The following is a 118,837-nucleotide window of genomic DNA, read 5'->3' on the forward strand; positions in this document are numbered from 1 at the left end:
GCTCGGCTCGCCCGGGGCACCAGCAGCAGCCCCGTGGGGTGGCCGGCGGCGAGCGGGGACATGCGGGTGCTGGAAGGGCTGCAGATGCCCCCACCCCGGCTGCCCACGTTGCACGAAGCCAAGCCCAGTGCCCCCAGTCCTTGCCCAGCGCCAAGGTGGGATTTTAGGGGGCAGAGGGGGAAACCCACGGTAGGTCAGCCGCCCCAGCCGGTCCCGTGATGCTGGTTGGCACCTCCTGGGGGTTGGGCGGGGGGGGGGTTGAGTGCTGCATGGCCCCAGGGACAGCGGCAGAGCTGGGGACCCCGGGGTGCGAGGATGAGGACATCGGGGGGCTCAAGCCTGCTTTGCTCTGGGTGGGCCTTTAGCACATGCAATACGCTGGTTGATAAGCAAGAACTGCCTCGAGCTGGGGAGCCAGCCCTGGATGCGAGCGCAGGCTCCTGGCCGGGCGACTGAAGTCGTTCCCCTCCTGCTGCCTCAGTTTCCCCAAGCGTCACCGGGCTTCGTCCGCAGCCTGCGGCCCAGCAGCCGCCCCGGCATCGCACGGGCACCTCTCCCAGTCCAACGCAGGGGCTGCCCGCAGCTCCCCACGCCGCGGCCCAGGAGGCAGCGATGCTGGGGAGCCCCAACACACATGGAGGAGAGCTGGGGGGGGGGGGGGGGGGGAGGCGGGGGGGGCTCCCCAGGCCAAGTCTGGAGGTGCTCCCGGTGAGGGTAAGCCTCACACCCGATTGGGGTGCCCCCCACCCAGCACCTTCTCCGGAGCAGCCTCACCAGCCTTTTTGAAGCAATAAACCCCAAAAAGCTTGTACTTCTTGTCCGGGAAGCCCAGGTTGCGCACGCCGGGCTCCCGGCCCCCGCAGCGTGCCCGGGGGTTGACGATGGGGTAGCGGATGCTGCCGTCCTCCAGCCAGCCGGCCTCGCAGCGGTCCAGCAGCTGGATCTTCCAGGCGGCGTAGAGCTGGCCCACCTTGGCCACGGCCGCCCCGTTGTTCTTGCAGGCTTGCACCGCCTCGGGGTAGCTCAGCTTGCGGTACGTCTTCAAGAAGTAGACCTTGCCTGGGGTGGGGACACACACACACACACACACGAAACGGGGGCTGTCGGGGACCCGGCGGCTACACCCTGCACTTGGCCCAGCACCGGCACCCGGTGGGGTGGGAGGGGGTAGGGATGGGGCTGAGCGGTGCAAACCCTGTGGCCCCACAACGTTTTCTTTTTCGGGAGGGGCTGGGTGGGCTCCGGGGAGGCCCCGCCGGGGTGTGGGCAGATTTATGGGGGCTGCGCGGCGGCGGCGGCGGGTGGTGACGGCTGCTCGTGGCGATTACACCCGCTATTTATCCTGCCTGCCACCGTTAAATAAACATCGGCAGAGCCCCCACCCCACCCCCCACCCCGCGCCGCCCTGCCAAACGGGAGGGATTTACGCAGCCCGGGAGCCCTCCCGGCTCCCATCTGTCTTGCGTGGCCCCGGCCTCATCCATCACCCGGCTCGTTCGCTGCTGCAATTACCTCCGTCCCCTGCTCCTGCCCGAGGAAGACGGGGGTTTTGTTCAAACCGGGTGCCCCAACCCCAAAGATGATGGGGTCGGATCCTGGTCCTTACTAGGGGGGGTCACTGAACCCCTTCTTGATGTGCAGGGGAGCCCAGGGAAGGCACGTGCAGCCGCATCCTCGGGGCTGAGCACCTTCCCGGACCGTCATGGAACACCCCCCCCCACCACCCCCCAGCCAAAACAGGGAGCTGGGTGCTCTGTGCCTCCGTTTCCCCCCCCGCCAGCTGCCGTTACCGTTGAGGTTGGAGGTGAAGCAGAAGGCGTCGTAGTGCTCGCTCTCCTTGTGCCGGTAGCCGTAGTTGCGTACCCCCACCGGCGTGTCCTTGCGGCCGCACTCCTCCCGCGGCCGGGAGATGGGGTACTGCACCGAGCCGTCCTCCAGCCAGCCGGCGTTGCACCAGTCCATGCCCTCCAGCCAGGCCTGGTGTAACTGGTCGTGGGAGGCCAGGATGCCGTCCTGCTCCAGGCACGCCTGCTGCGCCTCGTGGAAGTTCAGGGTGTAGCGACCCAGGCGCGGGTGGTAGGGGAAGATCACGCCTGGAGGGGGGTGGTGGAGAGGAGGGTTGGGGTGTGGGGGGGTGTCCCCCACCTTGGTTTGCAACCACACCTTACAAACTGGGTCGTCAGCGGAAGGCACTGGGAGCCGGTGGGGAACAGGGGCTGCTGGAGGCTGGGAAGCCCGGCTGCAAAGTCCAGTGAAGACGAACTTCCATCGTCTCTCCTCAGGGATTTTGGGTGCTCCGGGCTTTGCTCGGTAACCCCAAAGCCCCCCCCACCTGCGACCGCAGGGACCCCTGCAGCACCCCTGGGCTCCAGGAGCTGCTGCTCTGGGACCTGGGGGCATCAGTGGTACCCACGTGGCGTCCCAGGCGAGCCCCAGTGTCCCTGGAGCGAGCTTGTACCAGCCTAAGCCACGTGGCTGGGCCTCCTGAGCCCCTAAAAAAGGGTTTTCCCAAAAAAAGGACACCCTTCCCCGGTGTCCCCAGCTGCAGCAGCCTGTCCCGGTGGGCTCAGAGCCACGCATGGCGTCAACACTGCTGCCACATCCCAGCGTGTGCCCCCCCTCCCCGGTGCTTTACGAGGCTGTGCCGCTATCTATCTCCGGCGTTTATTAGCTGCCAGCCTGTAAACCTGGAGCAACAATAAAAGCCAATAACGGGCAATAAACCACAGCACGCGCCAGGAAAAACAGCCGGCTGTAAAGCAGGACGGAGCCCGGCTCGGGGACACGGCACCAGGAACCGTGTCCTGGCCACCCCGCATGGGACACGGGGACCCCCAGGGTCCTCCCCGTCCCCGTCCCTCCTGCGCCGCTACCTTCGAGGTCCAGCTTGACCATGCCGGTGTCGTCCTCGAGCTCGTTGGTGACCTCGCACTCGTAGCGGCCGTAGTCTTGCAGGGTGACGTTGCGGATGATGAGCGAGGCGTCGCCGAAGCCGTCCTCCTGCAGAGCCGTGCGGCCGCGGTAGGTGCCGAACGCCCGCCGCGCCTTCCCCAGCGCCACGAAGACGTCCACGAAGGCCATCGGCTCCGTCACCTTGGTCCACTTGAGGCGGATCTCGGCCGGGTCGTGAGCGGACACGTCGTAGTGGTAGCGGCAGGGCAGGATGATGGTGCCGCCCCGGTGCGTCACCACCTTCCCCGGGGCCGTTTGCACCACCACGGCCCCGCTGTCACCCTCTGCAAGGGACACCGAGCTCAGGGGAATCCCTGTCCCCAAGCCTGCTCCTGCCTCCATCCCAGGCAGCGCCAGCACATGGGCAGGACCCTCGGTGGGGACAAGGCAGACTGGGGATGGGGAACAGGCCACGGGGGGGTCAACTCTGGGGGCAATTGCCCTATTTCGGGGGCTTTGCAGCCCCCGAGGAGAGTTGGGCAGCTCCTGGCCAGGGCAGGGGACGCACAACGGATGCCCCAGAGATCCTGATCCCACTTTAATGGGTATTAAACCCAAACCAGCTGCAGGACGGCTCCCCCCGTCCCATCCCGGGGGGTCCAGCCCAGCTCCCCACTGCAGAACCCCCTCCCCACTCACCCATGACGTGGACCACCTTCTTCCGTCCCCGGGTGCTGAGCAGCGTGTCGGAGGCGAGGACACCGGCGAGGAGCAGCAGAGCTGCCGGGCCGGTGGTCCAGGGGCCTTGGGGACGCATCTGGGGGTAGAGCAGAGCCCCATAGCACCCACCGGCCCCCCAGGAAGGAGAGCAGCGGAGGGGAGGTCTGTGAGCAAACCCGCGCTCTGCCAGACCCCCGGCTTCAGCAGCCCCCCGAGCAGCAATGCCGCTCCCCAACCTGCACCCCGGTGGGGGTTGTTACCCCTCGTGGGGAAGCCCCCAACCCCATCTCCCACCCCACGCAGAGTGGGGGTGACGAGCTGGTCACTCATTGCCTCTCCCCACCGAGCATCCCAGTCCCACAGGGACCCCCCGTGCCCCCCGGCCTGCGCCGGCGCTGAACTCCGGTTCACCCGCTCAGTTACAGCCGGGATGAATATTTCATGGCAGACACGCCGGGCTGGATCTCCTGAGTTATTTATGTCAGCGCTGGCACATCTGGAAACTGAACTGATGGCGAGGGACTGGGCTGCGGCTGCCAGAGCCCCCCGGAGCCCCCCGGCTGCCTGCCCCACTCCACGTCCCCCCACCCCCAGGGGGAAAGGGTGTGCTGGAGGCCGGAGCCCCCCACAGGGGAACTGCGATCCCCCCTGAGCCCCGAGTCCTCGGAGATGCCCCAGATCCCAGTCCAGGCAGCCTGGGTGTCCCCCTGACTGTGGGAATGAGCCCCCACCCCGTGGGGCTGAAGAAGGGGAGCCAGGGTTTGGCGGTGGGGCAGGGGAAGCGGGGCAGCCCCCTCGGGGGTCCCGGTGCCCGGTCCTGGGACAGGGGGACCACCGCTGTCTCGCTGGGGGTCCCAGCGCCCGGTGCAGGGAAAGGGGGAGCAGGGCAGCCCCCTCGGGGGTCCCGGTGCCCCGTCGGGGGCAGAAGGAGTTGGGCAGCATCCCTGGGGGTCCCAGTGCCCGGTCCAGGGAAAGGGGGAGCCGGGCAGCCCCCTCGGAGGTCCCGGTGCCCGGCTGGCGGAGCAGAGGGACCGGAGCAGCCCCCCTCCCGGGGGTCCCGGTGCCCGGCCGGGGGAGCAGAGGGACCGGAGCAGCCCCCCTCCCGGGGGTCCCGGTGCCCGGCCGGGGGAGCAGAGGGACCGGAGCATCCCTCCCCCGGGGGTCCCGGTGGCCGGCCCGGGGAGCAGAAGAACCGGAGTAGCCCCCCCCCCGGGGGTCCCGGTGCCCGGTCGGGGGCAGGGGGAGCCGGTCGGCCCCGGTTCCCCCCCCCCCCCCGCCGGCAGCCCCGGGACCGGTGCGGTGTTGCAGTGCGGGACACTGCGGCGGCAGCCCCGGGGCTGCGGGACGCCGGTGCCCGGGAGCGGGCAGCGCAGCGAGGGCGGGGGGAACCGGCCCGTCCGCCGCCCCTCGCCCCGCCGGGAGCAGCCCCCGCCCCGGGTGCCGGTACCGAGGGTCCCGTCCCGTCTCTCCGCGGTCGCACCGCAGCGAACGGAGCCGCCGCCGCAGCGTCCCGCACTCACCGTGTCTCCGCCGACGCCGGTACCGGCCCGCGGGAGGGGCCCGGCCGCAGGAGCGCTCCGGTGCCGCCGGTGCCGCCGGTGCTGCCGGTGCCGGTGCGGTTTCGCGCAGGGGGCGGCACCGGGAACTCGGCCCGGCCCTACCCCGGCTCCCGGCGCTGCGCAGGGCCGCCGGCTCGCCAAGGTCACCGGCCCGCCCGGCACCGGCCCCCCGGTACCCCCCGGTACCGCCCGGTAACCCCCGGTACCCCGCGGTACCGCCCGGTAACCCCCGGCCCGGGCTGCGGGTGGGGAACCTGCGGGGTAAAGGGAGTTTTGCCCGGTTAATCCCCCCCACTGGCTCCCGCAAGGGCAGCCCCGAGCCACTGCCAGCACCCCCCACCCATGCACCCCCCCACCCATGCACCCCCTCACCCCTGCGCACCCCCACCCGTGCGCACCCCCACCCGTGCGCACCCCCACCCATGCGCACCCCCACCCGTGTGCACCCTCCCATCGGTCTGCACACCCCCACCAGCGTGCACCCCCCCCCCCCACCCGTGCACCCCCTCCGTGTGCACAGCCCCCCCGTGTGCACACCCCCCCCACCCGTGTCGTGTCCCTCCCCCGTGTGCACCCCCCCATCCGTCTGCACACCCCCCCCCCGTGTGCACACCGCCCCACACACCCGTGCACACCCCCCCCATGCTCGCACCCCCCTGCCCACCCACGGGCACCCCCCCGGCCCACGCAGGGGCTCCCCTTCCCCCACCTCCCCCCTCCCAGCCCCACCCGGAGCCGCCGCAGCAAGGGCAGGCAAGGGCAGCGCAGGCAGCGGGAGACCCCCACGGCCCCCCCCCCCCCCCCCCCCCGCACCCCAAAGGGCTGGAGGGGGCAAAATCAGGCGGTTCCTCCCGGCTCCGGCACCGGCTGGGAACGGGTGAGACCCCGGTGGGGGGCTGGCGAGGTGCTTCGGCCACTGTGACGGGGGTGACACCCCCGGCCAGAGCAGGGACACGGGTGCAGAAGCGGTACCTGCGCCCCTTTATTTTGTAAACACGGTTTTCCTGGCACGACCCCCGCTCCTGTGGCTTCCCAGCACGGCCGGGAGCACCCGGGGTGACAGGGCACCCACGGCCCCCGTGGGACCCACTGGGACGAGACCCCGGCTCCCACAGCGCCCCACCAGCAAGACCCCCTGAGCCTGGGAGAGCAGGGCTGTGGCTGCAGCAATGTCCCCCAGTGCACCCCGCAGCGTTAGGGGACACAGCGGGGACCGCAGCATCCCTGGGGACACCTCTGCCAGCCAGGTCCCACCTCAGGCTGCTCCGGCTGGGAGAGGGGGGGACAGGCAGCAGCCCCCCGTCACGGGCAGGACCCGTCACTGGTGCTTCTTGCCCGTGGCAGGAGGGGTGGGCAGGAAGAAGGCAGGGCAGCGCAGGCAGCGGTAGGCCAGGAGCTGGGGACCCAGCGCGTAGAGGCCGTTGGTGAGGAGGAAGCTCCACCAGACATCTTCGGGGGTCTGGTAGGGGAAGGGCGTGCGGGCGTGCAGCGAGGAGCCCAGGTGGGAGAACTGAGCCTGGGGACACAGGGCAGGGGGTGGCACTGCGGGACAAGGGGGGGTCCAGCAGCGGCGGGCTGGCCCGCCCGGCACCAAAGGGTGTTTTGCAGGAGCACACCCAGCCCGTCCTATCTATAGACCTGCAGGCTGGCTCCAGCCTATTTCTGTCAAACTAATCCCCGGTTCCATTAAGATCCACCGAGGCCAAAGTAATTATCGGGCAGCGGCGGTGGGAACTGCTCCACATGCAGCCGCGAGTGCGGATCTGTGTGTGTGTGTGTGTGTCCCAGGCTCAGCCCCGGCTGCCCACTTGCTCTCTCCTGGCTGGGACAGAAACCTGGGGTCCCACCGTGTCCCCCCTTGCAGCTGGGAAAAGGGCGATGGGGCAGCCCTCACCTGCGCGACGGCACCGGCAAACACCAGGCTCCAGTCGGGCAGCCAGGAGCAGCCGGGCAGCACCAGCCCGTAGATGCAGAGACAGAAGAAAGGGAGGACGTAGAACATGTAGATCAGCATCTGGGGGGGGGATACAGAGAGGGTCACCCCCGTCCCTGGTGGCACATGAGGGGGGGGTCGAGCCCCGCCTCGGCCCCGCTCACCTGCACTTTGGGGTAGGAGACGGGGTCGCGCAGGTACGGCTCGTGCTGGTAGATGTACTCGAAGCACGAATCGGCGGGACAGTCCAAAACCACCTGGGGATGCGGAGAGTGGAGGGGTGGTGGGAACAGGGCAGATGCCCCCACCCCGGGACCCCCGTGGAGCCTGCAGGACCGCTGTGGCCCTCTTTGGGACCCCTGTGCGGGGACCCAGCACTCACCATCCCCCTGAAGAAGGTGAAGGCGGCGGTGAGGAGCAGGACCAGGACCAGCCCCATGTCCTGGGGTCGCTGGTACAGGTGCTTGCGTTGCTCCTCTGCAACCTGGGAGAGGGAAAACACTGGATTTTCAGCTCTGCACCCTGTGCTCCAGCCCCGGGAGGGCAATGAGGGTGACGGCTCCCGGTGCAGCTCCCCGGCGAGCCCCTGCTCCGGCTCCCAGCTCACCTTCTCGGGGCTGAGGCACGGCAGGGCCTTGGGCTGCTGGAAGAGCCTCGCCCCAGCCCAGATGGGGATGAGGACGTAGGGCAGGTTGAGGAGGAAGGCAGGGCTGAGGTCGGAGCTGTATTTCCCTGGGGAAGGAGAGCACAGGGTGGGCACGGCCGAGGGCTCAGCACCCAGTACCGATACCTGCCGCTTGCCCCCAGGGCAGCACCTGCCTCCTCTACCCATGGGGCAAGTGCTTGGGAGCAAATGAGGGGGGATGAAGGCAGCCTGGAGGGATCGGCAAGGGCTGGATGTAGGGTCAAGCCCCCCCCTCCGCACCCCTGTACCTATCAGGTTCCCAAGCAAGAAGACGACGATGCTCATCGTCAGAGAGCCCAGCCAGAAGAGACCCAGGTTCCTGTAGCTCTTTCTGCAGAAACATCGGGGTCAGAGACGTCTGCCAGGCTCAGAGCTCCCCTCCTCACAAAATTTGGGGCTCTCCCACCCCCGACGAGCCCCTCCGAGCTCTCCTCCCCGCCGCCGTCCCCGCTCACCTCTGGCCGATGGCCGCGATCATGGCGAGGTAGAGCCCGTAGTGGACGATGCCGTCCCAGTAACAGACCATGATGCCGTGGGCCGTGCGCAGGTAGGGCTCGCCCTGCCCGTTCGGAAGACAGCAGAGCATACGGGGTGGGGGCAAGCACCTTCCCACACCCCCTCCCCAAGGGACCCCGCGGGAGATGGGGCTGCTCCGTGCACGGTCCCCCTGCAGCAGGAGCAGCCTCGGGGGCAGGAGCTGCACCCGTGCTCGAGCCGGGGGCAGGGGGCTGCTCGTTTGACGGCCGGGGCGTGCGAGAGCCCGAGGCGGGGTGAGGCGGTACCTCTCTGACGTAGACCTCCATGAAGCCAGAAATGTAGCCATCCTCCTCCAGCGAGATGATCAAGTCGACGACGGAGGTGAAGGAGAACACGACGAACACTGCGGGACAGCGAGCCAGCTCTGAGCGGGTCCCAGGGCTCTTCCCAAATCCCACATCCCCACTCCCTGCCCCAGCACGGGATCACACCCTGCACCCCAGGATGGCGGGTGGACGACACACACGGACACATGGACTCACCACAGAAAAGGGGGTCCTGGAAGTGGCTCACGCCGCTTACGAAGAAGATGATGGAGAAGAGGATGGCGAGCACCAGCACCCCCGTCAGCATCAGCACCAGCGGGCTGCTGCGGAACAGCAGGATGGGTTCAAGCGCCAGGGCACAGCCGGGGGGTGAAGCCCCGTTTCCCGCGGTCCAGACGAAACACCCTTTGCCCCCCACCAGTTTTGAGAGGTCCCCACTGAAGCAGGGGGAACGGCAGGATCAGACCCTGCTCCCCGGCGCAGGCGGCGTCCCACAGTGGGCACAGGGTCCTGCCCGTCCTCTGCGAGGGGGGAAACGGCTCCTCCAAGGGTCTGAAATAACCCCGGGAGGGCAAAGCCCGGCGGAAGGTCGGGTTTGACACCCAGGAGCGGATGGGGAAGGAGCTGCCTTGCTGAGGCTCCTGTGCCAGGGCAGGGGAGAAGCCTCAGCGTGGTCCTTCCTCTCCCTCTCCAGGCTGTGGCTCTTGTAAGAGACTGGGGAAACCGATTATAGAGCAAATCAGTAATGAGGAGATAGATACTGAAAACGTGTCCTAAAAGACTGAAGAATTCGTAGGGAAATCTATCCTGGGCTTGCTGCAGCCCCTCCAAGAAGCACTTGCATCAGCTGGGAGAGCCACAGCTCTGCTCCAGCCGGTACATGGAAAACTTTGCGGTATTTTTCACTCAAGCCTTTAACCCTGTTACCAAAGAAAACGAAAAGGTGAAGTCGTGGCTGACGGTCGGTAGCTTATCCTGCAGAAACGCCCGATCCCCAGCCCGAGCGCTCCTCAGCGCAGCACGGCGGACGCGCCGAGCGGGGAGGAAAGGCCAGGCGTCCCCCGGCGCCAGGGTCCCCCGGCTGGGAATAGCTCAGGTCTCGTTTGCGGGAGGCTGTGATGATCCCCCGGCTCGTGTTCGCCTTGGGCAGGTGGAATTGCTCGGCCAGGGCCAGGGCCAGTGGCCGGAGAGCGCAGGACCCCGCGGCCAGGGACAGGATCGGTGTCACAGCAGCACGGAGCGAGGCTGAGCTCGTCCTCGCCACATGCCCTAAGCATCCAAACCAACAGATGCTCTTGAAAAAACCTCAGAACAACCAAATAATTGAAGTGTCACCGCCTAAGTGCATTATTACTAGTGTATAATTAATTACTACACAACTAATTAGTCCCGCGGAACGATTAGTTCAAAATTCAAACAGGGATGTGATGGAGCAGCACAACGCCGGGCTGCTCCGGCCACCGTCAGACGTGACCGTGCATGTGATGGGGCTCGAGAACCACCAACACGCGCTGGCACCAGGGTCACCCCACGTAGCAGCACCCTGAGGGGCCGCTCAGGGCACCCCGCTCACCCCGCCAGGCTCTGAGGCACCATCGCTCGTCCTGCAGCAGGGACTAATTAGGAAACAGGGGGACATGTCCCCCACCCCCAACCCCCCTGCAACACCTCAGCAGGGGAATAATGTTGTTACGGGCTTCAGTTTGGGGGACAGGCTGGAGGGGTCAGTGCTCCCCACAGCTACGGAGGGTTTTCACCCGGTGCCGTGTTGCACAGAAGGGCTGTGGGTTTCATAGCGGTGGATCCCGGAGATCGGGGCTGTGACGGTGCGGGATGGATGGGAAAGGGGAGACGGAAAAGATGGGAATGCAAACGGGGAGATCTTTAAGTAAAGGTTATCAGGTGGCCAGGAAAGCCCTGGCTCTGTGATTAGGAGAACGTTTGGCTAAAACCGCTTCCCGCTGGTAAAGCAAAAGCAGAAATGAGCTCTGAGAAGAAATTTATAACGAAGGGGAAAAGGAGGGTGAAGGGGCGCGGGCAGGAACGAAAGGACAGAGAGCGCAGCGAAGTGATGAATAAACACAAGGGGAAAACCCGCAGACGGCAGGTCCTGGGGCGTGAGGCTGGAAAAGAGAGAAAAGGAACCAGCCAGAGCGTGGGTTTGCGTAGACACACAAAATAAAGCAGGTGAGGAAGCGGTGGGGCTCCGGCCGGCTCAGCAGGGAGCTGACCCCGGGTACCGAATCCCCCGACACGAGGGTGCCGGCCAGGGGTGTGCTGAGCAGCCAGAAGGCGGCTGGGCTGGTCGCGGGGATGTCACTCAGCAGCAAGACTGAAAGCTGTTATCAGGCAGCGCGACGGTGACGGTGACGAGGCCGGTGTGGAAGGGTGGCATCGGCCACGCCAGCAGCCCAGTTGCCAGAAGGGTCGGTCTGGGAGGGGGAGCAGGGGTCCCCAGCGCCCGGGGCGGCATGGCCATGTCCAGAGGGGACAGCCAGTGTTGGGGGTCCCGTCCCTCTGGGTGGGGCCAGGCGGCTGGAGAGGATGCTCATAAATCAGGGAGGTGCTGAGCACCCTCATCCCCGGGGATTCGGGGATGTCAGCGTGGTGCAACGAGCCTGAGCAACCCCCGCGGCGCGTCTGGTCGCTGATAACGGCGTTGGAGAGTCCTGAAGGCGGCCGCCAGCCACGTCGGCAAAGCCCCAGCCCGCAGCAGCCTTTGGGGGGCTCAGCCAGGGCCGGAGCACCGGGACTGAACCCCCGGGCTGGACCCCAGTCCCAGCACAGACCCAGCATCTCTGCCCTGGCCACTGCTCCCCGCTCTCCAGGTCCTGTCCTGGGTGGGATGGCTCCCACCATCCTTGGACAAAGCCTCGTCCTGGGCTAGACTGGATGCTCCCCCCCCAATCCCCCCCCCCCCCCCCCCCAAGTCCCAGCCTGGATCCAGCCTCCAGCACCAGCGGAGGACAGGACCCAGCACCCTTCCCCGAGCCGAACCGCAGCATCCCAGCCCCGGACCTTGGTGCCAGCCCCACACTCACTCTGCCAAGGCGGTCGCGCCGTTGATGCCGAAGGCCAGGGGGATGGCGAGCAGCGAGGGGGCGAGCACGCCCGGCACGGCGGGGAGCTGCATCCCCGGGCCGGCCGCCGCCGCCGCCGCCGGAGCCCACGGACTTTGGCCCCGCTGCCGGTGAAGAGGCAGCGCCCTTAAAGCGCCAGAGCTGCCCCGGGGGGGAAGGCCGGGGGGTCCCGGGGGGGAAGGCGGCAGCAGCCGAACACACGTGTCTCGGTACGAGGGTCTGTAGCAGCCTCTGCGCTCGAGGGCTGCGGGGGAAGGATGAAACCACTCCAGAACGGGCTTTCAAAGCTCAGGGACTGGGTGTTGTTTTTTTTTTCCAATTCATTCTGGAAACCTTAAATACTTAAAAGAGACAAGGGGACGCAGCTCTTCAGATCTGTAAGAGAAAGAGAGAAGGAGCAAAGCACATGAAAGCCGACGCTTCATCCCTGCCTGAACCGAACGGAGCACAGAGCAGGAGTTTCAAGGTCTCTGCATCCAGCTGGGAGCCCAGCGTTCTCCTGACCTCCTCCTCTCCCACTCTCTGCTCAAAACATGGGCGTTTACCTCCCCAGCAGCCTGGGGAGAGACCTGCCTCAGGGACCCAGAACCGGGCACACGCTCCGAAACACCCACGGCACTCAGCAGCCCCCTCAACGCGGCCGCTCAACCCTTCCCCTCCCTCCCAAAGCCTTCACAGACGTGCCACTGTGTCACTCTTTTGCCCTCTTGCTTCACAGTCCGGGCGCCGAATGAGCCGCCCTGCACTTTGCCCCGGGCTCATTCGTCATCCCCCCCCGCCGGTGCGGGAGGAACTCGAACGCGCCCCACACGCCTCGGCGGGGCCTCGATGCAACCACCCTCAGATCTCCCCAAACACCGAACCCTCCCCGAGCGTCGCTTCCATCCCCCGGCTCTTCCAACCCCCTTTTTCCCCCCTCTCCCTGGCCGGGGGATTTCACGGTGCCTCCCCGTGCCGCTCGCGCTCAGCCCCTCGCGCGTTCCCGCCGGCCGGCGCGGCGTTTGCCGGGCTGGCGCGGGGAATTTACACTTTGATCTACGAAGAATCCAACTTCGGTGACCTCCCGGGCAGCAGCCGCCCGTTTGATTTAGTTTCTGAAGGTTAAACCCCCGCTTCGTGGCTAACGACGGCGAGCGGGAGGACGGCGCTAAGCGGCTCGCCGCGTTTCGGCAGCGCCGACCCCTGCCAGCGGCCGGGTACGGCGACCAGGGCGTGACTTAGGGCAAGAGGAAAACCAGAGCAGAGCGAAGCGGCTACTGATGAGCAGAGAAAGGGCTCGGGAGGACCAAGGCTGCTGTGCTGGAGTAAAGGAATAAACCAGCTTTGGCCAACAGGACATCAACAAAGCACCAGCTCAGCTCTCACAGCAGCAGAAATCGGGCCCGCTCACCCCGCCGTTCAGGCCACGCCGGGACCGGGTTATCGGCAGCACCAAAAGGATGTCACGCTACGTTTGGAGTAAAAAACAAAGACTCTGAAAACGCCTCTGCTCTCCAGCAGCCTCCCCGCAAAGTTCCTGCTTCTCTCAAGAAACCCCAGCACCAAACGGGCCGCCCGGCTTCAGCCCCGGGGTGCTCCAGGAAAAGCAGCTCGGGGAGAAAGCGAGAGGTTTGAGTGTCCTAACTCGCCCGGAAAGCGCTCTTGTCACAGTGACCTTAATCCCTTGAGCAGAAGCTTGGCCCTACTGCAGACCTGCCAGATTTCTTATCTTTGTTTCCCAATCGCCCAGGTCAATTAGCCACCCCCAAGCCGTGGCGAGCGTAGGCAGGGCGCCGGCACACCCCGCACGGCCGCAAGCCCAGCTCCCGGCCCTTGGTCTTTCTCAGAAGGAACCCCGAGTGAATTTACCGTTTGAAATGTGGTTTGGTTTTTTTATTATTGAAAGCCACGTCCCTGACTCGATGTCGTTAAGAAAAGTCAACACCAGAGAGAATCGCACGCCAAGGAGCTGGACTGAGGGAAAACAAACGCCAAAGCAGCCAACCCAACCAACCTCACCTTGTTTTCTCCAAGGCAGCCGGAGCAGCCTCTCGCCCCAAGAAACCCCCCCAGCAAGGCCCCTCTTTCCCAAAACTCTGTGATTAAAACTAAGGAACGAATGAGTTTTATTTACAGACTACCCCAAGAGAATTTGTACAGCAGGGTCTCACTCCTGACGACAAAACCCCACCGGCCTTTGACAAACTGTGGTTGAAGGCTTGGTTCTTCATCACCCCGCTCCACAGCGAGCGTTGGCAAGGCTCCTGTCTCGCCAGGAACCCGGGGGTGAGCTTAGTGTTCAAGAAACTGAGGCTGTCGCCTCCAAAAGCTGAACGAACTCGCCCTGTGCCCCTCAACCCTAGGGGCCACGCTCCAGGCCGCTCCACGCCTCGTCTTGCACAAGGCAGAGGTAAAAAACATCGAGGCACTGGTTTTGCAATGTCAGTTGAAGGTCACGCTGTACTTTGGGCTTCACGACAGCATCAGCACCCAGTTCTTCAGGGAACACAAGTCTGACTGAACAACAGTCCCAAAAGCCGGGTTGGAGACAGCCCCCGGTGGTGTTTGCAACCAAGAAAAAAAAAAAAAACCACCAAAAAAATCCCCAGAGCAGCACAAGCTGCATCGCTGAGCACCGGAGGACCCCCCCGTTCGGCAAAAACAACGGCATTCTTTGTAATTCTTGGTAAGAATTTAGCACTGAGCTAAACACGAATGGAGTCCCTGAACTATTCCCATCGGTATCTTTGGTGCGACCCTTCCGCGCTCAGCAGGGCACCGTGCAAAGGTCTCCGTTCCCACCCGCTCTCTTCTCCTCTCCCCATCCACCCAGGCCTCGTTACGACGCGGTTGTCATGACACTCGAGTGTGCAGTGAGTGGGCTCGCAGGCCTTTCTTCTGGGTGAAGGATGGCGCTGTGACTTCAGGAAGTTTTACAACATTAGCAAATAAGAGAATGATAATGCAGTTTCATAACATCTCACAGTAAAATTACGATTGCTCTGAAAGTACATTGTCCCCAAAACATTCTCAGTAGTAAGGTCGTCGTGGATTGTTCTGTGGGGAATAACAAGAGAGAAATGCATCAAAATTGCTGCCTTCACAGAACGACGAGCACCTGAGCTTAATTACCTGAAAAAAGGCACCGAAACGTGACGTTTCTGACAGCAAAACCCGAGGTTTGCCCATCAGAAATTACAAATGCGGCTTTCTAGGGGTGCTGGCACGCTGAAGGCAAGGGGCGAATGCAAACTCAGAGGCCTTTTGTGACCGGGAAAACAATTATTCAAAATAAGCCACGGATTCACGGACAACCCAACCGCTTCCCTTGGGCGCGGTGCTCCTCCTCGGTACGCAGCAGGTAAAACCAAACCCAGGGGCTCGCCTTAAAAAAAAAAAACACCCCAGCAAGGAAAACTGGGCCTCCACGGGTGTTTTGGTAGCGATCATCTGATTCAGGATGAGGACAGAATCAAAGAGAAACTTCCCCAGCGCTTGCTGTCTTGGCTGAGGACGAGAAACACTCCCACCGACCCGAGCTACGGGCAGAAGCCTCAAGGGATTTGTGCCCGTCTCTGCTCTGGTTTCGGGAGCCCCTTACCAGCGGGTTTGGTCGGAAGCGGTAGGCGAGCATCATCCGTTTGCGGAACGCCTCGTACTCATCGTCCTCCTTGGTCAGCTCGGCGGGACGATCGATGCCGAAACCAGCTCCGTCCACAGCGGTGGTTCCCCTGGTCGGAAAGAGGGAGCAAAGCCCCCGAGGTGAGCAGACGGGACACGGCACCTTCCTCTTCACCAGACAGCCGCTGCCCCTTGGCAGAGCTCAGCGAACGGGCACCAGCCCGGCCGCGGGCACTGGCCCGCAGAGCGCCCTGCGTCCAGGCAGGCACCCGATACCGAGCCGCTGATTTCCATCGGCCACGTTTCGGCGCTGCCCTTCCCGAATCGCTGGCGCGAGGCGGAAGCAGGAATGTCAGCCTAGATCCGCTTCACCTTTCACAGCCGCCGCAGCAACGCCGTGGCTGCGCTCCGGCCGCCTCCCCGCCCGACGGCGTCGGGACTGGCGGGCGAACAACGCGTCGGTGTGAACCTCAGCGAGCGGAGGCGCACGGAACCGTTCCCGTTCCCTCGCTCCGCCACAGTCCGAAAGCGGAAGCAATTCCTTCCCGTCGCCAGCAGCTCCTCCTTACCCTCCTAAGAACGTCAGAGGCGGCAGAGCCCAAGCCACCCGCAACCCTGCGGTGGCTCTGCTGGGTTGATCACCGCCATCGTTTATCCCAGCACTTCTCCGAACCAACAAGCGTGTTGCCGGAGAGATCTTTTCGGAGAGAGGAGCAGAAGTGCTTTGTAGAGATACCCTCTCTCGTGCAGTAAAAAATAGCTGTTATTTCTAAAAGGATCTAACGCTAAAAACCAATTCAGAGCATTTCCTAGACCCAAGGTTTGGTTTCGACGTTCAGTACATGCTGCCAACAGACGATCCACCTAAAAAAAAAACGGTGGATGTTTTATCTCTGCCCGTCTATTCTTGGCTGGAGCGCTCACAAAGCTCTGTTCTAAACTTCTGAGCCAGAGTGACGTCGGGCCAGCGGCAGGATCACACGCCAAGCGCTCGATCTGGACCGAAACATCTTTCCAAACCCAGGTCCAGCGGTAGCGAGCGTTGGTCATCGCCTTCCCCCCGCCAGGGACCGGCGAACACGCACCGACGGCGCTTCGGATGCAAAAGGCACGTTAACACTTCAATAAATGTAGGACTTTGAAGACATGACTTAATCCTCGCACGCCCTGGGAGAGGCGAGGCGCAGACCAGAGCGATCCCCGTTTATAGACGAGGGAAGCGGCGAGGAGGCACCTCGCCGAAGAACGCGCCGCGCAAACCGCGATCGGAAACAAACCGCTCGCGGCTCAGACCATCCCTCCTGCCCGAGGTGAAGTAACAAACCCAAACCTTGGGGGGAGGGAACCCCCAAGAAACCAGAAACGATCTTTTGCCTTTGCCGCAAGGCACAACTCCGGATTCTGCTCCGGTGATGAATTGCAGCCACGGTCGTTGCAGCTGCTCGCGGGAGGCTGGGGCAGGAGCATCAATTATCGGCCCAAGAGGAAAGGACTAAATCAATAGTAGAAGAACTCTGCTTACTTGCTGACTGGGTTTTTAATCCCCTGTCCATCCGAGCCAAGTCCCTCGCCTTCCTTCCAGCCCATCTTCATTAGCATTTGATAACCTATGTTTTCCACAGTCAGTTTGAACTCCTTGTATTCGGAATAATCCGGCTCACGTCCTTCCTGCAGAGACACGAAAGGCAGCGTTGGTTATTTCTCACGTGCACCTACCTTTGGGGGTTAGAGGAGGGGAAAAACCAGCTTTGGCTACTCAAAGCTAGGATGGTTCTGGCAAACAGTCGATAACCAGCACGATTTCTTGGGATTCCAGTTCTGCGCCACCACAGAGGTGAACACAGGTAAACGACAAAGCGTTGCACAGCCCTGCAAGAAGCAGGGAGTGCAACTGTGAGATTAAGCTGAGAAATAATTCAGCTCCTGAATTTAAAGCTGCTCACTGGATCAAGCTTCAGATACAGTTCTTATGTAAGCCAGGATCTCCAGGGAACGTCAGACCCCACGCTGACTACAGAAAAACATTGAGGGATGCGCCAGCATCAAGAAGTTCTACGGTTTAGGAAGAATTGGCAGGTATTGAAGTGCTTTGCATAAGCTTTTTGTAGGCTTTACATTTCCACTTTACTGCAATCGCTTGCATAAAAATTCAAATTTTCCTTGCTTGGCATCAGCAACCACTTATCCAAAAGAGGAGCAGCAGACAAACGGGGTCCGAGAGGCCTGTCTGTAACTTCAGCTAACCCCCAAACACCGTCCCAACAGCCTCTTCTCTAATTTGCTGCAGCCGTTTCTCTGCTAAGGGCAAAATCTATCCCCTTGTTTCCTCCGGAAGCAACAGAGCTCCCGGTGGAAGGGCAGAAGCACCTCAAGGCTGCAAGGTAGCTAACTGCTGTGAAAAAGGGCTAAGCAGGCTCGAGATCTTTCTCTCCCCGCTACGGGAGGAGTTTGAAGCACGGCCACCGCCCTGCCAAGTCTCTGCTACTTCACCTTCAACGCCTTGAAGGTCTCCATGAATTTCTCCAGCTCATCAGGTGGAAGAAAGTCGCCGATGAAATGTTTCCCTCTGCCCATCTGGGTCAGCTGCTCGGCCCACTCTGCCCAAGACACAGACGAGAGAAAAGAGCAGTAACGCAGCGTTCCGGGAGACCTGGCCTTTCCGAGGGTCTGCGAAGCAGAAAGCCTCACAGCAACAGCCAGTTATGATCTCCACTCCACAGGCAGGGAAGCCACAGCACAGAGCAGTGACAAGCGACCTTGCAGCTCCCACACCGCCACCGCGAGCTCAGCCACCTCCCTCCGGAGGCCTCGGTACAGCGGCAGAGCAGGCCGTCGGCCCGGCAGCTCCCTACGCACCTCGCGTCTTGTCCATCTCCATGCGGCGCAGCTGGTGCTCCCACGTTCCCAGCTCGCTGTCCACCTCCTCGTCGCTGTCATAGCCGTGTTGGTGCTGCTGGATCGCTTTTTCCCACATCATCTGCATCTCCTGCATGGCTCGCTTGTGCTTCATGATCATGTCATACATCTGCTGCATCTAGGGGAGGCGAGCGACGGCGCGCTCAGCGAGGCGACCTGCTCGCGGGCCGCAGAGCCGGCCACTGAGGCAGGCAGAGCCCTGCAGCAGAGCCCAGGCTGTGACAACTACAGATCCCAACAGGCCCCGCTCACTTCCCAGCTCCAACAGGAGCTTTATGGGCTGGTTCCTGCAGCAGAAGCACCTTCGTGTCAACACTGAGGACTGCTGCCCGCTGGTCACACCCCCCCCCCCCAACCCCAGTTTAAACATCACCCTCACGGTCTGCCAAAAAAAAGCCAATTCTGCTCTCACTCCCCCAAAGCTCGCAAGTATCCACTCACCTCCTCCCCACCGCCGAAGCAATACATAAGCAGCTGCAGACGTGACACCACAGACCTTATAGATTTTGGGTTTTAGTTCGGTAGGACAGCCATTGGCTGGCTCGCTTCATATTCCCCAAAGTCCTCTAGTATTTCTGCTGACTGCAGCATCACATGAGTCTTAGGCATTCAGCACAAATCCTAGAGATTTATTTGTGGGCCACGGGGAAAGTTTCTTTGCTGTCTCCACCTCCATCTTCGCATCTAACCCAGCCACGCTGCACCACCACATGAATTTGGAAATCGTTTCAGGGCATTACCTCCTGCTGCTCCTTCAGCTGCTTCTTCTGGGCTTCGGAGAGCTCCGTCACACCCACCAAACCAACCGGTTTCCCTTTTTCATAACCCAGACCCTTGAGGTCCTGAACTGTAACAAGCACATGTTAAAAGACTTTCAAAAAAATCTGAGACAGCTGTTGAGACCAGCGAAACCATCTCTCAAGATCCCCACGTGAAGTTTTACCCTCAGTTCACGGTTCCAGCCTTGAGAGGCTTAACTGAAGAACGACTGCCTGGTAGGACTGAGGAACCACAGGAGCAGGAAAGCCACTGGGTCGCAGCTCCTTCGCCAGCCAGCTCAGAGTATTCCCTCCCCCCGGCCCAAGGCTCTGCCCGTATCGCACCAGCAGACTCGCAAACTACGTCTCGCATCCTCGGAGGTCACGCCGCATGGCAACCCGCTGCACCATGCTTTAAAAAAAAGTAAAATCATTCTTCCTTAAGATGAATTCTCCTCATAAGGCTTCCTCCTGAACCCCAGCCGCTGCCGAGAGCGGTACTTAATTATTTGGAATCGAGGCACGAGCAGATCTGAGCCTCTCAGCGTATTGTCCAACCCGCGCACGTAAGTGCCTGCTGATTACTATGTAAACAGCAACTTCATTCCAAATGAAAAGCAAATGACCACATTAGAATAAAGGCAGGAGCGTGACGCTGCTTTTGGAAGTCGCCATTCCCCAAGGAGACTCTCGTTTCTCATCTACAGGAGGCTCAAGAGCAGCACTGCCAGGAGGTTGCCCTGCTTTCAAAGAGGGGGCGTTTTAAGCCTCTGCTTGGCGAGCCCATTGATGGACCCTCCTCCTTCTTGCAGCATCCCCTCTTGGAAAGCCCCTCCACTGGAATGATTTCTGCTGGTTTATCAGCTAGGCCCTGAAATTAGCTATCAAACTGATCTGGGCAGGGCACCTACCGGTGTAAACCGACCGTACGGCACTCGGAGCTCAAAGGGCAAGTTAAGGGAAAGAGAGAAGGCGGGGGGGGGGAAGGAATCGGTTTGTAATTGCTGCACCATTAAAGAGAGTAATAGAAGCACGGCTGGGGCTGCAGAAGAGGTTTACAGCGGCGAACGCCTTGCAAACTTGGTTCTTCTGTATCCAGCCGGGCTGGCAGCTCCCCTCTACAGCCCCTCAGAGCGCAGATCCCCAGGGTTAAATACTGAAGGGGTTAAAAAGACGACACACGACTGCATGCGAGAGCGCGTTGCGTTTTTCAACACAAGGGAAAGGATTTCTAATGACTGCAACCACCTCCATTTGAATGTAAGGCCAGGCTACAGTGAAATGATGCTTTATTAATTATTCATTATCTATTAATTATGAAGCCCGATAATAATAGGATCATTGTTCGTGACACCAAGTGTCTACACAGCATGCTAATTAGGCCCCAGGGGTCATCATCTCCCTTCCTCTTACTCCCACTCAGGGCAATTGATCTGAGCACTCTCACCTCCCCGCCTTGCCCCACACGCTGTCGGCCGAGCACTCCACGGCAAGGGGCTTCCTTCCCTCCCGCCGCCCAGGGAGAAGGTGGGAACCGGCGCAGCCGCCCTCCCTCGCACCGCTACAGCCTCTGCACACCCGCACCGGAGTCAAGTCTGCAGGCAGAGTTACGTAAAACCCTGCAAGAGGGGTTCCAAAAGGAGGGAAGCAAGAGGCCGCATTACGCTGGGCTCGGCGCTAGGATACGCCCCTTCAGCTCCCAAGAAATAAGAGCAGAAAAACCAAACCCAGCTCCCAAGAAACAAGAACAGACCAGAAAAATAAAACCTAGCTGTTATTGATAAAACAGACCAATTTCTGCCTCGGAGAGCGCTGAGGTTTGGAACCGGTTTTAACGACCACCCTACGCCTATTCCAGGGAAAGCAGGATCTGGCCCCAAATGTTACGTGAGACTGGGGGACGTCAGCCCCAGGCAAAGGTTCACCTCCTGTCTCAGGGCATGGGAAAGCTTTCTCTGAATGCACCGAGGAAGACTCTCTGCCCTTCACAGAGGTCAGCAGCTCTTTGGCTTAGTTCTGGGTTGCATAAATACCCAGGCTAAGAGCCAGGCATGGCTCTGGAGGCCCCGGCGAGCTGGTGGCTTGCCAGCATATATAACCACCTTAAAGGAGAAAGGTGAGGCTGTAGCATCTTCTTTTGCTTCCCAGAAAGCATACGCCGCCGCTCCTTCTCGTGCTAGAACTACACCTGGTTTGTCTGACGGCTCTGGTGCCTCGCAGGCTTTACGCTGAGGGATGCTGAAAGTCACAGCAGAAACGTAGCTCCGGGAGGTGATTTTTTGTAGGCTCGGCCCAAGGCATCGCCATACGGGCAAAGCTGACAGAAAACACAAAGCTCCAGCCCAAGTCCACCTCTGAAGACAGAAAAGTCTGCTCATAAATAAGATCAGTCAATGAATTTGCATGAAAATAGGTAAGATCCGTAAGTTCCTGACACCAGCCAAGCACCAGGCAAACACGCTGCAAGAGATAAGGAGTTGCTTCCCAGCCTCGTGTTCGGCAGGCCTGGGAAAAATACATTTTTTTTTCCCTTGAATGACATCAGCTTTGCCTACAGGGTTAATGGTGCAGTCTATCTGCAGCATTGGCAGAAGACTACCTGAAGGTTTATCCCTTTCCCACACGCCCAAGGAGGAGCTCGCTACGAGAGAAGTGAGTGTCCTTTAAGGACAGCAGGAGAAATCCCAATACAGAAGTGCTCGATTTTTTGCTTCATAGTCTGAAGGTCTCACTCAATTAAAACTAATCAGACCCAAACCAATCCAATATGAGGTTTCAGAAAATTCTAATGACAGCCTGTAATTTCCCATTAGTCCACAGAGTTCACTAACCACGGTGTCTCTGCTCTGTTCAGCTTTCCAGGTGCACCAGTCCCTGCAGTACGTACGCAGTCAAGTGTTTCGGTATCAACACATTTAAGAGGAGCTTCGTTTCTCTCCAGAAGGGCTACACTTTCTCCTCTCTGCGATACTGATTTATTACTAAGAGCAGACGGGAAAAGAATCAGCACAGTCCTCCACTAATTCCAAAACAATTGCTAAGGATAAAGGACTAAGACGTAGATATTTAGGTACCAAAGCACACTGTGCAACTCTCACCACCCACAGGAGCAGGGGTGTAATTTGGAGTTCTCTTCACCTGTCAGGTTGAAGATGTTAATTCTAAAAAGGGATTAGCCCATCCAAACGGATTAAAAAAAAAAAAAAAACCAACCCCAAACCCTTCCCCCTGCCGAGCACGAACAGCGCATTAACGGTTGATTTGTTATGCCTGGCAAATTGTTTGCTGTCCTTTTCTTCTGCTTGACACAAAGCCCCGCAGAAAGCGAGCGCGAACACAACGAGCACGTCCCTGTCTAATGAAGGGGAGGCTGAAGGAGCCAGGGGAGGTTTCAGCAGGAAGCCCGCTGGAATGAGCACACGGATCCCCTTGCAGCCCCGCCGCTGCAGCAGGAGGTGTTAAGACGGAATCTGACGCCCGTTTTGATAGCGCCTGCCTGGGCTACGATCATCGAAGCTTCATTAGTGTCTGCACGAAAAAAAAACAACCCACTACTCCAGAGGTACAAAAATCAGGAAAGATTTTTGCATCCAATTTCTGCCTCGCTGTGAGCAGCAGTTCAAGGTCAAACGAATAAGCCACCCAGGCTGGTATCCTGTCCTGTACACACGCCACGTAGAGCCCCGACTTCTGAACCGGGCTGTGGTCAGAAGGCAGAATTACACAGAACTTCTCTTCATCTACATTTGATCTCCTGGATGAGGAGACAGAGCCCTTCCTCCCCAACCTCTGCAGAGCCAACAGACACCGCAGAATGCACAGCCAAGCCTAACAGCCAGAGCTATGAATGGCCGAGCCATGATCCCCTCTCAAACCCAGTCAAACCAGAAGACCCACGGACTTGCTGGAGCCATGAACTGTGCAGGCTGACCAGGCACTGAGAATTATCTGTGGTCTCACCCTGCAGCTCAGAAAATTACAGCTTGTTTTCTGCTACTTGTCCCACTTCATCTGCTCTGCTAGTGCTTTTTGAGAAAGGTCCTTACTCATTACTTTTCCTGCGACTCTAGCCTCATACTATTAATTCCCTCAGTTTGCCAACACCAACTGCTTCGTCTTCTGTCTTTTCACATCCTCTCCCCATGCCACGCTAACTGGGCAAAGGATTCAGAGATGCCACCTCAAATCTCTGCGTTCACCCGGGGTCCCGGAGGGACTCAATCCTGGTGTGCATCTCCAGCCGCCAGCCTAACGACCTGTCTGCACGTGCACAGATGGGCCACCGGAGTTCAACCTCCGAGAGCTCCCTAGAAGCGCCTCAACTGGCAGAATGATCTTCCAACACCCGCAGAGACCTGCCCCCCCCCGGGTGAACCTGGCAGGTGAAGGAACAGGAGCATCAGCCTCAGTGCTGGATGAGGACGGTGAACCCCGTCTGTCATCCAATGAACTGAAACGGGTGTAAACTGGAGCTGGAAGTTATACTGGCGTCCGCCCGCACTTGGGGAACAGCTACTCCCGTTTAGCCTTCTGATCAGTTAAGAGCGAGAAGGAAGTGCTGCCCGGGGATTTTAGCCCACCGTGGGGAATAAGCACGGTTCAGCCTTTGATAGCTGCATTCTGACAGACTCTCTTCCTGAAGTGAAATGGCCCTAAATTGTGTAGAGGCTGAGGCTGTAATGAGCTATAGCACAGCAGGGCTTTCGAGATAGCTGGAGAACGATAAGATCCAATCCCTGGTGTCTGCGAGATAAAGTGGTTTATCTGGGTTTCCACGGAGGGGCGAGTTAGCTGCTAGATCGAGCTGGAAGATAGGGGGCTGGCAACCGAGGAGATGACAACGAGAGATAAGACTCGGCGGATTTTCTGCTTACAAAGCCAGCTGGGCTGAGGCAGGCCGCGCTCCGCAGGAAAAAAACACTTATTCGACACAATAAACAGACTCACTAACCTGAAAGAGGGGAAGGAGAATCCAGCTGTTGGATGAGCTGTGGGAGAGGCAATTCCACCTTCTCCTCCTCCGGCCCCCACCTGCTCTTCCGCTTCTTCTTCGTAGTGCCTGGGGCAGGAGCTGTGGTGGTTGTGGCCGCGGCAGTTGTAGCTGTCTGATCGGGTGGAGTTGTAGAGGATGATGGTGAAGGTGAGGGCGAGGAGGAGGGCACGGCCAAGGGCGAGGGAACGGGCAGGGGCAGAGGTGAGGGAATGGGCAGGGGCAGAGGCGAAGGAACGGGCAAGGGCAAGGGTAAAGGTGAGGGAACGGGCAGGGGCAAGGGCAAAGGCGAGGGAACGGGCAGGGGCAAGGACGATAAGCACAAGGGCGATGGTGAGGCCTCAGGACTGGTTTTCCTTTTCAGACTGGGCTCTCCCGGCAAGGGGGCACACGCAGCGCCGGTTTTGGCCTTACGGAACTCCTCCAGTTTCTGCCGATAATACTTGTAGCCTTTGCTGTTTGGCTCATATAAAAACCTATAAAGAAAAAAACAAACAAAAAAAAAGAGCAAGTTTAGACGGAACAGCCATATACAGGGGTTGGATACAGCACGGGGTGGTCAGGGCTCTTCTTTCCTGCAAGGCTCTTGCACCACCGGCCTTCCCACCCACTTCCCTGCTCTCCAGCACCATCCCGTGTGTACGTGCATGCAATGCAGGGCTCCGCGGACTCTGGAAAGGCAGGCTGCAAGCCTTTGGGATCAGGAAGCGTAGTTCCCATTCACGAGCAAACCACAGCTATTTTGGGTGCCAAATAAACAGACAGTACTAAAAAGGAGCACGTTTCGGTGGCGGAAACGCAAGATCCTCCCCCAGAATTCACCTGTCTTCCAGAACGCGCTTGGAAAAACTGCCAGGGCTCCGCAACCCGTCAGGTTTCAGTTCACAGAAGAAAACAAACATTCAGGTCTTACCAATGGGAACGCTAAACCACTGCCTGAAGAAACTGCTCCCAAGCCCTCGATTCGAGCTAGAAGTGTTGACATTACCAGTCTGCTTAATTACACCACGACTCCTCCTTCTGTTCCCTCACACGCAAAACAACATTGCTTTATTTGCTACCCCTTCCAGAAATAGGCATCTCTGACCTTTTGGGTAAAATAAAACTCCTTAGTCTCTGTGGGAAGAACATGAACAATCCTCAACCTAGCAGCTACGCAAAAAAAAAAATAATAAAAAAATCAATATAGTCATGTTTGTTACAAACCCGTTGTCTTTTGGGGCTCACTCTGGTTTAAATACTTCGCACAGAAAACCTGTCTATTCCTAACTGCTCTACAATCTCCCCTTTTGAGGGGACATGTTTAACACTTGATGTAACCTCTCCTCAGGGTAGTGCCTGCTCCCACAGGAAAACACAAGAGATGACAGGCCTTCCCCATCTATCAACACAACATGCACAGGGCAAACACGAACGGCTCTCTAATGTGTTTTAAAATTAAAATTAAAATGTGGTCTTGCACCCCTCCCATTTGAGTAACACCATCGAGGACTCCTGCAGGACCTAGCAGAGGGCAGGATGGGGCCCTCCCCACGGCAAACCTGAAGAAATCCTAACAGAGGAGATCGTGTTGAACTTGACCGTGCTCAGGGGGGGATCACGGCGGTGTTTTAAAAGTAAATAATGAAGCAGCTCAGATATTAGCACATCTGTCTGATGCAATTCACCGCGCAAGAGGAGCACCCCGGAGGGCCAGAAGGCAGCCAATAAAATGCCAAAATATCAGCAACAAAGTCAGGCTTGCTGAGCCCCACTTCACTTCCAGGGAACAGACCAAATTGTTTGTAAGAGCTGAAAAATGAAACGCGGATGAGACCAAAGGGAGGCATTAAACAGCTGTCAGTGAGCTCTGAAGAGAACAACTCGCACCTGAAAGGCTGAAAAAGATATTCCAAAGGGGGACCTAACGGTGAAAGAGTGCTACCTGTACGGGAGTGGAGATGCTGTGAAAAGAGCAACCCAGGAATTAATTGGACAGCAGCGGTGTGAGTGGTGGATGGGGGCCCACACCCAAGCACAGCTACAGGGAGAAGTATAAAGGTTAGAATTATACTGGTACATTGCAACAGCAAGCAGGTGAGGAGGGGTGGAAGTCGTAAATTGGGAAAAGCGAATCGATTTCTCCCCCTCTGTGCCTTGCTTTAGACTGAAAAGCTTGAGAATGCAAAAGTACCAGCGCTACGGAAGCACGCTGTGCTTGGAACTTCAGAGTGATCACAAGCTTGTCTTATTTCCCCTTAAAAAAAAAACCCAACAAAGCAACATTTCCCCTTAAAAAACCAAACCAACAAACAACAACCAAGACCCATCCAAGCTCCCCCCCGTCCCAGGCAGCAGCAGGTTCCTCCCCTTACCTGAAAGCATGGTTCTCTCGGTTGTTCTGCAAGGCAATAGCTTCCACCTCGGGACCCCCGTCTGCTATGAACCTGGCCAGTTTCTCAGCAGAGTTCTTTGTCTCTTCGTCGTCTGGGGGTGAAACTTTAAGCAGGCTGTCAGTACTGGGCCCAACTCACCCAAGCAACAGTCAAAGCCTATCTGTTCTAAGAACCCCAAGAGCAGAATAAGGGCAAAAGGTCGAGTTTAATTTTTAGAAATATCACACATCAACAGTCACAGAGTTCATAGCACAAGAACACGATATTGCACATGGTTGTACAACAGCTTTGCAACCCGAGGAGTGCCCGTTCACACAGCAGCCTCCTCCGTGCCAGGAGCCAGACGAGAGCAGATCTAACGGACAAACCAGCTTTTGTCTTCAGAGAGGGACATTTGTTTCGCTCTACCGTGGAGGAAGTTTTGTTTCTTCCCCGTGTCAGGCACTTTTCCAAGGGTTACACCTCAGCACTTGCAATTATCTCTAGTTAAACCACTTTGCCACTGACGTCCCCAGGAGCAAGGGGAAAGCCTTAGGAAAAAGTGGCAAACTAATCCTGCACCGCAATCCCAGCCGTCCCTACTGCCACCACGCATCTGCTGGCCATTTCGGGGGAGGGACGGAGGAAATTCTCCACAGACCAGTCCCAGTCCTCACTTGGAAGAGGCAGCTACTGCAGCCTTCGCCCAAAGGCACAGAGAAGGCTCTGATCATTAATATTTCAAGCATGTTTGGTGTTTATAAGGAGCCAGGCAAATACGTTATTTAGCCACGCCATCCTTATGTGACATTTGCTACCTGCACAGTACCAGTGCCAGTACTCCAGTGGGCTGGCACAGGACCAGGAGGCAGAAGACATGATTATAAGCCATGGACAAGTCATAACCTTCCCTCGCTTCAATATTCCACACCTGTAAAGTATGGATAATACTGCTTAGCTTCCCAACTGTTGTATCGGTGAGCTGATGCTGGTAACGAGCTCCTTCAGCCTACAGTCTATTAAACCACGGTTTGTTTGAGCCAAATGGCGTGAAGGCTCCTTTCCACAGAAAAAGCTGACACCGAGAGGGCGAGTGATTCGCCAGGGCCACACAGCAGCTGGACGAGAAGCGATAAAGGCCCGGCCCACAGACCACACTTCACCCACTAAATCATTTCTGTCTCCCCACAGTTAACCAGGTTCCACCGCTCACACCACCTGTCTGGGGGCGGTTCATCCACTGCTGCTGTTTTCCCACCTGAAAACACAGTCCCTGACTTGCAAGGATTTACGTTCCAAGCAGAAAACAAAAGCTTCAGATAAGGAAACGGCAGCAGAAATGGGGATGACGTTCATTTTCCATCATTTTCCTTTTCAACAAATCACATAAGAACACCTGAGGAAAAGCACTTTTCCTAAACGCTTTTTCAGGGCTGAAGCACCTTCCAGAACACAGACAATGGAGAATCATTTCAGTTCACTTGAAGTATTTTGGAGAAATGGAAGGAAAATCTCTTTCAAGAGCCCTCTACGGCACAGCATGCTGCGGGACTGGGAAACAGCCGCTTTGGCACACGAGTCTGACGCCATCACGGTGATGTTTGATCACCACCTCCCTCCACTTTGAAATTTTGTTTACAGGCAGCAGACTGACAGCCAAATATCCACTCCAGCTGCTTCCAGAACAGACCTAACAAGCAGTTGCAGAGAGTGAAGACATCAAGTTTAACTCATGCAATCCAGATTCTCCAGACCCCAGTCTTAATTACCTTTCTGAGAAGAGGACGCCTGAGAACTTTGATTCTCTTTTCTTATCTCTGCCACTTTCTTTCTGTAGTAAAGGAATTCTCTGCTGTTCTTATCATGCAAAAACCTAGGGTGGAGACGGAGGAGAAAAGGGCAAAAAGTATGCATCAGCAACAATGACACAAACACTGATACTCTGGGATATAAACAGCCCAAAACCCCAAAATACAAAATAGATAAATTACTCGGAACGCCCTTAAAATGTGGATTACAAAGTCTTCAACATAAACACACGTAGCTTTAATCTAAGGACTTGCATCCCTTTTTTTTGTGTCCACTTCCAGTGAAACAAGTAACAGGCTCTTCTGACACAGGAGGGAATCCTCTGCCCGCAGCCACGCAGCGCGTCAACGGCAGAGGAGACAGAACCAGTCCCGAGATCGAGCCCAGTATCCCCATTACTCATTACAAAGCTCAAACCCACCCAAGGATAATTAAACCAAACCCACTCAGGAGAACTATAGACCCAAGGCTGATGTTTTTCTCCTACAAAGAGACCGTGTTCTGCTTTGGAAGACCACAGTTATCGCCGCACTTACGAAAAAGCTGGGTTATCCTTGTAGTCTTCCATAGCGACCTTCTCTAGCTCTGGTCCCCCTTCAGCCACGAACCGAGCCAGCTTTTCCACCACTTGTCGGGTCTCCGCATCCTCTGGGGGTAAAACTTTAAGCAGGCTGTCAGTACTGGGGTTCAACTCACACACCAAACAGGCAACAGGTACATTACTTCTAAGAACCACGGTGGCAGACAAAAGTGGAATGGGAAGAAAAAGGATGAAATGGGGGATCCAGTCTTACACAGCCGTAGAAATCACAATTGCTAGCTTACTGTCAGCGCCCTGCGCTAGCAGGACGTCAATGTTTTGTCTCGATTTCTTCCTACCACGAAAAGCCTAAGGTTGGGATCACCACAGTTTAGGGGGCAACTTCAATCACAACGGAATTTGTTCGTGACCATTCTACTCCCCACAAGACACAACGGGGAGGAACAGGAAACTGGCTTTAACCACCACATTACTCACTGAAGCTCCAGATCCCAGTTCCCAAGACATCGCTCTGTACCCAGCTAGCACAGACAGACTGTATAGCTGGAACATATAGCTCTTCCTCCTGGCATATGCCCATGTCTCAGCCCTCGCTTGGAGGGAATCCCACCAAAGAGGAGAGCTCAGTCTCCACGAAACTGTGTTTTGGCTTCTGTGCCAAGAAAGGAACCCACCGACAGCGATTACGGAGCTGATGGAGGACACATCGACTGGGAACTAAACAGGCATGTGTCTAGACACAGTATTTTGGGTAGAGCATGGAGGAGCAGAGCTGTCCACACTGATCTAGACTAGATTCGAACCCATGATCTTTAAGTTGAGGGTCCACATTCCATCTGCTCTCCGCAGCCAGCGGCTATTTCTCACATTCCTGCAGCGCATTTCACGGTTAAGTTCAGCCTTGCTAAGATTATGCTTTTATAAACCCCACCAGAAATAGCCAGACATGGTTTTGTAAACCTATAATGAAATAAATTATGACACAAAGCTTTAGTGTGACTTATTTAGCAACTCCAATCTAATTTTATACTTGATTAATACGCACGCATGAAATTCAGATTACTAAGCAAATCTGCCTTTTGGCTTCCCAGCCTTGGTTATCCAGATGAACTTGGTTATCTACGTGCTGCAGGGCTCTTCACTGGTTCTCTGCCCTACCTAAAGCAGGCGGGACCTAGAGGTGAGATTTCCTAACGAGACTTTGAAAAGAGGCAGGAACTTTGATTTTACCTGATCACGGTTCCCTGCCCAACATGTAATCTTGTTTATCAACACATATGATTTCCCCCCCCCTACACTGCCACTCCCAAACCGAGGGCTTTTCATTTTCCATCGTTTAAAAAAACCAAAATTCCATTTAAACACAAAGCTTTCTATTTATGCATTCCCTAGAGAACCCGGCACCAAGCACAACACATTTCAACAAAAGCAGAATTTTTACGATCAGCAACCAGTTAAGCTCCATCAAGAGCAGAACATATTTCTTTCTCTACGCATTGTTTTCCCAGAGACTTACGGACCCAAGGGCTTGCTTTGAGAGCTCTGAGAAAACAGCTCTGCCCAGGCCCAAACCAGACCCAGTCTACCCGTGGCGAGCGACCCACCTCCTGTACCGAGCTCAGTGGGTCAGCAATATCTAACAGCATCCAGCCCTCAGCTTTTCTGCTGAAGCTGGCTTTGGAGGAGTCCCCCAGCATTAACTGGTGCCATTTGCACCCCACGATGCAGAACTCTGCGCGCAGGAACTGTGCTAATTCCCAGCTTGAGTTAAAAAAAAACAAAACCCAACCCTCCCCTGGGGAAAAGCACTGAAGGAATCCTCCTCCCACCCTCAACTCATCCCCAGGGCAGGTGGAGCTGCCCCCCCCCCCCCCCCCCCCCGCCTCCCTCCCCAAAACAAACAACGCAGCACAAGGCCTCATTTACCTTTAATTTCCAACCACTGCTCATAATCTTCCTCCTCGTCTTCATCTGGCGACTGAAACACACTGAGGCGGTTAACGACGGGGGGCTGTTTGGCATGGGAGTAGTTCTTCGCCTGGTGCAGCATGCTGCTCAGCACCTGACCGGGCCGCTTCCCAAACAGCAGAGGTTTCTTCCCAACGTGTGGTGCAGAAGTGTTTGCCGAGTTATTAGTAGAACTTGGGGGAGATTCTTTAGAAAAGAATGAGGGGAAAATAATTCCTGGGCATCCTTACTGTTGGAATCTCAGAAGGTTACAAACAACAAGGCTGGCGGTAACAGAGCTGCAACAGGCTGTAATTTTCAGAGTAAGTTAAAAGACACTGACTGGTAAAAGCCACATAACGAAATGCAAACTGGGATGATTTTCACAAAGGGAGAATTAAGCCAGAAAAAGAGATGCTTGTCTTTGCACCACCTATGGAGGGGAAGAGGGCAAGCCTCCCTATCGCACCTCAGAGAAATGCTTTAATCCACATTTAATGGGGTGATCATCGCTTTAGAACTTACTCCTACTGGTAACAGCTCACAGCAAGGTTTCTAAAGTGAACATACACGAAGGCAGCTCACAGAGCTGGTATCACCAGGAGAAGGAAGGCCTCCTGTTGCTCAGAAGTCGACCTACCAGTACTTGACTTTTCCTTCTGCAGCTTGAGAAACTGCTGGAGGAAACTGCCATCATTAACAAACTTGTTGGAAACACAGGCTTCATTGTCAGTACCGTCATCTCTGAATAGAAAGAGAAAAGTAGGTGATGGTCCCCATCGGCCTCCCCAGCCCCCCTCATCCGCGGTTATTTTGAGCAGAAAACAAGACAAATACCAGTGACTACTCATCTCTCTCATCTCGGGCAGAAAACACACCTGGCTTTTAAAAGCACGAGAACTTCTCAGCTTGCTGGTTACTGCATTTACCCACACGCTCCACCTACCTTGTTTCCCACTCCGCTGAAGCGGGATTGCTGCTTGCTCTGCTACGCTGCCCCACCCCCGAGAACCCCAGGCAAGCATTTAACTGCAGAATTGTGCTAACTCTTAGGAGTCACGAGTGTAAGATAACAAACAGGAAGCTGAAGGAAAGTATAATAATACCCTGTTAAAAATATGACGGCACGTATCTGTTCTCAGGAGCAGCTGAAAAATCTGGCTAGACCAACTGAAGTGCAAGGATCCTATTCTAACCTTTACCCAGTTACCAATTCCAACTTTCTCAGTATTTGCTTCTGAGTGCAAGAGCTTTGCAAAGCTCATCTCTGCAGTTTCATTTCTCAAACGTGCCGTTTTCTGCCAGCGAAGCTCCCACCTAGAAGCACCGTAACTCACACGTACTCTCCAAACAGAGGGAGCTGCTGTATGCTCAGGTAATTCTGTCTCGCCTGCTGCTCCAGTCGGGCCTCAATTTCTCTCTTTTTCTGCGCTATCAGCTCCTCTTGGTGGAGAATATTCACGTTCGTCTTGGCCGATTTAGACTGCGCGACCCCAAACCACCGGCTCGCTTTTCCTACGGGAAAAGAAGGAGGGGTGGGGGGGTGGGGGGTGAAAATTAACGTTGCGGCATTCGGGGCCTCCCCGAGCCACCGCACCGACGGGGGCCACGATGCCGCCGCCCTGCCCCGGGCACTCCCCCCCCCGGCTGCCCCCGGCGTCCCCGCAGGCGGGTCCCTGCCCACGCAGCGGCGGGGAGGCCGCCGAGCCCCGTGCGCCGCCGCCCCCGCACTGCAGGCAGCTGCCAGGCCGCGGAGGGGTATCGGCGGGCCGCGGACGGCGGGACAGGGGGCCGGGGGCGCGGCGGGACCGGCCGTACCTGGCGCATCCCTGGGGTTGTCCATTTTGGAGCTCCCGTCCCACGATGCACTGCGGCTGGCAGGACGCGCGGTACCAGGCGCCTCTGCCGCAAAGGCCTCTGGGAGATGTAGTGCCGCGGCGGGGACTTCCTCCTCACTCCCCGCCTTTCCCGCTGCAGCGAGGGCCGGTCAAGGGGGTTCAACCGGCTCGCTGCGGTGGGGGGGGGGTGTGCCGCGGCCACGCTCCTTCCCCAGCCCCCCCGCACAGCCGGGCGGTACAGCTAGGTCGGACTACAACTCCCATGAGGCCCCGCGCGCGCCCCCGCCATTTTCCCGTCAGCGCCTCAGGCGCGCAGACGCCTCCCAGCGGCCCGCGCGGGCGGTGGCGGCGGTGGCGGCGGGGCGGACTCCATATCCCGTCGGCCCCCGCGCGCCGCTCCTCACCCCCCCCCACCCCCCCCCTCCGCCCCTCCCCTCCCGCCCGTGTTGTCGCGGCGGCCCTGAGATGGCGGCGGTGGCGGCGGGCGCGTCGGGCTCGGCGGCCGGCGCGGCCCCTCAGCAGCAGCCGCCGCCTCAGCAGCAGCCGCAGCCGGCGGCGGGCGGTGCGGCGGGCTCCGGGGAGGCTGGCGGTGGAGGCGGTGGGGGGGCCGGTGGAGGAGGAGGGGGCGGTGGCGGTGCTGGGCCCGCACCGGGGTCGGGGTCGGGCGGCGGCGCGGCCGGGGGGGAGTCGTGGTACCTGGCGCTGCTGGGCCTGGCCGAGCACTTCCGCACGTCGAGCCCGCCCAAGGTGCGGCTCTGCGTGCACTGCCTGCAGGCCGTGCTGCCCCGCAAGCCCCCGGCCCGGATGGAGGCCCGCACCCACCTCCAGCTCGGCTCCGTCCTCTACCACCACACCCGCAACGGCGACCAGGCCCGCGGGCACCTGGAGAAGGCGGTGAGCCCCGCGGGGGGAGGGCGGCTGGGGAAGGGGGAGGCCCTGTCAGCAGGGCCGGCCTGTGGTGGTTGCAGACTAACCCGCTGTCTTCTCTTGCAGTGGTTGATATCCCAGCAAGTATCCTTTTCCTGAGCGCCCGGGCGAGAAGGAGCAGCGCTGCCCCGGCCACCTCGCTTCTGCAGCGAGGGCTCCCGTAACAAAACACTTCCACAGAGAGAGCCTGGCCCTGGGGATGGGGATTTGGCCGGTCTTTTTAACGTACTTCCGCGGTTGGAGGCCGCTTTCCTAACACACCACGTTCTGTTAAGGGTTTCTGGACGTTGGGCTGTTGCAGTTTTCCAGAGAGTGTTTAATATTTACTTAACTCTGATGCTGCTAGATTCCCCAGTTTGAAGATGTTAAGTTTGAGGCAGCCAGCCTTCTGTCCGAGCTGTATTGTCAGGAGGTGAGTGCGCTGAGACTGCTTCAGAAACTGTCCGTTGTCCTGGGGCTGCGGGGCGGCGTTTAATTTGAGTGGTTTTGGTCTTGCAGCAGTATATTGCTGTTACTAATAGGACTTCTGAAATTTTTAGAGGTCAGCTGCAAGGTAAACGGAGAGTACTAAAGCGTCAGCCTGAAAGACTTTTGGTCTTGCTGTGAAAGTTGCTGCTGGAATTGCAATGCGGGTCTTCCACCGCAAAGGAAGTTTACTTGGCCAAAGTATTTCTTTAGCCCTCGTGTAGACAAAGACAAGCTAATTTGGGGGGGAGGGAGGGAAGTAGATGGTTTTCCTCGGGCTTTTGTTGTGTTCCTAGGCTATTTTTATTCTGTTTCTCCGGAAAAGCTGTAATTAGTCTTTACTTTCTCTAAAGCAAATGTTTGCTTTTTCTCTGATATGCAGGAAAAAAGTGTGGTTTAGAATAGCAGCCAAAGGAGTTAAATAGCTAATAGTCTTGATGGCCTTTCAGTCAAGTGTAGATGTGTGGGCCTGCAGGTTAAATACCCGGTTTTGTTGCTTTTTGTGCTCTAAGGTTCCTGACCTATGAGGCTGTGATGGGGGATCAGCACGGAATACCACTGCGCTTAAAAGTTGTTATTGTTGGTGATGAAGTTCCCAGGAGCTTGGGTTTTACGTTGACGAGGGTGCGTGTTTCTGTTTCAGAATTCAGTGGATACAGCAAAACCTCTGTTACGCAAAGCCATCCAGATCTCCCAGCAGACTCCCTACTGGCACTGCAGATTGCTTTTTCAACTTGCAGTAAGTGATTTATAGTGGTAACCGTGTTCTGCTGTAGCACCGTGACTGGAAAAAATGCCTGGAAAATATCTGTATTCTTCTTAAAAAGAACTTGTATGCTTTTCTTCCCCCCCCCCCCCCCCCCCAATTATTGCTGCTAAGGGAGAGAAAAATTTGTGCTATAAAGTAAAATGTTGGTAGATCATGGGTTGGATCAGGGCCTGCTTTTTACCTGCTGAAGGCAGGTGGGGAAGATCATCCTGTGGGCTCTAGTAACACGCAACTTTAGAGGTGGAGCAACATAAAATCCACCTTCAGGCTTGCAGGAAGGGCAAACGTTCCTCCGGCATCCTGCTGGAATCGGAGTTTGCCAACCTGAAGTGTGGGCTTGATTATTTTCAGCTTAATTAGCACACAGAGCAGAACTGGGGTGGGAAGAGCAGCTGGTGCAGAGGCCTCCAAGCAATGTTACCCTTCCTGTTCTGTGATACGCTCTGAGCGTGGCTCCAGCTGCGCAGGTCAGACCGTCTTCGCCTCTAGGAATAAACTGGTGTGTGTTGGAATTGGAAGTGTTTAACGCTTGTTACGCTCTGCCTCGGCTGTGTAACTGCTCTTGAAGCGCCGACTTGCCTGGGTGATCCGGTGCCTAGATGGGGAGCGTATCCAGCGAGTTAACTGATCAGTGGGAAGAGCAGATTAAGGCTGAAGAACTCGCCCAGTTTTTCCAGGTTATGCCTCTTCTCTGCTCCTAGAGAGCCTCGAGGTGTTTAACGCGGGAGATGAGGGAGTTAATTGCTCTCCGCAGGTACTCTGCAGCAGAGAGCCGGTGAGGGAGCAATTTTATCTTTGAAGACTTAGTAGTCACCTGCACTTGTCTTTTCCCCCTTCCTGATGAGCTTAAACAAACCGACCAACCTCGTGGGGAAGGAATTGCCAACCTCCCTGGGGTCGTTCAGGAACGGTGCGTTGGGCAGAGCCTTCCCCATCGACGAAAGGACGAATGTTTACTTTGCAGCAGGTTGATCCCTGAGTACTCAGGAGAAGTTTTTCTCGGTGCCTCCCTGAGTAGGATCCCTCCTCGAAGCTTGACATTCTTGGCTGATTTCTCTCCTCTGCGGTGTTGCCTTTCTGGCTTTTGCTGGACCACAGAGGCCGTTTTGCCTTGGTGCCCGTTCCACAACTGTGTGGCTTCCCACCCGGGTCTGGAGAAGGTAGAGGAGTCGGCAGGCAGGAGGGGGTGAGAGGTGCTCTGGCAGCTGCCTCGTCCTCTCCCCCTCACCCAAAACATACCTTGCAGACTTCCTCCGCTCCTCTTGCGGGAAAACACACTCTGTTGCTCCAGTTACTCCAGTGTAATGGTCCACGGTTATACTGGAGCTGTTGGGATCTGATCTGCGCGTGACCTTAATGAGTTACAACAGCTTTGCGTGGTTTGGAGCTGGGCTGAGACATTTGCTTTGAAATGTTACAGGCTTTTTGTTGGGTTTTTTTTTTTTTTTTTGGAGAATGCCAGGTGTTCCTGGAAAATGCATCTAAAATCAGATGATACATTTCACAAGTACCACTTTAGCGCTTGCCACACATAAAGCCCAGGAGTAATTACCTTTTTAAAAGTTGCTAATTATGCTCACAGAGAAAATGCCGACCTCTTACGGCTTTTTTTTGTTCATTTCAGCAACTACACACACTTGAAAAAGACTTAGTATCTGCGTGTGACCTTCTCGGAGTCGGAGCAGAGTATGCTCGGGTGGTAGGATCAGAGTATACCAGGTGAGTTCCTGGGACCTTTCTCCCTTCCCACAGGAAATATTTTGGTTTCCTCTGCATTTCAGTTGGAGATATTCTGGTTTTATGTAGAGATGCGATTGCTACGTGCATTTTAAAGGCAAACCATGTTTCTGAGTGTTCTCTTAGAGCTTCTCCAGCTCTTTCCTTTTTCTGTTAAAACCAATAATCTCCACTGAGACTCTGGAGAGTCTTGTTTTTCAAACTGAACTTTGTTTATTGCCTGCATCAGCAGAAGTTTTCCCAATAGCCTGGTTTGCCCTTAGAAACTGTTGTAACTGGAACTGTCCAAAGCTGGGATACCAGCCTGAGAGGCTGGGATTGAACTGTTCCATCCAGCTTTTAAACGGGCCTTCGGTGGCAGGTTCCTTAATGCTCTCTGGTCCGTTGGCTTTGAGGGGGAGAACAGCTTTGAGGGGGAGAACAGCACGCTTGGTTTTTTTTCCTCAGGGTTTTTATGTACAGTTGTGGTTTGGGTAACTTTCTTGCATGTGACATGGTCTTGTTTCGTTTCAGGGCACTGTTTCTGCTAAGCAAGGGGATGGTAAGTGGGATGTACTTTTAAAATAAACTATTTCCTCGTGTAACTGGTGTAAGGCAAGTTACGGAGCAATAGGGTGTAACTTGCCTGAACAGAGGCGGTTTGTTTTGAGGCACCTTGCAAGCTCACCTGTGCTTTCCATACTCGCTTGTGAGCAAGCACAGTATTAAAACGTGTCTGGGATAAGCCTGAAGTCTGCAGGGTTCTCCTGAAATTATTGTGAATAAGTTTGGCTTTTTTTCTACTTTATTAATGGTGACGATTTTCTGGAAGGAAAAAGGATGACTGCAAGTTGTCACCAGAGCCCTCGTCACTGGGGATGAAAAATCTGGTCATGTGAAAGGCTCTTGCAATGAGATGTCTTTGAGTCTGGTTTTGGTTCAGATAGATCAATGTACCCGGGGCTCCGCTGTGGTTCTCGGAGGGTTTAAACTGTTTAGGACCAAAATAAGGATTTTTTTTTTTTTTTTTCATAGCTCCTTCTAATGGAACGGAAGCTGCAGGAGGTGCACCCTCTCCTTACTCTTTGCGGGCAGATCGTTGAGAACTGGCAAGGAAACCCCATCCAGAAAGAGTCGTTACGTGTGTTCTTCTTGGTCCTGCAGGTCACCCATTACCTGGATGCTGGGCAGGTGCGTGCTGGTTGTGCTGCTTGTGGCTCCCGTGTGAGAACTGGGGGAGAAGAGTTACTGCCTCAGAAGTAGCTAATTCTCACGCTTAATTTGCTGTGCCGTGCTGTTTGTTCATGAAACTGAATTTCGGTAGGGTTTAATCACAAATGAAATGAGGAGTGAAGAAATTGCATCCGTTTCTTCTTCCCCGAGGAAAGGTTTACTGTGGTAGGCTCACAACCACGGCAGCCACTCTCACTTCCATACGGTGTTGGTGGCGATAACGGGCTTTGTGTAACAATTTTGAAAACCCTTTTGAGCGTCTGTTGGTCGTAGATGCAAACACGAAGGGCTGATTGTTGTTAATCCTGGAACGGGCCTCAAGCAGTCCCTGTTCTGTCGTGCTAGCGTTGTGATTTACGCCCGAAATAATTTCCTGAGTGTGGCGATTATTTATTGCCTGGGAAGTTTCCCCAACGAAGTACATGTTGAAGCATCTGGGCAGCAGCAGCTCTGGCTGATGCGAACCCTCTTGCGCAGGTGAAGAGCGTGAAGCCGTGCCTGAAGCAGCTCCAGCAGTGCATCCAGACCATCTCCACGCTGCACGATGATGAAATTCTGCCCAGCAACCCCGCTGATCTCTTTCACTGGCTGCCCAAGGAACACATGTGTGTGCTTGTCTACTTGGTGAGAAGCTCTTTTTTTACTTAATGTATATTGCTAATTAATGAGGAATTGGTTAAGAACTGCTCGGAGCCAGCAGCGATAGATTCTGCAGGCCATATGCTGCTTTACCTTACACTGACAGTTTAATTCTGCCAGAGCATCTGTGAGGCTCTTGCTTTCGGTGATGTCAGCGTTTGAAGAGATTGTGCAAGAAGTCTGGAAACTGGAATGTAACTTTATTAATACCCAAGCCAGATAGAATCAGATTAACTCGTACGAGGTAGAGCTACGTTGGCTTATTTTTACCAGCAGGGAAACCTTGACTTCAAATTCCTGAAACCAGTTGCCCCACTTCTCGACTACGATTATAAATGCTTAATGATGGCAAAAGTTAGTTTAAAAAGCTGGTAGCCGAGGAGTTGTGTGAACTCCCAGACCTTTCCTCTTTGAAAAGATAACTTGTTTTAACCTTTCCTGTGTTTTCCGGCAGGTGACAGTGATGCATTCCATGCAAGCAGGGTACCTGGAGAAGGCTCAGAAGTACACGGACAAAGCACTCATGCAGCTAGAGAAGCTAAAAAGTGAGGATAAGGATTGTCATTTTGCTGATGATGCAAGATTCATTACTTGCTGCTAATTTAAATTAAAAAAAATAAAGAAAACAAAACACCAGCAACCTTCTGTGGCTCGCAGGGACGGCCTGCTTCTGCTGTTCGAAAACTGGGTAGTCACTTTGAATATGGAAATCAAGTTTTGGGGTTTTTTATTGTAACTCAGTAAATGGGGCTGTAAATACGTGTGTCTCCTTGCTGCCTTTCTGATTGTCCATGTATTTGGTCATCCAAGGTTTTGATTCTGTGAACTGAGCGTGTTCCCAAGGAGCTTTTCCTTAACTGGGGCTCGGGCTCCCGCTCCTCACCGTTCAGGCATTGGGGGTTTGGGGTTTTTTTTGGTTTGATTTTGAGCCTGTGGCCCATGGAAGAGGAGCTGGGCAGTAGGCTGGCTCGTCTGGCACCAAGTGGTCCAGCCAAAGACACGGCTCTGCGTTTCCACAAAGGTTTCTTTGCCTTGGAGTCTTGCAGAACCGCCTGCGATTGAGGGAGCTGGCTGGGCGTGGGGGAGGCTGCCTGGCTGGGGTGGGACTGTTGTCTTACCTTCGCTTACTGCGTTACTTTTGTTCCCTTTGCAGTGTTGGACTGCAGCCCTATCTTGTCATCATTCCAAGTGATTTTGTTGGAACACATCATCATGTGTCGGCTTGTCACGGGACACAAAGCCACAGCGTTGCAGGAGGTAAAGCTGGGGTTTCATCACTTCCCTGCTCGTGGATGGCTGCAGTGGTAGCTTTTGGACCGTGGGAATTGTGGTTTTCGGGAAGATACTTGTGCTCAGATGGGGATTCCAGCAGTGCTAAACTGACAGATACAGTCAGGCCTAGCGATGCTCAGGGCACCACAACTCTGAAACTATGGAATTGGCCTCTTCTTAAGGTGTTATTTAAGAACACTCTGGAGTTGCTTGTGGAGTCAGCAATACGGTGGCTACGACTGACACCTTCCTGATCGTACCTTGGGGTCTGACTCTGGCTTCTTTTCCCTCAGATTCGTGACTGAGTAGCTCTTAACCCTTCGCTTAGCGCTCCTGTCTTGTCCAAGTCTTTCTCAGTTTTGAAGGTTCTCCACCTTTCTGTCCTTTTCCCCCTCTTGCGTAGTTTGGGGGAAGGAGGCACAGAGTGATTTAATGCAAGGAAGAACTGTGCTTTTCTTTTCTGTTCTCAGTCATTTTTAAATCCTGTTCATCCCTGCCTTATTTATAGGCCATACTGCTGTATCATCCCAGCCTCCGCTGTCAGCCTTCTCATGAATGTACTCAGCGGGTGGGGGGAAACGGAGCTGCTAAAAGAATAGTCATTGGTTCTGGCTCATGAAGCTCATCACAAGCACGTACCCTGTGGAAGGTTTTGATTCCAGTTTTTCTGCTGCGTGCCAGCTCAAATGCTGAGCGTGTCGGAAGGGATCTGTGACTCGCTTTGCAGGTGGTGCCACCATATGGTGGAGCTGCTGCAAAGCAAATCACTCAAAACCAGTTTGAGTGTGCGGCTGTGTGGGAGGAGTGGGTGTGGAGCAGTGTGTGCACCTTGGCTTGAGGCAAGTCTAAGCCTCCGCTTTTACCTGGGAGCGTGACTTGGGAGTCTGGAACCAACCACTGAAACGTCCCGAGTGATGTAGGATGCAAGTAGGTGGGTTTTGAGCATAAAATGAAATGGAGAAAAAGTATCTTAAAATGTTACTTTTTTTTTTTTTTCCCCCCCAACAGATTTCACAAGTCTGTCAGCTCTGCCAGCAGTCTCCCAGACTGTTTTCTAACCACGCTGCCCAACTGCACACTCTATTAGTAAGTGGCTGGGATTAGCGGTGAACTGGGGGCTTTCTGGACGACCCTGCTCCTCGCCAGCAGCTGACGGGAACGGAGCGAGGCGGAGGGGTGGGCTCTGGTACCGCTGGCCAGCCCTGCTGGGGGCACTCGTGCCCAGTGTGGCTTCATCCTGTTAAAGGCTGAAATCCCTTTTTAAACTGAGTGATACGTAGCTTGATAGTTAGTGTGCGAGGTGAACACACGGGACTGACGCTGTGCACGTTTGACACCGTCTGTTGTGGGAATCGTGTAAGGGGAAGAATTTGTGTAGTGTCGCTGTTTGAGTATTGGAAGAAACTAAGAGGATTTTCTGAAGTAAATGAGGCGTTTGTTTCAGGAACATACTACTTTGAAGGACTTTGTGTAGCAGTTGCTTATTTTTCCCAGAGCTAAGCAAAACTAAGACTTACTGGTTACCTTTTTTCCTGCCAGTATCCTGAAATTTCTGTGGGTTTGTGCCTGCCTTTCCTTTTTTGCGTTCTCAGCTTGCTATAATTGTGTTCTGTGTTACCTTAGAAATATCATCTCTTCTCCAGGGGCTCTACTGCATTTCTGTTAATTGCATGGACAATGCAGAAGCACAGTTTACTACAGCACTGAGGGTAAGATTTTCTTCCCAAACTGTGTACTGTGGAAGTTCAGTGTGGAAATGGGCTTGTTGCAGCCGTTGGGTCACTGAACAGTTGGGGTTGGAAGGGAAATCTGGACACCATCTGTATTAGTTGCACTTGTTTGGGTGGGTTGGTTGGTTTTTTTTCCTGTGCTGATCACAGTTCAGGTCAGGAGGATTTATTAAGAGCAAAATATCAGACACCAAATCTGTGATTTATACGAGGTGAGCAAATTTGGGGCTAGACGCTGAAGTATTTGACTGTGCTGTTGGTATCTTGTTCATTTTAGCTCACCACACATCAAGAACTGTGGGCATTTATTGTGACCAACTTAGCCAGCGTGTACATCAGGGAAGGCAACCGGCACCAAGAGGTAAGCTGCTTTCTGCCGTTCTAACAGTCAGAACTTTCTGGGGAGAGAAAACTGCTGCTGGGCTCGGCTGCTGCTTTTTTTCTGAGCATCTTTGCCAAGCGGTGCCTTGTCTGGCAGCTCCTTCATCAGGGCGGTGTTGGGTAAAGATCCAGTGGCATCAGCTGCCCGAGCCGCGACCCGCCGCAGCAGAGTCTTCTGGATGGCAGCAGAATTCTCCCCAGCACGGGGAGGGCGGGCGTCCCAGCGCGAAGTGTGCGGTTGGCTCGGTCACCACGACTCCTTCAACCTGTTCGCTTCGGTTTCCTTCTCTTTAGGGGTTTTATTCGATGACACAAAACCCAGCAAGGTCTAACTAAGCATCCAGGAATAGGGATGTCTGTGTGTCTGTCTGGTTTGCTTCAGGGGGTGCCTGAAGCCGTATTAATGCGAACGTTCCGCTGGGTTGCTCTGAGACAGGTCTGATCCCTCCGTAGGAACCTTCAGACGTGCTGGCAGGTGTCTTGTGAGGAGGCTGTCAATGAACCTCCTCACCGAGCACACAGTACTTTGTTAAAAAGCTTAGAGAGCAAAAATAGTACTTTAAAAAGTTGACTTGTTTTTCTTAGTTGATTTCCAGTTTTAATTAAGTATCAAATCTGATACAGCCTTCATTTGGGTCTTGAACAGCTCAGATCCGGCAGCTGAAAGCTTTCTGAGGAAATACTAACCTTGTCTAGAAAGTCCTATAAAGTCTGAGAAAGCATATTTTGTATAAAACTTGATTTTTAGGATCAAAAGGGGCATGAAAACTCCTAATACTGGAATGTTTGTGCTAGGATCTGCCCAGTGCAAGTAAACTGGAGCGTGTTTGTGGTGACTTGCCCCGGTTTGATTTGATGGGCACGTCCTACAGAACCACTTGCCATCGGTGCTGTGAGCCTGTATACGCGACAAAACGCTGATTGTCTTTCTTTTCTCCTCCCACTTTGTAGCTTTACAGCTTATTGGAAAGGATAAATCCAGACCATAATTTTCCTGTGAGGTGAGAATTCCAGAAACTTATGCTGATGTTGCATTGGTGATGGCAGTGCTAGAGTTGTAGCGGGCTTTTTTTAAAAGAAAACAAAATAATCGACCTCTTTTCAAGGCAGAAGTTCTGGCCACGTATTAATTATATAAATATAAATATATTTATTTATAAAAAATAAATAAACATTTTGTTTGGAGATTTGATTATTAGGCAAATTCCTAGGAATGTCTGTACCGCGTGTAACCGCTGCGCAGCGCCTAGAGGTGGGTGTGTTGCTTTGTCCGCAGCTCTCACTGTCTTCGAGCAGCAGCTTTCTACATCCGAGGTCTGTTCTCCTTCTTCCAGGGAAGATACAACGAGGCAAAGTGAGTACGAATCGGTGCCCTTGGAAGGTGGGGGGAAAAAAGGGGGGGACACTAAATCAGGCTTTTTAAGATCAAAACGACCAGCCCGAGGCGTTGCTTTCAGGCCGGCTAGCTCTTCTCCCGGCGGGTTTAGCCACCTTCTGGCTGGGGCAAACCCCGGGAAGGTGTTTGGTTTCGATCTCCCCAGTTCCGAGCGCTGCTGGTAACAGGTGAGCAGCGTCCCGCAGCGGCACAGCTGAAGCAAAAGCTGTTCGGAGGAGAACCTCTGGTCTAGTCGTTTTGCTGAATGAAAGGTCAGGTTTGGGAATTCAGTGCTTTGTTTAAGGTCACCCGTAGCACACCTTTATCCCCGAGTGCTAATATTTGCCAGTGGATTCATTCAGTTCTGAATGGTGTTTCTTACCTACGGGAGGGAAAGGAGAGTTTTTAAACCGCTTTATTTTTGCTCTGTTTTGGTAGGCGATTTTTGCGAGAGACACTGAAAATGTCAAACGCAGAAGACTTGAATCGATTAACAGCGTGTTCTCTTGTCCTCCTGGGTCACATATTCTACGTGTTAGGGAATCACAGGGTAAGCCTTCGCTGTCTCTGGGGTTACCGCGTGAATGTTTGACTTGTCAGTTGCCAAAGAAAGTCGGGACATTTTGTGCAATTCATCTTTATTTTAAGAACGTGCGTTTATTGGTGCCCCACGAGAAGCTGGCGGCTTGTTGACCTCCATCGTTCTGTAGCTGTAATTTGCATGTTTGATAACCCTTTAACAAAGCTGTGGTGTTTGAAGTCTGCTCTAGAAGTGTGTGTTTCTATAGTGCCTGAAATCTCCTGAAAAAAGGGCAAATAACGTCGTTCAGCTGGGTTGGTTTGGGAGGAAGTGTGGGTGCAGGCTCCTGAATTCTCACCGTGTGCCAGCATGCGCGAACTATTTCTGTTACCGTGTACAACGCAGAGGCCGTAGTTCCTAGGAGAGAGCAAAATTCCAGACAGCTTTAGATATGATGAGTTTGGGTTATTATCCCGTTAAGCACTTCCACTTGTTGGCCAGAACGTGGCAGCAGTTCGAGTGGGCAGATTTTTTCTTCTAACATCTCTGTGTAATGTGTGTTTGCAAGGGGGGGAAAAAAATAAATACCCATTTTATTTTGATATCTCCTCTTCACCAGGAAAGTAATAACATGGTAGTACCAGCCATGCAGCTTGCAAGCAAGATACCAGACATGTCTGTGCAGCTGTGGTCCTCAGCTCTGTTGAGAGGTAAGTTAGGAAAAGGTCTTGGGCTTTCAAAAATTAAAAAAAAAAGCAGCCAAGAGCCCCTTGCTACCAGCTGGGGATTGAGCCTGGGGGTGCGCCAACGCCAGCGCTCGCCCAGAGGCTGCCTGGGCTTCCAAACTGCCCCTGGAAGGGCCGGATGGGTCTTCCAGTGGCCCATGGGCAGCTCTGGCGCTGCTGTCGGGTACTCCAGTGGGGCTTTTTGGGGTGAGAAGGCCCTGTAGAGCGTGTGGCTGGTGCGAGGCAGCAGTTGGGCTGGATGGCAGTTCGTGATGCCAACAGCTGAACTGGTGACCCTTGGGAAAGGTTCGCACCCCGGCGGCATCTCTCCTGCTGCTGCTCTGCTTTTCTTTGCCTGCCGTTCCAATTGTAGTAAACATTTGATTAAGTTTCACTTAGGCTTTGCTTCTGTGTGGGGGCTTCAATAAATATAAGAGGCTATTATATCACTTCATACATAAATATTGTTGAATCTGACTTCCACGGGCCCCAGGATGCTTTGTTGAGATATCGACTAGCTTCTTGGCAGACCGTCAGCGTGAATGCTGCCATTGATTTGCTCTCGCTAGAAAATAAAGCAGTAACTCTACCCATTTTCCAAGAATTTAGCCCGCAGCTTCAATTTATACTAAATTGCCATGTTTACTATAAGCACGGTGCTTGGTGTTGAGCACTGTGGGCCAGGCTTATTTTCTGCTTTGCTGTTGCTTTTGCCACAAAACCGCTTCCGGGCAATTGAAATATTTTTCCTACTCCTTTCCAAGCGGTAGTTCACGTTCAAAACGTGCCGATAGTACGAGGAGGAACCCGCGGTAGGTGAAACCACCCGGCGTTCAGCTGCTGTTGCCTCCGGTGGTATCCGCTAACCTGGGAACGGCGAGAGGCCGCTTCCGTTCTGCTTTGATTTCTTCCTAAGAGTTTCCTCTGTAGAACTAATTACCTTGAAGAGGTGCTTGGGGAGGAGTAACGAAACGCAACCGCGGGTTCATCGACGGGAGGGGCGGCGTCTCGGCGCCTGCCACGCTGCGCTGCTTGTTGTAGCTGCAACCGTGTGATTCTTCCTGGGTCCCTGGTCTTAAATCGGATTGAGCCAATTCCTGTGAGTAAACCTCGCAGGAAACAGGGCGCCAGGATCAGCTTTTGGTGTAGGCAAAGCAGCAGGTTTCTGTGGCCCCCCCCAAAAAAACAAGGAGTCACACAAAAAAAAGCGTTGCTCGACGTCCGAAACCTGCGCTGGTGAATCCTGGAGCTGCAGTGAGAAGCCGGCGGGTCTGTCCTGTTCCCACTAGGTGGTGCTGGGAACTAAAAAGACAAAACGCGGGCCGCACAGGGGCTTCTGTTGGAGTGAGGCGTTTGCTCCCTCCTTTTAGAGCTACTGGAATGTTATTTTTAACGGTTGGAAACTAAAATAACACCAGATCTTGCAAGGTGCGCTGCCCGTGCTGTTGGAAAGGGGAAGGCTTCGGGTTCCCCACGTGCCCCTGCTGCTCTTGGAGGTTTTCACTCGGGATATAGGACGTTGGTGTATTGGCTGTTCAACCACTTTGGTCATCAAGCGCAGGGAACAGACAGGAGAGCTGGTCAGTCAAAACCAAGTGCGGACGGTGTTTCTTGGTGAGCACACGACGCTCTTGTCTTCCAGACCTGAACAAAGCCTGTGGAAACGCCATGGATGCGCACGAGGCAGCACAGATGCACCAAAACTTCTCACAGCAGCTCCTCCAGGACCACATTGAAGCGTGCAGTCTTCCAGAACACAATCTAATCACGGTAAGCAGCCTTCATCTTGCAGTTACGAGCGGTTTTGAGGCAAAACACTGTGCTTTGCTTTCCTTTACTGTTCCTTTCTTCTGGTGAGCGCACTTGGCAGTAAGTTGCCAACGTTCAGTCTGCTTCCTGGTCTTTAAACTGGACTGATAACAGGAAAAGGAAGTGTGGCTCAATTAATTAATTCACTTTTATAAGGGTTACTTGGTGGGTAAGGTCTTTGTTTCTTAGGAGTATATCCAGGACTCGGGTGTGGTAAATAGCTTTTGTAGCAGGTGGCCACTTCATTTTGGTGACAACCGCTGCTTTTGAAAGAAACTGACTGTGTTCTCAGGTTTAATTTTAATGTTTCAGTCGTCCAGTCTGCCTTGTTCTGGGGAATGCCTCGTTGTACACTGCCACAAGTACAGTGTCTGTTGATACTTTAACATTCCTAAGTTGTGGTTTTTTCCCACTTCTCTATAAATCTGAATTTATAGACCATTTGATGTCTGTATAGCCATTGCCTTACGGCGCTACTTTCTTTGGGTTCAAATACTGATGTCCTTCCTGTCAGAAACATTTTTAACGCTGTTTTAAAAATACAGAATGGCTTCCTAAGCTGCAACTCAGATCATTTACTGTTCTGGGCTGCAAGAATGTCCAAATGGGAACGTGAGATGCGGTGAACTGGACATCTTTTTCCCAACACTCCCTTTGGGGGAGAAGAAAGGGGGGAAAAACGGCCACTAGGAAGACACTATTTGCTGGCTTTACTCACAAAGGGATCCCGAGACTTGTGAGAAGGAAAGTGTTTGTGGTGCAGCCTGTGTCGAGCGGCCCCCAGCCCCTCCATCCGTGAGGGCAGCCCACGGGCCAGGCCCAGAGAGGTGACCCAGGGCTCCCGCCTCCCCTCTCTCTGCTTGCCATTGCTGGATTGTGCATCATCTGGGCTGGTTTAAAAAGGGGAGGAGGATTAAGAAACAAATATTAAATCAGCCCATTTTAGAAGATTTTGACTCACGTGAGAGGAAAATGTTTTAGTAACAAAATGAGAGAGAACCAGAGGCTTGACTTGCTCTGGAAACGCTGCCCGCAGTGCCTAATTGGCTCAAACACATCTAAAGTTGGGTCACTTGCTTGTGCAAGTCGGGGTTTGTGTGTTTGGACAGTCAGATGTTTACCTGTCAGAGCAGGAAATGCTTTCCCTGGATTGCCACCGGCCCTGGATTCGGCAGGGAGGCAGCTAGGTTTGGAATGACGGGCATGTGGAGTGGCTGCTGTTGAGGGGACGGGAGCTCCACGCATGTAAAACAAAGCCAAACCTGATACGCAGCTTCTCGTGATGAAATCTTTAATTGTCTCAAGGCAGTGAGCGGCTGCACGGCGAGCTCCTTCCTCTGGCCTCGCTGCCATCCCTCCCCAGGCAGCGGCTGTAGGATTTTCACGCTGTTTGTTATCTTTCAGTGGACAGATGGACCACCTCCTGTACAGTTCCAGGCACAGAACGGACCCACCACCAGCCTGGCCAGTCTCCTGTGAAACAGAATAACTATCAGGACAGTGTGTTGAAAAAGAAAAGAAAGAAAACAAAAAAAAAAAGCCAAAAAAAGGAGGAAAAAAATTCATGCAAAATCTTTTCTTCAAAGAAAAGGCAGCAAATTCCTCTTCTAGTGAGGGCCTCGTAGGAAACAGATTGCATAAAGACAACGTACATTTCATAGACTTGCGAAGTGAGAAGGGCATTTTAAGCTGCTTTTACATAATGTGTGTGAATATACAGCTAGTGTGTATATACCTACTGGTTTTAATCTGCTTTCCTCTTACTGAGAATTAAGGTTTAGTCCAAAGGACACTTGTTCCTTAAATTGTTAGATACCTACTTTTTAAAAATTGTCACAGCAAACGGAGAGGACTCTCACAGTTTTGAATACCAGTTGTATTCTAAATACTTAAAGCTTCCCTGGGGTACGCTGCATGCCAGGTCTAACGTTTTCTGCGCCCTTCTACTCCTGGGAATAATTGGATTAAATCATGATTGATTGTAGGGTGCCCTGAAGTTCTAAATTTAGTTTCTGAGGTAAGATTCTTTCCTCCGCACTGTCGGCAAGTCGTTGCCGGTGCTGTGTGTAGCCTGGCGGTGAAGGTAAGGACGAGCTCGGCGAGGTCCGAGTTCCGGCGGGCAGGGTGTGCGCAGCCGGGGGGGGGGGCGTTGGCGTCCTCGGGGTGGCTCCGGGCTGAGCGGAGCAGCCGTTGGCAGAGGAGCAGGTTCCACCTCTGGGTTCCCGAGCGCGTGACGGTGTGCCACCGCTTCGTCCCTCTGAGGGTCTTCCTTCTGTCCCCCTGCACCGATGTCCGGGCCCGCGCAGGGTAAGGCAGGACCACAGCTCTCTCCGTCTCTGCTACTTTGGCGCGGTTTGTACGGAAGGAGGAAAGTTCTTGTCCTCCCGTCCAGTCCCCGCGTTGGCCAAGCAACTGGGAAGCAGGGTTTGCCTCTTTGCTGCAGCCTCGCCAAGGGAAGGCAGCATCTGTGCCTTAATGATTTTTACCCGGCGGAGTTAAACGAGGTGGTTAAAGCCCAGACCCGATAGAAGCCAGAGGCTTCTGATAAAAACTATAGTCTTGCCCTTGGCAAAAACGGAATGTTTCCAAAATTTTTCTGTTAGCTTCCCTGTTCTATCTCAGTTTTTTTTTTTTTTTTGAACTCTTCGGCTCTGAATCCTCACTGCTTTTGCCTGCGCCTCTGCAGCCGTCTCAAAACGGGAGACGAGGCCCGAGTTTGGTCTGCAGAGAAGGACGGGAGTTGTTAATTCTGGGGAGCACCGGCAGCTTTATAGCGAGGATCCGTGCCAGTCCGTTGTAGTGCCGTGTAAAGCTTGTGAGGTTCTTGGGGCTGAATAAAGGTGTTTTTCTCTCTTGGTAGCTCTGCATATTTATCTCCCAGCTTAAAAGGGGGAGGGAAAAGGAATCTTGCCAGAAAAGCTACTTGTGTAGGGCTTTCTGTGATTGCTTCTTTTTCTGAGGGAGGAGAGAATATTTTAGAGGAAATACTTGGCCCCCTCAAGCCTCTAGAACTTTTATTGTAGAAGGACTACTGTAAAATCTGTCTTTAATCCTAGAATCATAGAATAGTTTGGGTTGGAAGGGACTTTAAAGATCATCTAGTCCAACCCACAATGGTCATTCCTTTTCGAAGTCTCGTCCCCTGTCTCGCAACAGCTCACAGAGACTCGCTTTTCGTAGTTCAAACCCCTCGATTTTTACCGAATTATATTATTTATGATATGATTATATTTACTGAATGATATCAAGGGGACAAGGGCTTGTCCAACTACCAACATAGGATTTTATGTTTCCTCTGCTGAACATGCGATGATGATTTAGATCTTGTTCTCAGACATTGACTCTTGTAGAAGCCCGGTGTGTTTTAGGCCTTGTTAAATCTCCAACGGGGAAAACACGGCCTCAATGTTGGTGTAGGGAGTGAGTCTTATTAGGGAGTTTGCAAGGAAACAAATCAGTGCTGTTTAGAGCTTCGCTTAGAACTCAAAAAAAAATAGGAAAGAAATTTGTGAGTTAGCGTAGAGGGTGTCTGGAGGTACTGGAGATACCGGAGAATCCACGCAGACGGACCCTCTGCTGCCTCACTCGCTCGTTGAGGTCGTGTTCTGTCTCTGCCACCCACCTCTCGCAGTCCCTGTCCCCTCGGCAGCTTCGGATGGCAGAGCTGACAGCCGGCCTGCTGCGGCATTCCCACGGAAGCTGCCAGGCTCGCAGCACCCGGGGGCAGGAGCCCGTCTCCACGCCAGCACCTCGGCGCCGGCGCGCCGCCGGCACGGCCCCGGTTGCTGGCGACGGGAGGTGGGCGCACGCTCGCTCCCCTGGCTGGGCTGGGCTGCAGGCACCCGTCAGGACAGCTGCCACCCGCTCGCATCGTGGTCGGGAAGGATCAGGGACGTCCTGCCGTAGGAATATTGACACCCCGGGGATGCTTTTTAAGGGTTTTTTTTCACGCAGGGGAGGCAGGATCTGGCTTTGGCTGCTCCCTCCATAAGTCATGGAGTTGCAGGAGCCCAGTCCCTGGTTTTGAGCCCCTAAATGCAGTGGCCGTTGTCTTGACGGTGCCCTTGGTGGCTGAGGAACGACTAGTGACTGGAAAAGGTGTCCTTCAAAACCTGCTAGAGTCCCGCTCAGGTAACCCAACCATTCTCCTTTCCGGCTTTTGCCATCCCGTCTGAGGCTGTTATTTAACTGATCACACGCCCATCACAACTGTGAGAACTCGCTTTAAACGTTGGCCAAAAAAGTGTTAATATTTAACGAATCCCAACTCTAGAGAGCTGTGGTTTGGGCTGAGTCGAAGAAAAGCATTTTGCAGCGAGCGAGATGTCCCGCAGTGCCTGTTGAGGCATCCCCTGACCTTACCCTGCTGCTCAGGGACCTGCAGAGCCGCAGCTGGTGGTGCGGGAGAGCAGCGTGCGGTGGCGACTGTCTGGCTTCTCGCTGTCGGTACTTTGGCGCGACTCGGGCTGCTGTCGTTGGAATCCCTTGCCGGTCTGTCCTCGGGAGGGAAGGAGGTGCTCGAGGGAAGGGCTCCCTGCTTGCTGCTGGTGGAAGCGCGCTCAGGTCTTTCCCGGGAACCGTGTGCTAAACGTGGGAGTTGAACTTGGGATGTCGGGAGGAACGACCTGGGATTTCCCCGTCTGGGACAAGGCAGCTTCACCTGGGCTTTGCTGCTGTGCAGAACAGCGCTCGGCCGCACTCACCCCCAGCCCCCTGGAGGAGCCCAGAACTCTGCTCCCTTCCAGAGTCCTCTTCCCAGCGCCGAATTTCAAAAACCGTGTAAATTTGAAAATAACTCAGTGATTTTTCTATCTCGAAAATTCAATGTACATTTGTTACAATGTACAGTGCTTTTTAACTACACTTGTATATTAAATTATTTAATAGTTTTTGCTTTTCAGTATCTTTTGTATGTAGCAGAGATTAAAATGAGGACCTCATGACTGAAGTTCTTCCTAATTTTTGAACGCGTATGTAAAGTTGAACAGAAAACCAGAAGTTTACAGTTTACAGATAACGTTCTGTTAAGTGCTTGGTCTGTCTAACTTGATTTGAACAACCTATTTCTAATCGTTCTTGTCCAATCATTTAATTCTCTATAGAAACAAACACGAAGTCTTTTATGAACTTCTAAAAAAATTATTCTTCTAAAGATGTAATTTAGAGAACTGTACAGGTTTTTTTCCTCCAGTATTTTTAAATGAGTAGCAGGAACTTACACAGAAGCATCTAATCACTGTTTTGTAGATAGTGTAAAAACTTATGTCTGTATAGAGAATGCAGTCTGAAGTGTCTGCCTGTTGTGTTGCATTTCCTACGGTGTCAACAGCAGAAAGGCCCACGTACCCAGGAAATCTAGATCAATCTGGCAGCTGGGGAATTTAAAAAAAAAATAAAATAAAAATAATGACTTTCATCCCTGTCATCCCACACGTGCACTCGCTGGGACACCGTGAGCAAAACTTGACGACGCGTCAGGGCCTTACGTTGCTCTGCTGCCTGCGGGCACGGGGAGCTCAGCGCAGTGTCTTCCCTGTTACTTCACTGCTTTCATTTTGTTCAGTTTTTCCAAATTCTCCAGAAAGTAAAATTAGGATAGAAGGAGTTCAGTAATGTCCCACTTTAGAGATTACTGACCTCTCCAGTCTTGCCGAACGAACCCGTTTCTGTAACGTACGGCGCTTCTTGCCCGAGCGGGGAGTCGTGGCGGTAGTTCAGGCTGTGCAGAACACGTGGAGAAATGGGGATGAAGCAACACCCGTCTGTGCTCTTCTACTGTCTGTCGTAGCGAGTGTATTTAATTGTTCCCTGCAGTGAACCTTTCCGTGTTGTGTCGGGTCTGTGCGATGTATCGTTCAGTGTTCGTAGCTCTCCGTCCGTAGCAGGACACGTCCCTTCTGCCAGCGCTCCCTCCCGAAGCTGTAAATACAGTAACTCGCGTAATGAGACGGAACCGGGGGCGTTACTGCGTTGCCTTTGTTTCCTCTCGTTTTCTATATTAGAAGAATTTTTAAATAAAGTTTAATTTTACTACTTCTAGCAGTTTGTAGAACGCCAGTTCCTTGAGTTGACCTGCAGGACGTGGTTTATCCACCCATCGCCCAGCCCGGCGGTCGAAGCCCTTTAAGGCCCTGTCCCGGCTGCGGGACGGTGCGTGAAGGGGGTGCCGGGGGGGCCCGCGGGGACAGAGCGCGGCGCTGCCTGCAGCGGGGCCGAGGGCTCCTGCCTGGAACAAGAACCGGAATTTCCTGCTGGAAAACGCCCGCCCGGCCGCTCGCCTTGGTGCGCCAAGGGGGGCTGTGAATCCACTGGGAACCCTGGCAGGGGGCTGGGATAAAGCAAGACTTTGGTGGATTGATCAAACCCCTGGAATTTTTCTTGTTTGGTCTAGGACCGAGTATTTTTCACTGCGGTTGTGCAGCCAAGAAGGATGACCTTCACAAATGGGATGTGGTTTAATGGAAGATTGCTTTTTTTGTGTCTTTTATCCCAAAATTTTCTGGTGGGTATTTTTACATTTTGAGCTTCAATTTAAAAGGAAGAAGAAAACTGCCGAATTAATTTGTCTGGAAGTGAAATTTTGAAGAAACTAAAGATTTTAAGACTTAACTGCAGCCTGTCCCTCTCCAGAACGTCATCTGAGCTGCTAAGCTGGTCCCCGACTTTAGTCACAGGAGCCGAGCAGGTTCTGTTCCGGCAAGTTACCTTCCACCATATGAAGATTTTAACCCGAATGGCAGCTTGCTCTCTGTTGAAAATAAGACTTGGCTCTGCTGATGCTCCCGTCTCCTTCCCCTTCCTCAGGAAAAAAATTGCACCTGGCACAAACCGAGCTACCGCCGCCTTCTCTCCGTGCTGCCTCGTTCACCTGCTGTCGGGGCTGACTCCAGAATCTCCTCCAAGGCAGAGGCTGTACCTGGTGTCAAAACTCCACGTGAAGCACCTCAAACGTGTTACCAAGAGCTACAAAAGTTTGGTGTTTGCCCAATAGATCCGGAGACGCATCCAGAGCAGATCCTCTTTGTATTTTACTGTGTGGAGGCTCGTCACGAGCTGACAAAGCAAAATGAAGACGCCAGCCTGCTGCTGCACAAGGGGATCCAAGTGTTCTTTTGTCAACTTATTGGCTTACTCCACGTAAATGCTTAGTTTGAAACATAAAAGAGAGAAGAAACCCAGCGTGCGCTAGGACTGCTGGATGCTGCCTTTGCAGGCGGCAAAGCTTGGTGTCAGCCCGGTAAAATTCTGACCAACGAGGACAGGGGAAAAAGTTACTGGAGAGATTTCTGGCAATCACTTTACCGAGCTTCGAGGGAATAAAACACATCTTGCGCTAGACCTGGTTGGAAACCCTCCTGATGACACAGCAAGCTGAGATGCAGGCGTCTGTGTGTGTTCCTGTGAGGATTAAAGCGTGGCTTCGGCTGTAGTAGTTAACCAGAAGGTTTTGAATGGCCGGAGGTGAAGCCAGCGGCTTTTCGTGCTTTGGGAGAAGCCACTTCACCAGAGTAACAACTGGTTGTGACCTGCGCTCTTAAATTAGTTATTTGTAGCTAAAACTGTCTTGTACAAAGGGTGGAGGAAGGTACTTTGTAACAAGAAAATGTGTGTTCAGTCCTAGAAAGGATATTGAGCACAAAGATGGTAACAGAAATCTTTATAGAGTGGAAAACAGCTACGAAAAGTATGTTGGAACTTTCCTGACCAAGGGCTGAATATGCTCCAGGAGCAGGCGTGCTGGAGAGGGAGGGATGAGGCTCGGATTTGAGCTCTGGTTCTCCTGCTCTTTTCTTGCAAAAGCCTTGACGACAAGTCTTCTGCCTTCCCTACCCTAGTAAAGCGGGAAGCGCACCGATCTGGGCTTACTGACGAGTATGAATGAAAATAATAAGCATTATCTCACTTTTACTCTTTTGAAACAAGCACTTAAATAACCTGATACGAAGCCACATCTAATCCTCTAAGCTGCCTGTGGAAAATACCCGATGAAAGATTGGTGCTGGCATTACAAAGTGCAGTTCCTGTCACTTTATTTACCCTCGATTATAAACTCGCTGCACCCAAGATTTTTTTTTTTATCCTTCTAAGAACAAGCTCACTCGCAGGTGTTTAAAAATGCTGAATAAGTCCTGAGGCTTATGTTGGAGACAGTGAAGGCAGGCTGCAAGCTGGCAGCTCAGAAGACTTTTTTTTTTTTTTTCTTTTTTTTTTTTTTTCACAAATACGGAGTCTCACAGGGAAAGTTAATTTATTAATTCCTTTGTTCCCGTTTCTCTGCCTTGGCTTGACCAGGGGGATGCAGATAACCCCACCGCGGTGATGCCGAGCACCGCGTAGAGCCCGCACACGGCGAAGCCCCGCGGGGCCCGGCGGCGGAAGGGTTAACGTCCCTCCGCCAGCTCCCGCCGCTCAGATCCTATCGGGGCCCTCTCGGAGGTGCGGTCGACGGCAGCGGAACGGCTGCGCACCCCTGACCCAGATCCGCCGAGGAAGCGGGGATGAGTCACGGCAACCCCGCACGACGTGTCGGGACCTGCCGCTGCGCCGGGCCCCGGCTCCTGCCCGCCCCCCCCCCCCTTCCCGGCCCCTTCCCGCCGCACCGGGACTGCTCCGCGACGCTACCGCGGCTCGGGGACTGCCAGGGCCCTTCCTCGGCGGAGACCGCGGGCTGCGGAGCCCCCGGCGAGGCGCGGCCCACCTTCCCCTTCCCTCCCGCCGCCTCACGGAGCGAGTGACCCCGCCACCGGCCCCTATCTGAGGCCCCAGGCCGGCCTGCGCGGGCGGATAAGGGCCGCCGGCGGGGCCTCTCGGCGCGGCCTGCGGCGGCTCCGGCCCCTCCCCGCGGGCAGCGCATCACCTCAGTCGGCCTCGGCGCGGTGCCGGGCGGGGGAAGGGGGGGCGGGCGGGGGGGGGGGGGGGGGCCCGGCCCGGCCCCGCCGCGGTGCCCGGGTCGCGGGGGGGCGGCCGTGCCCCGCGCCTCACAGCCCGGCCAGGCCTCCGGCCACGCCCCCTCCCCGTGCGCCGCGCCGCGCATTGGCTTCCGTTCCCCCACCCACCCAGCGCCGCGCGGCTTTTACTCGCCAGGCTGCCCGTCAATCAAAACGACGCCCCGCCTCTTTTCCTCACCACTTAGTACGTTGGGCGGGACGAAGGCGGGCTCTGGCTTGCGATTGGCCAGCGGTGCGAGCAACTCCGGCTTTTCATTGGGCGCCGTAGCCGTCCGTCCGTCGTTTCAAAACCCACAACCACCGCCCCGCGCACCCCCAAAAGGCCTGAGCAAAGGGGCGGGGCGGGGCGGGGCGCGCAAGTTTGTCCCAAATCTGCCTAGCAACCGGGGTGGGCGGGAAAAACGGGGGGGGGGGGGAAGGGGGGAAGGGGAAGGGAAAAAAAAAAAAAAAAAAAAAAAAAAAAGCGTCCCGAGGAGGTGACGGTTGGTGGCGCGCGCGCCACCCCGGGAGTCCCGCGCCGCCGGCAGCGCGCGGGGCGGCACGGGGAGGGGGAGGGAGGGAGAGGGAGGGAGGGAGGCCGGCGCGAGGCGGGTCTCCCTGCGCGCGCAGCCCCCTCCTCCCTCCCTCCCTCCCTCCCTCCTCCTGTCAGTGGCCACCTGAGGGAGCCGCCTCCCCTCCCCCCACGGCCCCAGTCCGGCCCGGGCCCCGCTGAGGAGGAGGAGGCGGCTCTGAGGGGGCTGAGGAGAGTGAGTGACATCCCCACCCCCCGCAGCCCCTGGGGAGCGGGGCGGGGGGCGCTTGGGGAGGGGGGACACCCACCCACCCACCCCCCTCCCCCCGAGGGGGCGAGGGGGCAGCGGGGCTGAGGGGAAGGGGCGAGTGAGGAGGCGAGGAAGGAGGTCGGGGGGAGGGGAGAGGCCGGGGGGGGGGGGGGGGGGGTTGGTGAGGAGGAGGAGGACGGGGGTCGCTGCGCGGGTGAGGGGGGGGTCGCGAAGCGGCGGTGCGGGGAAGGGGGTGGGGGGGGTGGCTGCGAGGCACAGCCGCCTTCCCGGGGGTGCGGGTGTGGGCGCCCCGCGGGCGGCAGGGACGGGGCGGCAGGGCCCGGGCATGGCGGGGGAGGGGAAGGCCCGGAGGGACGCTGGGGAATTGGCCTGAGGAAGACCGGGCCTGGGAGGGGCGGTCAGAAAACGGGGGGGGGGTGGGGGGGGTGGGGGGGGGAGGAAGGGGGAGGGAAAAGGGGAAAAAAAAAAAAAAAAAAAAAGGCTGGGGAAGTACCAGGGGAGGGTGGGCAAGGCTGAGGGGGTGCCAGGGAGGAGCGAAGAGTGCATCCTGGGAGTTGCCCGATAGGCACAGCTACCAGAGCATGTCAGCAAAGCCAGATTATTAGTCCCAGAGACTTGGGAAGGCGGGGGAGGGGAAGTGGGGGAGGGGAGGGAACTACCGATGCTAAAGATGGGGCATCCGGGAAAGAACTTGGGGCCACCGGGCCGGGCTGGGTGCTAGCCAGCTCCGGAGCCGGCGGGGAAGGGGGCATGCGGGGGGAGAGGCCGGCGGCTGGCGAGGGAAGGGTGCTGCTAGAGACAGAGGGCAGCTTCTTTTGGGAAGGAAGGTACCAGGAGTCCCGAGAGAAGCCTCAGTGGTGCGTGCTTCGGGGGGAGCAAGACGTCCACCGCGAGAGGAAAGTGGTGCTGCTCCAGAAACGGACAAAAAGTTCCGTCCCGGGGCAGCAAAAACCCGAGGGTCTGCCGTGGATGGGGCGTCCCTGGGAAGAAAGGGTGAAGGCAGGCAGGGTGAGGCCACTTACCGAGGGGACCTGCTAAGCAGGAACAAAAAAACTGGTTGCTTGCTGGAGAGTGCCAGATGGGTTGAATGCACGAGAGGACTTAAGATGGAGGTGTTTTGTGGGGCTGATGCCAGAGGAGTCCTTATACCCCCGTGTCTAGATGTGTGGAGGTCGCGTGTGCAAAGGTTGAGAACCAGGCTCATTTTCAGGAATGTGAAAACACCGCTATTGCGTTTGCCTCGATCACTTTCTTTTTCTGGCAGTGTTTTGTCTCTGTACTACTTTGGGGGGGGGGGACGACTTAGTTTGTACGCAAGACGAGCTCTATTCAAAATAAAGTTATATCCTGTCTGTGGTCTACCACCTTCTCCTCACCCCCAGCTATCTGCCATGTTTCACAGAGCGTATCTAGAGGGCTTCTTAAAAATTAATTCATTATTAATTTTCTATCTGTCTTCCACTTTTTTTCCCCGTCTTTGTGATAAGTGTGGTGAAAAGCTAGAGAGAGGGTAAGGGAGTGTACGTACGAGCTGTGTACGCCGTGGCAGTTGCTGTAGGTAAAAGAATATTGTCAGTTAAGTATCTAGAAGTAACCAACTTCACGGATTTTGACTCTTCACAGCATTTTAGGAGCAAATTCCAAACAAGAAAAAAGTGTAGGGGAAGAAAAAGCTTTTCTTGTCGCTTTAACCTGAGGAGGACCCTTAAATATAACTCCTGAACAACTTAGAAATCGGTGGTACGAATATTTATTTGAGCTAGCTGAATACAAAGCACTATCAAATGCAAAGAAAATTGTGTGAAATCCTTCAGTATTCTTCATGACTGTCCCAAGCACAAAGTTTTAAGAAAGAAAACGTGTTTTTAGTGGGAAGTCTTTTAAGCTGTAGGTTGAGCTTTTCTTCTAATCTCAGTATCAGTGGTACAGATGACTTTTTTCAGACTTTCTCAAGAGTTTAATGACACGTCTTACACGAACCTGAGCACGCATACTGTTCAAACAGTGACTAAATCTTCCAGAGAGTAAACCAGCTGATGTTATCACATCAATATAGCTGAAATGACGCCTGTGTACCAGTGGTCCCTACATCCTGCTGTCCAATGCGTTACTACCCGAAGCAAGCAGAACACTGCAGGCTATTTCGTGTGTCCCAGTTGGCTTCATTTTAAACATCTTAATTTCCTGTTGCCATGAGCAATTTCAGAGGGTCTTGCAGGGAGAGACTTGCCTCTAAGCAACGAGTTGGGGACTACAAGTAACAAAATTTTGTTTAAAAACAGTGCACAAACACACTAGCTTTGCTTTTGAAAGGTACTTGAAGGATGTGAATGAGCTTTCATCCCAAGTTAATTATCCAGTTTCCATCATGGCTTGAGTGCTTCAAGGACTGTCCCACAGAGGCAGAACCACTGAACGGTCACCTCCTCGCTGCAGCACAAACAACAGGCCGTTGTTAGGTTTAGGTGGGACTGAATGTCTCTTGCCTCGATAGGAGTTCAGCTGTTTGGGCCAAAGGGAGGTCAACTGCTTTCCACCCCGGCATCTTCAGCCTGAATTGAGGGAGCCCATTGAGTCTCTAGAGCAACTGGCTTGCCTGCTGTCACCATTTCCCAAAGGCGGGCAGGAAATTTAAAAGTAATAGTGGTGACTTACTCAGCGGGTCACCGCCACGTTTTTAGCGGCAGTCCTGAGGGAACGGCAGAGACAACCCTAAAATGTCTCCTCGGAGTAGCGCGATGCTGTGGAATGAGGACTTGGAGCTGTTTTACTGCTAAGGCCAGAACGAACTGGAACAGTGAATTACAAATCACATTTTTCAAAACTCCTGGACCACTTGCATCCCTTGACACACACATTTCCACTTCGGGAACTGAGCAGTATCGGTGGGCCACTACCGTAGTCTGAAATATCTCTGTGCATTCTTGCTCAGAAAAAAACTTTGGGAAGATGTGTGAAAACTATTTGCCTGTTCTAGCGTGCTGGTCGTGTGGCACGTTCCTTGCAGAATGCTGGGGTTCCATCTCATCCACGTTTCTGGGCTGACTCAGAGTATCTAGTTTCACAGTTTTGGTGTGGAACCAAAAATAGCAATGGATGTTGCAGCCAAAGAACAATGAGAGAAGACACGCTATAAGAATACCCCTTTTGCTGACTAATTCCTGTTTCTTTGGAGCAAGGTGGCGTGTACATTTTCTGGAATCCTTACAGTGCAGTTAGTGGCCCAGGTCTGAAAATGGAAGGCGTTGGCGCTGCCATGCCATGTACACAGAGGCAGGCGGCTGCTGAAGGGCATCTCCAGAGACCAGCGGTTGTACCTCTTTGCGTGGTTACCTATAGAGACGCCCTAAGTTACTTTCAGAATAGGATAATAAATATTTTTACCCAAGTAAAATAAATCACATTGACCAAATCCCCTGACCCATCTTAATCACAGGAGAAAAGACTCCTCTTTGGGTCTTCAGCAGAATTAGAGAAGAAAGCTTAAAAATCAGCATGGAGAGGACAAGAACCGCTGTCGTGTGACCGAGTCCTCCTCGCCCGTTCACTGGAGTCATCGCTTCTAATCAAATAGGTTTCTGGATTTGCAAAACAAGCAAATTAATGCCAGTTGTGAGGGATACTCTGTGGAAAAGGCAATTTCCCTGGAAACAGGTACATGGACGAACTGTCGCCATGTACGAGCTATTGTGTCTTTATCAGTTTCACTTTACAGCAGGTTCCTTATGTCAGCCATGACATCAGTTCACCCTTTAGCTTCCGTGGTATAGGAGAGGTCTAGTCCTTGCTGCAAGTCAATAATCGGAGCGTTAGTGCCAAGCTGAGGTATTGGAACGATACCTGCAGTGTTTGCTTTTTGGTTGCCTGGCATAGTAAACCGGTGGCTTTATGCTGATGGAGCTACCAGAGGCATTGTCAGGATTTTTCCATCTTTTTTATTGTTGTTTTTGCAGCCAGTAGCAGCTTTCTCTTTGCCAGAAAACTCCCATCATCTAATCCACTGCCCTGACTAAGAGTCTCTCACAGGTTCTTGAAGTTCATGCAACTGAACCCACTTGCCCAGACATGGCTCTTCTGAGGATGCTGGAGAAAATGAGAGGAGGATGGCCGCTGTTTGGTGACAACATCTGGGCTTTGGGTCCAAAGGACCCCGGACAAACAGTTTCACTGGGGGGGAACAAACCGACCTGACATCATGACTGCCAGTATGAAATCCAGCAGGTTTTTTTCCTAGCTATTAGATTTCACCATTTTTTCAGTGTACGTGCATATAATTCCTGATAAATTACAGAGCGTTATATTTCATATTTGCAACTAAGTCTCTCCGAAGAGCATCTGAGCCCAAATACAGTTGCCGTGGTTCCTACGCGCAGACTGGTCAGACTACCCCTCAACAATTGATTTATATAACTGAAATAGCTAGGGAAGTGAGAAATTTCCTTCCTCTTAGGATACAATGCCAAGGATGTCAAATCTCCAGAGAGCCTGATGATAAGAACTGGGCTGTCCTTTTTTTGCAGTTATTAAACAAGCGTATGGTTAGTCATCAGCGCGCTGAAACTGGGGAATGCGGTTCTGCGGCACTCGCCCTCCTCCCTCCCGGTCGCATGTGCCTCTGCCCCCGGCAGACCCAGAGCCAGGCTCCGGTAAGTGCTGATGGAGGACCGGCCTCCTCCTCGAAGGAAAACAAAGGGCGCTTCAGCTCTTGGTGACATAGATGCGATTTTTTTCCCCGAGAGCCGTCTCTTGGCAGTGCGCTGGGAGCGACACGTAGCCGGTGGCAGTATCTGATGGCTGTGAGGGATCTCCCCCACTGCCTCTTCTCAGTAGAAGTCTTTGGATTCGTTGTCCAGGACAGAATTCCGATGGGAAAACAGCAGTCTGCTGGTTGGCACAACGAAATGCTCTTCTCTTCTTCCTCAACGGATTCTCGTTCCTATTAACAGCCCGTATTCTCCAACAGAAAGACTAGGGCAAACCACGTACCCCGTTTGCAAAGTACTGTTAAACCGTAAAGATTATTTTGGAAGAAGAAAACCTCTAATCTTGGTCTTCCCTTGAAAGCTCTACCTGCATTCTGTGAAGGTGGTCGTGGCACCTAACGCAAACCAACGCGCTGAGGTTTATAGTTTAGGACTTCTGTAAACCCTAAGCAAGAGGTGGTGGTTGCTTTATGAATACTTTTCCCTTGAAGTCTGCCTGAAAAAATCAGACGAGTAATGACTGATCCCATCAATCCTAAATTTAGAAATGAATCTAATTTATAAGCCTTGCTTTTCAGCAGGAAAGCAGGTTATGGAACTGACCTAGTATAGTGCTGTTGGGGGAAGAGAGGAGACTTCATAGGCCTGAAGTCAGAATCAGCAGTCGGGCAGGGGAAGAGACTGGCGCTTTTTATGTGCTGCTGATAAACATCTCGTTACCAGAAGGAACAATGTTAATAAATGCTTGTAGTAAACATGGTATAAGGCTCTCACAATCCTCGTGAAAATACAGAGGTTTTAAAAATGCAGCATATTCCAATAACAATCTGTCTAGTTGACTTTATTTAGATCAGTAAAACCTGGCTGTGCTTTCTCAGACTTTTTCCTGTAAATGCTTGTAACGTACTTTACGGTAAGGCTGTGCTGGCGTCGTCCAAATACACGGGCGAGTCCTCGAGAATTACAGGTGACAGGGGACTCGGAGTATTCAGGTTTTCAAAATAACAACAGGAGTTACAGCAAACTGAGGTCACGTTCAACTGCCAAACTTTTATTCGTCTATGAAAGTTTAAAAGAAAGTTGTTTGAGGCGTACAGATAACTTGCTTGGCCTTGACAAATTTTAATCAATTTAATTGTAAGCCAGGAGATGATTTTGTAGCGAAATGGCACAGTTGTCCCTTGGACGCAATGCAAGTGTCAATGCAGTGCTGGCCCCTGGGTGGATGCCTTGAGAAACCAGGAACAACTGGGCCCTCCCTTTCGCAGATCCAAGGAAAGTGCTCGATTTTATGGAAGGCACAGTATTCTGCATGTGTTTTGCTCAAAGTTCCTACTTCTTGCTTTTTATCTACCTTTTATTGCAGTCACTTTGAAACCGGGATTGTACTAAATTCATTTCTTCTCTGTTGCAAGATTTCTGCGTTTGATTTCGGTTCTCTGCCGGGCTCCCTCCAGGGCTGCCTTCAGTTTGGTCCCGCAGATGATAAGCGTGCTAAGGTTCATCGCAGTCTGAAACCGAACTTCTCACGCTGACCCCCTTGCTGGATGCTTTGTCTGTAGCCAACCAGTAGTCCCACGCTTTGGGGTAAGAAGGGCTTTACTTTCAGTAAAAGAAAGAACTTAAGGCTGAAGCTAATTCAGTTCAAAGATGATTTTATACACAACCAGCCTCAGTGCTGGTACAGCATGGGGTTTAGGAGCAGGGAGAGCAGGAATCATTTGCCTGTCTGCATATTGAAAGCAATCTAAAGTAAGAGTGACCTGACAGTGTTTTGGAGGATCTTGTACCCATTTTCATCAAAACTCTGTCACTGGAAAAAGAAGGTCTTGCATAGGCAGAACTTACAATCAATACAGAATACGTTCCAGCAACTCTTTATTTCTCCGTGACCCCATCCTTAAGGATCTTTAGCCAGAACTCGTCTGTTAAAGCACAGAGAACTGTCGATGTCGTGGCATCCACACAGATATCTGATTGTGCGAGCATTAATCTCCGTTAGGAATCTCGTCTGATGCTGGATTGAGAGAATGAACTGCTGGGAATTGCTCAAATACATCTGTGGAATTTAGGTGGAGTTCTTCAGGCTGCAGCTACAAACCCGTTTACCTTGTGAAAGACATTCCCTACACGCTCTGAAACCCTTAGTTTGCAGGGTCTCAACTGTAAAAACAAATCCTTCCTGAATCAGGCTTTTCTGTGTCCAGTTTGCCAACTGGTAAACACTGACTGGGGGGTTGTCCAAATCTGATTAATAACGATATGTTATTAACAATGACAACCCGGCGTCAGTAACGACCACCTCCTGCAATTTCCAAGCCACTTTGGCAGATAAACACAAATCCCACTTGCAAAGACTTTTGAACCCTTTCGGTCTGCAGTTTGATAACCTGAAAATTCACAACTCGCCCGAGCAGCACAATCTGCCTTTCAAAATCAAAATTTGGTGGGTCCTGAAAACAGCACCGCAGCCCTGTGCAGGGACATCTCGCGTGAGTCGGAGGGAGTTTTAATGATGCATCCCCAATACTGTACAACTTTCAGATCTGCTGCTTAATCTTCTTGAGAAACGAACCCTTTCAGCCCAAAGTATACCAGGCAGCAGCCTAACTGGTCCCCTCGAGGATAAAAGCTGGTTTTCTAGAAAATGGGGTAACTACAAATAAAGCTTTTGGTCGCTTCTCTTCAAAGTTGGTAAAAACTATCCGTTAGTGAGGTCATGTTTATATTGCCCCCGTCACCTCTCATTTCGAGGGCAGTAAGGCCCAAAACACTCTCCACGCTGGAGGGAATGTTGTACTCATTTTAATTCTACGAGTACTTCCTACCAACAGTGGCGCATCAGCTCTCTTTTCACCTGCCTTCACGGCTCAGGGTTTCAGAGTATATGGACACAGGTACTAGTGTGAATTAGTAATTTTAGTATTTTTTAATCAGGAGTCGACAAAAAAAAATTATACACAACTGGAAGCGTTCATTATTGCACGCGGGGAGCAATTCATTCTTAAAATCCCCCAGTCCAGTAGCACAGCTGTCCTGTGGCACCCGGAGTGCCCCCACCCTGAGGAGCTTCCCAGTCAGAGGAAGCAAATGCAGCGTGTGTGTAAGGCGGGAGGAAACAAGCAGATAATAATAAAATCATCCGATTGCATATGTGGACCATGGCACAGCCCTGTCTTCATCTAAAAAGGACGGTGTGGGTGATGGGCAGCCCAGCTTAGCCCGAACGAGCCGCTGCTGCTGGGCAGGGATCTTGTAAGCAGATTCCCCCCGGTTCCGAGGATCCCGTAGTCTGCTCTGGAAGAGGATTCCTGCTAGGGAACAGGCTCATGGACCGAGCCTTATCTCTCACGACGTGATAAAACCAGTGAGGTTCGTGAGGGCTCCTGGTTTCCTTTTGGTGTGTCACACTTAGAGGCTGCAGATGCAACAGTTAAAAATAGGCTGGTAGGTCCGGATGAAAAAGATTCTTGGGAATATTCAGTGATTCTGTGATATATATCTGTGATTCTGGGGCTGATAGCATCGGCAGGAAGGGAGCTGGAGGTGTGCATGCACTGACTGTGGAGTTCTGCTTCTCCTAGCGCTGTTTGTGGCAGTGAAAGCTTACAGAACGTCAGATTACACAGGAACTCTGTTTTCTGCAACTAGTTAATTCTTCTTTTAATCAGGGTCAAGTACTGATGAGCCACGTGACAACGATCAGTAAACGAGCGAGAGGTGCCTGTTTACGGCCGTTCCCTCCAGTAATGACTCTGTGGGTCTGACTCACCCTTTGCCAGCAGAATGTTTCTGTCCAAAGTTGCAGATCACAAGACGAACCGAAGCAATCGGAGACAGTCCGTGGTAGTGGACCAGTTTTCGGGAGGCTGAGATGTTCTTTGGCAGATCTTTAAAGAACAGCAATGCTGGGTGAACTTTGTTCTCCCCCCACTTCCGAGCAAAATCAATAGTCCATGAAGCACCAGTTGAATTGGAGCAAAGCTCTTGCTGTAGCCTCTTCCAGCCACAAAAGTGCTTATTAGAGACGGGGTCAGATCACATCGCACTGGAGGCACCATCTTGGCCCGAGCAGTATTTGCATCTGTTCACTGCTTTCCCCATTTCGTCAGTAACTTCCTGATCTCTAATTTCGTTCAGTTCCAGAAAGATTCATTTCCATTTCTCTTCAGGATCGTTCACCTCACTGCTTAGATGGTGGAATTTTGACCGTTTCCACTCTTACGTCCTGCTTTGCTGCAGAAAATGTTTCACATTTAAGCGCTCCTCCCCGGGGGGTGGGAGATAGCTACAGACTGTACAGTGACCCTGAAGCGTCTCAGATTCTTCTTGCCAAAAAGCACCAGTTTACCACCTCGTCCTGTTCCTGAACTACTTACCAGAACTTCTGGCTGGAGCAGCTGGTGGGACCTGCAACTTGCACTTGTGCGAAAATAGTTTCACCGGAAAATAAGTAAAGGACCATCTCTTGGTCTCAAGCCTCTGGAATTCCTTTCATTCTTAGCGTAAACCATCTTAAAACTGTATTCTTAAGATTTTGAGCACTGTTGCAGTACCCTTACAGCATTACCCTTTTTTTCCTTTAACTATTTAAGGATGTAGCCCATTCATTTCAAACTTACAGCCAGCAATGTGAAAGATAAAACCCCCATCCTTCACAAGGTGCTGGGGTTTGCTATTTTTTTAAAAAAATAAAGGATTCCAGTCTGTCTTGTCCCAGTGTCAGGCTCCAGGTCCACACGCTCAGCAGTAGCCCCTGTATCCTCTGGACAGTCTGAAGCAGGGTTCAGAAATAGCCGTGCTCCCGATCTCTTGGTCCTCTGGACCATCAGATGATTTCAGAGCTGTGTTCTCTACCTTTACTAAAACACCTATTGGCTGTGGAGCTTAAGAACTTGTTTAGCCAGTTCGGCGCCAATATTAGCATGTTCCCCTGCGTCCCACGGCTCCTGTCGGCTGCGGGAAGATGACCAAGGCTGCCGGATCTGGCTTGAGCTTTGCTTGTTCTTCCTCGACCTGCATTCTGGTGTGCAGTGGGAAAAAGCTTAATCTTGTTCTTTAGGGACACTTGTGAATTTTGCCTGAATTGTTGAGGTTTTTTCTCACGTCCCGGTACCAAATTCCACTATTGTCGCAACACAATTAACGTCCTAGTCTGGGCTCGATTGGGTGGTAGTTTTATGAAGAGCGTAGGTAGTGTAGTATTAAGATACACAGGAAGGATGAAGTATTCGATCCTTATTATCTCTGGACTTTGCATTCGGAATGTGGGAAGTGCCTCTGGAAGAACAACTTAGTAGTTGGACTTTGTGGCTCCAGCAAAATTTTGCGTCTGTGATGAGAGGTTCAGCTTTAGAGTAGAATCTCGGCTACGTCACGTCAGTGTGCGTTATCAGGACGAGTATTTATGCGGTTTTCTGGGTTTATGCCACATTCTCAAATGAAAATCATGCGCAAGGAGGCACTTGAGGTAGTTGCCTGGGCTGGATCTTTGTCACATCTTTATAGAAATGGAAAAGACCGATAGAAACAATGGAAGCGCGTGACGGCTGCGTGCCACCGGCCCGGCTGGAAAGGCTGACGGGGACGGCTTCCCTGGGGAGCCACCCCGGCACTGGGGAGCGTCGTTAGTGCCGCGCAGCTGATGCCCTTCTCCAAACAGTGTCACCTTGGGGACACACCCAAGGCATGCCGGCTCCGGCGGCGAGAGCCAGCTGAATCCCAGCTCGCCTTCTCCCACCTGACCGCGCGCGCACGGTGCTCTGCTCCGCGCTTAATTGAGTCGCTTTAATCAAGGCCCGGGTGAGAAACGGTGAGGTAATCCTGGGCTGGGGTTGCTTCGCTGGGCATCGGCTGATTCATAACAGGGGAAAGATTTGCAAAAGTACGGCTGCTTCCTTACATAAACAGCTTCGCTAATTTTGAACTATTGGATTTGAATTTAAATGTAGTATTGAATTTAGATTAAACTCCAATAACGTTAGTAATGTCAGGTTACCTGTTTTAATAGAGGTGTAATTCAGTGATGCACAGCGCCCAAGTGTTTAGCTAGAAGGAACAGAGTCCTCAAAAGGAGCAGGGTCAGACTAAAGGCACTGACGCTTGGCCTGCGCAGATTTTAGGTGCCGTTTTAAGCAGGAGAGGGGACCGCCGTAACCGTGTTTTAGCAACGCTCTCTGACTGGCAGCAGCTCTCTACCTGGCAAAGACGTTTATCTGCTCAAACAGGGATAAAAGACCCTTTATTAATTCCTGTTTCAGATGTCTGGTTTGCCTTGTTTGCACCTAAGGACCGTCAGCCTTATTGTTCTCTGAACACAGGATTAACGGACCTGCAGAGTCCCTCCCCAAAGCCCAACTCTTTCGAGGCCTGACAGATATAGGTAGATTCATTGAATTAGCTCTTTTCTGTAATTTGTTGTAGTTTCATAGAACTTTCCTCCTGAAAGCAGCTTAGGACTAGTTTCACTTCAGCAGTTTACATAAACGTGAACAAGTCACTGCATGCTACGTGTGTATTTCTAGGAATGCACAAGTCTGTGGTGTCGGTGTTTCTCTTGCTGACAGAGCCACCAACTTGCCACACTTGATTGTCACGGAGTAACACCAGCTTCTGTCTCTGTTAAGCAGTTCCAACGCAGCTGCACCTTCCAGGTGACTGAATTATTAACATCCCTCTTGATGCTACACCTGGACTGTCCCCCAGCAACACCTTGTTCCTAAATGTTAGCCTTTGCCCCCAAAGAGAAGCCAGTCTTTTATTAAAAAGTAAAAAAATCGGTCGCTGGCCTTAAACCACGCACCTTCTAACGTCTTCACTGAATAACCCCTTGGGTGTTTTAAGCTGACAGAACACAAAAAGCATTCTGTTCACCTGCGGTGGCGTTTCTGCGCGTCGTGTTCGAGGGACGGTGGACGGGCGTTTGGTTCTCTGGGCTCACGGTTACCTGAGCTGTGACAGCTCACAGTGACTTTGCCCTGGCAGTCGTCTTGGGGGAAGGGACTGGAGGGAGGTTTGGTCCCAGTGCTGGGTTCCACTGGGGAGGTGGAGAGCAAGCCGGCTGTCGTGGCTCCCTTCCCGTGCCCGCTCTCCCTCTGCATTTCTTTGAGAGGGCACCCGCAGCCTTTTGACGAGGGGTCGTCCCTCATTTTTAATGGAAAAAAAAAATTAACCAGCAAGACTCTGGACGATGGGCTGACTGGGAGGCAAAGGGATGGTGCCGCCGAGCGAGCCGCCACCGTCGGGAATGCTTTGTGCCGAATACGGGGAGGGAACCTGCAAAGAGGGTCCCGTCTTTTCACAGGACCTATAAAGTAACTTTCAGCCTCAGAATTAAGTCATCAAAATCCGAAAAAAAAAAAACCAAAACCCCAACCCTTTGCTAATTATTCTGCTTCAAAATCTCTTTCAATAAGTATCGCCCTTGGAAACGTGTCGGCGGGAGCATTCGCACAGCAGCTCTGGCAGGACACTGCTTTTGGGGGGACCTTCTTCCTAACTCCTTGTGACGTCCCTCCCGTTTTTAACGTCACGCTTTGACTAGGTTTTAGAAAACGTGTCAGAAACGCGACTGTGGAGCCAGAAGCGTCATCCTCTTAGGGAGGAAGGGGGGGGCCCTCAAGTACAGGATGCAGCCCTACTGACAGTGATTAACCCGAGACTGAGTGGGCTGAGGGGAGGTGTAGTCAGGCTTAGGAGCCAACAGCCCACATCCAAAAAATAACCTGTCTCCAGAAATGGGGAAAACGCCAGGTTTTAAGGCTCGTTGGCATTAGTCTGCTGCAGAAAATCTAGAAGAATTTGGATCTTTAGGTAACTTGCCAAGGTTATTTATATACACCTGCCCCTTAGGCAGACCGGCACGCGATTACAGCCCGGTGGGAACACCTAAACCCACCAAGGAAATGTGAGGGTGAGGAGGGTGTTCAGCGAGCTGCCTCTGCTGAAGGACAGGAGAAAACGGTGGTTAGCTGGAAAAGCACCCCAGAGATCTGCAAGCGCGTTAACGGGATCGGTAACAACCAAAAAAAAAAAAATACAGTTCCGACTTTTTTCTGCCATTAATTTGGTCTCAGATACCTGCTGGACTTAAGATCTGGCGAACGTGGCTCCAGAAAGCCCTTCTGGAGTTCCCTAGGGGGACAGGAGGGGAGCGGGACTGCTCCACACCCGCCGCTTTGCCCTCCCCTCCCGCGGCAGCACCGGCGGCTCTACCCGGGGCCGGGGAAGGAGCTGGGAACGCTCCCACGGCCCCCGCATTTGCTCCGCGTCGCGGCCCCGGGCCGGATTTCTGGTCTTTTCAGCTCTTTCCAGGCAGCTTTGAGCTGCCGCTGCTCCGCTGCGAGCTGCCGGTAGCGCGGGCAGGAGCCCCCCCGGGGCTCCCCGGTGTCAGACACGGCTATTGCGGTGTTGGCGGCTCAGAGCCTCTCCTCCGGCCGCTGAGCTCCCATCGGCCCCATCAGACTTTACCGCCTTCGAGACGGATTTCCGAAACGAGCCGAGTCCGCGCCTCCCCGCCGCACTCGGTCGCCAGCTCCCCCCCCCCCCCCCCCCGGTGTCGGTAGCCCTGCCCGCCATACGCCACCTGCCCCCGGGCTCGCTCCCGCAGCTGCGACGCTCCTCTTTGCCCCCCGGTATCCTTCAGCAGGCGGGAGCGGCCGAGGCCGGGCAGCCGCGGGAGCGGCTCGCTGCTATCCGTTTCCTTCATCAGCGCCCGCGGACGCTCAGGAAGGAAAAAGATAAGCGGCCCCGAAAACAATCCGGTGACAGCGGAGGTCCTGCCGTCGGACCGCACCGCAGCGCCTCCGGTAGCTCCCCTCCGCCCGGCCCGGGAGGCGGCGGCGCGCCAAGAACAATGCCCGCCCGGCCCGGGGCACGGAGGCCGCGGCGGGGCCGCTCCTGCCGCCACCGCCGCCGCTCCAGCTCCACGTGGCCCCGGGCGCCGCGGCGGGACCCGCGCGCCCCTGCGGCGGCGCCCCCCACCCGCGCCGCAGCCAATCCCCGCCCGCCTGCCATGTGCCGCGACCCCTTCGGCCAATGGTGCCCCGGGTCACAGACCTGCTCCACCATTGCCCGGAAGCGGCGCGGTGCGGCCGCTCGCTGCCTCCGCCGCTCGCTGCCGCCGCTTGTCCCCGCGCGCCAGCCCCCGCCGCCGTTGCGCCGCAGGACGGGGCCGCCCTGCGTTTCGGGGGCCCGCCGCGCGCATGCTCCGCCGAGTGACGCCGCGACTCCATGTGTGAGAAGCGCATTATTTGGCAAGGGGGAGCCGCGGCGGAGAGGATTAGCCGGGGATCCCTGGCGACGGGGGGCGGCGAGGCGCGGGGGAAAGCGAACCGGCGTCCGGGAGAGCGGGACCGGCGGCGCCCGGATGCGCGGGGACCGGCGGGGAGGCGCCGCGGCGTGTGAGTTCCTAAGAGTAAAAGTTCTCGTTGGATTTATTGTCTCGGGGAGGGAGAGGCGGCGGCAGAGTTATCGGTGAGAGGCAGCCGCTGGGGATGCGTGTGCGTTCCCGGGGAAGTTCCGGGAGAGCCCGGCTGTGCGGGGACGGCGGGCAGCCCCCGCTCACCCGGGGAAAGTACAAAGTCCTGCTCCCCGGCCGCCGGGCTCGGGGCTGATTGATTAACGCCTGCCGGGGAAGGAGTTCGTGCCCCTGCCTGCGGCGGGGGGGGAGCGGGGCTCCCAGCGTGCATCCTCGCCGGTAAACGAAAAGTTTGGCGGTGCGACGCGCCCCCCGAGCCCGGGGCCGAGCGCCCCGGCTCGCCGCCGGCTTTTGTTCGGCGCTGGGACGGCAGCCTGCGAGGCGTTTGTTTCGGAAAGTTGTTGCGGGCTTTCCGCCGTTCCTGCTTCCTCTTCCTCCTCTTCCTCCTCCTCCGTGGCCGCCCGGGCCGGCTCGGGGCGAGGGCGCGGGGCTGGGAGCGCTCCGACCCCGCGTTGCCCCCCGCGCACGGCGGCGCCGCCGAGCGGAGGCGGCGGCACCGGCCCCGCGGGGGCCGGGGGTGGGGGGGGGGTGAGCGGCCGCCCCGGGTAGCCCCCGCCCCGGGCAGCCCCCGCCGTGGCACTGGCCCGGCTGGCGGCCAGGCTGCGGCCCGTGTCACAATAAGAGTCCCCGCCCGCCTGCCCGCCCGCCCTTCCTGCGGCTCAAGGTGCACCGGGCTGCGCCCCCGCCACCCCCCCCCCCCCCCGCCACCCAGCGAGGGGGGTGCGCGGCCGGGGCCTGTCGGTAACGGGGTTATCGGCCGGGACTGCGGGCGAAGGTCTCGCTGGGCTCCCTGCCCCGGCTTCTCCGTTCCTGCACGTTCCCGGCGCCTGCGGGAGGGGCCGGGCAGGATTTGGCCCCCGGTGGGGAGAGCAGCGGGGAAGTGGCGCTGCCCGGGCAGGCGTCGAGCCCCCGAGGACCCACCCGGGGGTTGCTGGTGGCCGCGGTGGGGAAGCCGGGGCTGGGTGGCCGAGAGCTGTCGGGCATCGGTGGTTACTGCTTGGGAACGACAAAGCTGGGGAAACCCGTGAGTCGGGATGCACACGCTGAACTTCTCTACAGCATCTGCTGCCTTTTTTTTTTTTATTATTTATTTTAAACTCTACATCTTAGGTTTTGCTTTCACTTGCCTTTTTTTTTTTTTTCTGGCTGCCCCACGCTCTTCTATTTTTGTACTTTGTGCAGTAACCCCCTTTCCCCAGGACAGAGGTTCCTAGGAGCTGACAGATTCATCAGTGACTGTCACAGGGCACTAATTCGCAGGCATGGCCCTGATCCTTCTTTCCAGCTTTTTTTGCAGGTGTTTGACTCACATTTCTCTCTTGCTTGCCCGCCTGTGACTGCAGCTGGAAGCAAGAGGTAGCAGAGCTGCTTGCAGAGGCAGTCACACAGGAAGTGAAACGAAGAGGGGCCTTTGGGAATAAGAGACATGCCAGTAGGCTGGAAGCTGCCATACATGAGCGAGAGACGAGAATGAACCCTTGCTTTCTTCCAGACACACTATTGACCAGCCTCTCGAGTGGAGGGAGATGTGGGTAGGAAGAAGCAGGAGTGTAAGCAGAGAGGATGAGGTCCTAGGGGACCAGAGGCAGGAGATGGCAGAGGAAAGTAAAAAATAAAGGGATGCGTAGCACGTGGAAAGCTTTTTGTACAAGTGAACCGTGTGGTGGCCTCCTGTGTTGCCTTGTGCTCCGCGGACCTGGCTCTGGTGACAAGCGGTCAGTCCCACCAGATCTTGGGAAGGTACCCGCTGGGGTGTGGCGGTGATGTTGCACTGGTGCCTGCTGGTATTTGGGCTGTAGGGAGGCCAATAGCCCCTCGAGGACTGTAAGTGGGGACCGTGCTGTATGTGGCAGGGGAGAGCTGGCCGTCGTTGGGGACGTTGCCCCTGACTGCCGCCTCGCAGCCGCCCGAGATTGACACGTATGGAACGGCGTATTCCCGTACATCACGCTCCATTACTCGCTGCTGGCGTGGCCTTTGGTGCGTCTGGATTGTCGAGCTCTGGACAAAAAAAAAAAGGGGGGGGGGTGTGATAGTCTGCAGGCAGCGAGGCTCTGCGGTTGAGTGTCTCAAATAGGATCACAAAAGATGCTGGTTTCAGGGCTGGAAACTGTTTAGTTTGTGATGTTGTCGTCCCCCCCCAGTTACCTGGTTTTGAAAACGGGGAGGGCTGTGCAGCTCGGCGCGTTGAGGCCGTGACAGCTCACCCTGTACGCGTTGTCTGGGGGTGAGCAACAGGCTGATGCTCTTGTAACTTTTACTGGAAAAAAGAGCAAGCGTGTTACCGGCTGGTGTGCTCCGGTCAAACTTTGTGTGAGTGTCAAAAGAGCCGAGTTCTGTGCTGGAGGTAAGAACCGCCTCGCTGAGTTTCACTGGAGGGGAGAGTTGATCTCTGTGGTCACTCGGAATCCCGTGGCGGAGCGGGATGGAGGTGGCTGGCTGTATTTCTCTTTCCTCGGAGGTGGAAGTGCAGAGGAGTGGCTAGTGCCATCCCTAACAGCGTTACATAGGCATGAGGTTACGTCAGCGGGTGATGATGCAACAGTGTTGGCATATGATGCAGTGTGAGTGTGCTAATGCTGTAACTTAATATAGCTGCGTTACGACTTTTCTGTAGTAATTACAGGCCGGTAAGTCGTACGTGGAGCTGTTTAAAATGATCGGTTCCAAGTGAGACAGTGCTGCTGTATCGTGTGGTGGTTGTGAGGTGCGTGCAAGGATCTGGATCGCTTTTTTGTCCAGACAGCAGCACGCGTACGTAGGTGCAGCGTTGGGCCCTTTCAGGGACCTCTCTGCACGGCCTTGGGTTTGAACTGGAATTATCCCTTTGCTGTGAAAGGAACTATAATTGTGGAAGGGACTCCGGGCTTACTGTCTTATGGTCTTACACTTCTATTTCTGGGTGTGCTCTTCGTTAGCCCTACCCATCCGTACGGGCTATAAGCATTCTTACTTTCTTACCAAATCACTCCTGCTCTGCTGCTTTACGGGGGGGAGAAGAAGAAGGAATGATGGTTGGGTTAAAGGGAGTCAACTTCTGACACCTTTTGGATAGTGCTGGCAGTATTGTATATATGAAGCCTAAAATTCATTCAGCTGTGATGAGGCCGCGTTTGAGATCGTCGTACGTTCTCAGTGGTACCTCTGGAAATGGTGTCCATGTTGTGAAGTCCCTGGCCAGTCGCCAACAGACTGAAAGTCGCAGTAGCTGGTCCAAGAAACCGGGGAGGAGAGAGCTGGCAAGGGGCTGCAGTGGGCAGCAAAGCTCGGGTTTTCTGCTTTGATGGAGCGCTCGCTTTATGGGTAACTTCGGAGTGGAAAATGCTGTTTTGCTGACTAAATTTAGAATGTTTTCATTGAGCGTGTTTTGAACCACAAACTTCTAGATGCAATACCTAGATGTGTCTCGCCGATAGTAGGTATTAAGTGTATTTCTACATGTAAAAATCCAAATCTTTGGGCATCAGAACTTTTTTTTTTTTTTTAAATACTCTGCACACAGGAGCTGTGAGCTCTTCCTCAGGCTGAAGTTACCTTTGGTTTCTTACTGCCGTACTCTGAGGGGAGAAGTCGTGTGCTTATTCTGCTCGTGTTTCACAAAGCGCCGTGTTTCCCTTTTGTGCCTCTGGTGAGGTAGGAAGTTGTGTGCTCTGTGCAGCCTTCATGCGTGTGACATGGACCTGGGCAGGGGCAGGCTTCTGTCCTGCCTGTAGGTACGGCGCAGAGAGGTCCAACAAGTTGGGGAGGAAACAGGCAGTGTTTGAATTAAAATACACATGCTGAGCTCTCCTTACAAAAATAAAAGGAAAAATGAACTGTGATGTGGAGGGGGTTTATTCCTCCTCTCAGGGTGCCCAGCGCTACAGCCCTGTTCAGGCACTTCTTGACTTCCAGTTTGTCTCTTTCAATAATAATCTTAAGTAATGCAGAACTGTATGGTGTGTTGTTTGTGTTGGGGTTTTTTTTTTCCACTCCAAATGTTCCTGGAGACTGTGGTATCTGAAAAGATGGTAGGCTTATTTTTAGACTTCGGGAAGTAACGTTTGCTTTTGTGTAATGCTATTCATGTTTGAGGTATCGCAGCACACGGTCTGGAGACCAGTATGTGAAGTGCAATGTAGTTAGCATATTTTGTGATTGGGGGGGAAAAAAAATGGTATGTGAGCACTCTTTCCGCTTCTTCTGGCATCAGACAAAATAAATATTAAGAGAAGAACAGATCACTGACGGACTAGGAAACTCCAGGACAGCCTTCCCGTTGTATTCTTTGGAAGTCCGTTCTTGATCCATTTCATCAGGCTGTCCCTGCTCTCCCTGTGCTACCCATGCTGCTTGTTTTAGATTTGTGCCCTTAAAACTTACAAGCTAGAGTTTGGCACTTTATATATAGACATCCTGATTATTTATGCATTCATATTGTGATTGATTGGTGTAAAGACTTGCTTGGGATCGTTCTTTTTTAGGCTTTTCTAGCCTTCTTCCCCCTCCTCTTGTCTCTGTGTTTCTGTGTCATCCCCTCACCTGGGGAACTGGACATCTGTTGTTGACCCTCACTCAGTGGTTCCGCTTTTATTTCTTATGCACCCCCTGGAATTTCCGAGGTTATTAATTTCTTGGTGATGTTTTCTATCTGCTTAGCACCACTTGGTCTGAATGCCCTGGGTGCGCCGGTGAACCTCGCTGTCAGATGAATCCTGTGTCCGTTTTCAGGTGGGGAAAAGGAGAGTGACTTGCCCAAAGCCAGCGTTACAGGACAGGGACAGAACAAAGGCTGAGGTTTATTAATACGCCGTTTCCTATGTTGGCTTTTTGCTGCTCAGCACTTCTCTTCCTTCCCCCTGCCCCGACTGCTGAAGGTACCGGCCTTTCTACCTTTCGTTGCCTTTAATTGTGTCCTTTGGGGTTTGACTTCTTGGTGTGTCAGGTCTCGGGACTCTCCAGTGGGACACCAGTAAACAGCTGGTGTTTACCTGCCAGCATTTGCATGTGTGTCTGTGTGACCTGTTCGGCATCACCTCGGGAGCCTGTGGCTACCACGGGGCAGGGAGGAATTCTCCCGTCCAGCTTTCCTGCCGCTTAATTACAGAGCGCCTCTCGTTGTGCTGGGGCTGTTGCCCGCTATGCTGCTCTCTTCCTAGCGCGAGCGAGGCTGGAAAGCAGCGTCCTGACTCTTGCTTCACGAGCACAGCTCACCCTCTTGAGGAGGATATTGGGAGGAAGAAAATAATCCGATGGGGCCATTTGGGCCACATGGGCTAAAATCAAGGTTTAGCAAGAAAGTTTTGCCCGCTCTTGGTGTGTTGACTCTTCAGAAGAAACGTTGGAATGTGTTGCCGTTTCAACATAGTGAAGCAAGGCAGAAAGTGGAAAACCTTTGCTACGTGCAGCTGTGGCAATGCCCTTTTCTCTGCTCCTTGTCTTGATCACAGTGGGGTTTGACACAGTTCAGCATTGCAGTCTGCGCCCAGGGCGGCACTGATCAGCCACGGGTCGGTGTCTGGCCGGAGCTGCGGATCCCGTGCAGCTCGGAGGTGGGGCAGGCAGTGCCGGGTGTTTGTCCCTGTTATTGCATCTTGGAAATCTGACTGCTCAGGGCCAGCTGATGTCCTGTGTGCTGTGGTAACTTCTTGTCACCTTTACCCTTGCTTCGCTGTCCTCCTTGGAGGAGAAGTTTTTATATTGCCTTGGGTAGGTCACTTAAACCTCTCTGTGCCTTGGCTATCCCGTCTGCAGAGTGGCTATAAGCGTGTTTTACAAAGGGAGCATGCAATATGTCGCTTATAGCAACAATTCCTTTTATTTCAATCTCTGTCGTCTTTAGCTTTTATCTCTGAAATGATTTAACCCCGTGTCATCTCAGTTTTCAAAGAGAATTGCTGAGAGGACTTAGGATGAGAAGAGGGGGGGAAAAAGGAGTCATCAGGTTCACCTCACAATCTGCAACGGCAGTTTGTCGTATTAGGAAATGCAAACACTTGGAAGGTCTAGGAGAGTAACATTTACAGCCCGTCACAGACGCTGAAGGCCAGACAAATACAGGGAAGGGAAGGAGTGTCACGTGCCTGACGGGGGGTTGGCAGGCCCCTAGACCAGGGGAAGTAGGGAGTTCACCCCGACTCTCATGTTCATTAATTCAGGACTTTGTGTCTTTGTAGGTGATGTGCACAAGTCAGTGAGTTTTTGAGCTCTGCAGAATTCCTTTCTGTGCATCCACATCCCAAGTGGAGCATCTCTCCCAGCGGCAGGGTTGAGTCTGGGCAGCTTTAACCGAGAGGTGCAGAAGCTTATGGTCAGGTGTGTTTATTTTGCCTTTTATTTTTAAGAAGGCTCAATTTCGGGAGGCTGCTTCTCCTCCCACCACTGTCCTTCCTGGAGAGCTCTTCGGTATCGAATGGACTCCTTGGGTCCTCCCTTTGTGCACAGAACAAACCCACCCGCTGACCCAGGCTGGACAGGGGTCCTTTCCCGTTTAGAAATCTTCTGCGGCTCGATCCGGTGCTGCTCGTGTTGAGCAGAATGTTGAATGGTCTGTGCCCTGAAAGCGATTGGAGCCTTGAGGTGCTCCGGGAGTTTCGAGCCTCGTTTAGGTATCAAAGAGCCATTTAACGTGCACATCTCTCAGTTAATATCAGTCTGTTCTGCTTAATTCTTTCTTAATCAATTCTGGGTTTGACTTTTTTTTTTTTTTACTTTTAGGAGTGAGTTAAGCATTTCAGCCTCTATTCATTCCCTTACTTCTTTGTTTCCTTGCCTTCTCACTCCCCTCCCTCGCTCCCTCCCTCCCCCCCCCTTTTTCTCTCCCAAAAGAACAACAAACAAAAAACAATCGGTGTTTTGCAAGAGTAAAGCAGTTTTCATGACTGTTTTTGGGTGACCCTCCAGGTGAGGTAGTTTTGCCTCTTCAGAGATGCTGGCAAGTTCGGTATTCCAGATGATCTGGCACTAAGTTAAAGCTCTGCCGGAAAGGCTTTGCTCCTGCCATGTTTGGAAGAAGAGTTGGTCTCCAATTCCTTTAACAATTATGAGGTGACTAATAACTTGAATGCAGTTTCCCTGCTAATTTGCAGTGCCCTGTAGTGAACTCTGCTGCGGCTTGAAAGGGATCAGTGTGTGAGCGCTTCATCTGCTGGTTTTGGTGTCTTATGCGTCACCTTCTGACTTGGGCTTATTCCTGTATAAACACGAATCAAACTAAATTAAAAAGTTATACCCCGATCTCTCTGGGCCTGGTAGCCCAAGCCGTGGGGATGGGGAGGCGTCCACGGCACTTCCAGTCATCCATAACAATATGTGCTTTTTGTTGCCCTCGCTCCAGCAGTGTGAATGGGAGCTGGAGGGATGGGAACAAAAAAAAAAAATGAAGCCGATAAAAGAGCACTCCCACAAGGCAGGAGATAAGCCCTGACATGAAGTAAACACCATTCCTCCCCCACTTCCAGTATCTTCAGCTGAATGTAAATGGATATTTAAAAAGTCGGGTACCTGAACAAGTTTCTGAAGCACCCGGTAGCAAGCGAGGCTGTGTGATCTTATTTTTGCACCCCATCTAGTGAAAATAACTCCTCGCTGTTGAACTGTGTGAGCAATGTGGGCAGTTCCAGCAGAGAGCATGGAAACATGCTCTGCCTCACCTGCCGGGAAGAGGTTCCGCTAGCTATAATTACTGATTCTTTAACAATAAATGTTGTCACTCAAAGTTCTGATGAAAGTGGGTAACAGCGACTTCTAAGAATGTTAGATGGCACCTCGAAAGGGTGGTTGTTTTCTTCCGTCGTATTTGATGAGAGACCAGATGACCACGGTGATAGGTAGGTAGGTAAGAGTGAGGAGATCTCAAGGCAGTCTGGTTTTATTTTATCCGTTCTCCATTAAATATCTAAAATCAGCAGGAGTTTATGATGGGGTCTTTGCATTAAAGTGCCAGATTGCTGGAGTTGAAGGAATGAAGGCTTATTTTGTAGTTTTTCAATGGATAAAAAAAAAAAAAAGAAGCCTTGATTGACTTTTCAGTTAGTCTTGAAATTGATTTTGACACGACCCGTCTCATTCACTTTGGGGTAGAAATGCTCCATTTTGCTGCCTATAGGAGTTGGCATTCAAGAAAGCCATTCTTTTTTTTTTTTTTTTTAAATTCAATAGAACTCTTCCAGCTGAGTGATGCTGGGTAACTTGTTTCTTCTTTCCTGACTCGGTCTAGCTGGAGAGACTCTTGTCAGCATTGGCTGCTGAAGCCGCATCTCCCACAGTCGTTAGCAGCACGTTTTCCTAAAAGGGTTTGTAAGTGCCCAGAGGTTTGTAAGTGCCCAGAGCCCGGCTGGACCGTCCAGAGCCCAGCACCTGAAACAGGGCAAGCCCCCCTGCAGCAGCAACGTCGCTTTTGTGGCCAATTCACAGGGGAAGCGTCGCTGAGGACGGTCAGTGGTGGCTTTTGTCTTAGTTTGCTTTATGCTACAAATACTGAAGACTTTCCAGATACTGAAATTAGTCAGAAAATGGAATCATTAGCTTGCACACTAACGCTGATTTACCTCTTGCTGTAAGTAGGAGCAACTTCCTTGCCCGAGCCGGTTAGCTATGCCCAGTATGTTCATTTGCTGAAGCAGCCATGTGATCACGAGCTTTGAAATGCTTGCGAGAATTAGAGGAAGTAAACTGAAGGCATTCATATTTAATAGGATCTTGGAAAATCCTGTCTCCAGCAGCATTAGGTGCTGCAGTCGTGCGTTGCACTATGTACAAACGCACTGAGCCACCTATTGAGATTCATGCACAATATAAATCTGAAATTTTCTGGGTTTCGTTGTAAAATAGCGCAATTACAGGCGTGCCAGTTGCAGGCACGGCACTGGTGTTCTGCTCTGGAGGATGCTGTTGAGTATGGACTTCCAATTTTGCTCTCGGCTGGCTTGCTTGGTTTTAAGGCTTACGAGATGGAGTCGTTGCAAGCAAGCGCCTTGTCCTTTCAGCAGTGGAAGAACCCTTGCCTCCTAGCAAAGCTGCCGGACGGGTGTCCAGTGAAGCTTTGCCCCATCTCTGGGTTGTGCTCGTGAGGAGCTGAGGATGCTCTGTGGGCAGTATCCTTCCTCTGGGCCATGCATGCGCTAGGGAGAAGTGTGCCTTTAATGCCTTGACTAACGCTATAAATGAGACAGGAGTTTGATGTCTTGGGCCTCTTTAAAATTCAGATTCACTGCTGTAGTTGGGGGAAAAACAAGACGACATTTGTAACAGTTTTTCTGTAGCTGTTCCTGAAAACAGATGATACTGCGAGAAGACTGTGGCTCATGGTGTAGCTGCTTTGAGAGGAAAGATCCCAGTGAGGAGATGACTTTCTCCATGAAACTTGAAAAGTAATCCTTGTGTAACTTTCAGAAGCTCAGCTCGAGGCTAATCCGGGTTGTTTGTGCATAGTAATTCTTATTTTCATTAAAGTTATGCTCCAAGATAGCAGATAGCCGTTACAGTAAAGGCGGGCATTGAATTAACGTCTTGCAATTCATGAGAGATTGCTGATGCGTGGGGGCTGTTACTGCTCCGTGGGCTGCGATGGCAGGAGCGAGCAGGAGGATCACCAGGAGAAACTCCTTGATTCTTATATCAATAGGTCTTCCTGTGTTTTGCAAACACTGTTTGTGGCAAGTTTACGAATAGTCAAAAAAGAAGCAAAATTAATCAGTAACGTGGGGTAGGAGGTGGAAAGTGTGATATCTTTGGGGGTGGCCTGGTATGTAAGGTGTTCTGTGGCAGGAGAGGCTCCAAAATTGTTTAATTCTGAAGAAGGTGAACTTTTTACTTGGCATCTTTAAATAAATTTTGCAAGCGTGGTCGCGCACTTTTCTGCACTGCAGGAAAGCCGGGAGCTGGGAGGCAGAGTACACCTCCAAACTTGCTGCCCACCATCCATATTCCATTAGTTTCTCTCGAAGGTGTTTAAGATTCCTCTGCTTTTTCTCCTTGCTTTAGCAAAGGTGTCCGGAGAGGGATGTGTTCTTTCCTTTTGCTGGAACCAAAACCTGTTTTTAAACCTGAAGATGACAGTTTAAGAAGCAGCCAGGACTTTAAAGTGATAGAAGTGGCTTGGGGAACAAAAGCATGTGAATCCTGTCGGTTAAGACCTGATGGGTGACTTATTTCTGTGAGATGCCTCAATATTACCATGGTGAAGACTATAGAAGTAATTAAATAAGACTCATTTTAATATTGCGCATGTTATTGATCCCTTAGGAGATTTAGATACACAAACTGGATAAGATCATCTCCTTTGCAAAACGCTGCTTGCTGTAATTGTGACACCTCTGGTTGCTCTCTACCCAAAATGCCCTCATGTTTTTGTGGAAGTTAGATGTTGTTTTACGTAAAGCTGCTGAAGCAGCCGAGGGTCTAAATTTCATCTTGCTCATCGCGGGTATCCGTTTGCTTTTGCTTGTTCTTGGTCGAGGGACCCTTGCAGGTTTGTTCGCCGTGGTTAGACTTGCTCAAGAGTTAAAAATCCCCCTCGATTCCCCCCCCCCCCGGGTGATAATGACAACTTTTGTTTCCTTTTCCCTTCTAACTGCAGGACCAGGGGCTAAACACCAGCCCCGCTGCCTTCCCGGTTTCTAATGCAGACACGGCTGCCTGCAAGCCCGGCTTGTGACGCTCTGCGTGCAGTGCTCCCTTTTGATCTCAGGTGGGGGATGCAGTGTGCATCCAGATCAAGTTTTGTGTGCCGAGGCTTCTGAATTAATTAATGATGGTGGCTGTGCTCGGCTTCCCCTGTAAATAGGTGTGGCCCCTGGGTCCCTGCCAAGCTGCCATTTCGTTCCCTTATTTGGATTTCTGAATGGTGTCATTCTCCACACACACCCTCGGTTAGGGTTTTAAATAATATAGTTGGGGAAACTGAAATTGCTGCTACAAAATTATTAGCTTATGGGTTATTAACCTACTCCTACAACTGAGATTAAGAACATGTCATTAGCAGAGGGTGGTATCTTGAGCTCCCCCCCCAAAAAAGAAAGGTTATTGCTGCGTTTGCAGTAGCTGATGCTGAAGCCAGGTAGGCACAAACCGAATTATTCAGGAGGAATGAAGTTATGGTTTAGTTGATGCCAGGTTGGCCAATTAAAGTCCCTGGCGCTCGGTGAGCACAAACTGCCCGCAGAGCACAGCAAAGCCTCATTGCAGCAGTGAGCATCGGCGCGGCAGATGAAAGCAAGCCCCCAAATAGGGCGTTCCAGAGCAAACACGGTGCATGCAAAAAGCCCATCTTTCTTGATGATGAAAGTAGAAAGGATTTCTCCACCAGAGCTAGAAATAACAATTTGCCACCTGCTCTTTTTTTAGTTGAAGGTTGCCACTCATTTCAGTCTCCATCTCTCCTGATGAGAGATCCAGAGCTTTCCAGTCTTCTTCCTTGGGCTCGCTGGGCACTCGGTGAAAGACATCCCTCTTCCCGTGTTTAATATCCTGCCAAGCAGTTCTGCACATGCATTTCATAACGCCGCCTCTTTGCATACAAGAGAGACACCCCCTTCCTCTGTCAAAAATACATTCTACATCTGAAAACAGAAGATAGTAATTCCAGTTCTTGAAAAACATGTTTATACAACAATCCACAGAGACCAGCACCATTAGGTGATTAGGTGCACTTTGATTAAAACCAGTTCATTGCAGCTCCTCGGTGTGGATGGAGGAGACCTGGACGGGCTCAGGCACCTTGAAGGAAACGTAGAGTGTGTCGGTCCTGCAGTGCTGGTGGTCGCAGAGCCGGCGTTGTTGATCTCGATTGATCTGGGTGACAGATGTTTCTGCGACGGGAGCCCTTCGTGCTCACCCCGAGAATCCGGTAGATCTTGGCCCTGGGGCAAGACCAACGTAATTGGCCATAAATGCAGAGTAACTGAAAAATAACAAACTGTGCTATGTATAAAACAAAGAACCCCCAAACCAAACCCCTCGCATCTATTTTTAGCTCTTTTTGGTGTTCTCTCCTTTTGCTTAACAGTAGTTCCTCTTCTTGAAACGGGCACGGCTTTGTTCATGTCTGCTGCCGGGCTGCTGTCTCTGACATGCGGGGTGTTTTTTGTTGTTCCTGCAAGTCAGCCGCTTGCGAAGTTTTGATTTAATGAGTCAGGTCTACCCATATAGTAATTACAAAGATTAACTTGGATAGATGTGAAACAGATGTATAAAACTGTTTGGACCTGGCTCCGATGCAGCCTCTTAATCAGTGGGTTCACCCTTGCTCTGACTTAACTCCCCTTTCGCGGTTTAAACTACTGATTGTAAAATTAATGACAAAAATAATATTTTCTCTCTGTTTCACTGATGGGCTTATCTAATTCCCTTATCGTACCTCTTTGTCCCTTTGAGTAAGAACACGACATTGCTTAAACGCGCCCGTACGAGGGAATACAGCTCTCGAAACCAAAGCAAAACAAAACTGGTCTACCCAAAGGGTTGCTCTGAGGTTAACTTTGTCTAGAAATATCAGCTTTTGTAGCTCACTTTAGAACACATTGTTCTTGCTTTTATGGAACTCAAGAAAGTTCTTAGAGCTGTTTCCTGTGGACTTTTTGAGGAATAACTAATTTTTGAGATTTGCTGGGGAACACCACCCCCAGCCCCCCCATTTGAAGACATAAATTGTATTATGGGTGAAAAGCAAGCTGCAGGCTTGTGTCTGCTGGAGCCCGTAGTGGTGCAACCCTAGACAATCATGGGTGTTTCTATTCATGAGTAGCCAACCAAATCGTGATCTGGGTATTTTGAGCCTGCCTGATCTTCTGAATCAACCTGCAGAGAAAGGCACTCCGTTTTGTGCTGACTTGGGACTCCGTGCAGGGCCGGCCAGTGTTGCGTTTTCCACGTAGCATCTGTAAACTCTGCTGCATGGGCTGTGGGCCGAGCGGGGCGGCAGTAACTGGGTGCTCCAGGCTCTGGTTACAGAAAGCCAGATTGGTGAGGTCTTGAATAGCAAGGCTTCCTGGAAGGAAAAAAAATTGCAGTTAGTGTTGATTTTTCTTTCTAAACCGCAGTGTTGGAACCTCTTTGTCTTTGCATCTTCTGAGTATCCACGCTCGACCGAATTCTGGCTGATCTCGGTAAAAGCACAGGTAGATCGTGGGGCTTGTTTGGGGAGGGAGGAAGGAGCTTGGTCGTGTAATTACCGCTGAGGTATTCCAGACTAAGGAACGAGAGAAGTCAAAAGGCGTTTGCACTTTGGTCTCGAAATGGTAAGTTTTGATTGCAAGAGATGAGATTATACCGGTGTTTTTCAAAAGGTTCAGCCTGAGTTTTCTGGAGAAAATTCACTCCTGAGATTGCCTGTTTGCTTGCACGCTGGTGTCTGTGAGTGGCAGGATTTGAGAGCGCAGAGTAAAGGTGAACTCCAGTTCCGCTAAACAGCATCACCGTCTGTACAGAGCGCTTTGCAGCTAGCCTGAGCAGTAGGTCACACTCTCCCCGATCCAGAAGGAAAGGCAGGGCTTCTCCTCGAAGGCCTGCCTGCACTTCCATAGGATTTGGCAGCCCTTGGCATCCACTTGGTATCCAGGAGAGAACAAATGGTGGAAAATAGGCGCTCTCCAAAAGAAGGATGTGCTGGGGTGACGTGCTTGAAGAACAGCTGTTGCCAGTAAGTAGTTTTTCTAGATCTGACTTTCTGCTGCCGTCTCGAGCGATGCCCTCGCCGGCTGGCGCAGCGCGTGATCCCCGTCTGCAGACCGGCTTAACCGGAGGGTTTCTGCAGCCCCTGGTTTCCCCGCGAATGCAGGCATCGATCTGAAGGGTGCAATTATAAATGCTATTGATGGCCCGGGAGGGGAGTCGTGTGTTTTATCTCTGGCACAGGAATTCAGGAGTGAGTGGGAGAGACTCTTAATTTGTAACAGGTTTTATTTGCGATGTGACTTGTACACAATGAAGGGGTAGCGGTGGTGGTAATGAGCATCTGAAAGGAGCTTTTTTCCTTCCTGCAAGGTGGCACTTCACTGCAGAGAGGCTAAAACTGAAGAGTGGGTACGCGGGGTGTTTCGGCAGCTTTCGCCTGGATCTTTGGGTACACAAAAAGAAAAAGCAATGCTTGAATGTTTGGGGGAAATACCAGCGTATGCCAGGTACGGAATGGATCGGCACCTTCATAAAAAGCCAGAGAAGTGCTTTTCCACTCCGTGGTGGTCACTTGCGCTGTAGCGAAACGTGCAGCATGACTATTAGTTCTGTCCGAAGGCTGTTCCTAGGATTCCGCTGAGATGTGTTCAGGGAGGAATTTCTGTTTCAGGAGCATGCAAAAACGCTTTCAACTGATATTTCGGTGCTTAAGGAAACCCGATTTGATACTTTGAGTTCTCCTTCTAGACCAATAAAGTCTTTGAAGACTTTACTCCTGTATTCAAAAATGTTTATGGAAGTAAAGGCTTTGTCTGTCAATATTTAAATTGAAAACTGACTCCTTTTTTTCTGCTGATCAGTTCACTCAGCCTTCCAAAAAGTACAGAAGTTTCTTATCTCGGTTGTTTGAGGAGGTATGTACAGCAGCAATACCAAACTGTGGTACCTGTGTCATAGTTGCCATGCCTCAGCCTTCTTAGAGAATCCATAGCCTGTCTTATTCTGAAAAAAGGAATGGTTTTCAACCCCTGTTCTTCAGGCTAAATCTCTTTTGAATTTTGCTGGATGATAATTCTTCTAGATAGTGTTGATGGGATTCAGTAAAGTTGCTAGAAATGCGATCCCTATATTCTGCTCTACAACTTCCATCATCATTTCATAGAGAAAAAAGGCTTCACGAGTGACACAGTAGGCTCTGAGCAGATAGGTCTGATTTCTGTTTGGCGAGTTCGCAGGAGACGCTGTTCAGCCCCGTGCCCGTTTAATTTCTTGAAGACTTCACTTACGGCTTTAAGAAGTTGCTCTGTCGGAATGAAACGTCCAACCTTTGAAAGAAGTGGCAGAGCGATGGGACACCAAAGACTTGCTTCTCCTGGGCGGTGGAGGAGCCGCTGCAGGACCTACGAGACAGGCAGCGTGTGGTGTCCCCCGGTGCTGGCAGAGCCCCGCCGGTGCCCGTGGGCGACAGCAGCGCTTCACCAGCGCACGCCGTACCTGCGGCTCCCGCGTCCCGCTGCTTCTGGAGTGACTTTTTCTGACGGACCTGCTGTCAAAACTCAGAGCTGCTGCTTGGGCAGAGTTTCACTTCCGAGTATTAACTGTTTAATTGCCTGCTCCCTAGGAAGGTCTCCGAACAGATGCTTTAAAAATTGATCCTTCAAAATATTTTTCTAAGCATTTTGACCTTTTTTGTCCTTAGCGGCGTGCGCTGCGAAAACAAGCTTCCCATCTCGGAGACGCAGGAGAAGGCTGAGCCATGGATGGAGCTTGGGAGCCAGCGCGGGACCCAAGGCCGCGGTGCCGGCTGCCTCCCCGGGCAGCTCGTTGCCCGCGGTCTGTTGGGTTTCAGTGGAAACTTCCACGCGCTGAATGTGGGTCAACGCGGGAGGCGGCCCTGGTCCCGTGCTGCCGGCGGCCCGCGGCGCTGAAGCGGTTAAACTGCTCTTCTGGTGTCCTCGCAAGATGAAAACTATTTTAGTCCCATGACACGAGCACTATGGGAGTTTAATGCTACAGTTCATTAAAAATGGAGGCTGGCCAGAGCCTCGGAAATACGACTCGGTGGCTTAGGCTTCCCACGTCCAGAGCACGTCGGGAGGAACGGTCTCTGCTGAAGCCCTCCAAAACGCGGGGAACGCAGAGACGCGAGGTTGCTGCCGAGCTCCTTCACGTCACCGTATTCCTCTTTGTCCAGGAAAACTTTCTGCAAAACGCAGGCTCCCTCGGTGCCGGGGGTGCCTCGCACGCCGTCCTCCCGGCAGAGCTGCGCCGGCTTCGGACAGAGCCGATGCCTGGAGGATCCTCCCCTCCCGCTGCGACCTTTACCAGTCCCGTTCAGCAATTATCTCCACCAGGCAGAATACAGAATAATTCCTTTTTTTTTTTTTTTTTTTTTTTTAAATTAATTTCCTCCCCCCCCCCCCCCCCCCCCCCCAGCAGCGTTACAACTTGTGGCTTCCTGCTCGCTGCAGCAGTGTCGTAACTACCAGTGGCCGTGGCGGTGCCGTAGCGCTTGTCACGACCCGGTACGCGGTGTGCGTGGTGTGCATCGCTTTTTGTCGTCTTGGGCGATGAAGAAGTGTTTGTTCGGGTCCAGGCCAGATGCGCGAGGAGCAGCGTGGAAGTACTGCCGCGTCTGTCGGGTTTTGTAGCCCTGTGGAAGGCCCTGAAGTAGCTGTTGCAATGGTTTTCAATGGGCTTCTAATTAGAAAAGCATTGGACTAATAGGATGAGCTATAATTAGCAAGACCTGCCCTCTAGATAGCTAATCAGGGACCAGAATACAGTTTCGTATCCATTCATTAAGTTCCTATATCTGCAGTTTTGTAGCAATTTGTTTAACCTACGGGAACCTTTTGAGGTGCTTAAAATAGTGAGAGAGAGGAGGTGCACTGGGCGCAGTCTGCTGGCTTTTGGGACAAGATGATCTCTGAGCTTGCTGGAGTTTGGTCAAGGGGGGGACGGTTTGATCTTCGGGTGGGTGTCAGAGGGGTGGGTGACCCTTTACAGCCCTTTTTCCCTATCCAGAGGGGAGGACTGGAAGTCAGCGAGCCGTTATCCCGCCTTCTGGACAAAAGATAATAACTGCAACTTTTTGAGGAGGGAAATGACTCAGTTCTTGGTGGCTTAGCAGAAATAAGAGGCCGAGCTTCCAAGGAGTCGCCTTGGCAGCCAGCGTGCATCAATTACCCTGCTCCACCTCCAGCCCAGCGCTGCTGCCGGCTGCCCCGAGAGCCGACGCCGGCCTCGTGTCAGGGTGCCCAGCCCCGTGCGAGACCCGCTGCTGAATCGCGGCTGTCGACGGCTGGTTCTCGCTGCGCTGCGGGAAGGTGGGGTGTGAGAAGGGGCGTTCGCCTTGGCTTGTGCTGCTGGCGCAGGTAACTGCTGATCCAGGCGGATGGCAGAGCTGGTTGATTTTTCTGACTGACCAGTGTACACTGGCTGTGGGTTTCTTCCCTTAGTGTTTTCATAGAGAGGGAGAAGGAAGGTTTGGATATCGTACACTGTATGTACAGGCTCATAAAAGGATTTTTGTAAAGCGTGAGCAAGTATTGGCCAGCAGAACTTCTCTGGGCTAAGAAGCAGATAAACACATGAGCATGTTCTTTTAGAATTATTTTTATATGCTGTCCTAGAGGACAAAAACTTTTCTAAGAGGTCGTTTCTCCTGTCTTTCTCTGGTTCATGTGCAACTTCACCCTTCCTGGCAGAAGCTTCCATGGTGTGGTCTCAAGTGGGACCAGGAACAAAGGGACAACTGACTTCATCTCTGTTACAGAGTGTGGGCGGTGGTGGTAGCCCACCAAAACCTCCGACTGTATTTAGCCAGTGCATCCAGCTTGGCATTAACGCTCGCTCCGATGTCCTTTAAGTGAAAAATATCAAATTGTCACTAAATTGCAGGACTGAGCCTGCGTGTGAGCATGTGTGTCACGTCCAAAGACAGCTCTTTGTTTGCATCTCTTCCCGCCACTTGAGTAATATTACCTTTATGTTAGGTGCCATTGAACGAGTATTGTTGACCGCACTTTCCTAGCCGTTAAAATGCTCATCTGGGGGCCTGCTGGCATCGAGTTCCTTTCTGCTCTGTCTCCAAGTGGTGTTCCCCTGCCTGCACGCATGGACCCGTGCTGCTTTTGGCCAGGAAGTCAAATGGGGAGGCGGCACAGCGCCTGCTTTGAGATTTGCCCGGCGCACGCTGCTGTGGTACCGGCCGGTGGCAGAAAGGCGGGTTTGGTAGCTCTCTTCCTCCTTGAGGGGAAACTCCGTTAGAAACGGGAATGCTGGTTCCAGCGGGTGTTTGGGTCAACCCAGAGATATCAAGAAGCAGTTGGTTTCCTCCTAGAATAAGGAAGAAACGCACAAAAATACTTGGAAGTTACTGCTTTTCTTACGGATTTCGTGTCACCAGGTGTGCTGACCGGCTTGTCTCTTCCCTCAGGATCCTCGCTGCAGTCACTTTCAGCCACTCGGCCCCGTCAGGATCCCACCTGGAACCCATGAACTTCGCTGACAGGTAGGAGTTGTGAATTAGATGGAGGATGAGTCTCTGATAGTGCAGAGACAACCCCGCTCCCCCTGTACGCTACTGGAAATGGGGAGGTGGGCTGGGAGGGTGGAATTGTCTTCTGGTCTTTTGCACCTTCAGCTCCTGCCTTGTCCAGGAGCACAAGGAGGAGCTGTAGAGGAGCTCTGAGATTAAACTCGGCTCAGAATTCTGTTCCTGTGCCTTCACCAAAAGTGGCTTTTCACCTAGCACTTAATCCACGCTCTGAAGTAGGTAAACCTCCCTAGTTTGCTGAGGGACAAAGCAGTTTCACTTCCTTTTAACTGGGCAGTCACAGCAGCTGCACAGTATTGTGGGTCTCAGACAAGAGGAGAAGCAAAAGCAAGCGCACAGAAATTCCTCCCTTGAGACTTTCTGTATATTTTGATAATTTGTGCAGTCCCCCCAGAAGAAAAATTGTGAATGGAAATGAAATTTCTGCAGATATCTTGTAGCTCTGGCAATGTTCTGGGGCGTAGCTGAAGTAGAGCCCTCTTGATCATCAGTCCTGCATGTGATGGTGCTCACCTGCCCCGCTGTATTGTCAAATGAAGCATTTTACAAATAGCAGTTTGAGGATTTACCCATTGTTTGGGGTTTTTTTCTCCAAAACATGTCTTGCCAAGGCTCTGGTGATCAATATTAAGCTTTTCTCATCTTCGCTTTTCTTCAGTCTCAGTTTTCCTGGTGTGGGTGTTGATGTCTCTGCTCATAGATTCCCTCATTTGATTTACTACATGTTACCAGAGTCAGCTTCAGAACTAACACTCTGCAGGCCATGAGCACCGCTGATTTATTTATTTATTTATTTATTTTTAATTTGGCTATTTATTACCTAAGTTCCCAAATTTTGCCAGGTATTGCCATCTTTCCTGAGACCAAAAGGCTAAAGGAGATCATAAAAACACCTTTCTTAATGACATCAGTTAGAGGTGAAGGAGTAACAGCGAGAGGAGCAGAGGGTATCACACCTGGCCCTCTTGACCCTAGCCATGGAAATTTCTTAATCTGCTCTCTTGTTCCGTGAGTTGTCACCATGAAACACCTGAAAAACACAGCTCTGTGCAGTTGTAGAGCAGTGTGCGTGAATACTATCTTATTTTGCCAGTTCCCCTTGTTACCCAAATACTGCATTTTGAACCATAACTGAAACTGGTACGTAACAGCTATCTGCACGGAGGAATCTCCGTGATTTTTTTGGTAATACAAAGCCCGACACACTCATTAGCAGACTTCCTGCCCAGTGGTTTCTAGACAAAAATAGATCCATAAAACTTGGGGGGGAATTCAGGTCAAACAAATCCCTTGTGTAGTGGCTGTAAGTAGTGCTGTCTCAAAACACCTTTTTAAACCCAAAGCAGGGGACCTTAGAATTAATATAAAGTTATCTTTTAAAGGATTAGAGGATTGATTGGTAAATAAGAAGATTCCTTAGTTGTGTAGATCTTTCTTTTGGTGCCTTGTCCTTCGTGTCCACTTATACCAGTTCCCTCTCTGATCGGACTGAGGCCTTGTTGAATGATTTACACTGGGTTGAACGGGAGTCCAGAGCAGGGCACCTCTGGGAGAGGAGGGATGCTGGAGCCAGCTTGGATGGTCCGTGTGCACAGAGAGCCTCCCTTCCCTTAAGTTTTTAAAATGCAGGAAAACCAAGGAATTGCCTGTATTATAATATGCACAGCATGTGGTGCTGGAAAAGCTGATTGTTGTTGTGACTGAGTATTTAAAGATGCTAATTTTGCTGCTCTTGCATTAAAATAAATGAGCCAATCCAGATCCCTCCTTTAATAAGAAGCATACATTAAATGGGGAGGGGGGGTGGAAGGAGGGGAGAGGATCTGATTGCAATCTGCGGTGCTGTTACTTAATATTTAAATCTGGTCCCATCAAATAAAAGTTTAAATCAAGTTGTAGTCCTTTAAGTGGAAGGTTTTATTTTTGAGTCAAAATAAACACTGGATAAACAGGTTTTTAATGATGAGTTAATATCTGTGAGGATCGATGTGCCTGGAGAATCCATACCTGGAAGAAAGGCAGAGGCTTTCTCACCGAGGTGGAGTCAGACCGTGCGCTCCTGATCATAGCTGGTGTCTTTTGACAAAATGACTTTGATTTCATTCTTCTTTGGCTGCCTCGTGTCAGGGTGGTTGAATTCCCCCGGCAAGCTCAGGGGTGACAATGAACCAACTCCATACTGAACCGTGCAGTTCATTCCTGAAAACTACAGCTCTGAATCACCGTCACAGAGCATGCGGAAAGCTGGCACCGCTTTGCAGAGCCAACCAGGGAATCTGTGTCATTGTGGCAGGACTGAGAAGTGAGGGGGTTTTAGGCTGGATACTCAGGAAAGAAGAGCAACGCTGGTGAAAGGTATTTAGGAGGAAAAAATGGGATTTTTCTGCCTATTTTTTTTTAGTTGCTTTATTATAATTTTTTCTAAATTCACCTGGATAGCGAATGCTTCTCTGAAGTTCTTAAAAATTTAGCAAATTACTAGATTGATTGTTAGAGGCAACAGCTATTTTTCTATTTACACAGCTACGTGTTTAATATAATCTGTGTGGCACATTGAGCTTTCTGTCAAGAGCTGTGAATGCTTCTCTCTCTGTTACACAGAGCCCTTAGATAGTGGTTAGTCTCCAGACTCATAAATGCAGCCAAACTCGCCATAATAGTGATTTTTTTATTTTTTTTTTAAAGCGAGTTGACACAAACAGTGGAAAGCAGAAGGATGACTCCTAGTGCAGGGGGACATCAGCTACCAAAATCCCATTTCTGGCCAAATACAGAACTTCATGTTTGTGGTGCTCCGAGCTCGACTTCAGTGCCTTTCTACAAATGTTTATCTGTTCAATTTAGTAAATATTTAGTCAAGCCCAGGCTGAATTGCTTCCTACTGCACTATAATGACTGCGAGCGGTTGCAGCGCGAGCACAGGGTGTTTCTTAGTGCCTGGTCACTCGGATGGAAATAAAAGCAGCTTTTGCGAGGCTTGAGGTGCGGGAGGAGCTGCTGCAGGTGCTCCCCGCCGAAGCTGGGCGCAGCCCTGGGGATGTCGTGGCTGTTTTCAGGACAGCGTGGGATTCCGGTACCCCGCGTTTCGGCTGTTTTCCCTCAGCGATTCGTTGGGCCGGTATCCCTGAAATGATGCTTTTCTGCCGGTGGACCGCTCCGCTGCTGTGCCCTGGCCGGGAGAACTTTCCTCTGCTGCTTCCAGATGCCCGACACCCGTGGCACGGAGCAAACTTCTGTGGGCTCCCCTCTCCTTTTAATTGCAAGTACTTAACAGCCCTGAGCCAGCTCAGTTCTTTTCCCCTGAATGCTTAAAGAAGGGGGAAATAATAACAACAGCAGCGAAGGGGAGGCAGGGCTGCGCAGCCGGGAGGTGCCGTGGTGGCCGGCTGGCGTGAGCACATGCAGCCGAGCAGCGTGGGAGCCCGGCGAGGGAAGGGTTAAGGGCTGCCATTTTGTTATGTAACACCCTTAATGGACATATCAGTGAATGGCACCAAAATGGCAGGGCTTAACCCTTGGTGGGCTGCAGAGCTCAGCCAGCCGGGGGCTGGGAGCCTCCTCCCGCTGGGAGCGGGTACCCTCCTCTGGGCCCTTCTGCTGGAGGGGGCTCCAGCGCTGGCACCACCACTTCGGATGAGGTCCCGGGGTGGGGAAATAATGGCCGAGAGAGCAAAATCATCCACCCACCTCTGGCTGCTCGCACGCTCGCCCTTGCCTTCGTCAGGGAAAGGATGGCTTTTTGGTTGCCCAGTTGAATTCAGGTGCGGGATGATATTTTTATTTTTTTAATCCACCCTGTGAAATAACTGGTGTTCTTGTCCTACTGCTGTTGCGTTAGTTTAGGCTTCAAAAAAAAAAATCTAGTTCTTACTTTGGCTTTCTAAAGTTTTATTTTTCTAAACATCTACATGGTAAGGTCATGAACTTCTCTGCATGTGCATGTTTCTGCACATTTATACGCCTGCCCACATGAGTACACAAGCACCCACAGCAGCGCGCAGACACACATATATAAAAATTTTAATGACTTTTTCCAGGACATCTCACTTAACAGCTTCGTGATCGATGAGTCCATAGGGGGGGAAAAAAAAAAAACAAACGCTTGTGGCATAACAAAAAAATAAGCTCGGTTGAAACAGTGGCTTCTCATTGAAACTTTTGACATCCTGCTCTGAGAAATTCAATGTTGAGGCGTCGTGGGGAGGGTGCGTGTGGCCGGGCCGAGGTGACTGCATGGGCTGCGCTTGCAGGAGGCCTGTCTGGTGTGCTCGTCGGCTGCGAGCGACTCTTCAGTCAGTTTTTGATCAACTACCTTTAGAAAAGACTCGCTGAGGGGCTTTGGATGTGTCTTAACCTCCGTGTTTCCTCCTCTACAACCTTGGCTTTTTTCCCACCCCCCTCTCTCCCCACCTTTTTTTTTTTTATTTTTCTTTCCCCTTTTCCTCTCTCTCTTTGTGCTGTAAAAGTTTCCAGGCCACGCTGAGGAACAGGGTTGTTGATCTTTGCTTTTGGCTACCAAAAGGAGCGAGTCTCGCGTAGCTGGATGGGTTGGTGTGCGGCTGCAGTGGGATCCGAGCCCGGCTGCAGATGGTCTGTGCCGAACCCCTATCTGCTGCCGGTGCTCGCCAGCGCTGCCGATGATTGTAGCACAGCCTTGGGATGTAATTTTAACTTCAGGCCTTTTAACTTCAAACCACCGCGTCGTGCTAGACGGTGAAAAGCGAGCAGAACTTCTTCTCTGTGAAGGAATTACTTGGAGTTTGTACGAGGAAGTTATAAATCACGAACAGGAGAGGAGGCGATATGGGTAGCTCCGAATGTGATGTGGGGAAAAGTGGAAGTGTACATTACAAACAGCAAGCCAAGTGTGCCTGCCTTTTCTTTTTTTCTTTTTTTTTTTTTTAATTGTGGTTTTGTCTTCACGTACCGTGTCGGTGCTCTCGGTGTGCTTGTGCTTCAAACCTGTTTTGGCTGCCGCCCCGGTTGCCTGTTCGTGCCCTGGTCAGGCAGCAGCCGGGTGAGCCGGGCATGGCTTTTGCAGCTGCTTGGGTTTATTCCGGGCTGGGCTGCGCATCTGGAAAAATCAGCATCAAAGAATTCATTTCCCAAGTCTTAAACTGGAGCTTTGTGAGGTTTTTTTCCCCTCTTCTGTAACTTTTCCCTGCAGCGGCAAAAGCAGGTGGCTGCCGCAGCATCCCCAGCCCTTTGCAAGGCGCTGGGCTGTGTGTCACAGCGTCCTCCACGTCCCTGCTGGGAAAGAGTGGCTGAGTTAAACCAGGTTTGTTGTCTTGGTCTGGCTGCTCTGCCCTTTGGAGGGAGAAGGGGTCTGGAAGGTGGCGAGAGAGCGCTGTTGACCCTTTTCCCAATGGAAAGCATACAGGTGGCGTCACAAGCACAGGCTAGCATAAATAGATCGGGAACTTAGAAGGGTTTGGCTTTTTCATGTTGTCGCTGTGCTCAGGGGGTGGTGGAGCCGCACGGAGGAATTTTTGACGAGGCCTCGGGGTGACCAATGTGATGGCTCGCGGTTCGAGGAGTTCGCTGCGGTTTATGTGGCACACTGAACTGCCTTTGGGATCGGTCGTAGTAGTTAATCTGTTACAGCAGCAGCACTTGCAACGGAGTGTTTGCTGCTTAGGTCCTGGGCGCTCCGCCCCGAGCTATGCCATTCCTTGTAATAAAAAGCACAACCTTCCGTAAAATTTAAAATTTACTGTGTAATCCTTACTTTCTCTTCCTCCTTTCAAATAAAAGGTATAGTCGAGTTGAACCGAAGCTGTTCACTGTGTTGATCAGTTCTTTTTGCTGACCGCGGTGGAGAAGGAGAAGGGGGGATTTCAGGAATAGCTTCACAAGTTGTACTTTATCCTTGAAACAGCCCGGATGGTTGGAACCATCTCTAGCTGATTTATTTTCATCTAGTGGGATCAGTTGGTGAAGGTGCAGTCTCGATAAATCCAGCAGACTAAGGGCTGGTCACAGAGTGTACTGGTAAGGTGCTGTTTCGTGGTGGTGGTGGTCTCACGTGATGGCTGGTGTGCCCTCCTCGGGTGCTCGGGGTTGAGCAAACTGCCAGACTGGCCATCGGGAGAGAGTTTTCTTCCCAGGTGGGTTTGGGTTTCTCTTACCTTGGGCTGCTCCATGAGCAAGGGCACCGTCCCTGCTGGTGCAGGTCTCTGCAGCTGCCGCCCTCCTCCTCCTCTCTTCAGGACACCCATCTGGTTTTTAACGTTTTCCTACAGACCTGGAGTTTAGGCTTTTCTGGGAAGAGTTTCACAGTCCACTGTGTGAAGCAGATCCTGCCAGGGACTCTCCTAAACTGTTCGCCCGCTTCTCGATGCCCTCTGACTTGCAGGAGATGGGGGCCAGTAGCCCAGGCAATTCCCATAACATCCTCTGACATTACTGGTCTTCATCCCTCTGGCTGAAAAGAGGGACAGAGTAGCCTTTTTAAAGAAATCCTTCTTGTTGCTCTCCTCCCCTTCTCTCAGTGCCACGTTAATTTTCAGTCTCTCCCCGTCTGTGTCCGCGTTAGCAAATTGTTTTCTGGTACTATTTCCTGAAAGGGTTAAAACTGTTTCAGAAAGCTTGTTTTTAGCGCTCATCTGCAATAAATATGATTTAATCACTATTGTGGTAGGGGAACTGTGCAGCCAGATCTCTCTCTCAGAGTGAGCCTGCACTTGCAATCTTCAGATTGAGCTGTAAAAATCTTTGTGCAATCTCGTCCCAAGGTCTTTCCAGTAACGCGGATCTTCACAGCACGCTGGTTCGGTTGGGCTACAAACGCTGCTCGTCTCTCTAGCAATCGGTGTCCCCAGTTGCTGCTTTCCAGCCTACGTCGTCGCACCAAGACGCTGTGAATTTTTAACAAAAACTTGGGACTGAATTTTGATTTGCAGCAAAGTTGTCGCAGCAGCAGCACCCTTCCTCGAAGGAAACCAGAGGTGTCGCTTTTTGACTCCGTGAGTAGGGAACGCGCAGGGAAGCTGAGGCCATTTCCCAGTAAAGTTTGTTGTTTGCGTCTGATAAGGGGGCGATGGTGGCGTTAGGAGGAGAAATGGCCGCTGCGAGTTTGTGAAGGGATTGCAGGGTGCGAGATGGGATGTCCTTGAGAATTTGTAATAGGAGAGGGGCTTGTGGGGAAGGGACGTGGCGCATTTTCATCAAGGTTGTTGATCTTCTTCAGCCTGACCTTTGTCAGGAGTTTGTGTACGAAGGGTTTGCCCCTGGAAATGCTGTGAGCGGGGTGCTCAGTGCCTGCCTCTCCATTGCTCGGAGAGGAGCTGGCTTGGTTAGCTGGAAAACAGGCGCTTCGTGCAGCATCCAGTATGTGTAACCTGTTCTGACGTTAGGATTTTGACTGATTTTGATATTTTTTTTTTTTTTTAAATAAAACTTAGTGCCAGTACGAGATTTGGATCGTTTGTGTTGCTTGTGATCTTAAGGCAGGTAAGGGAGATTCAGCCGTGAGCGCCCAGAGTTCAGCTTTGCGGGTGATGCCTGTGGAATACCCCGGTACAGCTCAAGGTACTGCCCTTCCCCATCCCAGTCAAAACTGGGAAAAACGAAGGAGTAGAAACGCAGCGTCGTGTAAATGTTCTTAAAAGTTCAGAGCTCGAGTCCCTGAAGCGCCGCTGTAGCTCTCTGGTCAGCACAAGCTGCTGGAGTTGCTGCTTCTCATCCCTGCGAGGCTGGAGAATACGAAGATACTGAAAATAAACCCAGATCAGGGTTTAAGGAGGTTTCCTCCTGACTAAGCAGTCTGGCTTCAAGAAAGTCGCTGTGATGAATAGCTCATCCTGGGCGATAGCTGGCCACTCCTTTGGTTTAGCCCTGGGTTCGGATGCATTTGCAGCGAGTTAATCGGAATAAGATTTGCGATTCCCGGTCAGGCCGCCTGATTGCTCCGTCAGGGGGAGAAGCAGTTGTCGTGCTGCAGCCTTGTCAGCCGAGATCCTTACACCGAGGTACCGGTACGGCTCCAGGCTGAGCTTTCGGAGGACTGTCGGAGGCGGAGTGGGCTTTGGAAGAGGCTGCTGCCTGTCAGCTGGGGTACGCTGAGCTGCGCCGAAAATCTCCGTGCTGCTGGCTGCCTGCCTGGGCTGTGTGCTGTTTTCTGGCTTCCATAAACACCGAAATTAACTTAGCTTTTCTGTAAAACACACCTTTCTGCCGTTATTGGAAGTTCAAGCGTGGTCGCACGGTAAATGCAGATGAGCCGAGGGGAGGCACTTTGTGTCTGGATGAGGATTTTCATTGCCACCCCCCCTTCCTGCTTAAAAAAAAAATATATATATATTTAATCCAACACCATGCAGAGAAACTTGTGGTCACTTGCACGGGGCTGACGCTGTCAAAATGGCCATTTCACATCGTGCTTCTGTGACGTTGTTGAATAACGGGGTGGTGGGGGTGAGCGGAGGTTAATTATGTTGCGTAATTATGTTAATCTCTCGCTGCTAAAAACATTTCAAAGACTTTGTTCAACTATCGCGCGTTGGCCCTACTCTTGAAATCCATTTTAAAAGGAGGAGGAAGAAATCTGGGATGGGAGGAATGCTTAAAATAAATAAATAAATAAATAAATTAATAATTTAAGGCGGGGGGGGGGTGGTGTGTGTATTTCTCTCCCTCTCCCCCCCACCCCACCTTGTGCCACCCCCTCGGTGCCAGCTGTCCCCCAGCACCCAGCGGGGAGCAGCGGGCGCCCGGGGAGGAGGAGGAGGAGGAGGGGGAGGGATGCTGGGCTCGGGGCGCAGGGTTGGCCCCGCTGCGCAGGGTTCGCCCCGCTGCGGGTTGCCTGCCGCCGGCTCAGACTGGTTTCTGGAAAGTGCTTTGTCTCGCAGGCTGCATCCTGGGAAGGGTCATGTGGAGCCCAGTGATGTCATGGGATCAAAGCCTGACTCAGCTCCGCGTCCGATGGATGGGTGTCCGCAGGTACCGAAGTGCGGGCTGAGATGTCAGAGCCCACCGGCGGCCAAACTTCCCGCGCCTCCGGCAGGCGAGGGGTTAAGCCGGGTTCCCCCGAGCCCAGCGCTTCCTCTGCCGCCTGGAAGAGCCTGGCTCCTTCACCAGGAGGGAGAAAGTCTCAACTCGAGTATTACAATGGCAGTGCCTTAGCGCCTGGCGGCAGGCTGTCAAGAAATATGGAAGCCTCTCTTCACGCAGGGTGTGGTGGTCCTTTTCCCCGTAGTGTCTGATTCCCGAAACTTGCGAGCAGGCTTAGGTCCTCAGAAAGCCATGGCAGAGGTCCCAGGGAGATCCTAATCTAGAATTTTGTAATTGCGTTTATTTGCATGCGAGGCAAATGCATACATTCTTCCTGCCTTTTGGGAAAGAGCCAAACTTTCTTCGTCGGGGGGGGGTTTGTATGTTCTCCTGGGCTCCAACGCAGGGTTTTTTTTTTCTCCGTGGTGACTCTAGTTGATGCTTAGTGAGGTTTGTGTGTGTGTGTGTGTTCTTGTTTTGCCTTTTTGTTTGTTTGTTTTTGCTTAACATAAAAAGTGTGAGTACAGAGGTGCCGGGTGCTTAATAGCTTCAGACTGAGATGTATTTTGAAGATAGGGTAAGTGAGTGTAATGGCAAAACTTTTATTGCTCTTTCTGAACTCCTTTTGCAGTAACCGCTGTACTTTGCCCTGTTTTGAAATTAAGGTGTTTTGTCCAACTTACTTTTTTTCCAGCCTACTTAACTCGTTTGTGTCTCCTCTCTCCTCAGAGCCTCACAATGACAGAGGAAGCATGCAGGACACGAAGTCAGAAACGAGCATTAGAACGTGAGATAACGCATAACGATGTGGACAGTAAAAAAATAAAAATGGAGAAAGGACTATTGGGAACAGATATAAATGCTGAAAGCGACATGAAAATCAAAGCGGATCCTGGAGCTGGAAAAGTGCAAGGATTATTAAAAAGTGGCGAGGTGAAAGCGACCATTAAAGTGGAGGTTCAGACGGGAGACGAGCCTGTGGACATGAGTACCTCAAAAAGGTGAGTGAAGACCGACGTGCTGCGGTTGCAGTGTAACGTTTGGGGTAGGACAGAGTCAGCTGGCGCTAGGAGGAGGTTCTCTGCGTTGTAAAGGTAGAGAGAATTAAAATTTTACGTGTGTGTTGCAGCTCTGGCTCTTCACGTGAGGTTCAACAGCTACTCCTGTATAACTTCCGTGCTGATTTGTGTTCCACAAGCCTTGACGGCAGTGACAGCTGCGATGAGCAGCTGAGTAAAGGAGTGCGGTCTTGAATAGAAAAACGTACAAGTCACAAAGAGGATGCGCTGGGAGCTACTGATGGAGGTTTATGTGAGGAAGAGTGGTTTGGGTTTTTTTAGTTGAGCTGTGATACAGGAAAAATAATAGATTATAATTGTCTAAACAGGGGAGTTTTGATTGCAACTGGAGTCTTCCTGACAGAGCAGTATGTATGGATAAGCCTGACTTTCTTTTTGAAGTAACTTGCCGATTTTGACGCTGGAAGTGTTACGAAAAGACAGCACCTGTCTGCAGCAGTTCTCTGTAGGACAAGTTCTTAATACTATTTGGAAGTCCAGCCACCTTAAGATGTCTCAATTTTCACATCTGAAAGTATGAATGCGAAGATTCTTACCACTTTGGAGGATTTTATTGTTACAAAGATGTAAAGCTGTTCCTTTGACCTGTGTGCGATACACACGCGTGAATTGGGTGGTTCTGACTTAAAGTTTACGGGCGTTGCTTTGAAGCCAGATTCCAAACCTCCTACCGTATTTCTAACCTAGATTCTGTCTGTACCAGCGTAAAAATTCTGTCAAAAATTCTGTGGCCTGATGTTGGCCCTTCGAGGTCTTGCTTTTTGTCTTTGGAGTGGAGTAAGGACCGATATATTGAGCGGGAAGTCTAGAATCCAGCCTCATTTACTCCTGGTTCTGACAGCAGCTGATGCTGGAGCGGTAGTATGGAATAACTGAGACCTCCTGTCTGAACAGAATGACTTAAACAGTTCTTGGAGTAATAAATCTGTGTTCGCTTGGGTGTCGGGTATTACAGCAGTGCAGATTTGAGGGTGTGAAACTGAAAACACGAGATCCTTATCAACCGTGCAGGAGTTGTTGGGAGAAAGGGCGCTTATGGGTGCTACTGAGAAAACTGGTGTCTTTGATGTTTAATGGCAATTCGTCTGTAACCTTCTCCCAACTTTTGGTGCTTTTCTAAGAGAAATAACTTAGACTGCAAGAGCCTGACGACTTTATCCAAATACTGCTTCAGTCTGTGTAAAACCAGACCTCTTCCGTCAGCGTGACTGAGGGAAGGCGGCAGTTTTCAGCTTTTCTCCGTAAACTCTCTGCCAAAGGGACAATTATACAAGTTGCTCAGTTTGATATTTAGGAGGTGCTTATGTCTTGCCCAGTTAATTGGGGTAAGGGACGACTTCCATGTCAGGCAGTTGTGTTGTGCTGACAGGAGTGAATCTCTGAAGGTGTCTTTTGGCGTAATCGCTACCTCCTAATTAACGCAGGTATGCGTGCTCTTTTTTTGAGGAGTATCTAAAAAGATTGCTCATACCAAAAATTGAATAAATTAAAATCAGGTATTCTCACTCTTTGTTGCAGGACTTGCCCCCACATGCTTGTGCTCTTTGTGAATTTACAGTATTTTTGAAATGCGTGCCAGTGTTTCTGCTCTGTTGGTGTCCGTCTCTGTGGCAAGATGTGCAGACAGGATGATGAACAAGGGGTTGTGCACTTCCCAGCGAGCATCTGGAACAGGAACACCTATTTACGTGAGATGAGAGAACCTCCTCTCTCCATACAGCGTTCTTGTTTCAGGTGGTCAAAGGATATTGTTGTATTCGGTTTCGGCAAGGAGGGAGAAGAGGCTTCCCCACACGAAAAATGGGTCTGTGTAAGGAGGCAGGCTGGTCCCAATTCCACCAAAGTTAATAAATATAGTTAAGAATTTCATGAGGCTTTGGATAAGCTCTTTGGATGCTGTTTGTAAGTTGGAACACCTTTCATAATGTGTTATTTCCATAAAATTCTTGATAGAGAGGAATTAAACCTCAAGTCATCACAAATGACAAAGAATGAGCCGAAATGTTTCTGCAAACTTCTGGAAGTAAGGCCGCAGCTTCCCAGGCTTTGGGGCTCTGCTCCTGTGTGGTGGCAGTGCCCTCGGTCCCTGCGAGGCATAAACGTGGCGTGGAGCAGCCAACTGGCCTCGGGATGCAAATCCCTCCAGGCGAATGCAATCCGAGTCTGGAGATGCTGGTGGCAGGGGAAGCTTGTTTCTGGATGAGGCTGATTCCCTTGCATATGTGAGAATACAACTGGCGTTTGTAGGGAAGGTGAATCTTCATTTCATAAGGATTTGTTATTTTTTTTAACTGTGGGACTTACCTTTCCAGACCTTTGATCTTCAGAGGAATTGAGCGTGCAGCTTTTGTAAGGCCTGTGTCTTTAAAGCAGTTGAGCTGATTTTCTGAGGAGATGAAAAAAGAGCTGTTGCTTAAAATGACTAAACTGCTACAAACTTCTTCAGTAAAATTCATGCTTAATGATGTATGGTGTTTTGGCTTTTAAACTTCCTTGATGCTTTTAGAACTGAAAACATAATATTTTCCTTGGAAAAGGGGGCCCAGCAACAATCACAGTTTAACTGACATGAAGCTGATTGAATGGGTTATCTTTTTAAAATCAGTTGATTCTCAAGATTTGAAATACAAACCTGGCAATATCTCTGCCTTAAACTTAAAAATATGTTTCTTTTTTTTTTTTTTTTTTTCTCTAAACCTTGAAGTTAAATTTAAAAATAGTATCTGTTTTGAGCGCATTTACGGATGCCAGAAGAAACAGAAGAAAGTCTGTAGTGGTAGAAGTCTTTGATGAGAGGTCGCCCAAGGCCAAACCAGAATCTTGCTCCTCTGCCTGGCGTTTTTGCAGCGCTGGAGCCAGCTACGCTGGTGTGTAATTATACCAGACCTACTGCGGGGAAGGAATGGGAGGAAGGAGAGTCCTCCCGCCTCGATAAGGACACGTCTCGTTAGCAATGGGACGGTCAAATAGTGTAACGTAAGTGGCTTCGCTTGTGAATACGCTGATTCACGTCAACGAGGGCGCTGGAGGGGAAGAACGTTTGTCAAACCTGGTTGAATCCCGACGTCTTACCGTGCTTTCAAGCTCTGCTTTCCCTTTCGTCTGCTCTTCGTCTCTCCTCTGTTCTTTCCTTCCCCTTAAATACCTGAGTTTCCTACCACCTTTGCCCTGTGTTGAGCATCGTTTGTTTCCAGCTGGGGCTTTCTCCCGGAGCCCTTGTTGGATCGTACTGCCTGCTGCATCACCTTGCCTTTATTGGACTCCAGCTGCAGCTCCCTTCATCTATGGTCTACATTCTGACCGTTTTCCAGGTGTTTTGTTGAGGTTTTTTTTTTTCCTGGCACCCTTTCCTGAACCACACAAAATGCACCGGCTGCACACGCAGTACTGGTGAAGCTCCTGGTTCCCGGTGCCCTCGCGGTAAGGGTGGGCAGAGACCACGAGTGCTCTTTCTGGACGCGGTCACCTAACTGCTCTCTGCACGGGAGCTGCTGTGCTCAGGCAGGGCTGAGCTCTGCAGGTCATCTGTTGCCTCCCGACGTGTGGCACACGCGAGTGTCAGATGTACCCTCAGCTTTGAGGTCTTGCTGCTTGAAGGCACGCGTGAGCTGGCCTGGCTTAGGCCGCCGCCTGTTCGCTCAGATGAAAACTGCCCGGAAGGATGAGAGTGGAGAGTTTGCAGGCAGCCCTATAGTTAGTGCTCTCGGACAAAGAAACTTTCTGAACTCCTTAGTTCCTTTAATTTTAGGTCTTGCTGGTTACGATTTGTGTGCTTGACAAATGTTGCGCTGCTCTGGAACCTCAGAACAGTCGTGTTCTGCTTCTGTTACAGGGGATAATTAAAAATAACAGCTAATAGGAGTTGTTTTGAAATTGTATGAAAGTTGGCCTAATGGCTGGGCTCTGAATTTCTGTGTTAGGGTTTGGATGCTGAGTTTTGGTGCTTTGAAGGGTTCTGGGTTGGTTTGGGGTTTTTTGGTTTGTTGTTTTTTTTTTATCTGGCCAAATCACATTTAAAATTTACTTAAATGAATGGATTTGATGCTGAAATTCTAACATGTTCTTAAGCATATCAGGATGCAGCCTGAGTTGGCTGACCAAACTCTCCACTTTACTGGAATTTACTGGGAACAGCGCTCATGGCAGTGCTGGTAAAGAGCAATAGGCTCTTCTCTTCCCGATAGGGAGCCTGGAAACGTGGCACAGCCCCATACTGTGGGTCTGCTTTTCAGCTTACGTACGTTATGTCTGTGCCTCCTGGTATCTGTTGTAATAGAGGAGATGGTGACAAAATTGGTGCCAGAGTTTCTTGGGGAATTTTAATGTTTCATTTTAAATGCAGACATAGTTCAATTAAAGTTTCCTTCCTTTATGTTCAGGGGATGGGATGAAGTTTGTTTTGCTTCAGTTTCGCACCACAGTCACTAGATCCATTGCAACTTCTTTGATTCATGTAGATAAAACATCTCCAGGAAAAAAAAAAAAATTCCCCACTGTATTGCTTTTTCTTTCCTTGTTTGTCTTCCTTTCTTGCCAAATATTTTTGGATGAGAGTATACAAGAGATTGTTGAATGGACTGAGGCAAAACTGTTGCATATTTGCTAATGCAGATTAAGCTTGAGTTTGAAGAACAGTCGTGATGTTTCCTTCGGTTACCTGTAGGTGGGCAGGACGCGCTGGGGGACGGCAGGATGGGGCTGTACAGGGCTCTTGCTCTGCAGCGGGGGATTTCATCTTTCGGGTCAGTAGTTCTGTAACTTTAACCAAGTGAGCATCGCATTGATTTTTTGGAAGAGTGATCGAAAGGGCATTTTAGAGCACGGGTAAGATCTGGTCTGTAAAATGAAGCTTATATTTTGTGTAATGCCTCTGGACCAGTATGAGCGAAGGCAAAGACTGCTTGATGGGGCGCAGGAGCAATTCTGCTAGTGTCGTGAAGCTCTCTGTAAGCTGCAGCACCAGACCTCTGAAATTAAACCCTCTACCAGAGCCAGTAGTTCCTGGGAGTCCCTTTCTCTTACTGATGTCACGTTTAAACTTTGTCTTCCCCGGTCGTGCTTCATTGAAACTTCTGTCTCGCAGGAAGGTGAATCTGCTAGAAGAGTTGAGTCCACCTCGAGATACCTTAGACCTTGGATGTATCATCTTCAAGACAAAAACTGAATTGATCTTCCTCTGGCCCAGCTAAGTGGAAGCAGACTTCCAAGGCTGGGTTCGGCCACCTGACCCTCTTCTTCCCTTCAAATCAGCACATACCCGGTGTCCCCATGGGAAAGGGGCTGTTTGGTTTGGTTTGGTTTTTTCTGGAATAGCTGTTGTGCTCTGAATTGCTACAGGATGCTCCAAGATGCCGAGGAAAACCCTTGAATAGCATGAGGCGTCCGTCCTGGTGCTCTGAGCTTTTAAAAGAGAACATTGGAGGAAGCATGGCCTTTTTGTTAGGGCGCTTAGTGACTTAGGAGGTCTGCGTTTGATTCCTTGCACAAACTTTCTGCAAAGTCTCTGTTAAATTGTGTTTTATTGCTCTGAATGCTTAAATGGGTGTACGTAACTGGGCAGCAGCCCGGCTTTCATCTTGTAGTGTAGAGTCCAAATGATTGAGACAGCCACGCTTATGAAAGCTGAAGGGAGAATAATAGAACTATGTCTTTATTTAGCTAAAGGATATGCCTGATGGCTTCAGAGGATAAAGGTCATAGTATCAGGGCAGTTATCCCAAATTATTAACTGCTGGTGGCAGTATTTTTCTGAAAGTGGTGATATTTCCATTGTCTTTCTTATTTTGAAACATCTGCTTTGAATTTTTTGCTTTACACACAGGCTAACAAAAGAGTAAAGCAAACTCCTTTTTGCAGGAAGATTGTTTTGCAGAGTTCTGGTCTACATTTCTGGAGTTCAGTCTTGTGCCACCTCGTTCACTATGCAGTTGGTCGTGCTGCTGAGGATATAAATCCTGTACTACTTGAATATGAGTCAGCTTGGTTGCTGTGGTCAGTACGTGTTGCTTTAAAAAATATATAGTATCTCCCTGCTTCAAGAAGAGTTTTTTCCTCAGTAAGGTCACATGTCAGCAGGCTCAAAGTTGTCGGTAGATGGTCCTAAATAGATACGACTAATGCTTTTGTGGAAATACATGATTTTAAAACGCAATGTAGTGGTTTCTAATGCAGCTTTTATTAGATCAGCATCTTATAATGCAGCTGTCAGGAATATCGTAATGTATCTTACAAAACAGAGAAATCATGTGGGTTCGGGGAAGCCCTTAGACGAAGCACCGTCAGGCTGGTGACGGGTGGTCCTGGCTTGTCATCTCCTGCTTCACAGCCCGAGTGCACGATGGGGTTTGTTGCAGAGCTGTTCGGGGCAAGGTTTTATTTCCTAGTTCCAGATTTCATGTCATGGTCCTACAAAAAGTCTTGGGCAGCTTGATATTTTTTTTTGTGCCGAGCGATGGTGTCTTGCATAGACCCTTTGTTTGGATGTTGCCGTCTTCCAAGTGCAAGGAGCAAACCAGGGGTGGGTTGCGCATCCCTCCGTGCTGCCCGGCTCCCCGGGCGAGCGATCCCCGGCTCGGCTGGCGAGGTGCGCTCCCCTCCTCCTAAATTCTGTTGTGGGTTTTTTTTTTTCCCAAAGATGGAGTATCCAGGCTGCTGATGAATGCAAACTTCTGTCGATCACACGTTGCTGCAGATGTCTTGCCAGTCTGTTATCAGCACATGTCGTTGAATTAGCTCAGGATTAAGATTTTCTTCCTTGTGATATCCCAGGAAAGCCCGAGGGCCGGCAGGCATCTTCTTCCAGCCTGGCCTTCCTCGTCCAGCCTGGAAGGAAAACCAGGAGGACTCCACGGCGCAGCCCAGGGCCTCTCTTGGGGTTTGATTTTTTTTTTTTTTTTTTTAATTTAAAAATTTTTTTTGGTCATTTCTCACTTATTTTCTTGACAAACGCCAGGTGCCCCATGGCGGGGGTGGCGGGGACCCCTGGGCACGGCCGCTCCATTTTCTCTGCCGGCACCTGAGCCCGACCTCACCTCACAAAATGAAGGCCAGGCCGCACCGGCTGGGACCGGCCGTTGCCATGGTTTTTGCCGTGGCAGGTCACGTGCCCGGCGTCTCACGTGACCCCCGCGGTGGCCCCGGTGCGGTGCCGCCATCTGAAGCGGGTTCAGACCGAGGGGAAAAAAACCGGCTCCGGCCTGGCCCCGTTGGCGGCTCCCGGGTTCCGCCAAGGAGGAGGGCGCGATGGCAGCCGGGCCGCTCTGCCCGAGCTCGGAGAAGGGGCCGAAGCGTCGCCGATGGCTCCGCCGTCGTCATCTGCGGCCAAATAAACCCCTTCGCGTCCACCTCGTAGCTGCGGCCGTGTCAACGCGTTGACCCTGTAGCTCTTGGCAGCTTCTCTCCCGGCAGCCGCGCGCTGCTGCGAGGGTGGAGGTGGAGAGAAGAGCCCCTGTGTTTGGGGGAGCGGGCTGGTGCCCGCTGCAGGCGCTGGCTGCTCAGACCCCCGCGTTCAGGCGGGTCTCAGCTTTCGAGGTAACTTAACCATCCATGCTTTCCACGAGGGATTTAACCTGAAAGTTGGAGGAGGACCAGCCTGACCCCGGTTGAGTCTCGGTCCTTCACGCGGAGCTGCTCCAGCCGTCGCCTCAAAGGGCTCGGCAGCGACGAGCGCGGCACGTCGGTGCGATCCTGCTCTCGGGGAGGTTACTGAGCCAGTGAGAGCTTGGCCCGGCCCGGTCGCTTCCCTGCTAAGAGCAACCTGAGCCAGTTTGGTGCATTCAGATACAGGAAAAAGCTGGAAATAACTTCACTTGTGTCACTGTTAATTTTGAAACAGCCTGAGTTTAAATGACTCCAGTTTACTGGCTTGCTGTGCCCTCTAGAGGACACTCTACTTTTCCCCTTATTTTTTCCACTAACGTGGAAGTTGGATTTTAAAAGCAGGGTTTTGCCGTATTTGAGGCTGGTTTTGCAGTATCCCACATACCGTTTGACCTGCCCCTCAGGGGGCATTTACCGAAGGTGTGTTTCGCAAACCTTATCGGGGTACGCAGCTTTTCAGTGCCGTTGTTCAGTGTGAATATCCTTTGCATCACTAAATAAGATAATAAGGATTAATTCCTGTTAATCATTGAATTCCTAATAAATGTGGCATATCAGTTAATTGTGGTTTAGTCTAAGAAGTAATTGCCCGATCCTTAAAAGTACAGAGCTCATGTGCCACATCTCTGATTTGTGAATAGTACAAACCACACTTAAATGTTTGCTTCATCTTGCTTGATAAAAATTCTTTATGCATTTTGTCTAGTGCGTAACTGTAAGCCAGAAGATTCTCACTGTAAACTTCTCCGTTCCTGCTGCTGGCTTTGTGTTACAGGAGAAACAGAGCGATTCCTTGCGTTACGGTCTCCCCAAATTCTTGCTGTCGGCCCTTTCTCAGGCACCGCCGTCGTTTCCTGGGTGGTGCAGAAGACTTTGCTGTCCCGTTCCTGTGAAGCTCCTGCTAAACCTCTTGGCAATCACGTGGTGCAAACCTTGCTCTGAAATACTGAGCGCTTCGTAGTTTGAAATCCCAAATCCTGGTACCGAAGGTGATCTGACAGTTACCAGCTTGTGCAGCGGAGGAGAGGCACTGGCGTCCGTTGTCACGTCATCTCTGTCCCTTTTGGTTCACGTAGTGGAAGATTCTGCTCTCATATAATTGTAGGTGATGGAGCAGAGAGGTGATTTATTGTCAGGAATTGAGGTGGAAGGTGCAGCCATCACTCTAGACACTGAGCATTAAAGCCAAATAAAGAGTGAAAATCAGTGTGTTCCAGTGGTTTTCGATGAAGTTGCGCTGATGTGTCCATCTGTTGAGACAGTTAGAGGTTTCCACTGTTAATAGTGGAAAAGAATTCAGTCGTGTTGGTGTAGAAAATGCCATAAAGTACCTGCCTGAATAGGTGTGAATTGTTTGTGTGGGGTTTCCTTCAGATGCGGTAACTTGGATGGGGAAAAGTCACAAATAATCTGCTTTAGGAAAGGAAATAGAAAAGGCCAGGGGTGGTTTTGCCTTCCAGCACATTAAAGCGCAGCAGCAGCAAGTGAGCTGTTTGTCCCTGGATGAGGGGGGGGATGTGTCTGCCCCTGGTGGGAGCAGTGCCCTGGAAAAAGCCTCTGTGTCTTCTAAGGGGGGGGGGGCGGGGGTGAAGTGACTGGTGGAAAAGCTGCTGATCTGAAGGAATTCACCATGGCTGGTGCTGTGGCTGCGGCTTGCCTCGTGGCTTTTTTTATACTGGGAAGCTTAATATCCACAAGGAGAGCAGAAACGGATTGAGCTCCTCCAGGTCGGGTTTATTCAGAATTTGAGAGATTTGGGATTAATCTAGCAGAAGGTTGTAAATAACGTTACTTTGCAGCACGAAGTAGTTGTCTGCTTGTTTTTGTTAACTCATTCTCTGTGTTTTTCTTTTGATTTGCAGTGAAATAAAGAGAGAAAAGCGAGTCCCCTCACCGGACGTTATAGTGTTATCCGACAATGAGCCTTCTAGCCCTAGAATGAATGGTTTAACAAAAATAGCGTTAAAAGAGACCAACACAGAGGCACTCATGGTGAGTCGTCTTGTCTTGACACGCTTTAAGTTGTGCCATCTAGAAAGAAGAAAACGCACCACTTGTCCTACAGAGGCACCTGCGATCGCAGGGTCAGGCGGATACTTGGCTTTATAAAGACGGATTTGCAAGCAGGGAGTCTGGAAGCTGTTAAAGGCTGATGTCCTTTTTATTTTTTTCAGGCTCTTAACTCTGTGATTTTTACGTGTTTTCAACGTGCCCCTCTTTCAGAATGGGCTTTTTAGTGGACACAACATCCCTTACTCAGCATGGCGTATCAGGGGTTTGTTGTCTGACTCCTCATTTGTCTTATTTTCCCTAGCAAAACAAGTAAACAAACTCAAAAAGGTTTTTTTTGCTTTTTGGATTCTTCCTCTCTACTCAGTTTGTGTCCACGTATTGCAGGCATGTCGGTGATAGTAAGACATACGTGACAACTATCATGCTGTAAGTTCTTGTCATAACTGGTATGGTATCTGTCTTTCCCTCTCCCCCCCTCCCTGTTTCCCATCCTCTATTGCCTTACCCGGCCCTGCAGAAAAGCAGCCCAGAGGAGCGTGAGAGAATGATTAAACAACTAAAAGAAGAGTTACGGTTAGAAGAAGCAAAGCTTGTTTTATTGAAAAAGTTACGGCAAAGTCAAATCCAGAAGGAGACCACTACTCAGAAGGTATTTCTTTTCCTACAGATACTTGTTCGTCTTTTGAAACAGAGGGGAAAAAATTTAAGTACCTGTGGCAGTTGCAGTAACCTCTGGAACGTAAGATGGCTTTCAGATGAAGCACATCTCGCTTTTCATGAAGTTTGTAGTGGTTTATCCTGTTAACTATTCGTTTTTGTGGAATTCCTTTTTTTTTTGTCTTGCCGAGACCAAACGACAAGACAGTTTGTCCTCTCGACCGTGTTGAGAAGCTGAAGACCTTTTTGTTAAAGCTCAGACACGTTTACGAGTGCAGTCTGCTTCCAATTGTTAAACACTCCGTCCAGCCCTTCGTGCCGTCTAGGGATGGCTGGAGGAGGTTCAGAGGAGATTCTTGCGCACACCAAATGTGCTGACAGGTGGAGTTCAAGCGTTTGAACCCCAGGCTCTGGGAGCTGGTGGCAGAGGGCTGTGTGTTGTGCTGCGTGGCAGAAGCCCGGGTCTGAATTCCGGGTCTGACCAGGTGAAGAAAGTCTGCGGTTAGCCACACGCTTCCGTCGTCCAAACAAAATCCAGGCAGCCCCTGGAAGCACTGGTTCAGCCGTCCCGCCCTGAACTCCCTTCCCTGGCTCCTCTCTTCTCCCCACCCCTCGCCTCGCACGACGGCGCGCCGTACCCGGAGTGCTGGGAGGAAAGCCGTTTTCATCGGAAAACAACCCGGCAAAACCATCGGCCTTTTTGTCAGAGCGGTTGCCCGGCCTGCTCGCTGCGTGTGCCCCTCGCGCTGGCACCGAAGGGCGGAGGTGGAGGGCGGCAGGAGAAGAGCAGGGGAGGAGGTTGGGAGGCGAGGGGGGCGCGCGAACACCCCCCACGCTGCCGTCGAGGCAGGGGCTAAATTTGAAGTACCTGTCACAATGGCAACGAAACCGTTGTGTTATACAGCGTGTGGTGCTGCCTTAATGGAGCTTGTGCTGGGGGCGGTGCGTAGGGTTGAGCGGTGGCTGTCAGAGCAGCTCTGGGCTGGTTTTGGTGGTTTCATTGGCGCCTTTCTCCCGGACTTCTCAGTGCTTCGGTAGTTTGGATTAAAACCAATGCAAGTACCTGCATCGCTCGGCTCGCTGCTGAGCGCTGAGCTCGGGGGGTTTGAACTGACGAGGGTGAAATGGCTTCATAGCTTAAACTTCTTAGTCGCTGAAGTCTGTTTCCTAAACTTTTTTTTCCCTTTGCATTATGCTTGAATCTCGTCACGTGAGACTAGGAGTAATGGTGGATAAGACTGAAGCGGGCTGTAAGCTGAGACTGCTGAAGTAGATTCCCACATTGCTCTGCTTTTGGTGTATAGAGTCTTAATAATCTTATCTCTACTTACCTAATAACTTCTTCATTTAAATGCGCATGTTGAGATGCTTGGAGGAAGAAAGGGATGGGGGAGGGGGGGGAACCACAGACTTGGAAGGTTCTCTTACTGAGGCACAAGGAGGTAAATGCTTTTATTCCCTTAGCTTCTGTAATTCTGCTTACACCCTTACACTCGTCTGCTTTCTTTCTGGTTTTTCCTCTTCCAGCCTGCTGGTTCCTCTGGGAGTGCTGTGGCCACCCCTCCACCCTTGGTGCGGGGACCGCAGAGCGTTCCTGCTGGCAAGCCGTCCCTCCAGGTCAGTGGGGTGGGCCAGGCTGCCAGGTTCAGGGCATGGAGCAGAGAAGGAGGTGCGCAGTGCAGGAGAGGCAGTGCCATCGCAGCAACGCCTTGGAGCCAGGGGGAATATTTTCATTTTAACTCCCAAAACCCCACTATAAGCTTTTTAAAACCGGTTGGGGTGGGAGCTGTAAGTAGGACGTCACAAGGAGATAACTCTCACAAGCTTATTTCTCAGTGGGTGACCATCCTGATCCACTCTGCTGGTAAATACATCCATACCAGTGCTAACGACCTTTGGCGAAGGAGGATGCCACCGAGTTATGTCATAGAAATACTGTGGCAGCCTGTTGCCGTATCCTCGAGAGACTTCATTGTGCCCTCAGTATGATTAACTGTAGGAGCTGAGTGAATCCTATGATTTTTCTCCTTTGGCATGGCTGAATGGCACACGATGGTAGGAAAGATCTTGCTTCAGTTTAAATTAAAGTTGGAAAGCCTTGGGGAAGGGAAAAAAAAAAAAAGGCAGAGGCAATTGACATCTGTCAATCCCGTCTTCCTCCTGAGTCTAGTGTCTTGTTTTGCCTTTGGGTTTAAAACATTTCTGGTTATTTACCTTGGGCTGATTGGAAACAAATTTCAAAACTGCTTCAACACAAAATGCTTTCACTTGGAAGATGGCAGCTCTTCGTTTCAAAATCCCCTGGAATGCTATACTCCAGGGAAGGGGTAAATTTGCTATCCATTTAGGGAACGTTCACAAAACCTAAAGCAATCTGTCAGTTGGAGTAATCTCTTCCTTGAGGCAAGTTGCCTTCACTGAAGACAGCACTTTCAGAGGAACTGGACCACGACTTAAATCTTCAGCGATCACACATTGAAACTTCAGTTGGACAGAGCAGAGAGCTGGGAGTTAAGAATCCAGAGTTGAACTTATTCCATCTAATTTGTGGTGTTTGGGCAAATTTACCTAACCCCCGTCTGCTTTTGCTTGACTGTAAAAACTCTACTAATTCCTCTGCGTAGGAGTTGCGTTAACATTTGGCCTTCGGTTGAAAGGCATAACAGCAGGGGATAAAACTTCCCACCTGCCTAAATACGTACGTGTGTGTGCACGTGGTAACTCAGGGGAGTGGGAGCCTCAGTGTTTTCGGAAGTCTTCGTTCACGGACGATGGTCACTTTGGGGCTGGAGTGGGGGAAGTGGCAAAATACGTAAAGCCACCTGAATAGGACGGGGAGGTTTGTCGCTCTGGAGCAGCGAGGGCTTCTCGGGCTCGATTGCCTGGTGTTAGTGGCCTGCAGGAATGTCAGTGATGCACAAACGGTGTCACCTCTTACAGCATCACGAGAAACTGAGGATTTAAGGCAGTCTGCCGCCCAAAAAGCACAGGCAGCAATTTTTCAGATTCCTTTAGCCCGATCCCTTTTCTCTTTTTCTAAAGCTTTCCCCTTTTCCTGTCTCTGTTTTTTCCTTCCCACGTACATGCACGTGCCCAGTCTGCTCACCTCCCCGGGTTCCTGCTTCTCCAGCCTCTTGTCTGCCCTCTGCTTCTCCTCAAAGACAGCAGTTTGTGTTTCCCCAGTCTCTTACTCCCCCCAAAATACACTTTTTTTTTTTTTTTTTTCTTTGAACACTTAACTGCACCGAAGCCAGCCCGGCCATCTCTTCTCCTGCAGTCTGTCCGTTGGCTCAAGACCCAATACTGCCTCCGTCCCATCAGCCCGAGGGGAGAGCTGCGCCCTGGGCCCCCGCTCTGCGCTCGCGTTATGGCGTGGCCCTTCGCCGTGTCTCAGCGCTCGAGCTGTTGCGTCTCCGTGGTGGATGGGGGGGGGGGGGTGGTGCAGGTGGAGACGTTGCTCAGGACCGCTCTTCACCTCCTGAACTCTGGGGCAGGAGGAGAGCTCGTAGCCAGGCTGCCATCGCGGCCTTACGGGTGTCTGTGTCGCTGAGTAGGATGTCAGGTACCGCTCGATCAGCGCAGCAGAGGGCGGGCATGTAAGAAAATGACGCGAGTGAACGATTTTCTGTTTTGCAGACCTCTTCTGCACGTCTGCCAGGCACTGTTATTCCTCCTCCCTTGGTCCGTGGAGGGCAGCAGACTTCTTCCAAATTAGGAACTCAGCAAAACACGCAGATAGTAATGCCACCTCTGGTCAGGGGAGCACAGGTGAGTATTTACCTTGTGCTAGATCCGCTCCGGTTTGCCTTAATGCATCTTAACTGTTCTCTTAGCCGTCTTTCTGCTGGTCTGGAGGGAGCTTGTGAAGTTCTTGCTGGAGTTTCTGAATGCGGCTACGTGTGTTGCTACTGAGAGACCCTGAATCATTCCGGTTTTGGGTGTTGTGCTCTCCCTTAATGCTTCCAGTGAAGCGTGAGAAAATCCTGTGGTGATGCAGGCCGCTGCCTTACCTGCATAGCTGCTTCCCTTAGCTGTGCCAAAGCAGTTTGTTTTGCCTTGATTATGGAAGTTCATTTACAGGCTTCCAGCTTCACCCGCTTTCTAGGAGAGCGGCAGCAGAGGAAATGGAACACGATCCCTCGTTCTTCCATTTTTTCCCCTCATTATTCTTTCTGTCATATCAATTTCACCTTTTCGAATGCTAAAACTCGGGGTTTTTTCCTCATTGTGTCTGTCTTGCGATGGAACAAGAGGTGTGAAATGAGATAGTCGAGTGGCAGTCTGAAAGTGCTGCTTTGCAGGGCCTTTATCACCTGTAATGGAAGATAGTGGTGTCGCTAAAGGAGTAGGAAAGCAATGTTCAATTTGATATGGTCATCTGAAGTTATGACTTCTGTGGGATACCAGAAAAAAAAGATTTCCTTGTTAAATGAAGATTTATTTTGCAGTGAAAAGTCTGCTTTTATCTGTTGCACAGCCAGCATTAAGGAGGAAGGAAGAGATTTGGTATTTCATTTTCTTTCTGTTCTGATTATGGAGAAAACCTCATTCTGAGAAATAGCTTTCCTAATGCCTTTAAAATGAAACAGGCTTAACAGCTATACATTTTGAAAGAAATTCGACTCGGAAACTTAGGTTTTTTGGCACAGCTGTTTTGGCCATAGCGTGATGGCCTCACGTACGAGCATCTCGTTTCACGTTGCGTTCTACAGGTTTCATTTTGACAGCGGGAGAGGGGAAAACATCCCCTAGGACACGGATGTTAATGATCACGCTTTCTTTGCGTTCCCTGCCTTGCCTCATTTCCACTGTCTCTTACCATCCCATCCGACTCCCACGACTTACTTCCCGCTATCTAATCCTCCCCATCGTTCATGGCACCATCGCATCAGCCCATTTCTGTGTCTTCCCAGCAAATCCACAACATCCGACAGCACTCCAGCACGGGGCCGCCTCCGCTGCTGCTGGCGCCGCGGGCGTCGGTCCCCAGCGTTCAAATTCAGGGGCAGCGAATTATCCAGCAGGGGCTGATCCGCGTCGCCAACGTCCCCAACACGAGCCTGCTGGTCAACATCCCGCAGGTGAGTGCCGGGAGGTGCCTTGTGCCAAACCTGACGTTCAGAGGAACAGAGGCGAGCGGTTGTAATTAAGGATCGTTGGGTTACTGCAGCTAATTGGTGTGGCCTGCTGTCGTCTGGCCGACGTGGTTGCTTGTTACTGCTGCTTCCCGCGCAGTCCCTTCCTCTGCTCCTTCACCTCCTGTACAGAGGAACGAAGGAAAACGTTACAGAGCGTTGGGAGCACAGACACGTTTCGGTGAAGTGAAATTTGTGCCTCGTTTCACATTCGGTATTTCGGTATGAAGCTGTCCGTTAGAATTACATTTTTTTCTCTCTCTTCCTTAAGCATGAACAAGTGTTCTGGTAAAGAGCTCAAACTGGGCTAGCGCTCCTGTTTGAAACACCAGGAGATCCTGGAGCAGCACCTTAACATCCGCCACCGACACTGGCGTACAAGTGCTGTAGGTAAAGGAAACGAGTTAAAGGCAGTGCTTTGACTAAATCATAAGGAAGAAGACTCCTTTTTCTTTTTTCTTTGTAAAACTGCCTTATAAAAAATGATCAGTAAAGAAAACCGAAGTTCTTTAGCCAAAGCATTAGAGCGTTAGCTGACAGGTCCAGCGCTGCAGTGCGTGTCTGTTGGGTCACCCCCCGAAGTACGGCTCCGCGGCAGCGGTTCGGTGCGGCCCCGAGCAGCCGGGCTCCATCGCGCACACGCAGCCCTGCGCCGCCTCGGAGCCGGCGCCGCTTCCCTCCCGCTCGGTGGAGAGGAGCGCGTCCCTCGAGTGCCGAAGCCCCTGGGGTTCGTCGCTGAGCTGTGTCGTGTTTCCTCCCAGGCTTCACCGACTTCCATCAAAGGTACCACCGTGACATCGGCTCAGGCGAACGCTACCACGACCAGCGCCGCTTCCATCGTCAACTCCAACGACTCGCCGGCCAGCCGGCAAGCCGCCGCCAAGCTCGCCTTGCGGAAGCAGCTGGAGAAGACGCTGCTGGAGATCCCTCCTCCCAAGCCGCCTGCGCCGGAGATGAACTTCCTCCCCAGCGCAGCTAACAACGAATTTATCTACTTAGTCGGGTTGGAAGAAGTTGTGCAGAATTTGCTGGAAACTCAAGGTGAGAGAGCTGTAACAATGGTCCTCAAAGGCGAGGGGAGGATCTTTCCCGTCTGGACTTTACCTCAGTGGCAGGCAGCAATGAGTTGCAGGCATTGCAGGGTTAAATTGCCATACCCTGTCAAATCTAGCTTTCACTTCCTTTAGTCATTTCAAACTGTTTCATTTAAAATTCTAAAAAAAATTCCACAAAATGATGTTACGATTTCTCATAGGCTAGACACTGATCGTAATGATTTCCCTAAAACACATCCAGTTCTCCCCGGAGCTCTTCGCTTCCCATCAGCCCCTCATTTGTCCATCCCCACTAAATTCTCCAGCCAGTATCTCAAGAAGTATCTGCTGGCTAAACTCCACGCTCACAGAAGTAAAGAGCTTAAAGATTTAGGAGTGCAAAAGGCTTCAGACTGAGGAGAGTTAAGGGTGGAGGGTTTGCTTTGGGGTGGTTTTTTAATGCTGGAATGTTCTTGAGGTTTCTCAAGTGTTAATCGTTCATAGAAGTCACAGAGGGAGCTGAGCTGAGCTGGCTGTGTTCCCAGGTAAAGTGTCGGTTCCTGTATCATCTCGCGAGCCCTACATGTGCGCTCAGTGTAAGACTGACTTCACCTGCCGCTGGAGGGAGGAGAAGAACGGAACCATCATGTGTGAAACCTGCATGACATCCAATCAGAAAAAGGCCTTGAAAGCGGAGCACACTAACCGACTGAAGGCTGCCTTCGTCAAAGCGCTGCAGCAAGAGCAGGAGATCGAGCAGAGGATACTGCAGCAGACGGCGTCTCCCGTGCAGACCAAGTCAGACCCTATCGTGCAGCACCACTCGCTCAAGCAGGTACGGCTCCACCAGCAGCCAGGACCTTGGTGACGGTGGGACAAGGGTCCCGCAGCTCCACGCGCAAGGGTTGGGGGTGCAGGCGTGGCACCCGTGCGTGAACTTGCTTTATTTAAGCCTCACAGTGTGTGTGTGTGTGTTTGGGCGTAAGCTTAAAAACCGGGCTGGTGAAAGTGGGTTTTGGTCACCTGATAATTAAGGTACGTTTTGAAGAGCAGAAGAGTGGTGTTTTTCTGCAGAGTCCCTGTAGTCATCCAGGGTGTTTAACTCGTACCCTGCAAAGTCTGTCCCTGAATTTTTTGAGGATGCACCAAACGGAACGAGGTGCTCCAGCACCTGACACGACAGTAAATGGACCTAAGACAGGGAGAAAAAAAAAAAAAAAAAGCTTGAGCCAGCAACACCTCATGTTCCTGGTGAAGTTTTAAGGTGGATGGTAGCAACCAGCCACGACAGAGAGTGGGTCTGACGCACCTTGTAAACCCACCTTTCAGTTGGAGGAAGGTGGAAACTGCCTAAGTGCTGCTTTGGGTTGAAATAATCGAGGTGCCGGTTATTTAGGACAGGGAAGTCGCGTTACCTGCGTCTGGCGGTGCTGACACCGCACGGTTTTTGCCACTTTGCAGTTGATTGCAATTCCTCACCCTTACGGGTGCTTTCAGAAGCAGAAAGCTGATCCTTCTTTTGTTGTAGAGATGTCTCGGAGGTTTGCAGCCCCAAAACTACAGTACTGCCTTCCAGACGGGGCAGAAGCCCAGAGAGGAGGGGGCGGGGGGCGGTAAAGGTTCATGGAGGCTGTTGTACTTGAGAGACGGAAGGCTGCTATGCCTCTCTCACCTTTGCTCTCTTGCCAGACTTCTAGCCAGATGTCTCGAGGTCCTCCTGGAGCTCCACGAGGAGTGTTGCATGCATTTAGCCAGTCACCCAAGTTGCAGAATGCATCGTCTGCAGCAGCACTTGGGAGTAGGCCAGGTAAGCATGCTGAGAGACCTGTCAGCAAGGGCAGCGCTGCCGCCTGGAAGAAGACTCCCATCAATACAGGTAGATTTTTCTCTAAAGTTTCTTTTCTTTGTACTTACTAGCTGCACTCTGTCCAACAATCATAGCTCTTGGGGTAAGGACGCTCTCTTTGACACTTCCTGCATGAAAGCCCGACGATACCGAGGCTTTGCTCTCCGTATTGTGGTTGGCACTCGCTCTTGGTGGGGTTTGTGCTCGTCAAAAGGGGCAATCAGGTGGTGCTGCCAAATCAAAACTACTGCTTTACACATTTCTGAATAGAATAAATAGATGTCGTGTCAGACGGTGGATCTTTGGGTCCGTCTGCACAGCCAGCACCGCGCTGCGGGAGTTTTGTCGTTCGTTTCTGGGAGTTTAATTCGGTCGTTTGATTTTGGCTGGTGGTTTCTCTTTGCTGAAAGCAACGTACAGCAAGTAGATGGTTTTGCTGGAGGTAAGGCCACAGTGAGCACTCCGAGCGTTCCTCAGGGTTTGAAATAACTGAAGCTGTTGCTTTGAACAAATGGAAATTATAAATTCTAATCAAATCTTTTCTTTGAATGTATAAGAATTTGACTTGAGTCATTTGTGTTCCTAAATGATTTGGATCTCCAGGAAGGAAACGCTGTAGCAACCAGCTCTTTTGTGATCTGCTTTCTTGCCCAGTATTGAATGGATTTCTTCTGATATTTTTTTTGTTTTAATTTTTATTCCTGACAGCTTAATTTACCATTTAAAATGTAATTTCATTGCAGAGAGCTCTAGCCTGCTCAAATCTTCATTTCTGGTACAAAAATCTTGCTCCTGTTTGTTCAGATGATTTTGGAAGCTTTCGTCTTCTGAAGGTGTCTGACCTCCGTGGCCATTAGTGCCCCAGGCCTAGATGACCCACGCTTAGATGATCCGTTTCCACGCGGGGGAAATGCGAGTAGCGGGGCTTTGCCGCTGTTTTCTCCTGTTCATATCCTGCTGTGACGCTTGTTCTCTCTTCTCTTTGATTTCTCGTCAGGTGGGGCTTTACCTTTTGTTAATCCTAGTCTAGCTGTGCACAAGTCCTCTTCAGCAGTAGACCGCCAGCGTGAATATCTCCTGGATATGATTCCCCCACGGTCCATCCCACAGTCCGCCACGTGGAAATAATGCAGAGGAATGCCCGAGAGGAAGACTTTCCTGTTTCTGCCATCCTTTTTATACCACATTACAGTGGAGTCTGCTTTAATCCCAGCTGGATACGCCCCAGGCTTTCTAGGATGCAAGAAGACCACTCCTCATCCCATCAAGTGCTGCTGTCCCTGCTATGAGAAAATGACACCACGTGGGTGGGAAAGACTCAAGCTCATTTGGTTCTCAGATTCCGATGATTGACTGATGATGAAGGCTGTCGGGGAAGGGGAAGAATTTTTTTTTTTTCTTTGGCTTTATGTATTTAGTTCGGATTTTTTTGTCACCAGCACAAAAGGAGGACTAAACGACTCTCTGCCTTCGGTTTCTTTATTAATAACTACCCATTCACCAGGAACGTGGTGTTCGTTCGCGATCGAGCGTGGATGTCAGCGCAAGGAGAGTGGAATTTCAACCCGATCTTGCAGATGCATTTAGTGAGCCGAGTTCATGTTTGCTTTTCTTCCCTGCCCCTCCTCCAGCCAGGAAGGCAGTCTACAGTTTATAATGTTTCCAAATCTTCTGATGATGAGCTAATGATAAATAAGTGCAAACTCAAATTCCAGTTGAGTATGGTTTTCTTTTTCTAAGGGACTGGTTGCCAGCAAAACTTGTCTGGTAGGTGGGAACCGGTGCAGGAGTCTCTCACTTTTGTTGGATTCTGTTTCGAATAGACTTTGAACCGTTGGTAGTCGAAAAATCTAATTTACGGAATAGACAGACACCTTTGTTCGGTCTTTCTAATTCAGCGAAGAGCAGTTGGGCCTTTCGTATGTTCCCAGAGACTTAAAAGCGAAACTGTTTTTGATTATTTTCTTTTTGGAGGGTTTGGTTTGTTGGGTTTTTTTTGTTGTCGTTGTTTTGAGGAATTTTACTTAAAAAAAAAAAAAAAGAAAAGAAAAAAACCACAAAACAAAAAAAAATAAAAAACGGGAATTCCAGAAGCTGCACGCGATCAGAAAGGGCGAGTGGAGGGAGCAGAGGCCCGGGAGGCTGCCGGGAGGCCCCAGGCTCCGTCCTCCGCCGATGCCCGCCGAGAAGCGGCCGTTCCTGGTCGGTGCCGCGGTGGCCCGGTGGCCGTGCCAGCGCGCGTTGGGGGCAGGACTGCCGACCTCGATCCCTCTAGAGCTCCGTTCTTCCAGGCGCACCAAGCATGCTCCTCTGTCTGTCACTTCAGTGTTTCATTCTTGGTAGAGCTTTAGGTAACCCTGCTTTAAGGACAGGTTTCTACGTGGGTTTAGTATATTTTGGGGATTTCACAGGTTAAACCCAAATCCATGAGG

The 118,837-nt window shown here is 52.1% G+C and overlaps 5 protein-coding genes across 7 annotated transcripts; 2 read left to right on the plus strand and 3 right to left on the minus strand.

Annotated features, from left to right (window-relative positions):
- Positions 1-721: 721 nt before the first annotated feature.
- HAPLN4 (hyaluronan and proteoglycan link protein 4) lies at positions 722-3,709 on the minus strand. Its single transcript, XM_086477572.1, has 4 exons — positions 3,592-3,709; positions 2,874-3,236; positions 1,791-2,093; positions 722-1,059 (listed from the first exon to the last, which is right to left on the minus strand). Exons 1-4 carry the CDS (start codon positions 3,707-3,709, stop codon positions 722-724), a joined length of 1,122 nt encoding a protein of 373 aa, XP_086333698.1.
- A 2,780-nt stretch (positions 3,710-6,489) lies between these two features.
- TM6SF2 (transmembrane 6 superfamily member 2) lies at positions 6,490-11,725 on the minus strand. Its single transcript, XM_086477444.1, has 10 exons — positions 11,634-11,725; positions 8,809-8,915; positions 8,572-8,669; positions 8,245-8,348; positions 8,038-8,120; positions 7,712-7,836; positions 7,487-7,588; positions 7,269-7,361; positions 7,066-7,185; positions 6,490-6,687 (listed from the first exon to the last, which is right to left on the minus strand). Exons 1-10 carry the CDS (start codon positions 11,723-11,725, stop codon positions 6,490-6,492), a joined length of 1,122 nt encoding a protein of 373 aa, XP_086333570.1.
- A 2,035-nt stretch (positions 11,726-13,760) lies between these two features.
- SUGP1 (SURP and G-patch domain containing 1) lies at positions 13,761-32,435 on the minus strand. 2 transcript variants are annotated; one of them, XM_086477334.1, is made up of 14 exons: positions 32,406-32,435; positions 31,978-32,102; positions 31,228-31,384; positions 30,567-30,794; positions 28,636-28,759; positions 28,060-28,163; positions 26,291-26,414; positions 23,898-24,412; positions 18,929-19,035; positions 18,129-18,306; positions 17,763-17,869; positions 16,795-16,940; positions 15,253-15,382; positions 13,761-14,708 (listed from the first exon to the last, which is right to left on the minus strand). In XM_086477334.1, the coding sequence occupies exons 1-14, from the start codon at positions 32,428-32,430 to the stop codon at positions 14,682-14,684; spliced, it is 2,097 nt and encodes a 698-aa protein (XP_086333460.1). In that variant the 5' UTR covers positions 32,431-32,435; the 3' UTR covers positions 13,761-14,681. The 2 variants fall into 2 exon arrangements, with proteins under 2 accessions (XP_086333460.1, XP_086333459.1); XM_086477333.1 differs by having other exon boundaries at positions 31,228-31,331; positions 31,931-32,102.
- Positions 32,436-32,890: 455 nt separating this feature from the next.
- MAU2 (MAU2 sister chromatid cohesion factor) lies at positions 32,891-47,970 on the plus strand. The gene is made up of 19 exons (XM_009947427.2): positions 32,891-33,319; positions 33,419-33,436; positions 33,699-33,764; positions 34,461-34,556; positions 36,211-36,305; positions 36,837-36,864; positions 37,338-37,493; positions 38,013-38,159; positions 38,629-38,719; positions 39,328-39,431; positions 40,455-40,532; positions 41,090-41,155; positions 41,454-41,537; positions 42,509-42,558; positions 42,834-42,911; positions 43,371-43,482; positions 44,072-44,162; positions 45,820-45,947; positions 47,391-47,970. Exons 1-19 carry the CDS (start codon positions 32,891-32,893, stop codon positions 47,463-47,465), a joined length of 1,992 nt encoding a protein of 663 aa, XP_009945729.2. The 3' UTR covers positions 47,466-47,970.
- A 7,671-nt stretch (positions 47,971-55,641) lies between these two features.
- GATAD2A (GATA zinc finger domain containing 2A) lies at positions 55,642-117,866 on the plus strand. 2 transcript variants are annotated; one of them, XM_086477335.1, is made up of 12 exons: positions 55,642-55,680; positions 87,932-88,006; positions 97,772-98,043; positions 107,583-107,712; positions 108,251-108,382; positions 109,918-110,007; positions 112,027-112,158; positions 113,304-113,471; positions 114,287-114,566; positions 115,105-115,394; positions 116,249-116,435; positions 117,403-117,866. In XM_086477335.1, exons 3-12 carry the CDS (start codon positions 97,781-97,783, stop codon positions 117,531-117,533), a joined length of 1,803 nt encoding a protein of 600 aa, XP_086333461.1. In that variant the 5' UTR covers positions 55,642-55,680; positions 87,932-88,006; positions 97,772-97,780; the 3' UTR covers positions 117,534-117,866. The 2 variants fall into 2 exon arrangements, with proteins under 2 accessions (XP_086333461.1, XP_086333462.1); XM_086477336.1 differs by lacking the exon at positions 109,918-110,007.
- Positions 117,867-118,837: the final 971 nt, after the last annotated feature.

Source organism: Leptosomus discolor, chromosome 24 (assembly GCF_034619465.1).
Source record: "Leptosomus discolor isolate bLepDis1 chromosome 24, bLepDis1.hap2, whole genome shotgun sequence".
Taxonomy (NCBI): Eukaryota; Metazoa; Chordata; class Aves; order Leptosomiformes; family Leptosomidae; genus Leptosomus; species Leptosomus discolor.

Excerpts from the sequence above, each read along its gene's own strand:
- HAPLN4 (XM_086477572.1), bottom strand. The coding sequence starts at position 3,709 with ATGCGTCCCCAAGGCCCCTGGACCACCGGCCCGGCAGCTCTGCTGCTC. Across the intron at positions 2,094-2,873 it reads GGTCAAGCTGGACCTCGAAG|GCGTGATCTTCCCCTACCAC; the intron begins GTAGCGGCGCAG and ends ACCCCCCTCCAG. Across the intron at positions 1,060-1,790 it reads CTTCACCTCCAACCTCAACG|GCAAGGTCTACTTCTTGAAG; the intron begins GTAACGGCAGCT and ends TCCCCACCCCAG.
- TM6SF2 (XM_086477444.1), bottom strand. The coding sequence starts at position 11,725 with ATGCAGCTCCCCGCCGTGCCGGGCGTGCTCGCCCCCTCGCTGCTCGCC. Across the intron at positions 8,916-11,633 it reads GGCGCGACCGCCTTGGCAGA|CAGCCCGCTGGTGCTGATGC; the intron begins GTGAGTGTGGGG and ends GCTGTTCCGCAG. Across the intron at positions 8,121-8,244 it reads ATCGCGGCCATCGGCCAGAG|AAAGAGCTACAGGAACCTGG; the intron begins GTGAGCGGGGAC and ends ATGTTTCTGCAG.
- SUGP1 (XM_086477334.1), bottom strand. The coding sequence starts at position 32,430 with ATGGACAACCCCAGGGATGCGCCAG. Across the intron at positions 30,795-31,227 it reads GAAGGAAAAGTCAAGTACTG|AATCTCCCCCAAGTTCTACT; the intron begins GTAGGTCGACTT and ends TCTTTTCTAAAG. Across the intron at positions 26,415-28,059 it reads GGCGTCCTCTTCTCAGAAAG|TTTCACCCCCAGACGACGAA; the intron begins GTAATTAAGACT and ends GCCTGCTTAAAG.
- MAU2 (XM_009947427.2), top strand. The coding sequence starts at position 32,891 with ATGGCGGCGGTGGCGGCGGGCGCGTCGGGCTCGGCGGCCGGCGCGGCC. Across the intron at positions 33,765-34,460 it reads CCGAGCTGTATTGTCAGGAG|AATTCAGTGGATACAGCAAA; the intron begins GTGAGTGCGCTG and ends TTTCTGTTTCAG. Across the intron at positions 34,557-36,210 it reads GATTGCTTTTTCAACTTGCA|CAACTACACACACTTGAAAA; the intron begins GTAAGTGATTTA and ends TGTTCATTTCAG.
- GATAD2A (XM_086477335.1), top strand. The coding sequence starts at position 97,781 with ATGACAGAGGAAGCATGCAGGACACGAAGTCAGAAACGAGCATTAGAA. Across the intron at positions 114,567-115,104 it reads GAATTTGCTGGAAACTCAAG|GTAAAGTGTCGGTTCCTGTA; the intron begins GTGAGAGAGCTG and ends CTGTGTTCCCAG. Across the intron at positions 116,436-117,402 it reads GAAGACTCCCATCAATACAG|GTGGGGCTTTACCTTTTGTT; the intron begins GTAGATTTTTCT and ends ATTTCTCGTCAG.